We start from the raw sequence: 144,179 nt of genomic DNA, 5'->3' as shown, positions 1-144,179 counted from the left end.
GAAGAGAAAACATAAGAAAACCAAGAAGAAGGTTCCCAAGACAAAATAAGATAAAGAAGGTCTCCTAATGCAGTAGTAGCCATCTTACTAACCACAAAGATAAGCAATCATCTCTAGAGGAGTCTTGCTTAATTTCTACTTTCTTGTGGAAATGCCTTGTGCTATTTCTTGCTCGTCATGCAAGCCTCACATGGTTCCTCCTTGCACTACAAATACAATGTGACCAAATCATTTGTGCAAAGCTTTCCCATGCTCTTATTTGTAGTTTGCTATAACAGTGCTTAGTTCTTGGTAGATAATTATTTTCCTTACTCCTTTGTCAAATACTTTCATAGCAACATCAAGGTTTTTTTCTTTAGTCTTCTTGAAGCATACCTAGTAGTTGAGAGCAAGCTCCTCTTTGATTTGAGGTACATATATTTCTTCTCTTCACCTATAATTGCCTCAATATAGATGGTCCCACACCTTTTGGCTAAGAAATTTAGGATTATTCCCAACAACAACATTGTTGGGTTCATATAAAGGATTCCAACACTATTCCAACCCTTCTTATTGGTCATGTGTCAAGATGCTCCAATATCCAAATTCAGTGTTGAATATCAACAATTGGAGCTTGAGTAGATGATCATACTCCTTTAATGGAAACCCAAAGTCCAAGCTTAGTCTTAGCATTGTTGACTAAGCCTTATCCCTTCCATGATGATTTTATGATGCCCTTCTTCTCATCAACCTCTTCTTTTTGTATTCTTTGATGGCATCATCCTTTTTTTCATAGCACTAGCAGCTCCTTTGTCATCCTTTTTGTCATAGTACTAGGAGATTCTTTTCTTTCTTTTCATCAAAAGATACTACACCTTTGCCTTTACCATTGGCAAAAAATGCAACATCACCACCACCTTTGGACATTAGTCACATCTCCTCGTATACCAACATAGCACTAAATTGTTCAAAAGGTAGAGTTGGTAAAGATGCTCCAATATCCAAATTCAGTGTTGAATATCAACAATTGGAGCTTGAGTAGATGATCATACTCCTTTAATGGAAACCCAAAGTCCAAGCTTAGTCTTAGCATTGTTGACTAAGCCTTATCCCTTCCATGATGATTTTATGATGCCCTTCTTCTCATCAACCTCTTCTTTTTGTATTCTTTGATGGCATCATCCTTTTTTTCATAGCACTAGCAGCTCCTTTGTCATCCTTTTTGTCATAATACTAGGAGATTATTTTCTTTCTTTTCATCAAAATATACTACACCTTTGCCTTTACCATTGGCAAAAAATGCAACATCACCACCACCTTTGGACATTAGTCACATCTCCTCATAAACCAACATAGCACTAAATTGTTCAAAAGGTAGAGTTGGTACTCTAACCTAAGTGTTTAGTGTTATAGACAAGCTATCATACTTCTATAAAAAAATACTAATGCACCTCCATGCGAGGTCCTCACTCATCTTTCTAATCCCCACAGCTACCATTTTATCCCATAGATTTTTATTTTCATGAGAAATGCTTCAATTATTTTTGTTTCATCAATCTTCTTAGTAGTAAGCTAATTCTCTAGGCTCTAAGTGTTGATTTGAAGTCTCAGACTTATTTCTCCAATGAGGTCCAAGCCTCAAATGCCTTAGTTGTGTGTTGAATGAGAGTAATAACAAAATCACTTATGCTAGATGTGATGGCACAAAGTTTGCTAGCATTGAGCCTCTTTCATGTCTAAAGCATCATAACATCTGGTGGAAGTTCCTTGTGTTATTGGCATAAGGGGTTTCAATTGATGTGCATGAATGCATAGGAGTACTTTTTTTCTAAACTATTTATTTGCATCACTAGAGCAAAATACAAATAGGCATTTAAATTATTTTAGCTAATCAAAATATGATGAAGTCTCATCAATGATGGAATTAGTAGAGACTATTAATCTTATATTGCTTTGATCATATAACCTATATGATTTTGACTCTTTTAAAACCACTTTTGATATAATTTATATCAAGGTTATTAATGAGTTCATCTAGTAAATGCGCATATGCCAGAAAGCCAAATACTCTCAAATTTGTCAATTAAGTGGATACTTCCTATGAACGTCTCTTCTAGTATAATATTTTGTGAGATAGCAACAGGGACCAAGTGTATAGTTGTGGCACACGTGTCTACCCAATATGATCTTAGTACTTTCGTTTGATCCATCATATACATTCTAAAACTTTGCAATGAGCTATTCCATTTTTCTTGAGTGTACCCACATGCATAAACTAGCTTTTGATCCCAAAATCATTGCCAAATGCATTGAACTCATTTTATTTATATTCACCTCCATTTTTACTTAAAAGGATTTTTTAAAACTCAACTTTTCTTTTAAACAGTGAAATTCTTAAATGCATCAAGGGCATCTATTTTCTACTTCAATAAGTATATCCAAGATTTTTGAGTAGTCATAAGTGAAAATAATGAAATATAAAGCCATGTTGGGTGGTGATAGTGTCGAAGCATAGCCCCATATGTCAAAACACATGATCTAGAGTTTAGATGTGCTCCTAGATCATGATGTCAAAATTTGAATATGCAGTTGCTTACACATATAACAAAGACTCACATACATCATTTTGAATATAAACCTATAAGAGGCCCTGAACCATATTAAGTGACTTGGGTTAGACCCTATTCCACTAGCAAAATTTACCCAATCTATTTTCAATAGGAAAGTGGATGGTGTCTTTTGCCTTGGTATAAATTACCCCCAAAGGGGTCATTGTAGAGGCAAGTATGTCGATTCTTGGTGACAATGTTTTGGGGGGAAATTGATGACATTGGTTTTGGGTGGACATATTGCCCTAGCTTGGGACCTTTTATATATAACCCATCAAGTATATTTTCAAATCCACTTGAAATATCTTGATCTTGTAGTCTAGCCACATTAAGTAAGTTCACAAGGTCCTTCGGTTACCTCAACTCACATGTTTGCACCCCGAATCTTGAGATCATTGAATCAATGATACTCCCAAGGTTAGTACCAAAGGTCTCAACCATATCCCTCCAAATCCTCTAAATCTTGTTGTTGCCGCTTAAGATAAATCCTAACAAGATGGGAGCCCATAGTTGTTATTCTCAACATTACTTATAGTCAACTTACCAAAGCCTTCTTCATAGGTGGATTGGATAAGGTTGGTAACTCCTCATTTTTTATGAGTAAGAAAGCTGCCTAAACTTGCCTTAGATAAATGCATGAATGATGATTTCAAGATCCTCTCTAGAATTCCTAGTGATATTTCTCCTATTATTATCTCATGTGAGGTGGCTCACATTGGTCTTCCTCTCTTACTTCAAGGAAACTTCCCTCCTGTTTCCTTTGTATAAGGCTCACAAGTATAATTTCAAATGGATTACCAGTGCATTGGATTGCATCTCCTCAAATATAACTACCTCTATAGTCCAAGGCACCAGAGTCCTTGGAGCTCACATGTCTACATTTTGAAAAGTACACTTGTAGGGGCTAGTTACTAGCTTTCACCCAGGGAAAGCCAAAGATTGGCTCATGGCTCATTGAAATTTTTTAAATTCATGAGCCAATCCATGGATTTTGTAGGGTAAAAGCCATGTATTGGCTCATGAATTTAAAAAAAAATCGCTAGATTTAGAGCAAAAGCCTTGTAGAAGTGAAATATTTTTAAGTCAAGAGCCAATCTGTGGCTTTTTCTCAGAAAAAGCCATGGATTAGCTCATGAATTTAAAAATTTGATGCACTTAGGTGAAAGGACAATGAAATTTTTATAAGTCATGAGCCAATCCATGGCTTTTGTCAGGTGAAAGCCACAAATTGGCACATGACTTAAAAAAATTTCACTTCTACATGGCTTTTGCTCTAAGTTTAGGGGAAATTTTTTTAAGTCATGAGCCAATCTCTAGCTTTCACGGGGACAAAGGCAATGATTGGCCTAAAGCTAATGACTGGCCCTGATAGGTGCACTTTTTTTCATATTGGAATTTGAAAAATCATTAAAAGGTACCCATGTTTACAGTCATTTCTAGGGTCTTTAGACCATTTGGGCTCATTTTCTATCTCAAAAATGGCAAATTATGCATCTACAAAAAGTTTCCCTTTCTTCCCCAAAGAAAGTTGAGCTTCTAAAGGGTTTTTAACACTATATTAGAGAATTTGGGAAAATCCCAATTCCCACGAAATAAAATATAGTCACTTCAAAAGTAAATTTTGATATTTTTTATTGAAACATTAGCTCCATTGAGGACCCAAGTTTCAGTTATGTTGGGGGAGACTAGACCATGCACAATACTTTCCCAATTCCTAGAGCCCAAGCAACAAGCTTCCGTATGTTGCTATGGCAAAAGGCCTTAATAGATGTGAACATGGTCCCATGGCCAAAACATTTGTTGATTTGCTAGTGAAAGAAAGATGTTTGTTGTTTCATATACATCAAAACCACAAACAAAAGCCAATTTATAGATGTTGCGTTAGGAAGATTCATTGGAGTAAATTAAATTGCAGTATTGATATATGCAATAGGATTGTTATAGAGCTTTGACATCCATCATATAAATGTGTGTTCAAAAACAAAATTAAACTTGCAACAACTGTCAGTTTATATGTTGATAAATTGCACTATTGACATATGCAATAGGATTATGGTAGAGCTTTGACATCCATCATATAAATGTGGTGTTCAAAAACACCGTTCCATCACAATAGAGCTCGTGAAACTCTCCATCACAATAGAGCTCATGAAACTCAGAGACATGGTCTTGATAAAAACCTTTTTTTTAATTTCTTTCTCGTGCTAAATATAATCAAAGCCATTGACACATAGCCAAATTTGTAACTAAATTTTGCATCACATCGTTTAACATAATCATTAACAATTCCATACTAGTATTCATACTCACAAAGTAGCTCATCTCCGAAGGAGATATCCTTTATGGTTTGCACAGTAATGTAGCCATGGGCACTCAAATCTCCTTGTGACTTTTGAGCCCAAGGTGGTAGCTTAGGGATGTATACAAATATAACATTTGTTCTTTCTTTATAATACATTGAGCTATTTATATATCCAGCAATGTTTCCATACAATACATCTCCCACAATACATTTCACATCTGTCAATGGCTCAATGAATGGATCTTCAAACATTCCATAAGTCTTCATCCTTGGGAAAAACTTGAGGAGAGATCTCCAAGTATCATAATCATACTTTGGACCATTATATACCATCAAATCTTGTTTCTTCTTGATGCTCGTATGTACAAAAAGACCATATCCTGCCCCAGGTATTGTTGATTTCTTTACTTCATAATGGATGCCATTCATTTCAAACACGTGCTCAATGGGTATGGGCAATTCATGTTTCCATCAACCATTGGATGCAGGATCAAAATTTGTAATAAGATAGCTCTTCAACTTTTTAGGACAATCTGCAACACCTATCATATGTTTAAAATCAAAGAATCATTCTTTTAGTGGAGGAATACAAACTCACATCACAAAGCACAAAGCATTTTTGCCACAAGGTACTAACTCAATGTCTATTAATTCTTTCACAAAACAAATTGAAACATAATGTTTTGCAAATCGAATCTAACCAAATAGTGTCCAAATATAAATCAAAATGTAGGTACAAATGTTTTAGCTGAGCATTTGTGTCTGTAACTCTAATTAACAAGATCACCCAGATTCACTAAGGGTTATCTATGCAATAAAATTGAATCAAGTTGGCTAAGAATGCCCTTGCAGCATCAGCAGTGATTCCCCTTTCCTTGCATCCAAGAACCATAGCAAAGCGTTTTGCCTCACTATCTTTCAACGGCCCCATTTTGGCAATTTTTCCTAGCATGCATTCTTCCTCTTCATTCAATGTAACATGTTGAGCATGCACCATACTTCTTGTAGTAGGACAAGTCCCTCTCACTCTAGTTTTGGTTATAGGTGAAGCAATACCTTTCTCTGTGTCTTTTTTTGAACTACGAGTAGACATATGAGATTCGAAATTCATCCTTTCGAGCACTTCTTTGTTTTTTTCTTTGAATTCAAGGATCACTGGTTGAAAATAATAGAACATATCATGCCCTTCGATAATCGGAGCTTGACCAAATCTGTTAGAAGAGATGGCACTGCGCACATCTACTGCATCATCTAGCATCTGTAGGTATGGCAATAACTCATGAAGCAAAATAGAATCACCACAATCTATATCAAATTTTGTAGGGAAAATGCAATTTTCTGCTGGATTAACACAACCCGTGTAAGGCGAAACGTCAATGAACACTGTTCTTGCTGGTTTGCATTCCTCTTTGAAACAACACCACACTCTCATTAATGGTTTAAACTCCGCTTCCACATTCATCCTATCTGGTCGAATGATTCTACTCTTTGTATGCTTGTGGCATGCCATCGCACCCCAAACCATGAAGAAATGTAACTTTCTATTAACATGATGCTCCAAAGTGTCCAGCATGTGTTGCACCATGCCCTTTTCTCCTCCAGTGGACCAAATGCCAACATGGCAGTGATCGAGCAACCATTGTAGAAACTCTAAACACCCAGGACGGCGGAGAACAAGCCAATGCTTCCCATTGTGCAAGCTCACATGTTTGTTTGACTTCGAAAAACAACGCTCGAGCAATAACCCTTTCAAATCTATTACCACTGCTAGTCTTATTTTTGTTATCACCTCTTTTGACATTATTTCTGAGGGTGACATTATGTCTTCTCCTTTATCTTCTAAGATTTCTTCTTGTACCTTGGCTTCATACAATGACATTGCATCTTCTCCTTTACCTTCTAAGCTTGCATCCACATTTGTCAATGGAACATTAACTCCAGACATTGCATCCTCAACATTTTCAATCAACCATGTTGAGCTTGGAACTTGCATGCTAATGTTCAAATTAGGCACATAATGAATCATTGGATCAGGTGTCACATATACAGGCAATGCTTCTAGCGATGTGAAATTGAGATGGCCAAGATCTGTTGATAAACAAGGAAATGAAATTCATAAGTAGAAACAAACTGAAGATTGAGTTGGAAAACCAAATTGTCAAACTTTAGGTTGTGTGCTCTCAATGAAATTTGTTTGAGTGAAAGCAGTCATGTTTTTCTTTTTCAAAACAAAATTGGATTACTAAAAAAAAGAAAGCATATGCATAGTATACCCCTAAAGTTATTGAATCTATACCCTTTCAAGTTATTTTAATCCCCAAAACTACATATCCTTACAATGCCAAAAACCTTTGCATAATAGATAGAGTGGAGTCCAACATTGTCTAGCATTGCCCAAGTGTTCTCACTAAGAAAAGATTTGGCCAAGCGGCCAAAACATAATTGAGCATTCATATGAAGTGAATAAGGATAGAAACAACAATTTACACTAATTCATTCATCACGAAACATATTCAAGAATACATATGTTCATGTTTGAATTATGGCAATGAGATAGAAGAAATTTCCAAGTAATATTAAAAGATCCTTGGAACAAAATTAATACATCATATGGAGAATATAGCAAGATAACATATGGAAAACATGAACACCATATAAAAGGACAATTTCAAGGACCTGTTGCTTCCTCTTCTGTTTCCCAAAACTTTGAAGCGTGTTTTTGTAAATGCTCACGCTGCTCTTCATTGAAAGGTTGAAGCTCTTTTTGTCCTGGTATGGTATCAATTTCTTTATCCCCTCCACCTTCAGTTATATCATCTTCTTTTGGTACCCCCTCTATTGCCAATATTGGTTCTTGCAAGCCAGCCCATTGTCGAATTTCATGATTACTGTAAGCATACGTGCAACAAATACTTTCCACCTTTGCTAACTCCTCATAAGTCTCAACAACTAAAACAACACGCCTCTTACAAGAAAGAGACTCTATTGCAGCAAGCCCCTCAGAGAACAAGTCCAATACATACTCATCTTCTCGGCAGAAACCCATGATCATGTCTTTCATGATACTTGAACGTTTTCTTTTCAAGGACAATTCAATGTCAAATTCATCATCATCATCCTCATCACCTGATTCTTCTCCACCACTTGATTTTTCATATTTTTCATTTGCAACATATATTGATGGCTTACATTGTGCATTGGTATAGCGCTCAATATCGTTGAAATGCTTTTCCTTGCTTACCAGTACACAGGCAATTAAGCCATCCATAGATCCAGTGACAAATATATCTGCAGTTTCAAAATTAAGGCAACCAAAGTGTATTTTATATTGTCCGCATGTCTTATTTAATGCATTCTTCAAACATGATACATGATCCATGGTCAAGAACACTACAAGAAGGAATTGCACTGGGGGAGAAGCGATTGTCATCAAGCTTTTCAACAAACACTCAAAGCGATCCTCGTTCCAATTTCTACTTCTGCTTGGTCCATACATTACATCCAAAAAAGCAACCCCTATTGCCATTGGCTCTTGGTACACATTATGTATAAATTCCATTCCCTCCATGTTTGAACCGACTGTGTAGAACCTCCAAGGCCGGGTGGAATTCGGTCCATGACTTGAACCTTCACTTTGTTCCATAATCCACCTTAGATACCCCTTTGCAGCATCAGGCAATGGTGGAGTTTCCTTGCCCTGTTGAAGCTTCAGTTTTAACCATGAATCAGAGCAACCACGAATCCGATGATACAATTCTGGAGTAATTTTAAAATGTAATCTGCACTCATCCCAATTTTTTAACATTAAAGAAGGCCGTTCTACCGATATAAACATATAAAGTTCTTCTTGTAGTGCAGCATCTCTCTTGATCTGCATAGCTCGTCCTTCAATATCAAGAATCATGGCATCAGTCTTTGTTTTAGTTATGACTACTCTACCTTCCTTAATGTCATTTTGAATTTGACCAATTTGATCATCACTCAATCCACGCAAGCATCTAAACATTGAGACTGTGGGTTGCCTACGGCATTTTCCATCTTGTGAATATTTGCCTGCAATGTAATCCTCAAGGATGGAGATCCAACCATCATAAATGGCATCGCTTGTAATTATCATATGTACATCCTTCGTGGCAAAGCTATTGCCCAATGTTACCTTGCCAGTGTCAATGAAAGCCTACAAGATATATGAATCCATTAGAATGCAATAATTAAGAAAACATTCTTGTAAAAAATGATTCATAATTAAAATATGTACTTACATCCCAATTCTCACGATCTGGATGTCCTTTTGCAAGCCCTTGTTGTGCTTTCTTGGGTTTGTTAAAGAGAATCCATTGTCCCCTCACCTGCTTAAGTATATCAATGTATGGAGATTGTCTCAAGATATTTTGAGACTCTAGGTTTGCCATCTTTGATATCTCCACACAAAAGCGTGCGGGACAATTCACTACAATCCTCGCCTGACGGGTGCGGTAGTAGTTCTTTCTTTGGGCCGTGCTGTTATCATCATTAGATGTGAATATTTTAGCAGCATATATTGAATGTTGTCCAGATAGTATCCAATAGTGGCACTTGGTTAAATCCTTTTTATCTACCCTTTCTAGGGGTTGCTTTGTTTCAGGATTGAAAGGCATTAAATCTGCTACAGCAGCAGGAGGCCTAGAGTTATAACCGAAGTCTGCAGCAAGCTTCTCCACATGCTCTTTGTTCAACCCTCTATATACATAGCTTGGAGGAGCTTTTTGACATCTTGCAACTGGAATTGGAAATGTTGCATGCAACCCGAATGGGTAGTATTTTTCATATTCCACCAAGCCTGATGGTTTCTTTTGCCCTTTTTTTCCTATGACCTTTCCACTTGGCTCCAATTCACTACCACTGCTTCTTTCCACAACTACTAGCATACCCTCTGGAGGTGTTCCTTCCTCTGGTACATCAATTATAGTGAGCTTTCCTTTCTTTGCCCCTTCTCCACTACCACCTGGTGCTTGAACCATAGTCAACTTTCCTTTCCTTGTTCCTTCCCCACTATCTTCCCCACTCTTGCGCTTCTTTAATGTTGCTGAAACTTTGCGATATGATTCAATGATTGTTGTCACTGTGTTAATTTCACTTTCATCAATTGATTCCACACTTATCCAGCCTCTTGAGTGCATGTTGTCATCTACATCAGACTTCATACGAGATGCTTCATAATCACTAGGATCCAAGAGAAATTTCTTATTTTGATTTATAATGATTAACAATCCAATATCTCCCTCTTTTCCAACCACATCTTCTGTGATTTGATGTACCGATCCAACACAAGTGTATGTACTTTTGTTAGGTAACAAAACAAATAAGTGAACTCGTGTCAACTGTGCTCCCTCAATACTGTATATGTCAAAGTACCATGGTATGCTTTTTTCTCCAAATCCACTTACAACTTTCTCAACCTTCTTCACATTTGTGTCTTTCCTGTAAAAAATCCAAGCAATATACAAACTATCATCTTTATAATCTTTAATGTTAGACAAAACACATTATCAATAAACATATCTGAAATAGAATCGAGAATTAACAGCAAACATAGTGGTAGATTTGAGAAAGCACCAAGGTCTAGGGAGATTTCTTATGGGCTTCTTTTAGAGCACTGGAAAGGGAGGTTTGGACGTGTGGCAAAATCTTAAGGGCTTCTTTCAAAGCACCAAAGTTTGGGGAGATTAGCCTTGTGGCCAGATCTTGTGGGCTTCTTTCAAAGCACTAGGTCTGGAGAGATTTGGTCGTGCGGCCAAATCTTGCTAGCTTCTTTCAAATCGGTCAAATCTTTCTAGCTTCTTTTAAATCACTGGGTCTAAGAAGATTTGGCCGTGTGGCCAAATCTTCCTAGCTTCTTTCAAATCGGTCAAATCTTTCGAGCTTCTTTTAAATCACCTGGGTCTAAGGAGATTTGGTCATGTGGCCAAATCTTGCTAGCTTCTTTTAATCACGAGGGTTTATGGAGATTTGGCCGTGCGGCCAAATCTTTTCAAAGCAGCAGGGTTTGGGGAGATTTGGCCGTGCAGCCAAATCTTTTCAAAGCACTAAGGTTTGGGGAGATTTGGCTGTGCGGCCAAATCTTGCTAAATTCTTTCTAATTAGGAGGGTCTAGGGAGATTTGGCCATGCAGCCAAATCTTTTGAAAGCAACAAGGTTTGGGGAGTTTTGGCTGTGGTGCCGAATCTTCCTAGCTTGTTTCTAATCACGAGTGTCTAGGGAGATTTGGCCGTGTGGCCAAATCTTTTTAAAGCAGCAAGGTTTAGGGAGATTTAGCTGTGGTGCCAAATCTTCCTAGCTTCTTTCAAATCACCAAGGTCTAGGGAGATTTGGATGTGTGGCCAAATCTTTTTAAAGTAGCAAGGTTTAGGGACATTTAGTTGTGGTGCCAAATCGTCCTAGCTTGTTTCTAATCACGAGTGTCTAGGGAGATTTGGTCGTGTGGCCAAATCTTTTTAAAGCAGCAAGGTTTAGGGATATTTAGCTGTGGTGCCAAATCTTCCTAGCATCTTTCAAATCACCAAGGTCTAAGGAGATTTGGCCGTGTGGCCAAATCTTTTTGAAGCAGCAAGGTTTAGGGACATTTAGTTGTGGTGCCAAATCTTCCTAGCTTGTTTCTAATCACGAGTGTCTAGGGAGATTTGGCCGTGTGGCCAAATCTTTTTAAAGCAGCAAGGTTTAGGGAGATTTAGCTGTGGTGCCAAATCTTCCTAGCTTCTTTCAAATCACCAAGGTCTAGGGAGATTTCACCATGCAGCCAAATCTTGTATGTTTTGAAAGAAGCTAGGAAGATTTGGCCATGCGGCCAAATCTCCCCATTTAAAATTCAAAATTCAAATCTTAAGATTCAAATTTTGAATCTGAAAATTCAAAATTCAAAATTCAAAATTCAAAATCTTAGATTCAAAATTTAAAATTCAAAATTGAAATTTTGAATCTTAGATACAAAATTCAAATTTCAAATTTCAAGATCTGAAAGTCAAATCATACACTAAAGACCCTACTTTCAAATCACACTTTGAGATTCGTACTTTTACAACTCTTGCTTTCAAATCGTGGTGTTTTGAAATGGAAAAGATGGAGAACATGCAAGAATCAGGTACACTTTCTATTTCTTTCGTTTTCTTACTTGGATGATTGAGTAGCCATTGTTGTTTGTGAGCTTGGCTCTTTGGATTTCAAGCAGGCACGGGATTGTGCTTCCGTGAAAAGCCACGGGATTGTGCTTCCGTTTGGATGGTCGTAGTTCCAGAAACTTAAAGAAAAAGTTTCATCCGCTAGTAGAGTGGCCAAGATCCGCTCGTGGAAGTAGAGATGCCAGTGATGGAAGGAGAAGAAAAGCCACGATCCGTGCACTTAGAAGAATAGCTTCTCTAACGATGGAAGGGGCGAGGGGCGTAGCAGTGGAAGGGAGGGAGGGGAGCGCAGCAGCCGTGTGGAGAAGGAGATAGCTGTGTGGAGAAGGAGACGACGACGAGGAGGAGTGTGGAGAAGGAGACGACGAGGAGGAGGCGTTGCAGCCGAAGGCAAGGACGCAGTAGTGGAAGGGAGGGAGGGGAGCGCAGGAGCCGTGTGGAGCCATGTGGAGAAGGAGACGACGACGAGGAGGAGCGTGGAGAAGGAGACGACGAGGAGGAGGTGCTTCAGCCGAAGGCAAGGAGGGGAGCGCAGGAGCCGTGTGGAGAAGGAGACGATGACGAGGAGGAGTGTGTAGAAGGGGACGACGAAGAGGAGGCGCTGCAGCTGAAGGCAAGGACGCAGCAGTGGGAGGGAGGGGAGCGCAGCAGCCGTGTGGAGCCGTGTGGAGAAGGAGACGACGACGACGACGAGGAGTGTGGAGAAGGAGACGACGATGATGAGGAGGAGAAGGAGACGACGATGAAATTGCACCCAAATAGCAAACGACGAGGATGAGGATGAGAGGAAAGGAAGGGGTGGGAGGGAAGGAGGAATCCCCCAAAAAAGCATGCACCCCCCAAATAGCATGTAGAGCCCCCCAAAAAAAAAAAAAAAAGACCTCTTTCTAATCCAACTATTGAGTGTGGAACCTATGGAATGTTTACTTGGTATTGGAATTTTAAAATCTACATAGTTAAGTGCACATTGTTAGGACAAATCTGGGATGGGGAACCTCTCGGGACCTCTCATTTTGACATAGTTTTGAAGTTTTTTGCTTGCAATTAGCTAACCAAGGGTGGAGGAGTATTTTCCAAGAACTACCCCATCCAAGACATTGTCCTAAGGCTCTCAAACCACCCTAGTTACACATTTGAGATCTAAGAAGGGAGAGAACAAGGTGAGCCTAGCACTTCATCCCCATGAAGATGAATTCAATTCCTTCTCATAGTTTTACTTTTTATGCTTGGTTTAAAAGGTTTGTTTAGCTTTTCCTTTTAAAGTTTTGGTTTTTTTAATAGTTTTAGATTTTTAGGTTTGCTTTTAAAGTAAAAGTATGATTTTAAAGTGTAATAGCGTGAATCATGAAAAGCATGTACGATGTTTTTGAAAGTAGGATCTCTAGATACTAATTTCAAAATTTGAAACTTGAAACTTGAAATTTGAATTTTAAAATTTAAAATTTAAATTTTGAATTTTGAACTTTAAATTTTAAATTTTAAAATTAAATTTAACTTTTGAATGTTTGAAGATTTGGCCATGTGGCCAAATCTTCCTACTGGTTTGAAAGAAGCTAGCAACATTTGGCAGCATGCCAAAATTTTCCCAAACCCTGGTGCTTTGAAAGATTCGACCACACGGCCAAATCTCCCAGAACCTGGTGATTTGAAAGAAGCATGCAAGATTTGGTTGCGTGGCCAAAATTCCCCATACCCTAGTGCTTTGAAAGAAGCCTACAAGATTTGGCCACATGACCAAATCTCCCCAAGTTTGAAAGAATGCCACAACCAAATCTTCTCAGTGCTTTGAAAGAAGTCACCAAGTCTCGAATGATTTCGCCATGCATCCAAATCTTGCCAGCTTCTTTGAAAGCACCAAGGCCTGAGTAGATTTGGCCATCTGGCCAAATCTTATTGCTTCTTTCAAAGCACTAGTGTCTTAGAGATTTGGCCATGTGGCCAACTCTTGTTGGCTCCTTTCAAAGCACCAGGGTATGGGGAGATTTGACCATGTGGCCGAATCTTGTGGGCTTCTTTGAAAGCACCAAGGTATGTGGAGATTTGGCTTCTTTCAAACCACCAAGGTCTAAGTAGATTTGGTTGTGTGGATAAATCTTGATGGTTTCTTGAAAGCACCAGTGTCTCGAGAGATTTTGTTGTGTAGACAAATCTTGCTATCTCCCTTTCAAAGCACCATGGTCTGTGAAGATTTGGCCATGTAGCCAGATTTTGCTGGCTAAAATTCAAAGCACCAAGGTTTAGGAAGATTTGGTCGTGTAGTGAAATCTTGTAAAGCATTTTCATCCTAAGTCACACCATCAGATATCAATATTGAACTATAACAAATGTTATGTATGCAGGTGCCACATTGAAAGTGGGGGTTAAAGTCAACTTGCTTGTCAGTGGAAAGATTGTTGCCATTGGGACAATATTCTCTACATCACATGATGACATGTGCCAAGGTGTGCCCTTGGGAGAAAACAATGTATCAGTGGCGATCGATATTTGTATGGATGAAAGTGCACTTCTTCCATTTCCTACAATGGATGCATTCTTAGTCTATGAGGCTTTGGGTAGTGTTGTTCGTTGGAAAGCACGATCAATGAGTTGTGTGGACAATGTCAATGGAGCTATTTTACCAATGAATGATATAACATCAGATACCATTGATGTTGAACCTCTATGTGAATATGATGAGTTTTCCATTCGAGAATCATGGAAGGACAAGAAAGTTTTAATATGGGATGAGCAGAAAACCAAGAGCATTGCTGAGGGTGTTGTTTTGTATGTCTACCCATTTGAACCTATAAACTTTGAGATGCTTGGTGAAGGTAATCTGGGTGTGGGAATTGAAAAGTATCATAGTGATGTATCAGGCATCGATACCATCCACTTAATAAAATGGCCCATTGCACAAATAACCTTTTTAGATGGAACTTCATTAAGAATCGATGACACCATGAATTTTCCAAGTGGTTCTAGGCAAAAGCACATGGAAGATGAGGACCCAAATGAAAAATCCACAAAAAAGAGGCGTTACTGCATGATAAAGAGGAAAGCTAAAAAACATGGCATGCCATTAGCATCATCTAGACTCACTAGGGATGCAGTCACAAAAGTATCTATGATTGATTGTTGTAAAAAAAATTGTTGTCAATTTGCCGATCGTCAAATGATATCCAAATTACGCATAGAGTATTGGGGCCAAAGTTTGGAGGCTCGCACCAATTATGTATATGACACTCTTGGGGTTGCTTGTCGAAAAGATGACAATGGGCAGTTCAAATATGTCTTTTCATTGAATGGTATTCAAGTTTGTTGTAGAGCATGGTATGAAATGCATGGTATTCCAAAAACAACATTTTATCGATACAGGGAGCAATTTGAAATTGGTATACGAAGGTGCATGCATGGTAATAAAGGAATTGTGCGGAGAGGTTGGGACCACACAGAACTGGGTAGAGCCATAATCCAAGATTTTGTGGATAACAATTCTGAGCGTATGCCACACAAAAGTAGAACACTTCAGGATGGATCAAGGGAAACACAGCTGGTGATACCGGATGTATACAAGCAGGTTGATATTCTCTATGAGGTTAACATATGCAATTAAAGCATACTTTGGGTTGTAAGGAGATGTCAACTTCCACATTCAACCGTATATGGAACTCTGAATTCAAGCATGTAACTTTGTCAAAAACAAGTGAATTCTCTAAGTGTGGTTTATGTAGTGCAATCAAGGCTCAGCTTGCAGCGACAAAATGCCAAAATGAACGTAATAAGTTGATGGAAGATAGAAGAAAGCACATGTTACAACAAAAAAGTTGTAGAAATGTGTACTACACTTGGCGCAGATTTTCTGAAATGTATCCTCAGACATACTTGTGCATTATCCATGATAAGATGGACCAAAAGAAGACAGCCATCCCTAGATTACGCAATCGTTCAAAGGACACAGACAAATCCTTTCAGCTCCCAGTGGCTTTGACTGGCATGATAACACATGGACATGGTCAAGGACGTTATGGTCACTTTTCTTTATCCTTGTGGCCATCGGATCCTAACTTCACAATCGGTTCATTGGCTTTGTGTTTGAGAAATCTTGAAAGATTTGATAACCATGCACTTGGAGATTTGGTACATGATGGGATGCCAAGGTCTGATAATGCTCTGCTAAATGCACTAACCTCAAGAGAAGCATTGGATTCTCACTATGTTTCTAATGAAAAGCAACAACTTCATCTTGGAGCAGTGGGTGGAACATTCAAAGACCTTGGACTTGGAAGTTCCCATCAAGAAAATCCTTATAAGAAGCTACCCGAACACCTATTGTTGCAGTTGGATAATTGTGGTTCTAAAAACAAGAATAGGTACTTGTTTGCTTACCTATCATTACTTGTTGCTCGAGGGATTTTCAAGTCAATTCAATTGGGATTCTTGATGGTTGGGCATACACATGAGGATATTGATGCAATGTTCAGCAGGTTTTCAGAGAGGTTAAGAACTAGCCAAACATTGACATTTGCACATCTCATGGATACTTTTAGACAATGTGAGGAGTCTTCTCCAACGCCATTTTTGGTAACAGAAGTCCCTGATTTCAAGAGCTATGTTGATGGATGCCTATGCGATGGGCAAGATGCTTTAGTGGGATACTCAAAGCCTCTCCAATTTCGGTTCTTTATGCGAAATGAAGTTCCTATCATGCAATATAAAGTGCATCCACGATCATTAGATTGGCAACCAAGTGAAGGTGGCATTGAGTTGTGGAAGAGACATCCGGATGGTCATCCAATGCTACCAAGTGGAGAGCCACCTTGTGTACCCATGTTCGAGTATGTGAAGGATCACTCACATGTGATAGTTGGTATCAAGGAGTATGTACACTTTTGGGAAAAATGGGCACACCTACAAGGTCCAGAAGCATCTTTCACAAAGTTTTACAAGCCGGTAGTGAAGTACTGGAAGAACATGATTGATGAGCTTCATAAACCAAACAATAGTGTAGAGGGCATGTACGAGAGATTTTGGCCAAAGACGCAACATATTGATTGTGTGCAAGTAGTTGATAATGAAAACGATGAGTTTCAAGGAATTGAAGAGTTGAATGATCACTATTGTGGACCTCAAAGGAAAAAGCCAAAACAATCATTTGATCCAATGATTGATGTACAAAAAGGACACTTTCTTTTGGTCTGACCAGCAGAAAAAATTTACCCAATTTGGCTAGGCATTGCTCAAACTGATGTACAAAAGGATAATAAATCTAAAAATTTCAAGAAGGTTTTCATACAATATTGGGCACCTATATGCAAAAGACGCAATGCACAAATTGAGGAGGTGTATGCAGATTGTTGGAACAAGATTTGGATGTGCAATAAAGGTGATCCTCCACGTTGGGAATCTGTTGATGCTATTGTATGGTCATGGGTTCCAAAAGGTAACCTCTCAAAGAAGGTTTCCTCAAAGAGTAGCAACCTCCCCATCAAGGTGAAGATACCAACCATTGCATGCAAGCGAGCTTTATCTAGTTTGTCTCATAGTACAGATTCCAACTCTGATGTTGACTCCACAATGGAGTGAAGGATACTTGAAAAGCTTGACTTTTTTTTCCTTGCACAACGATAATTTAATTGAATACTGACAAATATTTGGAAGGTATGACATTGATCTTTTTTCTTTATCTTTTTTGTTTGTAGACCATTGCTTTGTGGTTGCAAGTTCTGCACACTTGACAAAATATCAAGGACTAGTGTTGCATTCTTACTTTTTCTCCAACTAAACTAAAATGGTGTTTTTGAACACCACCTTTTTTCGAGAAGAGACAAACAATGCTTCGGTGAACTCAAACATATGATGTTTTTTTCTCGGCTAATGCAGAACATTCACACTCCAAACTGTGAGCTTCATATACACGGCCAAATCCAATGAGAAAGTCAATGGAGTGCACTCAATGCATTGTAATTGCAACCCCTCAAAAACTACCATGCATTGGTTGAAACCTCAACATTTGACATTTTATTTATGTTGATGCAAACCATGCACATTTGTGAGATTTGGATGGACTGCCAAATCTATGGGAAAAATGAATGAAAAACATTGAATGTTACATAATTACAACCCCTCAAAAATTCCCAAATTATCAGGATTTTCCCAAATTCTCTAATATGGTGTTTTTTGCCTAATGATTAGTAAATATTTATTGCTTTGTGTATTAATTTTCCATTGAAAGATTGCAAGCTTCATTAGAGGCATGAAGGTCACTAAAGACATCATTACATTAAGAGATCTCATACTTAGCCTTCATTACCATATACGTTGAGGACGTGATCATAACCATATTCGAATAATGGTGTGCCAAATCCTCATTATAGTCACATGTATACACACGCACACATACATACATACGCGCATGCATACATACATACACAACACACACACACACACACAGGCATGTAGGCATGCACACGCACACATGCATGCACACACGCACATGCACATGCATGCACGCACACATGCTTGCATGCACACACACACACACACACACACACAAACAAACACACACACACACATGCACATGCACATATACATACATACATGCATATATATATATATATATATATATATATATAGAGAGAGAGAGAGAGAGAGAGATGTGTCCATCATGCCCCCTAGACTACTGAATATTGGAATGAATAATGAGGCACTCTTCAAAGGTTTGATGGGAAGGATGTGCCACATTGGCATGGTGGCTACCAGCAAGGATGGAGTGTCGTTGAGGTGTCATTTTTGCAAGGTAGTAGCCATGTGTGTTTGTGTGTGTGACAATACAACTCCTTATGTGATGCGACATTGACTTGGTTGATGGTAATACGGGTAGTCATGCACACAAAGCACAACTTAGAACATCAAGAAAGAACTTGATGAAGGTAGCATTGTAGGTGTAGGAAGCTATGCAATCAAATCACAATGCTAGAACTAGGAAAGTTCAAATGGATGTGACAAGGAGACTCATAGAAGAAATGGTAATGACAAAAGAGTTAGGGTAAAGGATAGACAGAGAACATTATATAATTAAGGAAGAGTTTGAGTGTGTAGGTAAAGCACCTACGAAAGTGCATAAACAGTATATAAGAGCTCTGATAATAAATGACAATAATGTTTTTGCAAAAAACATTTTTGTAAAAAAAAACAGAGCTTGGTGAAGTCCTAATAAGCATCTCTATTATTGAAGAGGAGAGTCTGCATACATGCTACCATCCAACAAGAAAACATGGTAAGAATCAAATTAACTTTAATTGGAAGACAAGTGTCATAAACATCCCTCCTTTGTTATTAGGGTCACAATAAAATAGTAGCTTAAACACAGACTTAAACAACTCAATGTGGACTTTAAAGGTCTTAAAAAAGGGGCCTAAAGAGAATTTGAAATAAAGGAAAAAAGATTTAAAAAGTTAGTTTTAAAAAATTAATAAAAATAATTGGGGGGAAATCAAGTGAAATTAGGGAAAATTATGGGGAAGGAAGAGGAAAAAATAGGGAAGAAAATTGGTTAAAGATGGGGGGGGGAGAGAGAGAGAGAGAAATTTAGAGCTTTAATAAAGAAATTGAAAATTTTTTAAAGGAGGAATCTAGAAAAATTAGGGAGGTCAGGATCCCCTTACTTGCCACCATCCAAATAAACCATATGTTAGAACGATATAGCTTAATTTGGGTAGACATGTTTTCCCTAAATTGTTATTGCTATTAGATATGCTCAATGTCCCACCCTCCTGGTAACCACCAGTGGTCCAAGGTGCTCAAGTTGTAAGGCCCCCATATGAGGAGAAGCCATGTGTGAGCTCGGGACACTGGATGGATTTTGACTTGCATGTCAGATGAGGTCTATCAAATCATCAATGAGACCGTTGATGGTAGAAAGGTGATTGTGTGGAAGCCCCTTATTCTTGCTGGGGCCTGGAGGCCAGTTGGCCCCCAACTAGGGGGTCCCAGGGGGGCCAGTAGCCCCCTTGGTGGGGTTTCAGGGGCGAGAGCCCCCAAGGCGACGATATAGGGAATATTTCCTAAATATTCCATGGATGACTAGTCGGTTCCACTGACTAGGTTGACTAGTCGGCTTCACCGACTAGGTTGATTGGTCGGTTCTATCGACTACGTTGATCTGACTACCGCCCTCATAGCTATAAAGAGGCGACCTCCCCAGTCCATTGTATCAAATCAGTTCAGATCAGATCAGATCTTCTAGCTAGTAGATCTTCACCTAGTATTTGTCTAGATCGCCATCTAAGCTCCACTGTGGGAGCACACGGGTGGATGGAGCCATCATCTATACTACATTAGTATTGAAGGAAAATTTTATTCCTCTCTAGTTTATTGTGTACTCTCTATTCTTTGTTCAGTTTCTGTTCTGTTGCGCCGTGTAATTTAACAATTGCTTCACCTAATTTCAAGAACATCTCTCCATATTCTAGCATATAAGAGTATCATGATTTCACTAAGGAAAGCACTAATAAATAATGCCTTAACTTAGTTTTAAAGGAAATGTACCAATAGACTGAATTTGCATTTAAAGGAGGAGTAAATTAATTAAAGAAGAAATTAATTAAAAATGTTTTTGTTTGTGTGTGTGTGTGTGTGGCCCAACCCCAACCCAGAGGGTAGGACCACATGGTGGGGAGTAAGCCCATCATGTGGAACTTGGGTGCTCACCTAAATCCTCATCCTATAGTGAACTTCCTATGAATGATTCGACTAGTTCCCACTCCTTGAAGTTTGAAGTAAATACATCTACCATCTACCATGAATAAGAGCCCTTATAAAACCAGCACAAGATTTCCAAATGGACTCATTATAATTACACGTGGAAAAGACACATAGAGAGAAAGACTTCTAGTGTGATGGTATCCTAGATTGATTGAATGATGGAGGTAGCTACAAGCCTTTTCTTATATAGACGTGTTGCATCTTTGCAAGCCATCATTATTCCCAAACTTGAACTTCAAGGTGCGGCCCTTACACTCATGAAAGATATCACCTCTCTTGCTCTTGGGAAGCTTATGTGAATCTTTGGCCAATCCTTTCATGACTATCCAGCCATTCAAGCTATGCATGGAAGGGATCCACTCATCCAATGCATTTATTTTATGTGGAATACACAAGAGGTCAAAACATTGCATTGTCTTATATACCTATTCCTCGCCATGCTTGTTGTTGTAGATAAGGCATAGAGTTCCATTTTGAACTCCAACACAGGGTGGTGCAACTTGGAGGGAGAAAGCTACTCTAACAGAGGCAAAGGCAAAGGCAAGAGAGAGAGAGAGAGACAGAGAGAGACAGAGAGAGAGAGAGAGAGAGAGAGAGAGATGGTTGAAATGAGATTGTAGAGCAATAGTAGGAGGTGTTGTAGCCAAAATGAGCACAAGATCATGGGTCGGGGACCAGGAGGGGGTAGAAGGAGAAACAAGTAGACGAGAGTAGTGGACTAGGGAAAGAGGGGCAGGCCTACAAGAGAGGGAATGGGAATCAAAATTTGCCACCACAAAAGGGCCCACTTCTTCCTTTCAAATGACATTTAGGGTTGATTTGGGAGGAGTGTCAAGCATGGGCTAAGGGGGCCGGCTGATGATTAGTGGTCCCTAGTGTAAGGGGCTCTTTGTTGCAGGTCTACCACCCTCTACCTCAACATACCATTGCCCCACACCTTGGAGCACCTCAAATCCCTCTCTAATCCCTTAAAATTAGGAAACACTAATTGGAGGTCCTTTTGAGAACCTAATTCTCCCCTAATGTGGAACACCAAGATGTAGTAGGAAAGTAGAAGGCTCTGGGACTATGATTACAAGTAGCTCATAGCTATGTGCTAGTGCTCTCTATGTGTGTATATGCACCTCACTCAGCTAGCGTAGTTACCTAGAACCTAGCTAAAGCTTGATGGATCCTATAGGCTTTGTCTTTTAGGGTCTAGCTAGCTAGCCCTATTAAATCATCGTCTCCCTCTTTATAGAATCCATCTAATGTTGATCCTTTTGCTTGCACTCGGTGCCATTGTCTACACTTGGATTTGGTGTGATTTATGGTTGATCTTCACTCCCACAATGATTCTTTCTTTCCAATCCCACCTCGGCCACATTGCCAAAATCTTGTCGTGTTGTCACCTTGGACACAATTCATGGTGGGTAGTCTTCTCATGTGGGTGTCAAGGGTCAACACTTGTCCAAACTTAGCTTGGATTGAGTTTTTGTAGTTTGAATCCCAAAGGGAGCGGGGTTGGTAGGTACTAGCGTCTTCTCATGTGGCTGTCAAGCGTCAACACTTGTCCAAACTAAGCTTGGATTGAGTTGTTGTAGTTTGAATCCCATAGGGAGCGGGGTTGTTAGGGACTAGCCTTGCTTGGAAGCTCTCAGGTTGAGAGGCCCACTGTGAACACTGTAGCCCTTGCGATGCTTCATTACTAAGGGTTGGCTGCTAAGCTACTTGGGCCTAAGTTTGACTTGAAGAGGATGAAGGGTCTACCTAGAAGTTCAAGTTAGAGTCAACCCCTTGGCTCAAGGTAGCCTCCATGGATACAGACCCTCTTTCCAATGTAGATGCCTTTGTGCAAGAACTTAAGTTGCACCCATTTTGGGCTACCCAACTTTTGGTCCATTTCTCCACTAGTCCTCAAGAGAATCCCATGAGATGCACCCATATTGAGGAGGACTTGGGTGAGGGTGATTGTGAATAACTTCTTTTTAAGTTGGAGGAGGTTGGAGATGTATGTGAGCAGGGTCTTTGTTGTGGGAATAGAAAATGCTACTATTTTCTCCATGTTAGTGGTGTCTCCAAAAGACTAAAAAACACCTACACATATCCACTCCTGGCAATGGAAATGCCAAGGTCGCAGACTAATGTCGAAAAAAGGAAAAGATAGTACAAAACATACAAAGAACTAAGACAACTATTTATAGAGTAGAAATGTTGCAAATAGTTTGTATTTCAGCAGATGGCAACAACAACCCTAATGCAGAAGATGAAGATCAGCTTATAGCAACATCAGATAGTGTTTCGACTTCAGTCGGGTAACAATCAAAAACAGACATAGTTTAAAACATGTTGTGGTGGATAAGGCCACTACTACTGGCTGTTAGGGATAGTTATAATTGTCCCTACAGTTACAAAATTATCCACTACTTACTAATGTAACTCCCCTTTACTAGGGCAAAAAGGTCTTTATTATGCTTGACAAAATGAGAGAAAAAGACATTAAGCTAGGTGGGGTCACATTTCTTAGCATTCTTACTATGTGCAATCACACAAGTCTAGTGGAGAAGGGCCAAACATATTTTGAGGCCATGAGCAAACATTATGGCATCAATGCAGCTATTGAGAACCACAATTGCATGGTTGATCTCCTTAGCCATGCAAGCTGATTAGATAAGGAAATATTGATGATAAAGAATATGCCATTCAATCCTAATCTCATGCATGCATATGGACAATTGCATGCATAGTTGTATTGAACCTTTGTATTCTGACAAGTTTGAAGATTGAAGCTTGTCCAATAGCCAAAAATAATATGCATGGAAATATGAATGAACTTTAGGAATTGATCTCTACATTTCTAAACTCCCTAAATAAGTAAAAGTGGATCTACATGTACATTTGAAGGTAAAGATGCCCTAATGATGTTGAACAACATGGAAGATCTTTTGGCTATGCTATTTTTTATCATGCCACCCTCTTTTGATAGCCATAAATAGTTCAATGAGTGTAGGCTTTCAGAGTCATGTGGAACATGGAGGAATTGTGAACCAACATTAGGACAAGTGAGGGCGCTATGCACTATAGCTAAAGACAACAACTACTGCACGCACAACGAACCATAGAGCTTAAGATATGACTTCATATTGTTGCTAATTGACAGAAAATGTTGGCATCACGCATATGTAACCAACTAGAGCTATATATACATATAGTGGCTAAGTTTGACAGCCATCACACTTAAAATAAGGTTGATATACATCTTAACTAAGGAGGCTTACCCTAACATTTACACTTGTGAGGTTTTCTTTGCCATTGGTCATATATTGTTCTTATATTGATGACTTTGAATATCCTCTACTTGAAAATGCTAGTCCTCGATTGATCTAGTCCCTAGACACATGGGAACGATGTATCTCCAGATAAATGGAGACTGTATGGGAATGATGTATCTTCCTAGTCAAATAGGAATGACATATCTCCAAATACATGGATGGCTTCATGGTGTGTTGACTTCTTTTGGAACATCTTGAAGATGGTGGCTCAAACACTGAGTTTCGCTATAGTGTACATCTTGCTAAGGATATATTGATTTGATTTAATTGTAGTTACATCCGATATTGTGGCATTGATAACAAGTGGAGCTTTGCATTGAGGCCTGCAATCCCACAATAAAAGGTTCATGTTGTAGCATATCTTTTTTGTGGATGGATGCAGGTGAGGGGAGCTCCTTCAATATCTCATACATTATAGTTCAATCTTTTCAAATATGTTGATTCTTAGCTTTGGTGGGTGAAATGCATTTTACTATATGAAATATCATGTCTTGTATACTTTACATTTTTTGTCCTAGTTGTGCAAGTGAAAGAAAGTGTGTCAAATTAATCTTGCAAAATACACCCATTGAATGGATGGAGATGGGAGGGTTCCTTGTCTATTGCCATCCATGGCATATCTTTCTTTCCTTGCTTTCCTTTAAACTATAGTGCACAATGCCTAATGAAGGAAAATAAATTACTATCCCAAAGTGGATAAGAATATAATGAGTCAAGAATTCCCTACAATTGGGAATAGATCCAACATTGAAAAGGACATATCTTTAAAAATCCACATGTCCTAAAAAATCTATAAGAAGGTGAAGCCTTTGTATTGAAGAAATGAGACATCTTATGAAATGATAACAAACCATTACCTCCCTTTGAGTGATGTGTGGATATACATGACTTAAGACTTGATGGTGGTAATAATAGAGATAATGACACTATGATTTATGATCTCTATTTTTGCATGTGGTGGGCACCATGGCCCCTCCCCCATGGGGCGAATTTGGTGACCCTCGTGGGATGTGGGCCCATGTATGTGCAGGAGGATGGTTTGGCACATGCACACACACACATACACGCACTTACTTTTTCACTTGATCATCTCTTCACACACACACACACACACACTCTTACCCCCCCTCTTACCTCTCTTTACACTTTACACACACACACACACACACACTTTGAACGGAATACTCCTACTTTACACGCACATATCCCCCCGACCACACCACACACATACCCTTCGAGCACTGATAAACTCTTTTACCCTATATTACAAATACTTTGTAACCTCCCCCAAGGCAATGGCATATTATACTAGCCCATTAACGTAAGAAGTGTGCATGTTTGAAAGTGTGCATACATATTGTAACCCCCTTAATTCTTTTTTCCCCCTTTTTTGTTCCTCTTTAATTTATTGTATACTAATGATAGTTAATTCTTTACTAAACCCAACCCCCTATCGTACTCTTTCTCAATCTAACCTCCTTTGTAACTAAACCCAACCCCCTACTCCAACTAAACCCTTTGCCACCACCTTGACCTAACCATCCTCTAGCATAAACTCCACTCTACCTAACCATAAAACATGGCTTATCATCGCCCTAGTCCCACCCCCCTCTAGCCTAGTCTCACCCCCCTCTATCCATCTACCCCCCACAATGAACCCACTAGTGGGCGGTGCACATGGTCGTATTTAATTCGAATTGTTGCTAAAAGTCTTTATAAAGTCCTTTGGCTCATCGCACTCACAGTCCAAGTTTTTTCCCCTTCGTCCTTAGTTCTTGCCTTTGCTTCTTCTTTTCCTTATGGCCTCATCATAGGTAATCCTGCTCTCATCAACTCGCTTTTAAGGTGTCCTTTCATTCTTTTGCCTTGTCATTTAGTAATCTCATCTTTAAAGCTCCATGAGAGCCTCTGAGCTCATTTCGCCCTCTTGGATTGCTACTGTGGAGGTTGCCGCGACTCGTCTTGCCCTTATTACTTGCTTTTTTCTTCCTGGCAAATTAGTTGCGCATGCTGGATCATCACCTCCCTTCACTGTTGGTTTGCCACCTCCATAGCCATCTTCGGCTTCTCCACTTGCCTTGCGACCTGCTCTATTGGGCTCAACTCAGATGCCACTCCCGTCTTGCCTTTACTATATTGGATACCTTATGTGATGCGCTTATCTCTGCATGGGTTCATCTTCTTCTTCTCGCCGGCTGCTCCTCCGTCCTTCTCCACCTCTACATATTGGCTCTTGACTTCCTCTTTTTCTCAAGTACTTAGCTCGTGCGTTTAGTTGGTTGTGATCGCTCTTTCTCTTGCTACTCTATAGCACTTATAAATAATCTGGCTACTATAGTGCGTAGTTCTCTGGCTCAATATCTTTTGATTTGTGTTACCTTCTACGTGGTGATCCCTGTGCCTAAACCCCATACTCATTCATGGGTGTGATTTTTTGGTGAGCTTTTTGTCATGAGCTTTTTTTCAATTTTCATGAATATTGCGAGCTTTTCATTCACCTGAGAGAGAGAGAGGGGGGGGGGGTCATGGAGTGGGGTGGGTTGAAAGTTTGGGTTGTGGTTGCAGTTAAGAGGAGAGAGGGGGGGGAGGGGAGATAAAGGAAAGGGGGAGGGACGGGCGCATGGGTAAGGTGGCATGGAGAAGGGAGGGGAGGGGAGTTGGAACATATATTCATTATCATAGTGGAGAACGTAGAGGGGGAACTTATAAGGTATGCAAAGAGGAGTGCAAGGAGGAGAGAGAGGGTGAGGAATGTGAAAGTTATGTTCATCTACTAAATGTTAAGGGGAAGGGAGAGCATGTGGGAAATTTGTTTATTTTCAAAGTGTATAATTTGACAGATTTGACCTCATATTTGGATTCCTCGTCGAATTCCGGTCATTTTGAGTACCAACATGACCATATTCTGATAAAAATTGGCTAGCGCAGACTCAAAATAGGCCCCAAACAGGCCAAAATGACAAAAACACCATTTTTCCAATTTTTATCAGAATATGGTCATGTTGGTACTCAAAATGACCGGAATTCGACGAGGAATCCAAATATGAGGTCAAATCTGTCAAATTATACACTTTTAAAATGTACATATCTCCAATAGTTCCTCCCTTCTACTTTGAATATGGACATATCTTCCATAATTTTTTGCCTCCTACTGCCACTCATATCCGCCCCCCCTTGTGCATAGTATACACTCTTCCACCCCTCCCACATGCTATGAAAATGAACATATCCTATATTCTCTCCCCCTCTTTCTAACCTCCCCATCTTTCTTATAACAAAAACATGTATGGATTTCTAAAAAAAGCTCGCAAAAACAAAGGAAATGGTAAAAAAGCTCACATTAAAAAGCTCGCCAAAAGATTTCCCCCCTCATTCATTGCTCATCTTACACGATGATCCGCTGTAGTGAGGACGAGGTAGATGGCTAAGCGCTTGCTTAGCGGCACGTAGCGCATTCGTGAGGGTCTTGTTATAGCTTCTGTTGTTCTACGAAGCTACTGACTACCTTGCTGGATATTGCGCCTCCTGCATAGCACCCTTTAGCACCTTCTCTTCTGCATCTACACTTGGGCTGCCAACATATCATATACACAGTGTATAGTCGCGCACACAATCGAAACCATTTAAGGTACATCTCACTTTGCTATTACTGAGTAGTAGGGTCGTTCCTACTCCACGGTGATTGTATGAGGTCGCCATGACCTTTCATCCTCTTGACACATTGCCTTCTTGTTTGCATGGCAAGGCACGTGGTTTTTGTTAAGGGAAGTCCCCTTTCATTAAGGCTCTTAGCCCTAGTCAACCTTTCATCTACTTGTATACTCTAATATATCTATATAGCGTTTAAAGTATTGATATATATCATTAATATATGCTCAAGTTATCCTACTTACATTCTCTAACCCCCCCTTCTTTTTCTTTGATTGCCCTTATATTTTTGTTTCAACTCCTTATATATGTACTCTCTTCTAAAAATAATGCAAATTCTTCCTTATGGTCTTATTATATTATTTTTTCTTTGATATTGACTTATATAAATACTTAGGTTTCGGTGTGTGTGTGTGTATATATCCGTTATGCTTCAATTTATTCACAATTTGTGTACCCATTATTTGCTCTAGATGAGAATTATTTATCCTTTATTTGCAATTAATTTATTTTGTTAAAATTTTCTAAATCAAATTCTTATTAAAATGTATTTATAATTGCTTATATTTTCCTCTGCCAGTAGGTGAATGATTTGGAAATGCTTTATTCAAATTATTCTAACATTTATTTACTAAAGGATTTGAATTTATTAGGTTTGATTTGTTTCCTATTTCCCTTATTCTCTCTCTCTCTCTCTCTCTCTCTCTCTCTCTCTCTCTCTCTTTTTCCCATATTTATTTTCCATACCTGATTGCATTATAATTTATTTTGAATACTATTATTGTAATTTCTTAAAAATCGCAATTAGGTTAATATTGTTCTTTTAAGCAAAATATATTAAAAAAGGGGTGTGGATTACCTCCCATTTTTTTAATAAAATGTATGTTAAACCCTGGATGTGGACTACCTCCCAATTTAGTTACGATATGGACACAAGTAACCCCCATATTTGTGAAAAACTGTGTACCATTTGTTAGGATCACATTTACTCTCTATTTTAATACTTTATTTTGTGGTGTTTACTCTAGAATCCTGTTTGGAGTTTTGGTCTTTGGTATAAGCGATAACAAGCTGGGGTGTACAAGCATTACCTATCTTCCCTCACAAATCTATGATGTTCTAACACCTAGGTTTGTTTGGATGGTAATAGGTAAGTGGACCCGAATCTCGGAGCCTAGACTATCGAATGGATTCAACACTTTTTTACCAGTTATACTCATGAGAATCCAGATATCAATAAAAGTTTTTTCCACCTCTATCTGAGTATCATGTGCCGTGTTGTTTACAGGTTTCTATTTTTTAAACACACACTTACACAAAAACTTTTTTAATTAATTTACTCCTTTAAATGAAACTTTAGTCTATCAATACATTTCCTTTTAAATTGAGTTTCGCCCAACAAGAAGACGTTCGTTGTACACAATCCTAATAAACTGTCCAAAGGTATGATGATTTTTCAAAAAGTATAATTTTTGTGTGTATAGGAACTAAGAACATAACACATAATGTTTTCTTCTTCTTTTTGTTGGGTGTGCATAGGGACTTCCAACATAACACACAATTCCTTGTGTGTGTGTGTGTGTGTCTTCTAGGCATGTATGGTACAAGTTGCGGGATTTAATCCAGCCCTTCCTCCCGATTCCGCATCTTCAAGAGCACGATCGTTTGGAGGATTGGAAACTTGAAAGACTAGACATTGGTCGTCAAACCATTCTGATGATAAAACTGACTGTTGCAACTTGCCTTCCACCATGCCAGTGAGCTTTGGCGGATGAATAAACCTCTTAAATGTTGGAAAAGATGCTTGTGTCTCGTATGGAAGAATGGACTTCCTCTAAAGCAAAAGGTCTTCATGTGGCGGTGTTTGCTGGGGGTTTTGCCAACGGGGACCACTATAGCCCGACGCCACATTGCAGCTGCACACTGTTTGTGCTGTTGTTGCCCCAGAGAAACAATTCCCCATCTCTTATGGACTTGTCCAGCCACCAAGGATCTCATTGGGGCCCTTTCAGCTGTACTTCGGATTCGCTTTCCTTCGCATACCTTTTCGAAGCAATTCTGGATATTCGGTTGATTATCACTCATCTCTTGATGACTACAGCCCCTTGTTTCTGTGGGTTAGATTTACGGTATATTGAACCATCTAGCATGATAGAAACCATCGCATGTCCTCTCATGCGCCTGTAGATACATATGCATCCTTTAAGCATTCCTTGCATATGTGCCTATACGATGCTTATCACATGGGTAACATTCCCCTGCATCTTTTGGAAGTTTTTTCCCACTGCTTTTAGCTGCCACATTTGGAGGCTTGATTAATTCAATTGGTAGTTTCACCCAAAGAAAAAAAACCAAAAGTGTGTCTCTCCTCTTGGTTGTACTCATTAGGGCATGCACGATTGCCATCTTCTCATTCCACCCAAATAACCCATCTTTATTCGCATCAATGAATGTCAAATCTGGACATACCCATTCTTCTCCATAGAGAGAAGGATCTCCAAAATCTACAGCATAAACCCACTATTGTCAGTCAACGTACTGTGTCTTGGCTTCTTCCATGCTTCTTTTCTCACTCTCATCCCCTCAACTTCCTCTTGCATGTGAGAATCTGCATAGATGTTTGACATCAAGACATAAGATGCAGCATCCTTATCATCCAATTGCATTGCATGTCCAAAGGCCAATCTTCCAAGCTCTACATTACCCCACTTTTGACAACCACCTAACACCGTATGCCACACCACCAAACTAGGATGGAAAGGCATCTTCTTCACCATAGCTACTGCCTTGTCCAGCTGGCCCACACGGCAAAAGAGATCAACCATACCAATGTGGTGCTCGATAGTAGGAGTGACGCCATAGTCTCTGCTTATGGCCTGAAAGTAATTCTGGCCCCTATCCACTAGACCCATGTGACTGCATACAGTAAGAACAACAGAGAATGTGACCCCGTTCGGCTTTATACCTTCCCCTATCATTCTGTCAAGTATATGGAACACAATTTCACTTTCCCCTTCCTGGGCATATCCTGAGATCAATGTATTCCAAGAGACTACATCTCGAATTGCCAGCTCATAAAATGCTTCCCGTGCTTCTGCAAGCGAGCCACACTTGGCATACATATCCACCAAGGTGCTGCCAATAAAGCAATCTCTTTCCAGCCCCTTTCTGGCTATCTCAACGTGCATTTCTCGGCCCCTGTCCATGGCTCCTATACTGCCACAAGCTTTCAAGCTGCAAACAAATGTGACCGCATCTTGAGAGAGACCCTCCAATTGCATCTGCTCAAGACAGTTTAGCGCTTCCTCACCAAGCCCCTGCTCTGCATATCCCGCAATCAGCATGTTCCAAGCGACTAAGCCTGGAGCTGGCAGCTTGTCAAATGCTTCCCGTGCTTCTCCAAGCGACCCACATTTGGCATACATTTCCACCAAGGTGCTGCCAACAAAAGAATCACTTTCTAGCCCCTTTCTGGCTATCTCCACATGCATCTCTCGGCCCTCACCTATGGCTCCTATGTTGCCACAAGCTTTTACGCTCAAAACAAATGTGACCGTATCTGGAGAGAGACCCTCTAGTTGCAGCTGTTCAAGACAGATCAGTGCTTCCTCACCAAGCCCCTGCTCGGCAAATCCTGCAATTAGCACATTCCATGAGACTACGTCTCGAACTGGCAGCATGCAAAGCACTTCTCGTGCTTCTGCGAGCGAGCCACATTTGGCATACATATGCACCAAGGTGCTGCCAACAAAATGCTCTCTTTCCAGCCCCTTTCTGGCTATCTCGGCATGCATTTCTCGGCCCCTGTCCAAGGCTCCTATGCTGCCACAAGCTTTCAAGCTGCAAACAAATACGACGGCATTTGGAAAGAGACCCTCTAGTTGCATCTCTTCGAGACAGTTCAATGCTTCCTCACCAAGCCCATGCTCCGCATATCCTGTCATAATTGCAGTCCACGAGAATACATCTTGAACTGGCAGCTTGTAAAACACTTCCGATGCTTCTGCAAGTGAGCCACATTTAGCATACATATCCACCAAGGTGCTGCCAACAACAAGATCTCTTTCCAGCCCCTTTCTGGCTATCTCTGTGTGCATTTCCCGGCCCTTGTCCAAGGTTCCTATGCTGCCACAAGCTTTCAGGCTGCAAACAAATGTGACAGCATCTGGAGAGAGCCCCTCCAGTTGCATCTGTTCAAGACAGTTCAGCACTTCCTCAACAAGCCCACGCTCGGCAAATCCTGCCATGACTGCAGTCCATGAGAATATGTCTCGAACTGGCAGCTTGTCACATGCTTCCTGTGCTTCTGTCAGGGAGCCACATTTGGCATACATATCCACCAAGTTGTTGCCAACAACAAGATCTCTTTCCAACCCTTTTCTGGCTATCTCGGTGTGCATTTCTCGGCCCTTGTCCATGGCTCCCATGTTGCCACAAGCTTTCAAGCCACATACAAATGTGATAGCATTCGGAGAGAGACCCTCCACTTGCATCTGTTCAAGACAGTTCAGGGCTTCCTCACCCAGTCCATGCTTGGCATATCCTGCAATCAGTGCATTCCACGAGACCTCATTTCGATCTGGCACCTTGTCAAAAGCTGCCTGTGCTTCTGCAAGCGAGCCATATTTGGCATACATATTCACCAAGCTGATGCCAACAAAATGATCTCTTTCCAGGCCCCTTCTGGCTATCTCGAAGTGCATTTCTCGTCCCTTGTCCATGGATCCTATGCGGCCACAAGCTTTCAAGCAGCAAACAAATGAGACTGCATCAGGAGAAAGACCCTCCAGTTGCATCTGTTCAAGGCAGTTCAATGCTTCCTCATCAAGCCCATGCTCTGCATATGCTGCCATGAGTGCATTCCACGAGACCGCATTTCGAACTGCCAACTTGTCAAATACTTCCCATGCTTTTGCAAGAGAGCCACCTTTGGCATACATATCCACCAAGGTGCTGCCAACAGCAAGATCTCTTTCCAGCCCCTTTCTGGCTATCTCGGCATGTATTTCCCAGCCCTTGTCAATGGCTCCTATGCTGCCACAAGCTTTCAAGCTGCAAATAAACGCAACAGCATCTGGAAGGAGACCCTCCAGTTGCATCTGTTCGAGACACTTCAGCGCTTCCTCTCCAAGCCCATTCTCAGTATATCCTGTCATGAGTGCGGTCCATGAGAGTATATCTCGAGCTCGCAGCTTGTCAAACACTTCCCATGCTTCTACAAACAAACCACATTTAGCATACATCTCCACAAAGGTGTTGCCAACAACAAGAACATTTTCTAGCCCCTTTCTGGCTATCTCGACATGTATTTCTTGGCCCTTGTCTACGGCTCCTATGCTGCCACAAGCTTTCGAGCTGCAAACAAATGTCACCACATCTGGAGAGAGACCCTCAAGTTGCATCTGTTCAAGACAGTTCAGGGCTTCCTCGCCAAACCCCTGCTCGCCATAGCCCGTGATCAGTGCATTCCATGAGACGACGTCTCGAACTGGCACCTTGTCAAATGCTTCCCGTGCCTCTGCAAGCAAGCCACATTTGGCATACATATCCACCAAGGCGTTGCAAACAAGAAGATCTGTTTCCAGCCCCTTTCTGGCTATCCCTGCGTGTATTCCTCGGCCCTCGTCTATGCCTCCTATGCTGCCACAAGCTTTCAAGCTGCAAACATATGTTACAGCATCTGGAGAGAGACCCTCCCGTTGCATTTGTTCGAGACAGTTCAGAGCTTCCGCAGCAAGCCCATGCTCAGTATATCCTGCCATTAGTGCAGTCCACGAGACCTCATTTCGAACTGGCAGCTTGTCAAACGCTTCCTGTGCTTCTATAAGCAAGCCACATTTGGCATACATATCCACCACAGTGCTGCCGACAAAAAGATCTCTTTCCAGCCCCTTTCTGGCTATGTCAGCATGTATCTCTCGACCCTTGTCCATGGCACCTATGCTGCCACAAGCTTTCAAGCTGCAAACACACGTGACAACATTTGGAGAGAGGCCCTCCACTTGCATCTGTTCAAGACAAATCAGGGCTTCCTCACCTAGCCCATGCTTGGCATACCCTGCAATCAGTGCATTCCATGAGACCTCGTTTCGAACTGGCAGCTTGTCCAAGGCTTCCCGTGCTTCTGCAAGCAAGCCACATTTGGCATACGTATCAACCAAGGTGCTGCCAGAAAAAAGATCTCTTTCTAGGCCCTTTCTGGCTATCTCAGCGTGGATTTCTCGGACTCTTTCTGCATCTTTCAGCGTAGCACAAGCCTTTAATACAGCCATGAAGGTCAACTTGCTAGGGTGTACAGAATCCCGTTGCATTTCCTGGTAGAGGTTGAGGGCATGATTTGAATCCCCAAATTCAATATAACCCCAGATGAGAGAATTCCAAGAATACACATTCCGATCAACCAACTTGTTAAAGACCTGCTGAGCATCACCTATGCTTCCAACTTGGACCAACATCGGGACGAGATAGTTCCCAAGATATCTATGATCTTCCAGTCTGTTTTTGCACACGTAGGCATAGAAGCGCTTGGTATAGGCTAGATTTTTCTTTGTTCTGCACCTATGCAAGATGATTGTAAGGGTCTGAATAGAAGGTAGGTGGGGCGTACGTTCTATAGACGTCAGTGCCTCCTCTAAGCTGAGCACTTCCCAGCCACTCTTCTCGTGCATTTCTTGTGCCTTAGATGCATCGATTTTCAGTCCAGCCTTGCCACACTCCACAAAACCACGATCTTGGGCCTGACCACTGGATGCTTTGGGCTTTTTCTCAACCACGTCTTTAACCCAACCTGAATTGTGCCAGCCGTCTATCCATAGCGACTCCTTGCTAATCTTATGGTTGAAATATGGAGATCTTGAGTTTTTTTGCTGTTGAGACTCACAAGAGACTCGTCAGACAGCCAATTTACAGATTTACATGTGCAAATCATTCAGTTCTGACTCGTCGCCCACTTACTTGGTTGCCCCACCACTGGGAGGGATCCTTGAAGCACTCCTTCCATAAACGCCCAGTCCCTGTCCTATCTGCGAAGCATGACCACAACGAAAAACAATTGCCAGAAGTGCGAATTCGTGTAAAGAGGGAGGAAAAAGGCAGGGTTTTCTCGATTTAGAGCGTTGCAAAAAAACAACGGAAACAGATGTGGGTGTATGTAAAGACGCGGGTGCACCGTGGCGAAAAGTAACTGTACCAGGACGCGAACATTCCTCCACGACCGCTCGACGGTCCTCGGGGGAAGCCATCAGAGAGTGTGGGCTTGATCGCCTGCGCAGATGAGCTGCCAACCAGTCAGAGTGTGGATCTCCGCTACGAGAAATCTCCGGGCCATGCACCTGAGCGACGATAAGGCTGGGCTTGGTTGCGGATGCGTCACAACCTCTCCCTTGTCCTGTATATATGTTGATCATCATCTCGAGAAGAACGCTGTGTCGGGATTTGGGGATGGCGGGAAGCGACGCCCAAATTGAATCGAACAAGCAGTCTAACACTAAAACCTTTTCGTTGTCACACGCTGAAAAATGTTCAGTATTGAGTTTAAATGTGCTCGAACCAGTGGATTTAGAGCTGGTTTTCTCAGCATAAACTCCAGAGCTCAAAATCATAGCATTGTAGTCGGTGATGCTCCATTTCAACGCCTCGCCACCCTTCGATCACGTCCAGCTCTGCCATTCTATTCCCACCGAATGCCTAGCCCGCACAATGCTAGGACTCGATGTGTAGTGCCAGTTCCTTAAGGTAGCCGAATCGCTCGTTCCAAGCGCACCTCGCTATGAGCGCGAGGGGTCACGAGCCTAGTGAAGCCCCTGACGTCCCGGCACAGAGTGCCCGCTGAGGGAACGCCAACCCTAGCGAAGTATCTCGTGGTGGTCGACTGTGGGACTAGCCTACAGGACTAGGTCCCCACAATAGCCGAATGTTGCAACATGTTTCCAGCCAGCTCTGAGGCTGAAGACGATGGTTCCAAATGCTCGAGCTCGAAGAGCTCATCATGCCCTAGGTTTCGTCCCGATTCGAGCTCATATGTAAAAGTTATAATTGTGGGGCTTGAGACCTCGGCGGATGAGGGACGTGCGGTGAAGGGTTCTGCGTTTGTGTACCCCGTCTGGCCGTCAACCCTGACCCCCTCGCTTTATTGTGCGCGAGAAAGCTTGTCTATATTGCAAAACGCCAGTGCACGTCGGTCTCGAGGTTATGGTTCAGTACACTATAATAGTCAGTGACAGCTCGGCAAGCTGCATGCTCCATCTGCCATCACACTCCCTAACACTGCGCTCAATGGTAACATTGACTTTTGCGGTCAACTGAGGGGTTGACTTACCAGTTTCATCTGCTTCACTAGTACAACAACTTAGATCGATTTGATATTTACAACTAAACCCACACTTTCACAACAAAATTGTATATTACAAGGGGCCGAGACCATCCCTATCAATTGTTGCCTCGGGTGACGCGGCTACGACACAAACACTAACGCAGCACCACCCACTAAGCTAGAGTTACACCTTTCGTGCAAATTTGGCATCACCACTTGTTACATGTGACTAGTTGTTCTGTGTGTATGAATGTAGTTGCCGATCTCACTGGATGAGATCATCCAAGAGGAGTCCTGCGAGAACACAATCCTTTACGCCTCCGCTTCCTTGAGGAGCGGTCGTAAGACCCTTCATCAAAGGATACTGATTCTTTGACTGGTTTTGGTTCATCTTCGAACATGCTTTCGCTATACTAGGCTTTGTGTACGTTAGGCTCTTCAGATTGTACGGCTCCACCTCTGAAACCTCGAGCAGCTATGGCTCTCCTTTTTCCGGCTTTGGAAGCACTGTCATCACTGCACAACGGACCGTGTTCATGCGTGCAAGGCCCCCTTGCCCTTATCCATGGTCTTGGGCATGGGTACTTCCTTGTCCATCTTAGTTTTACCCTTGTCTTGGGCCTTTTGCCCAACCGACGCCATGTTTGTTTCGTCCATTACTGTGTCGTGATGCTCGTCTTGGGGTTCCTCTAGCGCTCATTTGGCAGCACGGCGGTTCCGAGGCATCCTTCCCTTTCGCACGAAGCTAGTGGGAGACTTGGTCCTTCGCAATGTCGCCCACATGAGGATTACCTAGCATTCTAGGACTCCCGACTCCTCATCAGGTGTTGCCCAGAACTAGCTCTGATACCAAGTGTGAGGTGCCAGTTCCGCAAGATAGCCGAATCGTTAGGTAGCCTGCCTTCGCCCAAGAGCAAGTCTCCGGATCCCAGTCTAGCTGCACTTCGCTATGAGCGGGAGGGGTCACGAACCTAAGTGAAGTCCCAACGTCCCATCACAGAGTGCACAAAAAGGTTGGGGAATGCCAACCCTAGCGAAGTCCCTCGCGGCTGACTCATCGTCTGGCCGAGGACTAGTGTTACTAGGCTAAACTTACCCAGAACAGAAAGATATATCAGCTATGCAAGGCAACACGACAATGCAAAAAACAGAAGATAGCTGGACACAAGTTGGCGGACTGTGTATTAACTCAAAAATGTATCATTCAAGGCAAAAGTAGATACAACAGAGAAAAATGGGAGCAAAAAGCTTTCTTCTTCCAATAACTAACAGTACAACTTGCTCTTCTCCTCATAATATTCAAGTAGTAAAGAGGAGAAGGATGTTACACTTTAGTCTAATCCTTATCATATTACCATGACTATGTTTTGTAACAGTCCAAACATTTATAACTGCCCATAAGAATGTTTTCCCCACTACTACTATTACCTATGTTGATTACAAAAGTGTGTTCCACTTGGTGTTGGGTTATCCGTAACACCTGGCACTTCCGGTGGACCACTTTTCTTGGAACAAAAAAGTGATGACTCGAACATCCTTATCATATTACCATGACTATGTTTTGTAACAGTCCAAACAGTTATAACTGCCCATAGGAATGTTTTCCCCACTACTACTATTACCTATGTTGATTACAAAAGTGTGTTCCACTTGGTGCCGGGTTATCCACTAACACCTAGCACTCCCGGTGGACCACTTTTCTTGGAACAAAAAAGTGATGACTCGAACCCCTGAGAATATTTCATGTAAATGAAATATTTCTTGGCATATTTCAAGTCAACTGTCTAGGTACACATGATTTTAAGGGCTTCCTTCATGTTTAGTATGTCAGCAGGTTTTGCTGTGGGCATCTCTGGATGTGGGACTGCTGCAATAGAGGGTTTGCCTTGCTGTTCTGTCTCCATGCACTGGTCCGCTGAATTGGTTTCTTCCACTCCCCCGTCTTTTACTCCCCCATCCAAGGTTTCCTGCTCCTCAAGTTCATTATCGATGGGACCCTCTATGTCATTCTGAATCTCTTCCCCTTTGAGTTGGTGGTGAAGCATCTCTCAGATCTACCATAGTGTCTGGGCTGTGCATTGTATCTGCAGTGTGTGGCTGTTCAGCCACATGAACATGTTGATGTGTATATTCTCCTCTGAGTTGATAAGCAGCTAACACTTCTAGCTTGTCTGAATCAATAGGATCAGTATGTTGTAGTGTCTCTAAGTCTGTAAGGCGATTAGTAAGATGCTGGATTGTAGCTTTCAGTTCAGTTATCTGTGAGGCCATGATGTCATGGGTGTAGGCAGCTTAGAAGAACTCGTCATAGGGCCTCTTAGCAATAATCATCATTCTTCTTTTGATGTTGGCCCACAGTTTCTGTGAGGTCTCCAACACTTAGATCCTCAGATCATTCAGCTCCGTTGGTGACATAAAGATACAATCAATCTCCACATCTTCCATTGGTGACATAAAGATACAATCAATCTCCACATAAAGCTCTGTTGGTGACATAAAGATACAATCAATCTCATTGCCTTAAGCCGTTGTTCAATAGCTTCCAAGGCCTTGACTTTGTCCTTCAGTAGTGTGTTCTCTACTTGGATGTGCATGTAATCACTTGTGAGCCTTTCAAATTGCAGAAAAAACTCGGATTTCATTTCGGTAAGCAGCTTGTGACTATTGGGAGGCACTGTTGTTGCACTGTCACTTGACTTTTGGGTTGCTGCACTTGGGCCTGCTTGGCTACCATTGCCTCTTCATGGGCTTTTGTCTGTGTCATTATCTGCTCTTATAGCTTGGCCAGCTGATCACCCGGCTTTTCTAATTCTGCAATGTGGGATAACAATTGTTGTATCTCTTCCCTGTCGATCTGCATCTGCATGAGGAAATTTTCTTGGATATTGTTCTATTGCTCGTGGAATTTGTGGACAATTCCCATTGCATATTCATGCTCTATTCTAGACACTATGTCGAGTAAGCCAGTGTCGATTGTCGATGTTGAGGCTAAAGGCCAGGCTAGGGCTATTGGGGTTTCACCAGGCATCTGGGCATTGGAAAATCTGGCACGAAGGCTAGTTGTTGCTGTAGATTTCTTCAAAAATTAACTCTGATCTGTTTGTCTTTCTTGGTGTTTGGCGTTTCTATCAAGAGGTCTCTTCCTCCAAGTGGTAGTTCCCACAAGTACTCCGCCAAAGGTCTATTGAAGAGCATTTGATGAGCTTGTTCGATGCTGTAAGTGGCAGCCATGAGGTCTTTCACTATCTGCTATTTCTTGGCCTCTTCGTCGGTATCCTGTTTGTCCTTGGAGCACACCTCTGCATTGGGAATTTCCTTGATTCGCACCGAAGACTACCAATGGAATTCAAAGAGAGCTGAAATAAACAGCCCGATCTTAGAGTGTTGGTTAGAGGTAGATAACTGCTTCCTGGTTACCTCGGCCATCAACTGTTTGTAGAGGACATTGGCCCATGAAATATGTACGCCCTTCTCTATAGCTTGGATAATGGCATAGCTCTCCCGAGACATCATATTCGTCTTCACGAGTAGATGCATTCGCTCGAGATACCGTTCTAGTTGTTGTCGATGAGCTGGGTCTTCCACCTTGTACAATAAGAAGTATTTCTTTGTAGATTCAGGTTCCCCAAATTCCCAAAGCATATCTGCCTCGACCTCCTTTTCCACCATTTCTTCCTCATTGACCAGAGGTAACTTGAAAACTTGAGAGATGATACTTGGATTCACCATGATACCGGGTGCAAGCATGCCACCTGTTCGTTGGAATTTGTCATATTGTTCCAGGGTGCCGAGATAGCTCTTCCATACCTACCAAGGGAGTGTTGCATAGTCCATTAGCTTGATGATTGTGAGCCATTCTCTGTGTCTTTTGAGATCGAGGCTGATGCGAAACGTTTTCAGCGACATTGGCACGGAAGCTTTCCCTTGGCTTTGCATGAATTGCTTCTTGGTGATTGGTGGCGTATCGTCCTCTATATTGCTTTCTGTCAAATCGTCAACAACTAGAAGGGGTGTGACCTCTGCCTGCTATCTGCGTTGCTGGTGGTGAGGAGAGGAGTTGTAGGAGTAGGCTTGTGAGAGCTTTGACTATGGACGAAGGTATTGTCCATGCGTGAAAGCAGACGATATCTCCCTGTTGTGCGTTGGCTTTGCTACATGATGCTGAATTTGGTGCAAGGGAACCGGCTATTCTCTGGCGGTGTGATTAGTGTAATCTTGCAGTTTCTTTCATTGGCTAGTAGGAGGCATTGCATGTGTATGCGAATGACGGGTAGAGTGATGTTGATGAGATTTCGTGAGCTGTGGAGTATGGTTGGACAAAGCACTTGTAGTGGTAATGATGAGCTTTGGTGTGGTAGAAGGTGGTTTGGCGTCGATTTTGGTGGGAAGGAAGTCGGATGACGAGGTTAGCCCATCAGGTGGTCAGAAGCTGGTCGGACCATGTTCGGGTATCCTAGAACTGGTCGGACTGGAGTTTGAGTGTGCGAAGATGGTCGAATGCAAGTTTGGGTCGGCGTAGATGGTTGGACTCAAGTTTGGGTTGGTGAAGATGGTCGAGAACTCGAGTTTGGGTCGGCAAAGATGGTCGGACTCGAGTTTGGGTCAGTGAAGATGGTCGGACCACTGGTCATTGTTATGTAGCTGGTCGGAATGCGGAGTAATTGGGGCCATGTTAGACAGATGTCTTTCTGCAAGAACCCCATTGCACAACTGTGTTGCAATCGGAATTGTGGCGGATCTTTCATTGTATTTGTTGTAGGATCACCTGTGGGGGTTAAAGGCCACTGTACCTTAACCCTAGTTATGTACAATAATCAAACACATCTATATACGGATGACATAGAAGATTAGGGTGTTCTGCACCCACCAAAACTTGTGTGGCTTTATCTTCTGGCTCTCCCTCTCTCTCTCACCTTCTTCTATTTTGCTTCCATTGTTGAGATCTTTCAACTGGTATCAGAGCGCGGGTATTCTAGCTGAGCCCAAGTGTGTGCCTGGAGCTCGAAGTTTGCTGCTACAGCTCTGTGGGAGGAAGGAGAAGCTCCGTCAGGTGACTTTACCTACATCCTAGTGTACAAAGACCTTGCAAAAACCTTTGGAAAATTCTCTGAGTGCTTTTTTGCAAGCCAGCAAGTGGTTTTGGAGGAAAAAGACGTTTTTTAATGATTCCCTTGTTCCTTTTGAGGACGAACGACTGAGAATCTAGAATGACCTTTAGAGGCAACCATTGTTTGCTTTTGGTGTCCATTTCACTTCGGGAGTTCAAAAACACCTTTATTCTTGAATTTGACATCATTTAGTTGGATTTCTGATTCACTGTCTTTGCTTCAACATTTTTCTGCCAGTGTGTTGGAACTCGAGTTTGAAGTAACCATTCGCACGAACGACTGAGAATCTAGAATGACCTTTAGAGGCAACCATTGTTTGCTTTTGGTGTCCATTTCACTTCGGGAGTTCAAAAACACCTTTATTCTTGAATTTGGCATCATTTAGTCGGATTTCTGATTCACTGTCTTTGCTTCAACATTTTTCTGCCAGCGTGTTGGAACTCGAGTTTGAAGTAACCATTCGCAGATCTGTCAATTCCGGTGGACTCAAGAGGTCCTTAAATTTTTGTGTTGCTCATCATTTGCACTCCGGTGGTGTTTACAAGCAGATCTGTTTGCAAAAACGTTTTTTGGTCCATGTGTTGGACCTGGTGATTGGGACCCAAAACTGTCTGTTCCATTGCATTCCGGAGGCCCAAAACCCCTACCTATCAGCTCTTGCATGATTCCATAGAGATTTGGAGACATTTTGTCTCTCTGAGGCGCCACATCGTCTGTTTCGCTATCAAAAATCCATTCAAAGGTTCAAACCTTTGAGTTTTGGATTACAAGTCAATTGCAAGGGTTGACTCCCATTTCCCATTCATCGGTTGGGATTTTGGAGTTCTAACAAAAGAGAGATATTTGCATATTGTCTTGTTGAGTTCGATCATGAGGTGACGCCCATGTTTTGAGGCATCCTGGGTTCTATTTTCACTAACAGTCATTGTCGTGGGGTCGTGATTTCTTGGATATACTTTATACAGATCACTCTGGTTGCAGTTTGATCTGTGCGCGTTCATTCATGGTTTGCATTGGTTTGTTGCGGATGTTATAGGCCATTTGGATGCATTATGATCCTTGTTGGATGCACTGATAGGCCTAGATTTCCTTGTGGGATGCTTTATTGATGGACATTTAGCACACATATGCTATTTTATGGACAGCTTCGACACATTGTAGTTGATGCACTCATAGTGCTATGCTCTCTTGGATGAGACATTATTGATGCACTCATAGTGCTATGCTCTCTTGGATGCTATTTTATGGACAGCTTCGACACATTGCAGTTGATGCACTCATAGTGCTATGCTCTCTTGGATGAGACATTATTGATGCTTATGCCCATGGATGGTGTTTATGCTTGAGGCATTTGGCTCTTATTGCATTGAGTTTGCCATTGTTTTGTCATTGCAGGTTGACATTTTCTTTTGCACCAGATTTGCTCATATGGATGCATGGTATATGCACATGAGTTTTGATGCTTTGAGCCTTGAATTTTGGTGACACTATCCTTCATTAAGGCATACATATCTGGGTGCACCTGGTATTTGGTGTGATTCTTTCTTGCAGGCACTAGCATTTGGGATTTTGTTTCATTTGCACCATAGCATCCTCTTCCATGTCTGAGAAGGAGTTTTTCAGCATTGTTCTCTTCATGTCTAGTCTACCTGCTGCAGACTTGCTTACCACTTCAAATGATGCATATTCCCAGGGTTGGATCTTGGATTCTAGTGCTTCATTCCATGTTACTCCCCATAGGAAATGGTTCTCCACTTATGAAAGTGGAAAGACAGGTTGTGTGCATCTTGGAAATAACTATGGATGTGACATAGTGGGAACAGGTGACAAAGTTTTCTTTTGCAAATGGGTCTACATTTGTTTTAAAAAATGTGAGACATGTGCTTAAGCTGACCAAGAGTCTCATTTCAACAAGATGATGCTGGTTTTCAAACCACTTTTAGCTTTCAGAGTTGGAAAATTCAGAAGGGCTTTATGGTTTTGGCCAGGGGTACCAAGTGTGGGACTTTGTATCCCTTACATGTATCGGGGGTGTCTGATCATGTTGTTGCAATAACCTACCAGCCAAGTACTTCTTTATGGCATTGCAGGTTGGGGTATATGAGCCAGAATGGAATGAAACTCTTTTGCCCTTTGGGTTTTGTACCGCATTTGAGTTTTTTTTACTTTGAATTTTGTGAGCATTGTCTCTATGGGAAGCAGAATAAATCAGCCCATAAAAGAAGGGGAAAGAAAGAGCTTGAAAAGCTTGATCTGGTGCACTTAGATGTATGTGGTCCCGTGCCTACACGGTTATTAGGTGGGGCTATGAATACCATGTGACATTCATTGATGATGCAACTAGGAAACTGTGGGCTTATGCTATAGCTTGGAAGAGCAATGTGTTCCAAGTATATAAAAAATGCTAGATTTGGTTGAAAATCAATCAGGTAGAATGCTTAAATGCCTACGGACTGACAATGGTGAAGAGTATCTCTCTTATGACTTTCAACATTTCTATGATACACGTGGGATCAAGAGGGAGCTCACATCCCCTCGTACTCCAAAGAAAAATCCAATTGCAGAATAGATGAACCGCACCATTTAAGAAAGGTTGCAATGTATGCTTTCTAATGCAAGTCTTTCTAGTGGTTTTTGGGCTGAGGCAATGAAGTCTAGAGTGCATGTGATCAATAGATAACCTAGTAAGAGTTTGCATGGTGGTATTCCTGAAGAGGCATGGAGTGGAAAGAAGCCTAAAAAGATTTGTAGAGTGTAGAACCGGAATGAGGTATTTCAAGAAGGTATTCAGACTCAAGCTCTATATAGTATCTAATCACAAAAGACCTTGAAATAGCACTAATTAAAGCAATTAGTACTACCATGTAGAATGTAGCATAGCTTGCCCCAACATGTTACGTTTGGCAATGTTAATCCTTGTTATAGTACTTCTATGTGGCGCAAAATATTGGTATACTACTAAAATCTCATGTTCTTCTATCTGATTAAGCGTGCTATGAAACAATAAGCATGCTAATTAGCAATTAGTGGCCAACGCTAAACCTTGAACTAGTGGCTAGGTTGTAAGGCAAACAACAATGCTTTCTAGCACTTAGTAGTGCTAGTTGGAAAATAACAGTGCCCTAGTAGTAGCTATCTTCTAATGTAGTAGTTAGCATTGCAATGTCACAAATTCATAGAGCCATAAATCTAGTAATTGCTATACTAAACAAGATAGTTTATTAGTATAGTATAACATGGTGGATTGTAGTGGTATTGCGGCTTGGGATCAAAAACTAAAATGTGATCTCGTGAGATTAACAACTTTTTGAGAAGAAAAATCTCAACAACATACAAATACCATGTGCACATATTGTGAATAGTGTGCTAGGGTAGAGTGGTATAGACTAACATCCATATTAGGTCAAATCTAGGGCAAATGGGGAGCAATTTTGATCCTATATTCAATAATTGTATGTAAGTCTATATAGTGCAACCTAAAGAACGAGCTCAAGTCATCTTCAGTTAACTTGAAGAATGTTATGAGAACCTAGTAGAAAGAACAGCCATTTAAAAGCATATACCAACATTGACAAAGCTACAATCACTTTTGTTGATAACGGACAAACAAGTGAGCAAGCCTTTACAGCCTCAAACAAAGGTAGAGAAAGAGGAAGATAATCATACAAAGGTGGTGATCATCATCGGCATCGACACCCAAACCATCAACAACAAATAGAAATCAAGAAATAGTCAACAAGTCGTAAGGAATGGTTTACACAAATGAAATATTTGGAAGGAATAGAGATTGTAATCCATCGTACTAATAGTACACCAAATCCTATTCAAGGAAATGGAAAAGTATCCATGGTCAAATATTAGGCAAGAGAAAATTGATAGATGATGTACTCTATGTTTCAAAAGCTTAACAAGAATCTCATCTGATGGACGAATGACATAGAAGCATTACTGTGTTAATCTTTGATAGAGATTAATGCACTATTGGAGACAAATCGTAAGGATTCTAACTTGTTGAGAAGCAATGGAAGAAGATAGATTATTTACTTCATCAAAGAAGAGTCAGAAGTCTTTGATATATTCAAAGAATTTAATACCAGACAAGCAAGAAAAATAAGATACTCAAATCAAATAGAGAAGATGAGTATGTCTATTATAACATTCATGAACCTTTCCAAAGATCATGGAATAGGAAAACAATTCACATGTGCGTCTACACCTCAACAAAAATGCAATTGCAAAAAGAATAACAAAACATTGGTTGAAAGTGCTAGCTCCATGTTAAATCAAAGACACTTACCCAAGCTATAAAGATTTATCCAATTCAAGATATCACATCTTATAAAGCCTTTACGTGCTATAAGCCAAAGAATGATCATCTTAGAATTTTTTGTTACATAGCATATGCACGTATACATTATGATCACAAGAGGAAATGTGATGTAAAATCAAGAAAGTGCATTATCATTAGATACAGTGAGCATAGTAAAGCATACAAACTGCACGATCCAATCAATGAGAAAACTATTATCTCATGAGATGTAATGTTTGATGAAAATTCAGAGTGAAAAACATCAAATACACATAGGAGATAATTATATCAAAAAGTACAAAAGGCACAGAGTTGGGTACTAAAAAGTAAGAAGAGCAAGAAGAAGAACCTTGAGCAAGACTACAAGAACCCAGTAGGTAAACAAGAGGAAAAAGACACAAATATTAATATATACTCAAAAAGGTAAACCTATTTAAGTGAAAAGCACAATTATGAACTAAGGACAACCATTGTGCAAATAGAAGAGCCAATATATTTTGAAAAAACCTAGAATAGTAAATAGCTATGAATGAAGAAATGGATGCACTATACAAAAAATAATACATGGGATTTGAATGACGTACCACTAAGAAAGAAAGCCATTGCACACAAATGGCTTTAGAAGAAAAGTAGAAACAATGATACAATGCCAAACTAGTTACAAAAGGATTTGCACAAAAATGTGGGGAAGACATGAAGAAACTTATGCTCTAGTAACTAAAATGAATTTCATAAGTTTTATGGTATTACTGTGAAATGTATAGAACCTAGATGTTAAAAATGCATTCTTGAATGGATACCTAGATGAAGAGATATACATGCATCAAGCACAAGGGTATGTGGAAAAACAAAAAAGTTCACATATTGAAAGAGAGCTCATATGGCTTAAAACAAACACCCAAAATTTGATAAATTTAAGATATGCAAAATCCAATGCAAATCATGCACTCTACTACAGAGTTCAAGGGGAAGATTGCACTTTTATATGTAGATGATCTTATACTGATAGGCAACAATGGAGAGTTTATCACATAGCTAAAGAAAGATCTATTTGCAAAATTTGACATGAAAGAACATGGCCTCGTACACTTGTCTAGGCATAGAATTTTAAAGAGATGCAAGAAGCACAACTATGATCAACACAAATATGGTGACAATTTGCTAAAAGAGTTCCATATGCAGAATGGCAAGGTTGCACCAATCCCAATGCAACAAAATATGAGGCTGACCAAATATGAAGAATGAAGAAAAGCCAAGAATGCATGAAAGTCACTATAGATAGCATGAAAGGCACTATAGATAGCAGGTGGGATCTTGAATATATATAACAATAGCAAGAGTTGTTGTATGTTATAATGCCAATTCATTGGCAAAATTTATGTATGCTTACATATGCATATGTATACATGTGCGTGCGTGCGTCAAATTTTATCCTTGGGTCAATCCAAAACACTATTGTGGCAAGCCTATTCTTAACCCTAATTCAAACCAAAACACTATTGAGACAAGCCTATTCTTAGCCTTGGCTACTAACACCCCTAGGTTTGACTCTTCCTGAAGCCCTCATCTTAGGTTTATCTAGCCATAATCTTATCTCTCTCTCTCTCTCTCTCTCTCTCTCTCTCTCTCTCTCTCCTTCCTTCTAATCAAAATGAGTTCTCACAATCAACCCCATATTATGTCAAGTTGAATAATCTAACCCAAATACTCTCTCTCTCTTTCTCTCCTCCAATATACAGGTCAAGAATTCTATGCTATGAAATTAGCAAACTCTTGCTTTACGCACACCCCCAAAATAAAAAGGTGGTAGTCTAAAATCCTTTTGAAATGCTTTACCCACACCCTCCCTCCCCCTCCCTCCTTCCCTCCCCCTCCCCCCTCCCTCCCTCCCTCCCCTTCTTCCCTCCCTCCCTTGCTAGAGAATGTGATTTCGCCTAAAAGTTTATAGCTTCAATGCAAAATAGACTAACATTAAATAACTTGTTATCAATATCCGCTAGAATGATATACCTTCGTAAGATCTAAAATATATTAAAATCAATATCCTATCTTACAAATCAAAAGAAAAGAAAAGAATTTGCTGTTGCGGCTTCACTGTATGGTGAAGTGGAGTCCACTGTATGGGTAAGGGCAGTTGTCTGTGCAACTTTCCAATTCCACACGGATATTCCAAAGGCATCTCAGTACAAAGGTCCTTCGATACAATGGGATACAACGCAGCACGCAGTCGACTATCGAAGCATAACTCCGTAAAGATGACGAGTTCAGGGGGGTTCGAAGAATCGATGGAGACCAGCAGCTACAGCACGAGTGGCGTTGGTTCTTCCAAGCATGGAGTTGGTGCACAAGATTCCTTACATTCTTTCATTCCAAATTCTTTTCTTTTCTTTTGAGAGCTCCGTGTAGTTTATACGACCTGCGCTGGATTGTTCTGTGAAGGGGCAGAAGGGGGAACGAAAGAGTTGTGCGAAGCTTGTTTTGCAGAGGTGAATTCAGACGCAATTGGAGATGGAGGCCAAACTGAGCCTATCGACGCAGGTATACGGTCGTCTTGTATTTGTGGAGAAGGTTGGGGGGTGAGAGCTTTGTCTGCGTGAGCCAACGAGCATCCGCTGTCTGGTTGATGGCTAGTACAAACAGCACCGCGACGGTCTAATCTGTTGTTTCGAGCTTCTCAAAGTGCAAAGAGGGGATTCGTTTGTGTACAACACCTGCGTGGCCTTCATCTGCAACAACCGTATTTCATTTTCATTCTCTTGAACGAAGACACAGCAGATAGTCGCACTACTCTGCCCAAACTCTCCGCTGTAGTAGATAGCAAACTGGCTGCGCCACTCATCAGCTTCCGATAAACTTTGCTCTCTACTCCTCCTTCCGCCAGGGGCAGAAAAATCAAACCGTTGAAAGGATCTGCTTCTTTCTCAAGTCAGGCTGGGACTCAGAATCCCGAATAGTGATCAATAACATGGATAAGCTTACGAATAAATCTAAGCAGTCTTCGCGTAGACGTTCTCCCTGTTAATCCAGTCGTTTCCTTTGTAGCTGTTTTTCCTTTCACTCGCCACAAATCGCGCGCACCGAGGTGGGGGCCTGTTGATAAAAAACGTTTTGTGAAGGTTATCAGTGGACAACTCAATTGCCTTTTGCTGGATGAAGGATAAGGCATCTTGAAAATAGGTTGCGCATCGAAATGCATCTCTAGGCAGCACGCTTGTGTGATTTGTTGAAGCGGGAGGCTGCTGAAACAATGTCCTGCTGCAACTCCAGAAACCTTCTTGGCGAGCGAAAAAAAAAAAAAGGAGAATTGGATTGATCACGCTACGTCAAGGCAACAACAATCCGCCCGCCACTCAGTTAAAACATATAAGCGGTCTTTTTCATCATCTCGCAAAGAGAGACTGATGTGTTGTTCATTTTTAGCTCCTATATGCAGGTGGCCTAGTATCATGCGCCGCAAAATGCACTAATCAAACTGTGTCTCCTGCAGCAGTGATCAAAATACCTGTAGACCTCAGCAAAGGCAAGCGCCGAGCCGATGCAAACATGCGTTGTGAAGAAAAACGCCCATGCAGAAGTTTTCGATATAGTTTCGAGAATGTTGCTACACAAGGCTACACCGAGGCTAAGAGTTTTTGACTCCATCTAATTCTTTTCAAGTTTGCATCGACCATACAACGTTCTTTAGGCGCTCTTTCCATCTAAGTTTTCGCCAGTTCTATACTTTGACATGTGTGCCACATACCAGTATGTAAAATCCTACGCAACAAAGGTACCTGCGGCAGTATGAAATGCACCCTGGCATTGTACGTTGGTCCAGCAAACGAAGCTGTTGATTTCGAAGATTATATCGAGGATAGTGTATCTTCCGTGATGTAATCACTGAATGTAGGGGTGCATAGCTGTAAATAATCCACTTGTATATATCATTTGATAAGCAAGTATTTAAACCCTTCCCCACCCCCCCCCCCCTCAAAAGAAAAAACAAAACTGATTATATGGTTCACACAATTTTAATAAACTGCGTACAAGCACATGCCGCGTTAAAATATGCTAGAAATGTTTTCGATAATTTCTGAAGCACGTTTTCTAGCTCTTCGGAATATGAGTTAAGCTAAAAGCGATCAGGCCCAACTCTCAAAACGAGGCACATGGCAAAGCAGCAACGGAGGCTGGACCATCCAATCTGAACCCAAAGGCATTGGTACCCACAATTCCCAAGGTCGGCAATTCGAATGCGCTACCTGTCCTAAAAATTGCGGAGCTGTCAGAGTACGTCAACCACCGTTTCGCCTTTGAGGGACGTGCTGTGGCTAAGTACGGGACATTTAAGGCACGAGATGCCACCTACCCCATATACATGCATGTTGATTTTATTGACTCTGCTTGTTACGAGACAGTTACTTTACATGTTCCCCACAACTATGTTTTTCAACTAAGAGAGATCATAGAAGTCGATGAATTTTACCGTGTGCAGGGATCCTCAATCGCCAAAAAATCCATCGGCGAGGGTGGGATATGTGATGTGAAATTATGTGTGGACGCCATAACCAGTGTGGTAAAAGCAGAGCCTTTTGATGGAACACTATACTTTGTGCTTGAGAAAACCATTAGTGTGTATGTTCCATGGGTAATTCAGCAAATGCAAAATGGAAAAGTCCCATTCACTTCGGTTATATGGACACCATCGCTTTTGTGATAGTGAAAATAGACCTGGACAGCCCTTCAGCCGAGCAAATAATCATTGCAGATGGGCCTAATCCAAAAGATCGTGCTACAGTAAGGCCCTGCCACTTGTGTCTTTGTCTATAGCAATAAGTGCAAAAAAACTAAGTACTTGCATAGTTGTCCTGTGTAGCGGATCCGCGCCCGCTTTTAACACAACTGATTCAAGAGTTCCATGATGGTGGTATTGTAATGTATGTGGCGCGAAACATCTCATACATGCGCGCAAGACATGCTCTTGCCATCTTTGATTTCACTGTGCTTGCTACAGTCCCAGAAGGTAAACTACGAGAGAGGTTGCTCGCTACCTTTGCATGGCAAGTGTCCGACCTCAGGTATGGCCAAAAGGTAACATTTGCAAAGAATTTTCTTTGGTGGGGCAACCCTTCGTTGGCTTCTTCTTTTTGAAAATCGATTACCTACCTCTTGTTAATGGTGTGTTGCATTTCAATGACTTGAATGGCCCGTTGGTGGAGTTTCAGTGCGGCGAATGTGCAAGCTCTCATGTCAGCCGTGATCCCTCCCATCCATTCTGCTACATTTGTGATAGCGTCCAAAACATTGTTTGCATTCCTTTGTTGAAAGGCCGTGTGGTATTGCGCGATGGCTCCCACGTCGACGTGAAGCTCCGTGGCACATTTGTGGATGTACTTCAACTACGGCACCCTTTTATTCAATACTACACACGTAGTGTTGTAGCTTTTGCTTGACTGTAAGCCTTCCTATGATTTCACTATAAGCAGTGCAAGTTTTGTCACTGCTTTCGATGCAAGCTCGTAGGCTTTAAACAATACGTCTCCCTAGCTGACTTTTTCATCACAGGCATTTCGTACTGTACATAGCCCAAAATAAATTGTGATGAAGCTCTGTAAATACATGAAAGCCATGGCTGGAGCATATACATTCTGGAATAAAGTTTTTGTACATATTTGAAGTACTTTCCATTTCATTGTTCTCTTCTTTTGCCACTTTGAAAAGCATCCTTTCCTTCTATTATTCGATTCGTGAGACTTTTCGCTAACCACAGCAGTCGGCCCGTCAATAATGGAAACACATTCTAACATCAACTCCTTCAACCTTCTGTGGGACATGGACTTCATGGCAAACAATCCCAAGTGTATAGACGTACTAACTATAGCAGCACACTTTCTTCCTGGCCAAACACGAGAATCTATCCTTGCCGCATTGTGCGAGGACTTCAAGAATACAAGCCTCAATCACCAAACCTCTTTGGATGATTCAATAGGGCCTGTTGCACTCCCTCGCCCTGCACTGTTCCCCACAACAAGCTTATTATTAGCTATTGAGGTTGTACAAACTTCTAAAGGCCTGCTACATTGTTGTTTGGAGCATATTTCGAAAAAAAATTCAACGGCATTCACGATGATCCACTGTGCAAAACTGGCCATGACTGAGGTCACTGAAATTGGCCCTTCGTTTGCAAGCCTGCGCCACACTACTCTCGTGAACAATTCTTGTTGTCCTCCAATGATGTCACCGTTGATCCCAACTACGAAGAAGCGCAAATACAATGCTTGAACAACCGAAGATGAGGCAGCTTTAATTTTATCATGCACACGCATCTAGAGTTTCCCGCAAAAGAGATCGTTGCACGCTTACACTTTGCGAGGCATGCGTGACAAGGTATATAGATTGTGGGCGACTGCGCCGCTACCAAGCATTGGTCCAATATCGACGCAGGAACTCCCTATAGCCCCCCCGAGTGGAGACGCTCGTGCCTTCATTGGAGGTGCTCATGCAATTGATCCGGGCAAGGGAAGCAGGGCTTACGATAGAAGCACTGCGACACCCCAAAAAAGGAAAAGACATACTTGCAGTACTCAAACAATGTACATGAAAAAGATAGAGGACACTCCAAGCCATGCATGTGCATGCTGTGGGTCACTGTGCTTCAACACAAACTTGCGTCAGCATTGGTAGACCTTCTCAAAAACATGGGAGTTCACTTACAGGACAGATTGAAGGGTGAGAGATGCATTTGCTCCAACTGTGCACGCCAAGCGAACCAAATAAAAAAGCCAAAGCTTTGCTTCCAAAACATGCGCATGGCAACTAAAACCAAGTACACATCGACTTTGAATCAGGTGGAGGAAAGACTAGTTGCAATACGATTCCCATTTGCACAAATAAGGGAGCCTACATATGAAGAGCAATATGAGCTTCATGGCAACGTTGTGAATGTTTTTGTAGATATTGACCGAGCACAAACAATGCTCCCTAGGTTTCTTACAAACAATGCAACCGTCCTTGTTGCAATCAAACGAAAGCTACAATACTCGCATAATTACATGGGCGATCTAGTGCGGCCAACATCCACAATTCGCACGCTCCTTGAACTTTTGCAAGCTACATTTTACAGACAAAGCAATGTTCAGGTGAATCCACTTTGGCTGTCACACATAAGTACACACTACAAGGGAAGCTACAAGAGGACCAGCAAGGCAACACCCACACAATTGAAGATGCGACGGAAGAGATCGTCGACACAAATACACTTGTACATGGGCTATACACAAGCCAACAAATGGTGGATTTCCAAGATGCACCTGTGGTTATTGCTCCATCCAAGGGGTTCTCGCCACTGAGCATATTCAAAGACAAATATTGCGAGGAGATGGCCTTCCCAGCACTATTCTACAACCATCCACGTGCATACAACATTTCGAGCAAAGCAACCTACCAAGCAATTGCAAAATGGGAGCTACAAAACAAGGACAAGCGCTTCGGTACTTATATCAACAATCTATTCTTCAAAACAATGAAGATCCTCGTACGGCAAATACTTTTATCAACATGGGTTCGAATGCGCAAAGGGCAACTCAAAGGTGAAAAACTGCAAGCAAGAGATGCATTGATTGACACCAACATAGACAGACTACTGCAATCAAATATTGGCTATCACGACTTTACCTGCCTCCGCACTTCGGTGGACTACAAACGACGATTGAAGAGAGAGCTCTTCGCTATGGTGCACCAACTTGGTCCGCCAACTTTCTTTGTTACATTCTCTACAGCGGAGAAGCTATGGGCGCCATTACTACAGTGCTTGGAGAGTTTGCACGCACGTCGAGTCATAGCAAGACAAGCACAACATGATTTGATCGAAAGAGCGCATGAGAGATTGGCAACGCAATACTGAACATGTAGCACATCAACACCAAACAGGTGACATCCCTCTACCTCTCTTCCCTCGCTAACGAGCACAACTAGGCAGTTCTATTACATCAACACGAGCGAACCTGGTGAACATACACTGATTCTAAAGAGACGGGCACAACTGGAACAACTAGAATCACAAAGCACACATTATTTGCTGACATCGTAACAAAATACAGAAAGCATAACAAAACATTGCACCACATTTGCCTCGCAAAATTCGCGAGCGAGCACACCGTGCCAAAGATCCAAAAGACTACTCGCAAAAGGAGCCATACCATAAGATTCAACTACAACAAAATGAAAGACCCTGAGAACCACTACAGGGAGTAATGCCTACTATACTCACCTTTTCAAAATATTGAACACACCCTCTCAATCGAAAACCCGACCTAGTGTGACATGTACAATGCCAACGACCACGATTGCAACAAATTGGGAGCAATTTAATAAGACCAACACATGCAATGCGGTGGCCAACCCGACAAACTCATCCGCTAGCTCAGCAACGACAACAAGCCTCGAGACCACAGTGCAGGACATGTTCGATTTCGAGGGAGAGATCGGAGTCCACCCAAAAAAGGAACCTAAGCACCAACAATGCAACATCAGGCTCATACCAAACAAGAAACACTACGTGTCCATACGCAAACTAAATAAACGACGCATCCTCGATGACATCATGCTCAAGAAAAGGCTATACCCAAACAAACCATTCCACCTATTCTTGTCAAGAGAGAGAAGTACAAGGAAAACATTTACGTTGCTAACGATATTGCAAGCACTGCTGCGGCTCTACTCACATAAGCAAACTTCACACATTGACCTCCCAAGGGCACTAGTCCTTACATACACCTAACGAGCGACGCACACAGTTCAAGGAATGACATTGCACGCGGCTCTACATCTCCCGCCATTGACATCCACATACACTGCATTGTCATCGAAGAAGCTCCAAATATTTTCCATGCATATAAGGACGTGCAACTCATTGTGATTAATGCAATATCTTTGGTAGGAGTCACACATTTATCGCCGCCAACATGCACATGCACATGCACAAGAGAAAGCACAATCATAACAAAGCCCCTCGAGGGGGTCGATGTACTCTGCGATGACCTTTACCAAGCGAGACCGACAAAGGACTCCTAGATATTTGCAAGAAAAATGAGAACATCAACATTGCTCAAATCGTTCTGGAGAACACACATGCGCTACTACTAGCTCGACCTGCCCATTCGCCAAACCAACGCAAATTTTCTCTCATTGATAAATAGGATAAGGATCGATACTCAAACAGACCAAGACTTAATAAATTTGAATAAGGCAAACCTCGCTGAACCGCCAAGGAAATACCTTGTCCTCCACCTCTTCTAGACTAACACAGCAAAAAACAAGCACAATGACTACATTTTCGGGACCATCGACAACCCATCTCACATTTTGGAAGCAACCGACGTTAGGCATAGAACCTACAAGCGCGTAAACATGCCGACCGACATACGACTAACGACAACATTGCACAAACAATTGCGCCTCAAGAAGATTGTGAAAATATGTGCAAGCAATCTGGACACAAGCGACGGCATGGTCAACAGTGCGGATGGGATATTTAGGGGAAGCACAACTAATACAGAAACACCGGTGTTTTGGATCGAATTTCACAATCATCGTGCAGGGACAAAAGCGAGAGCAAGGAACAAGCACCTATACACAGCAAACACACAACCACAATGAACCCCAATCACACGGGTGGCAAAAGAATAAAATCACCTCAATAGCATTACAAGGAAGCAATTCCGGATTCAGCTAGTAGCTAGGCGCACCATTCATTAGTCACAAGGACTGACCTTGGAAACAGTAGCTTTTGACCCCTCCGACATAAAAAGTCGCGGACTAGTTTACACAGCGCTATCATGAGTGCGCAACCCAAGCAACCTTTACTTGTTGTCAAAGCTAGAAAAGAAACAAATCAAGATGGACATACAAGTCTAGCAAGAGTCACGACGACTATCAGAGCAATGCGGATGGGTGTTTGAGCACGAACATACAGAAGAGACAAGAAAAGAGCGATTCACTTTACAATGCCTTAACACAAGATCAATGAAAGAACACGCACAGGACATCCTCCATTGCGAAGAAATTCTCAATGCAATAGTCTTCTGCGTGCAAGAGACAAGAACAACAATAGACGGAGTCATCAAACTACCACGTTTCAAAGACTCTTACATCACGGCGGGTGTGGGAATAGCAACATACTATAAAGACTCCCTCCACCTACAACAAAATATTGAAACAAATGGAGACAACTTCCAATGCTTGACAACAATCTTCAAAACAAAAAAAAACAAAGCCATTGCAATCTTTAACATTTACAAGTCCCCCGCAAAAAGCACAACCGGACTACAACATCTGCACAACGTATTACAAACAATTCCAAAAACCACAACAAAATACATGGTAGGAGATTTCAATGTGGACTACAACACAAACCAATGCAAAAAAAACAACTACAAGACTTCATGTCACACAATAACCTTCAACAAGTTGTAAAAGACCCAACAACCATTTACGGATCGACTCTCGACCACATCTAGACAAACGCAAAAACAAACACCGAAAACACAGGGACAAAATATACATACTGGTAAGACCACTCCTTGCTATTCACAGACATGGAAACACATTGAAAAAATGAACTTTACCCAACCAACATGAAAAACAAAAACATCCACGGGCAGGACAATTGGAAAAAAATCCACCTTGTTATAAAACAAACAAAAGAACATAGGAAAGAAAGGAGTATGTAAGTGCCTTTAGACAAAGCTATCAGTAAATGAAATTTAAATAATGTAGTAAGCAAAGCTACGCTTATGTTCTCATCAGTATCCAAGCATGAGCTACCATCTGGGTTTCGACGGATTCTGGAATAATATCCACTAATATAGCTCTCTAACATAATTCACCTTACTTTTCTAACATGCGATTGAATGAAAGAAAGGCTGCTCTAAAGCTTTGACCTACATTAAAAAACTACTGCTTCCAATATAGCAGAAGAAAAGTCCTACTCCATACCTATATATAGGACTTCCAGGCACACACAGGTGTTTCCCATTTACAGAATTCAGAGCCGTGAGTAACGTGGGTGTTCTTTATGAAAGCTGTAGGAACCATCACCTTGAAGGACCTTCCTAAATTCAACAAATAACATCCCCTTGAAGAATCACCCTTTCAAGTATCACATCTTCAAATTTTATATGAATTTGAGTAGAAAGGACGGTACTTTCCTTGAAAAGAAGTGCTGTCTTTGGCAAAGCAATGGGTACTTTAAGACAGTTTGGTAGTCTTGTAGATCAACAATAGTAGCATGCTCTCAGGAGTCTCCGCCTATCTATATACACAATCTTCCACAGTTTGGTAGCCTTGAAAGTTCATCAACCATAGCACGCAAACATGTGGTCTCTTATTGAGTCTCAGCCTCTCTATACCAGCAATCTTCCACAGCTTGGTATCCTTGAGAGTTCAACCATAGCATGCTAACATGTACCAGCACCCTTCTGTTTGGAGCTCTCCGCAAACTTTATATGAGAGCTCTTGTGATACTACAAAAGCTCTCATCTTTGTAAAAAATCCACAAACGACAGAACGAATGAATACTGAAACAGAAAAGAAATAGCAATGAAAAACAATGAATACATCACCAAAGCCAACCTTAAGAAAGAGGAAGGCAAAAGACACAAAAGGCTTAATGGATGTATTTAAAAAAAACATGCTTGATATTTCTTTATCACCCTTAATCACATCAGGCATGGGTTTTTATAACAAGATAATAAATTTCCCTGGGACCTCCTATACAGCTTCATCATTTTTAGGACTATGGTAAACAATTGCCTCGGCAGGATTGCTGCCCTCCTGCTATTAACTGAAGAGGATTAAACAATTCAAATATACGCAAGGAGGCATCAATCAAAACACTTAATTTTCTTGCAGCTGAAAGTATTGATATTGAATGCCTTCCGTTTGCTTGAGCCAGGATACATCACTTCCCTGCAGGCATACAGCACACCACTCAGCTTCTTTGCACAAGTACATTTTCATCCGTGAAGCAACGAACATTCTCAAAAAAAACTTTCATTTCAACGAGCCTTACAAAGGTCTGGATTGACACCTCAGAACAGCCTCAAGTTCTCTCTCGTCTTCGCAATTATATCCAAGAGAATACGCTCTGGCTGCAGATGCCAGGGAATGACGTAAGAACCCTAAGAAGCCTGTGATTGCCTAGAGCCAGTATCATAGATCAATGAGCCAAACTTGTTACAAATTCCTCTCAATAGATGACCGATAAGCAAAACATCATGACACAGTCAGTACCAAGACGACCAGACCCCATGAAAGGCTCTTCCATTTCTTCTGGCACTGCATTACTATCCATCAGCTGATGGCCCTGGATGCAAAGAACACATATATGAGCTTTGGAACTAGAGGGACAGCCATGCTTCACAAAGACTCAATATGCTCAACTTGAAATGAAATCAAAGGTCCTTACCGATACTGCTGCTTCTTCTGCAGGAGAAATCCATCGATCAAAACAACGTCCTGATATTGTACAGACTAAAAGGTCATTCGATGGATCCAACATTGTCTCCCGACATGTGTCGTCACACACTGCATCACATGTAGCAAATGCAGGATGATCAGTCAGCACAATTAGTCACATGAAAGACATGGAAGAGTGCTTAAAAAACCAAAATACATTCGAACTCCATAACAACTAAAAATTTAACACCCTTTAAAAAATGGATGTATAAAAAGAGAACTTGCCATGAGCTCTGCCAGTTTTTTCACACAAAAACACGTCTCCAATTTGAAAATATGAACACGCCTTGCCAGAACACAAATGGTTTCCCAAGTATACATCTGGCAGCCCATGGCTACGCCTCCAAGACGTGATTTGTTCTGCTACGGTAGTATCAACAATAATTAGATCGTCCTTCGTCTGCATCACCAAAAAGAGAGCCTATCCACATTAGATGTTGATCAGCAAGCTTGTAGAAAATGCAAGTTCAGGCCTGGATCCAGCGACATGTTTGTATATAATTTCACCTGCGATGGAAGAGGCGCCTGGCTTCGTTTTGCAGCCTGCATTTGTATATAGTACTCTCGAAATTCTGCTGGGGTATTCCTGACAAACTCAATCATGTCTGCCCTATCACGCTGTTTCCCAAAAGGCCGATACACGCAAAAATCAGTACACTTCCAGCTTTTTATGAATAGTAATGGGTACCAAACTCCTAAAGAGTTCAAGCATAAATGTATAGTGGTGAACTATCAGATGAACCTATTTTTAAAGAAGTTACCAAGAGGGTGATTGTAGTGCAATTGTGTGTATTTGAGAGTGGTCTGAGAAATAGTGTGTTTGGAGTGTGTCAAGTGACCTTTGAAAGCGTTCATCCCCTTGAGCATTCTTTCTCCCTCTCTCCACCATGGTTTTCTACAGCGACTGTTGCGAAATAATTGTAAACATTAAATGTAGGTAATTGGTTGGATTTTTTGGAATTCTTAGTCGCCTGGAGTTGTCTTCAAAGTTTAAATTCATTTGCACAACGTTTTGTCCAATCATAGCCTCTGAGATATGTCTAATTTAATTTCATTTTTATTACATTTTGTCCATTTACAGCCTATGAGATACATCAGATCTCTGTTCCAGTCCCCTGACGAAAGATGGTGCCTCTCTACACAGCCTTGCTCAAAGGCCTGAGCAGGTGCGCTAGAGATGAGGGTACAATCTAGAAAGAAACCCCTCTGTTTCACTCACTGATCGCTGGTAGAGAAATCAAGCTCATTTTCAATTTTGGACATTAAAGTCAGTCACGCTGAAAAGTTTTTACGTTTAACTTCTTATACAGTTGTATGGCCATGGTTTAAAAAAAGTATCCCATTGGCTGTCAAAGCTAGTAACTGCAGAGATAGAAGAATGTGGCTGAAGTTGGAAGTCCAATCACTATATTCCTCTGATGCATTTTCCATTCACTTACAAAACACATATGGAATGCTGCACTTTGAGTGAAACTACTACTTCTTGATGCCCTTTCGAAGTTCAACCTAAGACCGGGCCCTCGAGCGAGAGCAAGTATATCTCTTGATGAATTAATTAGATGTAACAAAGCAAAGAGCCTAAACACATGGCACAATATCCATATAAAAAGACAAAATGATCTTCCAACATATGATAAAGTACCATTTTGCTTCCAGAGCGTAGAAGAATATCCTGTGATGCATTACCTCAAAATACAGCTGCTTCCAAGCAGAGCCTCGTGGTCCTGTGCCTTGACCACTACTCGGCAGTAGTCCCCATCGCAGACAATACCTGAAATACAAGTGCGACCAAACAAAGCTGTTTGAGCATCAAAAGGCAAAGCAGGACTGTTGAGAGATCACGATGAAGACCACAATGCATAGCTGCAGCAAACAGGCCCAAAGGGAATAGTAAAAAAAAGCTAGCAAAGAATAGGACAGCCTGCCTTTATTACAAAAATTAAGCCCAGTCTAAGCCATCAAAGTAAAAAAGATAGAAGAAGGATATATTACAAAGTAACGAGATGCCTGCTGTCTTTCATGAGTCTGCACTAAAAGAATGTGAAGAACTAACAACGTAATTCATCGACAGTGAGTCAGATAAGCATGTTTTTAGGAATATCTAAGCTGGAATTCATGATCCTGTAGAGATATGTCAAAGATGCCCATTTCATTTTCTTTTACAAGTTATTTCATAATATTGTTCTTTTACAAGTTATTTCATAATATTGTTAAGGACTAGCAATGTAAATATTCGAAAGTGACTCAAATGAGCATCTTTTTAGGAATATCTAGCACTGTTTTGCTGGAATTCAGTGGCGGAGGGATGACTCTCTAGTAGATATCTTTTGTAAGTTATCCCAATGCCAGCTACAAATGTAAAACTGTGGCACGCATTATATAGAACTACTTGTGATGAGAAATAGTGCTATAGATGAAGCACAAGAGAGAATTTCACCTGAAAATAAGGAAAGGGCCAAAGAAAGAAAGCATATATCTTGGTAGGAAGCAAGCATGTTTACATGGGAGCCCAGGGCCAACACCCAAGAGACGACTTAGTTGGCTCTGGAACTGAAGGAGCAAGAAGGAAAGGATTGAAGCAAGAAAGCCTACATCTTGGTAGGAGGCAAGCATATAAAACATGGGAGCAGGGCCAACACCCAGAGACAACTGCACCAGGTTCAGTGAAAAGAGTTGCAGATAAAGCACAAGTGCTATCAAAGGTCAAAACTCTCACAGTGGCTATTTCAAAACTCTCACAGTGGCTTGAAGCTCTGCTGAAACAACACATAAACCTTGAAAAAGAGAGCAACAGCGAACATAAGGATATAAGGATGGGTAGCAGCAACTGTCACATGCACCTTTGCACTTGGGTGTCATTGTGACACACTGGACTCGATATTAAGCCCCGGGACGAGTCAGGCACAAGCTACATATGTCAGTCTCCGAACCCTTGGGTCAGTCAAAGTCCTCTAGTACCCTATGGAGAACTAGTTAGCTAGTTAGATGTCAGCCTAGTTACTTAGGTTGCACTTAGGGCTAGTATAGGTCAAAACACCAGCCAACAGGCTGCCTTTTGAGGGCCTTGCAGCAGCCCAACCAAAAGGCATCTGGGTTGCCCCTGGTCAGCAGATTTTGCTGACCAGGTCAAGTCATTTGACCTGATCCAGTCAGTCAGTTGACTAGAGTAGCAGGTCGGTCAACCTAGACTGCCAGTCGGCCAGTCTACTAGGCCAAAGCAGGCCTATTTAAGGGGTTGATTGGCCCCTTGTTTCCCCATTCAGTCAACCAGCTTCCAGCATTATTCCAGCCCCGTTGCACCTCCAGTTCGGGACCCAGATAAGCAGCAAATTCTCCTGTAGCAAATCATGATTCTTGGCAGCACCTCCACTAAGCACAAGGCGGGTTTCGACAGCATACGGTTAAGGTTTGAGCAGTCTTTTACAGTTCAGGCATTTCATCTCTCAGTATTTACTCAATCATCTCTCAGTTCTCACCCATCTCTCTCAGCTCTCTCAGTCCACATTCATCGCAGTTCATCTCTCATTCATGCAGACAGCACTAGGCTCATCACTAGCCTCACAAAGTCCACAATGTGGACTGCATTTTTCAGTTCTCCAAGAAGAAAACAAATTCTCCCCTATATTGAGGGAGGGGAAGTGGGTACAGGGACCCAAATGGTTGTCAAATTTCTATCTCTAACCCTTATATCTCTTTCATCTGTCTGTGGTACATAAGTAAAGATGATTCGCTAAAGTTTTAAAGAGGGTCTTGCTGGAATTACACGATCATTAACCACTGTATGTTACATTGGTATCAGAGCTTCAGCTTACGATCCAGCTTGACTACCACGAGTGCATGGTTGTGCTGAGATGCGGAAAGATCACACATCCAAGCACCATGGATCAAGAAAGAAGAGGAGTTCAATGAGTTAGACTTCCAAGAAGATAGAAAGAGCCACGTTCCACAAAGCACTCAAGGGATGATGGAGGTGTTTATGGAGCCCAGGTTGAAGAAAACTCATGGCAGCTGAAAGAAAGCAAAAGACAAATGGACTTGACAAAGAAGCAACTCAAAGAAAAGGAGGCAAAACAGCCTCAAGAATCTAGAGGAGTCTCAGATTAGAAAAACTACTCTTGTTGATGCGAGAGGAACGCAAGAATGAGGAGGCACTTCAACACTCAAAGCTCGCCCAGACCAAGAGGCAGCACAGACTTGACTGAGAGGCCATGCTACTTCAGCACCAATAGATGTTGGCTACTATGCAGAGCGTGTTGGCTTCTACACCCGCACCGCCCTCTGCACAAGTTTAGGTAAGTCCACACACAAGGTCCGCCCAAACTTCACCGTCGACAGTTAAGTGTAGCCACTCAACCATTTTCTTTAATATGAATTCAAGATGAGCAGGACAAAGTCCATCTCGCAGCCCCTCATCTCAATGCTGAAGCGGTTACATAATGGCAGCATTGCACTAGTAGTCATACTGACCCTACCACAAAAGTCACAAATTTCATATGGAATACGTCTGTGTCAAATCTTAAGTCATGTTTTTTCCCTCCCTAGTACATGCTTGACCTGTAGGATGAGTTCTCTCATCTATCCCAAAATGCTTTACCTATGTTGTCCTATTGTAATAGGATCATCACGTTGGCGCAGTAGTTGGGAGTGTCTAATTAAAGCAGATCATCAGAGGTCTAGACTCCATCATCCGCTTTCCAGTATGGAACTTCGACACACTTACCTACGAGCAGGTGTTGACCCTCGCTCAAAATCAAGAGATGATGTTGGAAGGGGAGGAAGCCCAAGCACATCCAATCAGCTGCCAAGGCTCAGCCGCAACACCCTGAACACGCACGGGCAAAGGCACAAAGCAGAAGGACATGCAAACCAAAAGAGAGACCACCAATCACCTAGCGGAAAGAAAGACAATAAGCGTAAGAAGGCCCCATATGAAAAAGCAATGGAGGGTATTACGGGAGGCTACCTACATCCCAATGGTGCCACCCCAAAAACCATTATTTCTTTCGCCATCAAACTGCGGGACACATGAAGAAGAATTGTCCAAAGTGGTTGGCCAAGCTTCAACCGTCGCTTCTGCGGTGGCTGCTCTAGCTCCCCCACCCAGCTACTACCTTCAATGGTGTTCGAAGGTAAGAAGGAGAGTGACCTCGAAGAACAAAAGAGGACTCTTATTGGGGCGTATGGTACAGCTAAAGGGCAGCAATTTATTGTCCTTCTCAATATGGGGAGCTCCAACCTTGCCATCTCCTACAATTGGCCAAGAAGATGGGGTGCAATCTGGAACCTCATCAACTTGCCGTGGACAGGTTCACACCTAGGTTACGCACACAAATCACGCACAAGGCCACTCAAATTTCATTTGCAGTTCAGAAAACCTCATTTCAGCGAGATTTCATAATTACATCTTTGCTTGCGTGCAGCCGTGTAAAGGCCGTACAGTAATAAATGATCCTCGGGGTTCACGCCACAATCCGTACAATAATCAATGTGCCTCGAGAGTCACGCCAAAAGTTCGTACGGCTGCACGGCAGCCATACACTGCCTAGGAATGCGTGCCTTCAGCCTTGGCCTGAGTGCAACAGCAGAATTGGGAGCTAGCTGCAAGAAGCATGTGCAAGAGCAGCAAATACTGGCAGGGAGAGCAAGAACATGCAACGAAATCAGCTCCAAGAGCTTCTGCAGATTGAGGATGCTCTAGGAGGGTGAGGGACAGAGATGGTAGGTTGAGGGGAGCACATACATTTGCATGCATGCCACTTGGCCCTTCATTAAAGTCCTAACCACCATACCAAGCACAACGTTGGTTGTCCTTGGGCCAAACTTTAAAACCCTCTTAAATGCCTACGCCTTGACCCTAGAACCTAGTGGGTGCACTTACAAATTGCCCCTAGGGACTTCTAGGAAGTCTGCAATTCCTCTAGCCAATCCCTCACGGACAAACTATTACTAGACTTAACCACGATTAACCCCAAGTTGAGTTACATTAAACTTTACATCACTTTTCACGTCCTCATGACATGGCTACTACAGCACCAATATTAAAGTTAGCATCGAGGGACGATGATCGATCCCTTCTTGGTCATTACAGATGTAGTCATGTGGCCAGTGGAACAGTAACTATAGCAAGATGAAAGACACAAGGCTTACTACAGTCGTAAGTTGAATGCCATCGAGAAGGATTATTCAATAAATGATAGAGAGTTACTCCAGGTGATTCACGCATTAAAACATTAGAAGCCTTTCCTCTATGAACAAACTTTCATGGTTAAGACAGATCACTAGGCACTTAAGTGGCTTCTAAGTGGCTTCAAGCAATGCCTAGTAGTGGAGAGTTTACGAGGCATGGCTCCATTTTCTTCTACTTCTTCAGGGTGTTTTGTTGCCCTTCATTTGATGAATTTATTGCTCCTCCTATTCCAACCCATTTATTAATTAGTTTTGGTGCATGGAGGCTTAACTTTGCTTATCTATGCCTTAATTTATTTATCTTTAATTGACCTATGTTTCTCTAGGGCTTAACTTATCGAGGCATTAATTAACCTATGTTTTACCATGGCTTTATTTATTTTGTGCATGCACTATGTGTAGGGGGGGGTTCCCCAAACATTCAAGAAAAGAATTCAACCCAAAACCTACTTTTTGACAAGCGTGAGCCCTATCACTAAGCTATGAAGTATTATTATATAGCCCTTTCCTTATAGTAGTATTATAAATCCCCCTCCCCAATCTCACACGTGCCTCCCTCTTTAATGCCCGTCCCCCTCCCCCCTTCATTTAATTCAAGCTCTCCCCCTCCCCTTCCATGAGAAATTATTGCCCATCCCCCTCCCCCTCCTTATTTAATTCAAGCCTTCCCATCATATACCACTCCCCCTCCCCCCACACCAACTAATTAATTAATAAGGGTTTTTTTCTCACTGGGGGGGGCCTATTTTGCTCCTCCATCCATAAGCTCTTTCTTGTTTACTTCTTGCTTTTCTTAAGGATATTGATACCCCTTTTGCCGATGTCCAACCAATATATGAGATGAATCAATGCCCTCTTCTCTCCTTACTTTTAAGCCCAATAAAGGTATGGATGGACCCGTTAGTTGGAAAGTTCAGCCTTTTAATACACCACAGCAATTGTGGGCATGCCAGAAATGGCTTGAAATCAAGAGTCCCAAGCAGCTTTGCTTTCCCAAGATGATAGAAACAATGAAAAACAAGCTATCAATTGGACACACTCCACCCAAGAAATTGTGTTTCTAAAAATTAACTCAGGCTTGCAGCAAACAAACTTTGTATTTCTAGGAAACTTAGGATCACAGAAGACTCATCAAGTTCCAAAACGTCAGCATACACTGAACCCTACTTCAAACAAGGAAACAGCTTCTTACAGCCTTCGCCAGAGAGACTCGTCAGATGCCGCTTTTCTAAGAAACTGGCAAACTGCTGCAAGAGTTACAAGGTCCTGGAAAAATCAGATGCTAAGAATCACCATCCGTCAAACATCTAATGCTTTCCCACATCTTGTTTGCACAGTGATGCTTAGTAAAAAACAATGCTTGAACAAGAAACAAAGTACAGTTCAATTAACTACTTCTTATCAGTGAACTACCTCTGATGATAAGAACTTAAAAATATTCTGAAAAAGTTCCACAGGTATTGTGCTGAAGTTTCCACTGTCAATGGATGGTATATTTGCTTCACTCTTCCATAAAACTTCAGAAGCTTCACAATCTTTGTCAATGCAAGACCCTTTAAATAGCTTCTCCTGCGCCTCATCCTGCACACATTTAAGAACAGAAAACAGATATCGTTACAGAACTTGTAAATGTGTGTAGTCTTCAAAGACGTTTGAATGCAACCTCTGAATTAGTACCCAAAGTTCCTTAGTTGTACCAAATCCAAACCAAATAGAAAATCCCTGAACAGACTCCTGAGCACCGCTAACAGTTGCATCTCACAAGTATTTCACGTGTTCAATTCTGTCAAAGAACAACTCTCACAAAAATAAAGAGCTCAATAAACAAGAAAGGAGATTCTGATACCGCAAGAGATTGGAGAGTAAGTACAACTGACGGGAAGTCTAAGGGCTTCAAACAAGAATGGCCAGCTCATTTCATCAAGGCTCCATTTATCAAAGCTTCTAGAGCATTTGGCTTCAAACAAGAATGGCCAGCTCATTTCCTCAAGGCTCCATTTATCAGAGCTTCTATAACATTCATCTCATGATTATGAATGGGGAAATGTCTCATAAGGATCTCCAAAACTTCTAGAGAGCCCCAGCCTTAAAAATTCTCTAATATACAAAGCTTGCTAATGCAAAACAGGATTACCAGGATGATCTGGCACTCTTGTGTTGAAATACATGGGGCACATCATATACACAATCATCATCAGAAAGCTATTGCTGAGTATAATCCATGGTGCATGTCACTCAGTAAAAACTCAAATACATAAGAGGAAACAAGTGGCTGGCTCAGGGTTGCCTACATTCAACGTATGGAACGCTCCATCCCGTATGGTCACCTGTGGACTAGGGTTTCTGGCCGATTATTTCGGCCCGTTTTTTATCGTTTGGGGCCTGCCTCTCCTCCAAACCTACATATAAACCCCTCTCACCCCACCCCCTCTCCACCAAGCACTCTTCCCAAACTCCCACTTCCCCTCAGAAAGATATAAGGAGCATCTTGATGCTGACACTCCAACTCCTTGAATAGTCATCCAAGCAGGTATACTGTTCCACAACGAAAATATCGTGAATATCATCTTCGCTGCCATCCTGCGTGTTCTCTGGCCAAGCTATGAGCTGATTCACTGCAGTAATTGCAGATGAGGTGCTTGGCCTTGTGGTCTTCAGTGACAGTGCTGCTCACAGATATAAGGCTCCCCTGTAATTGATGAGATAACTCACCATTCCTTTTCTTTCAAAGAAAAGACTTCTATTTAGTATGAAAGAAACTCCAAGAGCAAAGCTCAGCATAAACGTACATCATACGAGGCATGAAAACACAAATATCCAAAATCAAATTCTTGTAAGAGAGCTACAGAAAATCCAAGGTTGAGGCTGAAAGTGCCACTTCCACCCTGTGGAGGACTCCGGGAAGAATGGGGAGCTGCTCCAATCCCTGAAGAAAACAGTCCTCCTAGAAGAGGATGCCTGTGAAGATCCCTGAAAATAACGTGGCATTTGACTATAATAGTGCTCGCAATACCATGTAGTAGCTATGCCAGTTGAGCTTTGAAGGCACATACTTTCTCAAGCTCTTCAATTGGTATTTGGGACAGAAAGACATGGGGAGAAAATGTAAATGCTCTTTTAAGTGACCACCCATTAAGCTGTGTTTCCATTGATCAAAAGCAATGGCTTTCATCTCATTCTCATTAAAGAAATGAGAAAGGGATCACAAAGAACTCCTTGCAAAACATCTCATATATGGGAGGAAGGGTATATATTCGATGTCATCATAGCATTGTGCAACAACACGCCAAGGCGGGCTTTCCCTCAATCCTAAACTACCACTACAGATCAGCCTTTTTATAAGTTGTGGCGGACAGGGACCCATCATAGAATTAACATGACTGGACATGCTGTGGAGGGCTCTGCTACAGCATTATCAGAGGAGAAACTTCGTTTAGGCAGGACCACTCTGCCATTGACCATGCATTACATTGCAACGATTATAGAGGAAATGACAAAAACAGAAATTCTTCTCTGCTTTGTTTTTGTCAAGAACGCTTGTGGTTATGTGGAATTGGCCATTCTTCTCTGCTTTGTTTATGTCAAGAAAGTTTGTGGTTACGTGGATTTGGGCTGATCTTAAAATTGAATACGGGCCGTTATGCTACTCTATGAAGACTTGAAAGGCTCATTCTCATTCGAATAGCTCACAAGCACCACTACAGTGAAGCAGAATGGAAACATCAAGATTAAAGCTTCTATGTCCAATGCAACATCAGGCTGCAGTCAATAGATGTACTTCAGCAGATTCCAATGTTCACCCATACCATCTGCACGAATAGAGGTTCCTTCCAAGATGCCCCATGTGATCGTTACTAGACCAAGTTTGAGAAGAATGCAAAGAGAGAGAAAATTCCTGAGCCGGCTCCTCCCAAGAGAGAGGCATCAAAGTCTCTCCTTGAAACCGGGATATCTTATTTTAACTGACCTTGGGGGATACATGGTAAGATAGATATTAGATCTTTAAACTCCTTACGGGTACAATTGTAACGAGGACAATTTCATCTTTAAAGTCTTTGCTGTTGAGATTTAGTGCTCCCCACCTCTGAATCCTCCAAATGAGGAGGACATGGGGGAGTAAGACTTATAGGATAGAGGCATCAAGAGTGCTGTCGCATGGGCATACAGCCACCATCAGTGGCCTCTATGTGCTGCCCATGTGGCAGCCTTCTATGCTGCCCACGTGGTAGCTTCATGAATTCAGTTTGCTGTTACCTGTATACGATCCTAATATCTGCTCCTGTCACACAAATCTGCCCATGTGGCACCTTGTACATGTGAAGCTGCAACAGGGCCCCACATGGAGGCCCCAAGAGGGGCAGAACTGGGGCAGAAAGCCTAGCATAGGCACGGCTGTGGGGCTACTTATAGATCCCAGACTTGATCAGCCAGCTCAGCTGGTAGCAACAGACCTACTACCTGTGTTCCAGCATGGCTTATCATTATGGAGCTCGACCTGCAGTAGGAGCTAAGTATACAAGAACCAAAAATCAAGGACACCTTCGAACTAACAGAGAGCTCGTCCAAGGGAGGCCCTTACAACCCTAATGTCTGCTCCCTCTGTGGGCTGCTGGTACAGGGAACAGCCTGTGCTGGAACTGCTTGAGGGCCTGGCTGCTTCACTGTTTGAGGGCCTAGCTTCTCACATGGCCTATTACAAAGGCCATGAATGGCCTTCTGAAGGGGCTGGTCTCCTTCTGTTGTCTCTTTCTCTCCCTTTTCCTCAACCATTTCCTTTGTATGAGCAGGCTAAGCTGATTTACAGACATGGCAATGCATAATTGGGGGCTGAAGTGCTCAAGCTCGTGTAAGAGCTCGTTTGAATGCTCCTTGATTGACCAGGGTAAGCTGGTTGTCTTCTCTTTATCCTTGCTCAGCTTGTGAGCTGTGTTTGGAGAGGCCTGGTTGGCAGGGTGATTCACAATCAATGCTTGCAGAGGTTGTTCATGCTTCTGATCACTGTGGGCAGTTCAGTGATGCTTTAACCCATTGTTTGGGTATTCCAGTGACTCAATGGACACTTGTGATTGTCTGGGGGGCGTGTGGCCTTGTTTGGGCTGCTAGTAAACGCTCTTTGGTTCCTATGCACGTGTTAGCACGAATGTGGATGCATGTTGTCACTAGGGTGTGAGAGGCCCAGCAGGGCTAATGTTTGGAATTCTGATGCGTACAGCGAGTGGGAAGAGCACTGAATGCAAGTGGCTTTGAATTCATTGTGTATCCTATTTGTTGGCTTTGGCAAGTAACATGTTCCATGCGGGAACATGTTTTTGGTTTCTCTAGGAGATGGGTCACATGCAGGCAGTGGTTGCTAGGCAAATCTTTGGTACAGCCTCATTGCTGAGTAGGCAGGGGTCGGGTCCATGCTTGGTATGGGAAGTATCCCTGGAACCCCGAGAGGGCTAGTACAGGTGCGACTGCCATAGTGTCTGTTTTGTTGTGATGACAGTTCTCTTATGGAAAACAAGTTGTTCCATCAGGATATGTGCGACCCATAGGGTGAAAGACTATTGGTCATAGCAGTCCTGGTCAAAGGAGAAAGCTTGTGTATGCTTTATTTTTCTGCTTTGAGCAGATAATTGGCTATTTGGGCATTGTGACAGCTATGGGGAACTGTGTGGCTAAGTGTGGTCACTAGTGACAGGTCCGGACTGTGTGCAAGCTTCCTTGATTAGGGATGGAGACCTACTACCAGGAGTAGTGAGAGCGGTGAACAGGAAGGGCTATGCAAGGTATGTGGATGGCCACTGGGATGTGGAATGCCCCAGCTGTAAGAAGGAGTGTATCCTTTATGTAGCCTGGATTTCAGGGCCTCTCACTTAATTAAAGAAATGCCCAAAGGGGCGCCAAGGTTTGGGGCCAATCTGTGTCTTTGTCTTGGTGCAAGGGCACTCTAGCTCCCAATCTGCTGGTAATACTTTTGCTGAATTGTTAATGTAACAAACTTGTTAGTTTTACTGCCCTTTGATTTTATTGAAGGCCGGTTTCATTTCCAAACATTTGGAAATTTTTCCAAATACATTCCTTATTTTCAAAATGTGTTTTTTTCAAAGTTTTACAAGGCATGGTGCATAAAGGAAAAATATATATGCCTCCTCGAAAATATACATATGCGTTGTTCCGAAACTGCATGATTTCACATGCTAACTGCACCTAGGAATACTCAAGAACATGGAAAAAGAATTATAATAGCCTTAACCAGATTTCAACTCCAAGGACCTGGATCAGTTTTTCCCCATAGCCTCTACAGCATAGCCTCAGTTGTTTATGGATAGTTTCAGAGTTTCAGGAAAGCCCTTCTGTGGGGACTCAAACATATGCCCTCTTCAAAGAGGAGGCCAACAGAAGTACAGACGGGAGAAGGTACCATAATAATGTCCCCTCTCTCTCTCTCTTGCACGCGCGGCACACTTCCAGGCACAATTCCAAGATCCACAGAGGAAGTGCTGGCTTTTCGCTACGCTAGTGCGACCAACTGCCATGTATACAGCACCATTCTAGGGATGTGATCTACTGATGGCAGAGTGGAGGAAATTTGAGCGGCTACAAGTCACGATGGGATCAAGATGATTCGGAGTAAGCCCTCAGTTCCACATGAGATAAGATTAGAGTTTGGGACTTGCCTCGATGGAGACTACCAAGTTGGCCCTGGAGTCATCCAGACGACTAGCAGAGAGCGGAGCAGACACATGGTATGCACATATATCCACATGGTCTGCCAGGCACAAGATTCAGATGGACAGACTTCCTCTCTTTCAGTATAGCATGGATGCACGCCTGAGTCGATCCCACGAAATGAGATTAACCATATTACGCTTAGATCTCCTCTAGCTCCACACATCTCGAACTTGGGGGGGAGATCAAGAGCTCCCCACCAAGACCTAGTTCTACCGTGACCACTTCCTGAGAGTATCGAAGGAGGGATTCATCATCAGACCCCAACATCTGGAGGACAGAGTATAGAATAGAATAGATGCATCTTGCAAGAGGTGTGAGAGCACAATGAAAGAAAGATGGTAGATCTCTATTATGATTGTGAGAGAGAGGACTCTCTCTTATAGAAAAGGGGAGAAGGTAATACCTTCCCTACATAGTGGCAATCAGCCCCTACATCAGTGGGAATCAATCCCTACATCAGTGGGATTGCCTTTGTCTTACATCATCACTTAGGTCACACACTAGACACATCATAGCACTTGATGTGCCTTTACAACACACACAAACACACATGTGACTCCCCTAGATGCACACATGCACCATAGAGCAAGCCCTTGATCATACTTACCCCAACAAACCCCCCTCAAGGGATTGCCTCTTGCAGTGTCAAGGATACATCTAGTCTCATAGTTTCTCATGCCATCTCATGGTGGTCAAGGATTAATCTATGGCTAGGATCTCATGCTAGCAAGGGTTCCCAAGGGTGTGAGTTTCACAGAAATGGGATAGTCAAAACACATATCACATGGCCTACATCATATGGTGACCAGAGGTGATTTACATATTCTTTTTGGAGTACTACTCCAGGCAAAGAACCTCAAAATTTGACCAAGTGATGATAAACAAAAAAACAAAGTGCCTAAAAAGCATAGTCTTCATCATGTGGAGACTCATCAAATGAAAGTAGATTGGCAATTTCTGACTTTGTAGTTGCTTCCTTTTTGGCTTTACAATACTTTTCATGGTGATTGTTTTTGCCACAAAGCAATCTTTTGAGAGGTGATTAGTCCTCCCACAATGTTTGCAAGGTGAAAACTTGCCCTTCTGAATTTTTATGGCATAGGCTGTGTCATTGCCTCTCTGGTAGGCTGTATCATTGCCTCTCCGGAGTTCCATGTGCCTTTCTTCTTCTTGAAGAGCAGTAATAAGACCTTCAAGAGTAGGATTAGAAAGATTTTTCAGAGTGTTAACAACATGATCATAATCTTCAGGCATACTTTTGAGCAATACTGCCATTGCATCATCTATAGTGATTGGAGAGTTGATAGAAGCAAGTTGAGTCATGAGACTCGCATATGATTGACATGGGCAGCCAAAGGAGTGCCACTAGCCATCTTCAATTCAAAGAAAGCAATCTTAAGTGACAATTTTGAGATGTGAGAGCTAGCACCAAAAATAATGTCAAGCTTCTGCCAAGCTTCAGAAGGAGACTCTAAATCAGAAATGTGATGAATATAGTCATCTCCTAAGCCAAGGGCAATGATGCCATAGGCTTTCTCCTCTCTAGCAGGATCTCTTGCCGGATGTGTCGGAGCTGAGGATTCTCCAGCATTAGAGGCTATTGAAGAAGTAGTTGAAGCAGGTTTGACAAGCCCCCAGAGGTTTTCCCTCATCAATGTAAACTTAATCTTCATCTGCCATGTGTGAAAGCCTTTACCATTGAACTTATCCATATTCAAGATGGTAGCCATGAGAGGGTCTAACCCAAAATGGGCAGTGTCTACTCTCTTACAAGGCTAGAAAGAGTTGAAGAGCTTAAGCATTTAGAGTAGCAAAGACTTGTAACCAAATTCCATACTACAAAACATAATGGAAATGATGCTTTCACTTGCATGCTTCATAGAGGTGGCTAAATGAAAGCATTCCAAGCAAATCCAGGTGTAGCAACTTAAAGCACAGCTGTAGCCATAGTTGTACTGAAGCTATTCAACACTTTAAAACATCAGAAATGCTAAAGTAGCATCTAATGTAGCATCAAACTCACAACCATGTCAAAACTGTCCAAAACAGAGGCCTGAACTTGAAGGGCTTGTATCTCACTCTTCAAAGCAAAGAAAAGAGGGCTTTCTAGGTAGAAACAAAGCTGGTATACCAGAGAAGAGCCACTGAGGAGGAGAGGCGAAATGCCGTGTCACGTCGCCATAGCCAGCAGCTTGAAAGTCGACTGGTTTTTTTGCTGTTTCTCCCTCCCTGGTGGACCATTTCCCTTCGAATCTGGACAGGAGCTAGCTCATACTGTTGTGCAAGCTTGGCTCAGAGGAATTTTGGAATGGCTGCTCCAGCAAGTCGCATTGCAAGAAAAGGCATCAAGGAGTGTGAGTGTTGGTGTTTCACATACAGTCGAAATTTCACCAAAAGCTTGCAGCTGGAAGTTCGCCCATACAAGAGGAGTTTGAAGCTCAGAGGGTTTGGGCAATGGTCGTTTGTAAGCAGAGAACAGAGCTCTCAAAGATTTTGGGAAGAAGGAGGAAAATGGAGAAGATGAAGAAACTTGTACTTTATGCTTGAGATAGTATCTAATGCTAGGCTAGGCTAGATCTAGAACCTAAAGCTCTGATACCAAATGTAGAATCCCGTAGGATAGAATAGATGCATCTTGCAAGAGGTATGAGAGCACAATGAAAGAAAGATGGTAGATCTCTATTATGATTGTGAGAGAGAGGACTCTCTCTTATAGAAAAGGGGAGAAGGTAATACCTTCCCTACATAGTGGCAATCAGCCCCTACATCAGTGGGAATCAATCCCTACATCAGTGGGATTGCCTTTGTCTTACATCATCACTTAGGTCACACGCTAGACACATCATAGCACTTGATGTGCCTTTACAACACACACAAACACACATGTGACTCCCCTAGATGCACACATGCACCATAGAGCAAGCCCTTGATCATACTTACCCCAACACAGAGGAGTCTCGCATGCATTGAGGAACACCATTGGACAGAGCCGGTTTCATCCCATCACTAAGGATTGAGACAAGGAGAACAGCACGTATACCTAGAGAGCAACAGATTTGCATGCTATGCTCACTGGGAGTGATTGAGACAGAGGAGCCTGCCTAGCCTACTATGAGATCAAGGGATTATACTATTGCCTCTACCAAGATGGAAGCAGCTTCAGCCCACCATCACGATTGAGACGCACCGACATAGGGAGACTTATATGACCAGGTCTGCATTGGGCTCTATTTGCTTGAGATGCGCTGACACAGGGAGACTCTACTACGACAGATAAGAGAGCAGCAGGGGGTCACAAGACCACAAGATACAGAGGCCGACCAGGCACAGCGATGTGTCACAGATTTTTATGGAATTTCAGTCCAGCTCCAAGACACAACGGGGTGGAGAAGGAGAGCTAGTTGATATGCGGGCAGACTAGATTACTGAGAGAGAGAGAGAGAGAGAGATGCAAAGGCCATCTGCGACACAGAGAGCGACTAGAGCACACTCTAGTGAGGTCCGACCTATCACAACTTACCTCAGAGGAGACCGCCCGAGACAAGGGGTACCACAGTATGAGACAGCCCGACAGACATAGATCCGAGACATTTTCACTGCTCATAGACGAGCCACCATAGTGCCGGGTCTCAATTTCTGAGTCCCAACTATCAGCCTACTTCAAATTTGTACTTGATTTTTGCTCAAGCTATTGAGCTTTTTATTTGTGAATTCTTCCCTTTTGGTGTACTTTGTACTTTGTCCCATAGGCCCGCGAGGCCTCCCGCGGACATTAATACATCTCTTTCTCTCTCTCTCTCTCTCTCTCTCTCTCTCTCTCTCTCTCTCTGGGCTGTCCTAGCCCACCCGCCACTACATTCCAGTGCAAGGCTCCACCCCGCCTCCCTCTTCGCAGACCTCTCTAGCAGCGCAAGCTACTATCAGGCCATAGTTACCAGCCGAAACAGAAACGGAAGAAACGGAGTTTCCAGTCCCCGCCAAAACGGAAACGGAAGAAACGGCAATATGATACAATTTATGTATAAAAATTTATTTTTTATACATAATATAATTATCAATAGAGTGCAAATCATACATAATACAATTATCTATACTTGAAGCTTCAAGCATCAATGCATCATTCATGCCTCTATGATTCTAAATTATGGAATGATGCTTCAATAATCTGAAATCAACATGTATCATGACTAACAAGTTTGGCATTACAAGAATCTGAAATTTAGAAGTTTGAAGTACTTTAAACTTAGCACACAAGTTGAAACTTGAAACTTGAAAGCATCCAATGTCCAGACTCCATAGATGATCATGATTCATGATCCACAAATTTCATGATCATGACTCATGAGTCATGCAAGACTCAAAATAAAAGCACCCATGGATGATATAAAAAAAAGCAGCTGCCACCTGACACCAAGGTCCAAAGTATACTCAGTAGTAAGTACTGTATCTACTATCATAAAAAAAGAAATAACATAGTCTAGGAATCAAGATGCATCATGCTGCAGCCTGCAGGCTGCACGCATGATGCATCTGAAGTGTCATGACTAGGAGTAGGCTAGCACTGTAGTCTGTACAGTCGTAGTCAAGTGACAAGGACCAAGGTACATCACTACTGATCATCTGCATCATCCATGGACTCCTCGTTATCGTCATCCTCTGCCTCCTCAGATGAGCTTGAGGCATATGTGTCACTGTCTGAAGAAGAATCATCAACATCAGGATCAGGACCATCGGGTGCAACTGAAGTACTAGCACCATCTCTAGATGGTTGAGTGTATGATCGTGTGTGGTGTGCTAGTGCTGACAGCTCCTCATACAACATGGTGTATATGTCCAGTTCCTCCCGTGGGATATCTGGTATGGCCTTCATCTTCTCCACGTCCACCTTGTCTACATTCACTTGGCGAGGTTCGGGGCAGCCGGCGGCGAACTCAAGGAGACGGAGGTTGCAATGACAAAACACCAACTGCTCCAATTGAGCCGTGCTCAATCTGTTCCTCTTCTTTGTGTGAAAGAGGACCCAAATGCTCCAGTTCCTCTCACAATGACCGGAACTGCAGTCCTGTGAGAGAACACGTATAGCCAGGCATTTCTGCCATAAGCCAATTAAGCAGAGATAAGTATCAGGAAGTTGATAACTTTAAACATATTTGTAGTAGATAAAACTTCAAATTACTTAACGACTAAGCTCTAACTAGTGGCGTTGTAACTTGTCTCTTACCAAAGTAGGAGTACAGTTGCCATATTTCTCCCACCAAAAGACAGGCTGCAACTGTGTCTCTCGGAGCCTAGCCGTAGGTCGACCAAAGGAGAGGCTGTGATTGCAGAACAATAGAAGTTCATCCTCCATTCTTCGTTGCATCTCCAAGTCACCACCCGTCCAATTTTGTAGATACTGTTGCATCCCCTCCTCCAACTCGTCATTCTCATATTGCTCTTGACTGCGCCAGAGGGGATGCAATACATGTGCCACCGCATGGATTGGGCGGTGGAACCAATTCCACCACTTATTCCATATAGCACGGATGGACTCAACCCTAAATCATGCCACAAGAAATTGGAATGCATTATGCGTGTAAAATTCATAGACTATAGATAATAGTACATACATAATATATATCTGAAAATTCCAGACTTCATGATAACAAATTGCAATTTAGTAACTGCAATAATTATACATATTACAAAAGTAAAAAGTCTTACTATAGTACATACATAATATATATCTCAAAATTCCGACTTCATGATAACAAATTGCAATTTAGTAACTGCAATACTTATACATATTACAAAAGTAAAAAGTCTTACTTATCAGGCGATAGGGAAGTGTTTCTGTTGAGGGCCTCTCCAATCTTGTCCATAAACTCGTACAAGAGCCCTAATGTGCTTCCCTCCATGTCCGTGATGCGAAGCACCGTGTAGATGGGATTAATCAATTTGATTAATGCCTCCGCCTCATTCCACCAAGACTCATCCATGATCATGCGGAAAAATTTGATAGACTTTGCTTGGCCTCTATCATCCCAATCTCCCCACTCCCGAGACACAACCGTGCGCAACAAGCCTTGGCGCACTCGCACAAGCCTCTCCACCACTATGAACATGTAAGCAAACCTTGTGGCTGGAGGTTTCAATAGCTCAAGGTCATTGTAAGCCCAATAGATGTTGAGGACTTTGGGTCTCTTCGTGACAAACTTCACGATACTGCAGGCTGTGGAGAAGATGGCATTAATCCAAGGTATCTTCCCTAGGTCCTCGATCAAAAGATCAAGGCAATGTGAGGCACGAGGTGTCCCCACAATCTTAGGGAACTCATCTTCTAACATGGCACCCATTGACACACAATTGCTGCCATTATCTATCACCACCTGCACCACATGCTCAACACCTATCTCCATAATGGCTGCCCGTAAATGCTCCCAAATATACAACCCTGTAATCACTGTACCTGCAGTGGAAGCGTCTATGGCTCTCAAGAACATGGTTCCCTTGCAAGAAGACACTAAAATATTGTACACGTTCCTCTTGCGTGCATCTGACCATCCATCGCATAAGAGTGTGCATCCATATTTTTTCCAAGTCTCTTCCAAGGGCTTCATTTGGTCTTCCACACGTTCCCTCTCTCTTCTTAGCTCTCTTGTCCGCAAGGCCTCATATGTAGGCCCTTCCCATTCATACCCAATGCGGCTTACGGCTCTCATGGCCTTCCTCCATCGTGTAGTCTTCGCCACATGAAAGGGTATTGCACACTGTATGAAGAGCTTTGTGAGCTCACTAGTGGCCTCCTTCACTGCTTGCTTTTGCAAGCGTGCTTGAATGCTAGACCTTTGCAGTGATCCTCTTTTTCCCGCACTAGCATCCACACTAATTGATCCATGTGGCAAGGGTGTTCTTGTAGCACTAGGACCCGCGCTCGATGTAGTTGATGCCCCTCTACTTCTCTTTGCAGAACCCAATGTACTAGCATCATCCAATGGCTCAGTGTCAGCAGCCTCTTCTTCATCTTGCAGCCCTTGCCCTCCAATTTTTGCAGCCAAGGCTGCCATACGCACACGCTTCCATTCTGTTAGGCCACCTTTCACTGGAGTAGGCACGAACTCACAAGGTCCTACATCCTTGCTGGAAACACCTGCTAGATGGTCTTTCACCCGTGTGACAGACCCCGTTTTGCTTATGCCGCAATAGTTGCATCTCCACTTCTTGGAGCCAGCGCCTCCTTTATAACTATCTAGGAGGGAGACATGGACCCAATAAGCATCTCTCGGCATTGAGGAGGATGGAGAGGTGAGAAGGAGGATGGAGAGGTCACAAGTGAGAAAGGATGGAGAGGTAGGAGGAGGATGGAGAGCTCAGAGGTAAAAGAGGATGGAGAGGTGGAAGGAGCCTGGAGGATCAGAGATAGAAGTGAAGGAGGATGGAGAGGAAGATGGAGAGGTTACAGGTAAGATTAAAGAGAGGATGGAGAGAAGAAGGATGGATGGGATGGAGAGCAAGCTGCCAAGTTGCAGCTTGCAGGATGGAGAGAAGGATGAAGAGGATGGAGAGAGAAGGATGGAGGTCCGAGGAAAACGGGATGGAGAGTCCAAGAGCAAAGGATGGAGGGATGGAGAGAGCTTAGAGAAGGTGGAGAGAGCAGCAAGGATGCACAGAAGGAGTGCAATGGGCGGGAGGCGGCAAAAAAAGGAGCCAAGCGACAAAATCGCGATTTTGGGGGTCTAGGTCAAAAACAGGTTTTACAAAACAGCGTTTCTTCAAGAAACGCCGTTTCCGTTTCGCCGTTTCCGTTTCCCGCCAAGAAACGGCCGTTTCTGGCAACTATGTATCAGGCCCCTGCCACACAGCCAACCTCCACGGGGCTGTTCCTATGCCCAGCAGGCCTAAGCCTGCTCCAGCCCACCCTTTGGGATTGTGCTGACCATACGACCTGCTCCAGCCCACCTTGCACCTGCACAACAACACTTACACAGCGGGGAGACCACCCAAAGGTATCTTTGACATCATCTCTCATCTTCATAAGATTTGTTTGGTGTTGATTGACAAAGCTGATAGCCTGGAAGCCACTAATGTGGCATTGCTCAATGAGAAAGCACATGTAGACAAAGTGCTGGCTGAGATAAAGAAGTTAAAGAGGGCAGATGCAAGAGGAATGGCAGAAAGAGAAGGGCAAACGGGATGAATGGGAAAAGGAAAGGCAGCATGGGAAGCAGAAAAGACCAGTCTTAAAGACCAGATGCAAGCTATGGGGACGAACCTACAACAATTGAGGGATATGCAAGGAGCACCGGAAGGGGCATACAAGGCAATGGAAGAACTGAAATCTGAGAATGAAAAACTCAGAAAAGATTTGGCAACTTTGCAAGCCACCATACACGGCAAACATTCTGAATTTACACAAAAAAAACACCAAAGAGGAAGCTGCAATACTAGAATGGGAAAAAAAAAAAAAGGAACAGCAGCCCCCAAGAAGGAGTTCATTTCTTGTGCCTTAGAAGACCATAAAAGGAGGAACAGCAAGGCCTTAAATGTCTTGGTTCATGGTCTCACTGTAGGAGATACCCCAATGGCAGATGCCAAGACTTTGTTCACCAAGATGGGTGTGAACTGACATGTGAGGCAGCTTGGAGAGTGTACAAGGCTGAAACACCAGCAAGGCCACTCGTGGTGGAACTCTGGACAGCAACAGATAGGTCCACCCTCATGAGCATGAGGGCCACTCTGAAAGGCACTAAGATTTTCTTAGATGATGACCTCACACTCCTATAGCAGGAGCACCACAGGGAGGGAATGGTACGCATGATGGCAGCTCAACAAGCAGGAAAATGGGCTGCATATAGAAATGGAAAGTGATCAATCGAGAGAGGGCAGACAGAGAAGAAAAGGAAGAAGAGAAGGTGGACAGCAGGTGATGATGTCTGACTCAGGAGATGAGAGCACAAAATTCGTTGAGGATGGCAGTGCGAAATATGTGACGACACCCTCTGGTCTGATCCAGGGGGTTTCTCAAAGACCTACACCGACAGAGACATGATCTTCTACACTGAGACACATGGGAGTCCCAAAAGGGGGCTGCCCACAATGACAGGATATACCTAGGAGTCACTATAGGAGATAGATGAGGAGAGAGAGCAGGATATGAGGCTCTGGAGGAGTAGCAGTTCTCTTCAGATCACACTTGAGAACGCCTATATCGGCAATACGGAGAGAGGAGCATGCACGGCATATGTGGATACAAGTCCAGCTACGGGATACACGGCCCGTCCTCAATGCGGTGTGTTATTTCCCTGCAAATACATCCTCCTATGAGCTTAAGGTCACTACACAGGGACAAGCCAATATGAGACGATTATAAGATGACATCACAGAGTTCTCCAGACAGGAAGGCATCCTCCTCCTTGGTGATTTCAATGTACGCACAGGAGATATACAAGTGGGCCTGCCAGATTTTGCATCTCGATCAGTAAAGCCTGGGATAGTGAGGCTCTCAGGAGATGCAGCACATGTGATGGCATCTGGGCGACATCTACTTGAGCTGGGGGCTGTCCATGATTGATTATCTAGAATGGCCTCCAGAGATGGCCATCAAAGAACGAGACCAGGGGATTTGAGAAGCAAAGGAGGAACAGGATCAAGCATTGTTGTTGTCTTTGCTCCAGTCCAAGGCAGCAAAGCCTGACAAACTAGTTCAATCTACAATCAAGCCTTCTTTTCTAGTGTTTCAATACACCTCCTCAAGGTAATATAGATATGGAAGACATGTAAATCTAGCTTAGGGCGGTAACCTTGCCAACCATGGCACTTGTTCATCTAGCTATAGCGAACTTTCCTGAACTAGTGGCCATTTACATCAATTAATGATAATGCATACTTGATGAATGAATGAAAGCCTTTGTCATGTCTTCCTTTGAGCATTATTCCCTCACACCCTAACTCTCTCTCTCTATCTCCCTTCACCATGTTTCTAACATGGCATCAGAGCCAGGTTAGTCCTGCCCTCATTCACCGAGCTTTCACCCTGCCATAGCGCTCTGCCACGTCATCTTCTTCTTCACCTAACCCTAACTCTGTTCAGCCGCCTCTCCTATGCAGCCTGTTCATTTCCGCCTCTAGCTAACTCTTCCTTTCAGCTTATTTTGCCTCTATTCTGCCTTCTCTATAGCTAACCACCTCTTCTTTTCAGCTCTTCGTACCCGCCTAGAGCCTCTCCATAGCCTGCCTCTTTCATAACCGTCTCTGTTCGTATCTTTTGGAGCAGTACCCGGGCTTTGACAGCCTCCTAGAGCCACTAGTCGGTACCTAGCAGCCGCAAATGCTTGCACACGTGTGGGTATTTGAGCCATCTTGCAGCTCTTCAAGCTCAGCTATGGCAGATTCCAATTTCGTCAGTTTCACAGCAGCATCGCGATTTATCGTTTGTGTGGATGGCGATTCAGACAAGCTGCTCTCCATACTATGGCAGAACCTTGAGTTCCATCTCGATTCTTACCCACGTAGAAGGGAGAGTCGATGGAATGAGCTTGACGTGTCAAAGCGGGCCTGGCAAAGGAGCGAAGAGAAGGCTGGTTCGTTAGAACTCCAGAAACAAAGGCTACGTGCCATTCGAATTGAAGGTCCAGAAGCTACTTATCAAGGTGTTGGCACATTCGTTCTCCTCAGCAATTACTGCATTCACAGCCTCCACTGTGGTAATCGTGACTTTACCTTTGCCGCTTTCCTTTTTCTATTTCCTCCGTTTATTCACAGTCAGCCACGCAAAGGCTGGTGGTCTGGATCAGGTCATCAACGCACGTACATGAAGGTCGCCACTGAGACAGCAATCTCCAGGCGAAGTTCTATGCACAGAAGGGCACGGGAATACAAGCGCTCCATTTACGATGCTGTCTCTACCTTCGCCTCTTTCCGGCTTCAATATAGAGACCCACATTTGAAAGCTGTGGTCTTTTCAATCCATAAGCACTCTCTTCAGGGACTTATTTGCCTATATGAGCGGGATGCAATTGATACAGAGATATCTCGGTACAGCAAGCTGATTGCTGTTTGTGCTGGTCTTGGAGACTCACAGCCTATGGAAAGCCACTTTAACGTTCTTCATTTGAGCATTGTGACGCTGCAAAGACTTGCAGCATTGTCTGGGAGGAAGAATGTATGCCACACGCTTTCTATTGATACTGTGGCTGAACAACATGACAAAGCAGTAGCGCCCTCACTACTTCAGCCAAGGATATTTATGCCACATCTATTGGACCTGAAGAGAAGCTTTATCAGCTCTATTGCATGATCTATTCCTCTCTGAGGAGGAAGATGATGCTTGGTTCTATGTGTGTTTGTGTTGAGTCAAATAAAGGTTCTCAGCCTTGAGTTGTCCCTCTAAATTGAATGTATTTGGAGTCAATAAGAGGTACTCTACCCTGGGTTGTCCCCCAAAAATGCATGTATTGTCTTTTACTTTGGTTGATGGTATTGACCACCCAGTTCAGAGTAAGGGGGGATGACGAGTGATGGTTTGCCCTTGCCGGTCGCAAGCTGACTGAGAAGTCACTATCACACGGAAGGTGTTGGATAGTTGGACTTGCTCTTTGCAATATTGCGGTGGAGGGGGGATCGGTCTGCTCTTTGCGTGTTGGGACTCACACTCTTTGCTCTAAAGGGGGGTGTTGGAGATATCATAGCCAAAGAGTGGTGATGTGATGTGTTAGTGTGAAGTACTAGGTGATCTAGTACTAGTCTATGTGAGTGAGTCTTGTGTGAGTGCCACGAGTCATCATGGGACTTATCCCATATGCACTAGGTGCTAGTGTGTGAGTGAGTAGCCTATATAAGGCTTGTACTTCACTTGTTTTGTCATACTTGATGAATGAATGAAAGCCTTAGTCATGTCTTCATTTGAGCATTATTTCCTGACACCCTAACTCTCTCTCTCTATCTCCCTTCACCATGTTTCTAACACTAACTAATGGGTGCAGTAGCGTGGATTGCTGATTGTAGAGAGAGAGAGAGAGAGAGGTGGACATCATCGTTATGCTACCTACTATCTTTCATTCCGTATGTTGGGGCTTGACAATCACCCATAATACCACTCTGTACATCTGTTAGTCTCCTCATCGAAGAGGGCATGCGTATGAGTCCCCATTCAAGGGCTATGCTGAAGCTATGAGGCTGTCCTTGGCGGAGGCTATGACTGGAGCTATGCTGTAAACACTATGGCAGAATTGTCACCATGAGAGGAGGGTTCTTGGAGAGGCTATGAGGTCAGGAACTGCTGCAACAGCTGTTGCTACAGCTGTGAAGCTCCTGGAACCGCTGCGTGGCTGGTTCAAGCCTGACATTGCTGCATCGACTGGGGCTACTGGAGATGTTGTGCAGACTGTTGCTGGAAGTGGAAATACTTATGCAGGTGCTACTGGGGCTCCTGCTATCCTGGAACGAGGGGGAATGCCCCTTTACATAAGAATTGGTCTGCTGAGGGGCCAACTCAGTCTGTGGCCGAGACTACTACAGACCAAGTCCCGACCTGACTGCACTGACAGGCTGCCGACCAGGCCATGTGTGACCCAACTAGGTGTGCAGAGCTTTGACCAACTTGGACCTGGCACATGGCAGTCAGGTTACCTGTTGCACCTGTTCTACATGCTGCGCATCCAAGTGGCAGTCCTGGAAACGATGCGATACTATATTATCGACCTGCAGAGGTGGGAGCTGCCCTATACTGTTGACATTTTAGCCACCGTACAGGCTGATGTCTCCTTGTCCCCGCTTTGTCCTGTTGTTGTGGGCTGCAGGGCTGCAAAACTGCCACGTAGGCCATGGGCTGCAATGCCCATGACACACCTTTCTGCTGAAGCTGGAAGGGAAGGCAAAGCCGAAGACCCCTATCCAAGCACTGCCTACACTTGTGGCTAGAGCTGGGTCATTGATAGACCGGCTACTAGCTTCTGGTGGGTCAGGTTGGGCACCATAAAATATTCCAGGTTCCCGTCTGTATAAAATGCTGCAGTCCTACTAATTCATTACGGCGCATGGTCAGGAAGCCATGGTGCAGCCAAGATAATGTCTGGTAGAGTTGATTGGGTGACAATGAAGGTTGCTTCTGTGCCACCCCTCTCATGTGCAGCTCACTTCCGGTGCTATTGCTCTGGTAGAACTGGTGGTTGGGCACTCCCAAAGGCATTGTAAAGTTGGAGCATCATTGCCGACAGCGTGTTGGGAAGACGGAGCTTGGTGGTGTCCAACAAATTCTCCGAACTTCCACCATAGAAAAAGGATAGTGACCTTTTCAGCTACCTGTTCATAACACATGAGAATCTCGAGAACCAGTTCATAGGTTTGTCCCTTGTGCTGAGTTGCTGCCATCTGTGAGACTGCTCCTGAGGCTATGGAAGATGCTGATGGAAGGGCAATACTATCTGGAGGATAAACCCCTAACTTACTTTCATTTGTTGTCTTGTTGTCTAAGGTGCTGTTGGTCTTGGAACCCGCTTGCCTTGAGGTCTCCTGATACTTCTCGTTGAGAGGACCTTTGGGTCTGCGACCCTTGTTTATGAGCTTTTGAATGTCAGACAAAAACTGTGAAGAAAACACTCATTTCACTCTTGTCTGAAACTTGCAACTGAATGTCCACTTGCATGAAGCAATTCGTGTAGTGGTTGATCAACTCCATGGCCCCTTGAACTAGCTCAAAGAACTGGGCGTGAAGATAGTCCATGCACAATGGTGGCAAGAATCGGGCTCCAAATTCTTGAACTTCGCCCAATCACAGTAAGCTATCACTAGTACATCATTGTGATGCTCTGTGTGCCACCTGTGCCACTAAGGGATGGCTTCGCTATCAAATGCATGGAAGCTAAGATGTTTTTCTGAGTCTTCTGGATCTACACAATGAAAAAATTCCCCTCAAGTATACTGACCCAAGCCAAGAGAACTAGCAATTATGTCTTTCAATCATGTATGTCAATCGGTGTCACAATAAACATTTCTAGAAACATTTCTAGATTTTTACAGGCGTTTCGTCTAGAAATGCCTAAAAATACTATATTTTATAGAAGTTATATATATAATATACTTCATAAATAATTGTCTTCAGAGTCTCTCTCTCTCTCTCTCTCAAAAGAGCTCTCAGATATCCATATTGTTATTACACAGTTGAAAGAGTAAAAAGATGCATCACGCAGCCTATAGATTGAGGTTTACAAAGACATAGATCTTCCAGTTTACAAATTACTATTAACTAATTAGTTGCAAGTGCATATGGCTGCTAGCATATGCCATGGCCCATAGTTCAAACAATAAACTTTTAACTTTATAATTCAAATTTCAGAGTCAAATTTCAAGATTCAAGATTCAAGATTCAAAATATAACAAAATGTATTATGTATTACTGTTTACATCATACATGTAACATGCCATAATGATATACTGGTAACTGTATGGTGTAAACTGTATACATAATCAAAGCCCGTCGCCTGCAAGCCAGCTGCTAACAACTGCAATGTACACAGTACACTCTAGAGTCTAGTCTCGACTCTCTAGAGCTAGGGACCACTGCCCTCTCCAAGATCTGCTGCCTCATCACTGTCATCATCAGCACTGGAATCAGCAGATGGATCTACATCCTCTGTGGAGGAAGAGAAAGTGCCACCCTCGAACCAAGTAGGGGCTCGCAACTGATCTGAGTCCTCTGAGTCCGCACTGTCTACCAATGCCGCCTCCTCCTCTGGCTCATCTCTGCCTCGACGTCCTCGAGATGACGATGCAAGAACAGATACCTGTGATCCCCCTCGTGAGGCTCGTGCTCGACGTCGATAACCACGAATCTGGGGTGTCCCTGTATCCTTTGCAACACTAGCAGCACGTAGTCGTGGTGCACGAGCTCGAGCCATCAAACATGTCTAACGTCGGAATCGAAGCATATCCTGTCGCAGGAACTCGTAAGCATCATCATTCTCTCGACTGTGCTGGATGATGGACATGTCGACAGGTTCTAGCTTAATCTTGTCAGGATTGACTTGCTTGGGCTTCCACTCGATGCTACCGGTACCATCTGCAGACCTGTACTTCTCAAGTAAACGTAGGTTGGCATTTACATATACCAACCTATTGAGCTGCTCCATGCTCAACCTGACATAGTTTACAAAGCATAAAGAAGTCAATTCTCACGACTTAAGAATTGTTTTTCAACAAGCTTGACGCTATACTATATAGCCTATAAATAAGAACTATAAGAAGTTAGAACTTACTTGTTTCTCTTCCTGGTGTGTATGTCTGCACATATGCTCCATATCCTCTCATCTGGACCTGATGTGCAATCTTGCGAAAGGATGCGGAGAGCTAAGTTCTGCAATGAGGGATTCAAAATCCCAAATTTCTCCCACCAAGTAAGAGCCAACAGCCTATTGTCTCTTTCCTTGGCAATTGCACGGGAGAAATGACCCATGTCATTGCGGAACTCCACTATGTCCTCTTCAATGCTATTGCAATTTGCAATACAAAAGAAGACAATATAAATAATTAGATAAATCATAAATGATAATACAAAGTTGAAAGCACTTAGAAGTTAGTAGTGAGCAGGCTGCAAACTTGTACGCCATGCTACCTCACCTATTCTGGACCAATGAGTCGCATACTTTCTCCATGTATTGGGTCCACCGTTCACAAGCACCCGATCATTCCATTTAGCAGGCTCCTTCCACAAGGGATGGAGCATATGTGCAACAGTGTGGATTGGCCTATGAAACCAATCCCATCTCTTCCTCCAAATCCCTAATATGTCATCCTTTCTGAAAATTTACCAAAAGGAATCAAGTTAGAGGCTAGAGCTAGGAGAACTGAGTATTAAACTTACAAGTTTCAACTTATATGTACCTGCTCTGGTTGAGGATCTCAATAGGACAATCCTCCGTTGCTTTTCGAAGCTTCAGCATGAACTCGTATAGCAAGCCCATAGTACAACCCTCATGGTCAAAGAGTCGAAGCACGAAGTACAAGGGCTCTATGGACATCTGAATGCAAAGGGCTTCCTGCCAAAACTGATTGTCAAAGACAATCCCCTCGACATTTTGTTCAGCAGGCAATCTTGAGTCACTCCAATCCAGCCAATCTGAACTGGTCATCATGCAACGAAGGCTCTCTTTGGTCTTAAACAGCCTACAAATGATAAAGTTTAAACAAATTTAAACAATGAATAATTTGAGGAATTGATCTTTGAATGATGAAAATTGAATCATGATTCATGAATCATACCTGCTAAGAACCAAGAAGATGTAGCCAAAGCGTGTCTTTGAGGGTCTCAATAGCTCCCACTTACACTCCCTTCTGAATAGGGCCAGTGCATGTGGCTTACGAGTGATATAAGTCACTAGCTGCATTGCTTTTTCGACCACACTAGACACCCAAGGCAACTTTCCAATATCCTCCATCATCAAATCAAGAGAGTGTGAGGCACAAGGTGTCCATACTATCTTGGGATACTTCTCCTCAAGAAGACTTCCCATTCTCTTGCAGTTGGAGCCATTATCGGTGATGACTTGCACCACATTGTCCTCACCAACCTCCTTGATGGCTGCCTCAATATGACCCCATATCCACTCTCCGATGATGTGAAGGCCGGCATGTGAGGCATCAACCACCCTCAAGAATATGCTTCCCACACAACTAGTGACCAAGATATTAATCATGTGTCTCCTCTTCGTGTCACTCCATCCATCGGAGACTATGGTGCATCCATACCGACTCCAAGCTTCCTTAAGTCCCTCCATGTCTTTCTTGATTAATCCCACCTGCTTCTTCAAATGTGTGGTGCGGAGAGTCTCAGAACTAGCAGGTGTAAGGGATGATGCTCCTGCTCTACCAGCAGCTACAAGTGCATGATAAAACTTCTTGTAGGCAGGAGTCCTTGCAACATTGAAGGGAATATTGCAAGCGTAGAAAAACTGCTCCTCTGCAATTGCAGCCTCTTGCTTCAGGCGTGGTGCCCAAGCAGCCTGTATAGGAGTAACTCTCGGAGTGATAGCTGCTAGACCACGCGGCCTCTTGACAGGAGGCCGTGGAGGAGCTGATGGCATAGCGGACAGCCCAATTGATACGGATGCCGATGAAGTGGTACCATGTAGAGGCTGAGTAGAGGCACTCCCATGAACTTGTGATGTCGATGTAGATGGAGTATACCCATGCCCCTCCTGCTGTGAGTGAGAACACTCCACATTCTCGGTATATGACTGGGATGATGTGAGAGTGACGGTTGCCTCTATGCCCAACTTCTGCTGCTCAACCAACACATTAGCTTGAAGAACTTGATCTGTGATCACGGGATGGAGGAGGGATCGAATCTCAGCAAATTTGGATGAGGTACCTCCATATGCCGAGAAGATCCCCTCTGGAATGGCATGGCAAGCACTCTTACCCTGGCCTCCAATCCATAAAAAATGTGCTTGAACTCGAGGGACAGATCCCGTCAAAGTGTCACCACAAAACTTGCATACTGACCTCCTCGTGCCAGATGTGCCATATCTCTTTATAAAAACGGTATCCTGCCATACATCCCATTTTGTGCTTCCACTCGGTCCACCAGCACGTCTTGAGGCCATGGTATGGGAGTAGAGAGTAGAGTAAGGTAGATTGTAGAGCGTAGACCGTAGAGGATAGAATCTAGACTCTAAAGTAGAGGGTAGAGTAGAGAGTAGAGGCTAGAGGAGAGTAGAGGATAGAGTAGAGGGTAGAGTAGAGTAGAGTAGAGTAGAGGGTAGGGTAGACCGTAGAGTAGAGGGTAGAGGGTAGACCGTAGAGGAAAGTAGAGGGTAGACCATAGAGACTAGAGTAGAGAATAGAGTAGAGTAGAGTAGAGGGTAGAGTAGAGAGTAGAAAGTAGAGGAGAGTAGAGGATAGAGTAGAGGGTAGAGTAGATGGTAGGCACTAGGAGCAAGACAAGCAATGGAGCGGCGCACGAGAGGAGCGAAAAAACGAAAACGGCGGCCAAATTCAGAAAGAAACCCGTCGCGGCGGATTTTTTGACAGCCAGACGTTTCGCCCTAACTGCCCGTTTCGGCCATTTCTTAGAAATGTTTCGTCTAGAAACGTTTCTTCGCGTTTCGGTGCCCCGAAACGCGTTTTTTGGTGACACTGATGTCAATTTTTATAATTATATGTTTACATTCTAAAGTTGAATGTTCCCCCATATTCCAAAATTGAATGTTCCTCAATACCACGTATTACTTTTCTTCTCTTTTTGTTCTCTATCATTAATTAATTGTGATCTCCAATAGGATCCACTGAAATTGTGGATCAGTTGAAAATGCCTTCACAGCTTGAAATGTCTTAAAAATCAACTCACTTGCAATTGACTTGCATTTTGTTGATTCCTTTGGCATTTGCATGAGACTCTATCAAATCACATTGTTGATTGTAAAAAATGTATTTGGCATTATAATGCTCTTTTCACTTTATACATTGCTACCTTGGACCGAAGTTGTAGACCGATAGACTTCCAAAACTCTTTTTCACTTTCATCAAAGAAACGAAAAAGATGTGCATTCACTTAGGCATGTGAGATTTGCATCTAGATCATCCGTGTGATCAATTTGCGTATGCAATTCTAATGCTTCAAAATTCGATTGATTCGTCTATACCACATCTAAACGCTTTTCAAAGGACATACCATGTTCAACTACAATGATAATGGAGAAGCTTCTCTCCTCAAAAATTGAGACTAAAGTCTAGTGAATGAGAGGTTTGCTCTAACACTCTTCTCTCATCTTTTTGCACACTCTTCTCTCATCTTTTTGCAAAACTCTTTTTCACTTTCATCAAAAAAACAAAAAGATGTGCATTCACTTTCGCATGTGAGATTAGTATCTAGATCATCTGTGTGATCAATTTGTGTATGCAATTCTAACGCTTCAAAATTCGATTGATTTGTCTATGCCACATCTGAATGCTTTTCAAAGGATGTACCATGTTCAACTACAATGATAATGGAGAAGCTTCTCTCCTCAAAAATTGAGACTGAAGTCTAGTGAATGAGAGGTTTGCTCCAACACTCTTCTCTCATCTTTTTGCTCTATGAAACTTGTGCTTTAACATTGAAAGGCCTTTAAAGAGGAGAGCTATCTCAGCACCATGTTCAATCGTGTGTGACGCACGCACACACACCCACCTCTCTCTCTCTCCTCTGTGTGTGTGTGTGTGCGCGCGCGCGTACACACACGCACACACGCACGCACGCATACATACATACATACATACATACATACATACATACATACATACATACATACATACATACATAGATTGATAGATAGATAGATAGAGAGAGAGAGAGAGAGGATGCACTGTCATGCACACATGTTTGAACTACCTTTACACGTGTATCATAGAGAACAAAAATGTATTTATACAAGATAGTGGATAGGTTAGGTCCCATAGTCCACATAGGACAAAGCACTTAAAACTACAATTTACATGTTTTAACAGTCCCAAAGCCAATACCACAACTTGAAGCCACCCATGCCTAACCAATGATTATTGCATAAACATGTATATCTAGGGATATGTGCCCATGAACACAATGTTACAACTATACAATGATGGAGAGACACAAGCTTGAACTCCTTAAATGTATGCCCTTTTGAAATAGCTTTGATGGTAATAACTTCTAAGGTTTCATTTTGGAGCAAATGCAATCACTTTAGGAGAAAAGTCTAATAGTGGGTTTGAATATCAATGTGCCCCTACCAATGTCCTATACTAGATACAAAAAGTGACTATGGGGTCCAAGGGAGATTACAACTTGCTGCTATCAAGTAGCTTTTCTCACTCAAAATGAAATAGTCTAGGACTTAGCACTTGCCCATCCTCTAAAACTAGAGAGCACTCTTCCATGACAATGCACCCCTTCACTCTCCCATGCACCATAAAGACCTCTCTTTTGATACAATTGACTCCACTCCCAATTGAACACTACAAGATGATTGGTTGCTGACTTCTGCATTCCATCAACACCATCAACATAACATTCTCTTTTACATGCATAATGGCTGCATAGGACACTTACCCAGGCAGCATGACAACCGAGGATTTAAAAACCACAGGCCATGAACTAGAATGCCACACAAAAAAGGTTCACATTTGTGTAAAGCTCAGCACTTTTGAGCTGACAGCTTTGCTGCTCTCTAAAGAGCGGGATGCTTTCACAAATCTGGGGGCTGCAATGGGCATCGTGATAGAAATCAAAATCAATAAATGGAAACTTAGTCATTGCAGACCAGGTATTCTAAGTCCCCAGCAAATTCCATTTTAGCTAGAGGTCACACAGATCTTGGGATATTGCACTTCCACTTGGACAAGGTAAAATACTTATCCTGCTCATCCACAGAGCACAAACAATTGAAGAATACTGCACCTCGTACCGAAAGTGTGGCTGATACCTATCAGGCAAAGTCAATAAGACGATTGACGCAAGGAAGGGTTTCCCACCTGCAACCTGCGAGTTAAGAATCATCGTACCATGGATAAAGATAAAGGAGAATATATATACCATGGCGAAATTTGATCAACATTCCAAAGAACAACGCAATATTCCCAAATCCAGTCCGATATTGAACAAGTGCTCATCTGAGAATACCAACTTCCACATCCTATTCGCTACAACGATAAACGTTATTTGCAGGCATTTTGAAGAAATCTAGGAAGGAAATTTTACTGCCTCCTAGTGACCAACAGCAGTGTGAATCCTTAAGAAAGAACAACGAGCAAGACGCAACAAGGAATGAGAGGGCAAACCTCATTGTCCGAATACGCTGAGCTGGAACCAGAATCAAGGCTGAGAACCTCCGCCTCCAAAAAATCGGCCAAAGAATCATCGTCATCCCCGACCAGAAGAAGGGGAGGAGCCGGGGAGTCGGGCAGCGGATAGGGCAAATCTACCATGGCGAGACGGTGAAAACGGAGGAGGATGCTCAAAGTAGAGAATTGATAGGCAAAAATGAAGCAAAATGGGCAGAACGAAGCAGGCAAATGCCAACAAGAGGCTCTAAAACCATCATCACTAGAAGACGAGTTGGAGGGTACGTTCACACTCGCAAGTCTCTCGCGCTAAGGACACTCTAAGGACGGTGGAACTTTGTGTGGGGGGGGCTGGGTGCCCTAAGGTGCACTCCTGGCTTCAAACAAAAACAAGATGAATAATATTCAACGTTGTCCCTATTGTGGTCGGACCAGTAGACATAATTTGTCCGTGGGTTGAAACAACTGATTGGATTCTTGTCTACCTACATGGGATCTATGGTTGCGCCATTGATTGTTGTCAGGTCGTTGATCAATTGTGTCATGTTGTGAATTTGCGTAAATGCTCTTAGCCGGGCTAGGGAGGAACCTTGTTTACGGAAGCATATGTTGAAGTCACCGACGATAAGCGTTGTAATGTCCATATTTCTTCGACGAAGCATCTTCTCGAGGGCATTTAGCAAGGACGATGTAGGAGTTCTTGGATGCTTGTAGACGAAGGATAGTGCACGAAGGATGCTTGTAGACGTTTATAATGGCTATGATTGATTGGCACAGTGCACAAAGGATAGGGAGAAGACATTCTGCACCATTCTCAGCTGTTGACTCTTGGTATTGAAGTGCCATGTTTTTTTTGTAGTATGTTGCGATGCCGAGACCTAGCGATCCACGAGTGGTTGAATTCGGGTATGTGAATATGTTCATTGTTGTTTGTGTGGAGCTCTTGAAAGCATAGAATTGATGAATTGCGCATGCTCTAGCAGGCCATAATGTCTTCACGGTGTGCATTGAATGATCTAGTGTTCAGTGATTGTAGTGAGTACTCTTTGGGGGCTTCTTGATCGAAATATTTTTGGGTGGTTTTCCATGATCTAGTTGTTTTGAGACGCTCAATCTCAGCCAGGACAGTGAGGTCCAGCTTGATGTGCCTTGTCTCCAAAGGGCAGAGCAAGTACAACGATGCTGGCTCACGAATTCTTGAGAGTTTTGTGTATACGAGCCAGTGCGCTTTCACATTCGTTGGATCAAATGCGAGGGCGTCCATTGACAGCCCTTGTGCATGGTGTATAGTAGCAGCAGTGGGAGTAGTGCCTTAGCAGTGCCTAGACCAGTAGAAGCAACGTAAATGTTTTCCCGGTACTTGCATTGCCGGAGAGGAACAATGAAAGAATGAATTGACTATCCAATCTTTTTCTCAAGAGAATATCTTCCAAAAGCAAGCGTTGCTCCTTGTTTAACTTATGTATTTGTTCATGGTACAAGCGATTGGGCATGATATGGTACATGAAATGTGTCCCGATGTTGAATGACGAGGGCTTTGCACGTGTGTCAAGCTCCCTTTGGAGATCAAACTCTGTTGCACCCTCCGGAGGAGGCTCGTGTGAATGGGCAGTTGCATACAAAATTGTGGAGAGTTGTTGGCACATTGGTGGCAGCAACTGCTTCGTGAATTTGGACTTGTTGCTCTCAATAGTTTGTGCATGTAGTGCATAGAAGTCGTGCCATGTTGGATAGTCATCTTTCAAACAATGTTCGTGAACATTGAAGTTCGTGAACGTTGAAGGGCATGTAAAGGAGGCACAACTCGCGATAGTAGTTCTCGGGGTCCTTCTTCTGGCTGTAGGTAATGAAACATATTATTTTCAAACATTTTCATTTCTTTGCTTTTGCTCCATTGGTTGTGTACGTGCTTGCAAACTCTGCTAGGCATAAGGAGTGTAGTGCATTGTGATGCCTCAAGTACTTGGCGACAATGTCGTCAAAGAAAACATCGTGGCTCAAAGGCTCTAGCTTCTTAAGTTGCGCCTGACGCTTGAGCAGGAGAGTTCTTTCCTCTGGAGGACCAATGTCAATGTAGCAAAACTCTCTTGTAGTGGTTGATAATGGCAAAGACAGCAACCGGTATACAGCTTGTTGTGCGCTAATGTGTTGTGTGTTCAGTATGGCATTGCCCATTTTCCTGACACGTTCATCTGTAGAGGCTTTGTTTTGTAGACATTGCTGAAATGCTTGCTTCATAGCTTCTGCTGTAGCTTTGTCAACCTTTGTCATGTATGATGTGCAATATGCAGCAGCACCATGCGCGTTAAGGACGAATTGAATGTTTGTGTTTGCTCCCCACAAACTCGACAAAGCCGAGTTGAAGTTGTTTGTCCAAATGTCTTTTGGGTGTCTTTTTAGAAATACTGTAGGTTGCAAGATAGTTGTCCGCAAGGCGAGCAAGTATTGGTCGTCGAACATTGTGATTGCAGCAAGAAATGTGTCAAAATTTTCTTGCTGGGCACAATCATTTTCCAAAAAGCTGTATATCTTTTTGTAGTTGTCTTTGCAGCTTCGTCGCAAGTCAGCGTTGTCGATGGGTTCCAGTACTTTTGTTTGTCTCATTGGCGGCCGTGGGAAATGAAAACAGCATGTGTGGCCCTTTTTTTGGAGGTGACCCTGTGTCTATGCTGCAGGATGTCCTTAGGCTCGCAAGTGAATAGTGAAATTTCAGTGGTAATGTAACTGTCAATGAAATATTCTATTTCTTGGTTTGATACTTCTCCGTAGATTGGTGTGCCGTCGACCCATAGCAGACTGTGATCATGTTGGCTTCCTCTATTTTGGAATTATGTGACAAAGAAGAAATCAACTACACAACCAAGAATTGTGCTATTACTTTTCAAGAGAGGTTTTAAGGATTGAAATTTGTGGACGTAATATCCAGCAGTGGTGACGGGGTCGCTGCGCACAAGGTTTCTTAAAGCAAAATTGTCAATACTTTCGATGGGCCGCACCGTGCCGCCTGCAAGTTGCTGGAGACATTTAACTAGTGGCGACCATGTTTACTCTGCAAATGATAGTGTGAGAAAGAAGCATGGTGGGCCACGCTGTCGGAGCATGGCAAATAAGTTTTTTTGCAGTTTGTGCTTGTAGTCAGCCGATGTTCACATGTGCATGAAGTTGCGAAAGCCTAAATTCGATGATGACAACAAAACCTGACGTCTCCCTGACGTACAAGTATTTTCATTTTTTTGAGGAAGAGGTTCTCTATGTAGTAAGAGAACCGTTTGTCCTTGTTTTGATAAGTTCCCAACGTGACATGTCTTGGTACGAAGTTCGTTCTGGTATTTTGTACTGTCTAGGAAAGCCATAGAAGAGTGTTGGGAAAGCAAGCTCCTCACATCGAGTGTCTTTGAAAACACTCATTGGAGTGAAGCCTTCTGATGGGGCAACACATATAGTCTTATCCTCAAAGTCGACCACTTGTTGTGCCGTGTAGATCCCATGGACGAGCGTGTCAGTTGTAACAGCATCATCTTCAGGGTCTAAGTCAAGATTGCAAGGAGCCATTTCTAAAGGTTGCCGTGATAGTGCAATGATATGGCTCTCCCACAAGGGATCCAATGTTACCTCAGACTCACAATATAATGGTGTGCTCAAAAGCTTGCGCAAAGCGTTCAAAGTCAGAGTGAGGCGTACAAGCCCGCTCTTATAGCTGTGTGTGTACGAGAGCTTTCGCTTGAGCGCAACCATAACAATTGTGCTTTTGTCCACAAAGCGTGGCAAAATCTGTTGTCTTGTCAACGTCAGCGAACACATTGACGACGACTGCACCGTGCAATCCATATTGACCATCGAACGATAGCTCACGGATTTCGGATTTGTGTGAAGGGTATACGAATTGCAATCAAACGAGCCTCAATGCTGTTGAGCATTTCTGTGTATTGTGTTGGTCGAGATAGAGTCATGTTTTCCAAGCAAAAACGTGGAAGGTAACCCCTGCTGATTTGACCTTCACAAGGCACACAACAATTGCTCCTTGCAACCAAAGCTTGTTGTTGTTGGTGCATGCAGGTCCAAGAATTGCCTTGGGCCAGGAGAGACACCAGAAAGCTTTGATCTGAACGAGAGGGAGCCACAACAAATGCATGGCCATGCAGGAGTGTCTTCAATGCTCGTAAGATACCTTGCAACAACTAGATGCGATACTTCTTTGTGTTGAGTATGTTTTGATCTCTTGTGCCCTGACTGTGTAGCAGGAGCAGGGCATGTTTCGGTGTGTTGAAGATCCATTCCTTTACTGGCATTTTTTCGTATACGGTATATTTTACTGGCAATGTTTGCCGTTGTCACATTGTGTCCAGTTTGTGTTTGTGCATATTGCAAAGAAATTTCCCTAGCACTTGCGTGGGGTGCTGTTGCCATTAAAGTTGTGAGAGTTGTCTCTTGATGTATGTCCCAAAAGACATATTGGCGCTTGCTTTTGCTTGAGAACAACCGTGTAATTTCTGTGTTTTCACTACTTTCTTTACTGGCATTTTTTCGCATACGGTATATTTTACTGGCAATGTTTACCGTTGTCACATTGTGTCCAGTTTGTGTTTGTGCATATTGCAAAGAAATTTCCCTAGCACTTGCGTGGGGTGCTGTTGCCATTAAAGTTGTGAGAGCTGTCTCTTGCTGTATGTCCCAAAAGACATATTGGCACTTGCTTTTGCTTGAGAACAACCACGTAATTTCTGTGTTTTCACTACTTTCATTAAGCAAGATGTAAACAGTTTGTATAGATGGAGTACTTTCAACTACCATCACTGTGCGAACATGGCCGTTGTCTTGAGAAAGTACTTCGAAAGAAGATTCCAACACAAAGCTTAATTGAGCTAAGCAGTCATGTATAAGAGACTGAGAGGTAGATGAACGTGCCAACATCCGGCATAGAAAGTCTAGCGTTGTTGTGATTGTGCAGTTAGACAAAGCATCTTGAAGGAGACCAAGCCAAGGTGAAGATAGTGCGGTCGGGGGCCAAGGAAAAGTGATTCAAAAAGGATAGCCAGCAAATCTTCATATTAGAGTGTTGGAAAATACTCAAGCAAACAAACTAGCAAGTCTGTATTCTGTGGATGTTTTGCCCTGAATGCATCTTGCCTATTAAGATCAAAACAATCTACTTTTTTTTGTGTGGCCATTTTTTCAGTGGTTCATTCTCTAGGTGTCTCTTCGAACGACTATGTGGCTACAACCTTTGTTAAACGATGTACGGACAAGCGAATGAAAATGGGAAAAAAAACAAGTAAGACAATGTTGCAAGTACGGGAAAAGGTAGATGATGTATTCATTCAACTGCAGAAACTGAATACAAATACAAAAAGCCACACTACAAAGGGAAAGATGGTGAAATCAAAGTCAGGTGTTCTTCTCGAACGCAACCAAGTGTCCAAAGCTGTTTATGGTGAAGCTTCCACTGGGGCGCATACCGGAGAGCAAAGACCTGGCACGAAGCACATTGTCTGAATACAAATCAAGGAAAGGCATCTCGAACTGAAGCAAGTTGTCGACTTGTGCACCACGAATTTGTATGGAGATGTCCTGCCCTTCACGAGGGATAACACGTGCCTTTAGAAGGGAAACTTTTACAGCATGATGAGGAGACTATTGGGATAACTATGGTCAAGGGCTTGCTCTATGGTGCATGTGTGCATCTAGGGGAGTCACATGTGTGTGTGTGTTGTAGAGGCACATCTAGTGCTATGATGTGTCTAGTGTGTGATCTAAGTGATGATGTAAGCCAAAGGCCCCCACATGGGAGGTTCCTTTGATTTAGGCCAGTCCCACTAATGTAGGGGCTGATTGCCACTGATGTAGGGAAGGTGCCTATGATCTAGGCCACCCTCTTCCCATTTCTATAAGAGAGAGTCACCTCTCTCACAATCAATGGAACACTCATTTCTATATCTCATGTGTTCTCACTCCTTGCCATGATGCACCTCTTTTATCCCACTCACCTCTTCAGAGACTTGCATGCATAGCAAAAGGGGTTGTACGGGTCACGCGTCACACGTAAACCACCGCATACCGCACACACGTACTCCACCAACTGGGCATTCAGATTTGTAAATTGCAACACACCAGACACCTACCAAGTAGACAGCAAAGGAGTTACAATACTTGCATTAGGAGATGTAAAGGAAAAAAACTTGGTTCGTACTACCTTTTGACCATAGCCAAGGTTTGAAACTTGGCACATGAAAGCGTCTTCAAGTTCTTCCCATCGGTCTCCATCTAGAACGTCTGCAAGGATGGTGAAGTCATAGAATCCCAGCGTGTTCTTCGCTGTCATGTACGAGCAGTTCTACATGGTGTACATGACAAGCCCTTCGTCATTGTACTCTAGGACTAAACATGTCAAGACTTGCTTGCGCTCACCCACAAATGAAAGCTGCAAGGGCTGAATACTTATGAGGTTGCATGTGCATGCTTAAAACGAAAAAAGTAAAAGAAGACACTGAATGCTTACGATTGCGTGATCCTTATTGTGTGGTCCATCAGCGATGACCAGCTGATTAGTACTACTGTTAGGATCAACTTTGATGACAACAAAGCTAATAGTTGTGACAATAGTGGATATTGTTCCCTTCTTGAGAACAAACATCTCGATTGCTTTTGGGACAAAATCGACAATGTAGTGCTCGTTGATGAAATAGATTGTTCCTTCGAACGGTTCTGCTTTCAAGATTGTGGTCGTTGCATCAACATGTAATGAGACAAATGAGATACCTCCCTCGCCAGATGCTCTTTGCTGTGCAACAGGACCCTCCACTCGATAGTACAACTCAGGCTAAGAATGTCTTTGTACTAATCCACAAGGGTGTGCGGTACAACCAATGTTATGGTTTGGCAATTATGACGATCAGTGAAGTCTCCTAGCGATTTTGTGGCGTACTTTGGATTCTTTGCCTTGAAAGTTCCATACTTCACTAATAGCTTCCCCTTAAATGCAAACCTATATGGGATAACATATGTAATCATCTCGATCTTGAGCAAAGGCAAATAATTTTCTCCTACACCTCGTGCTTCGATTGGAACTAGACCTTTCAATTGAGACGAGCCTAAATCACCTTTGCCTTGTTCATATTCCTCTTTGGGAAGAACATTGTTGCCCTCATTGTGTTGGCTTTCCTTATGAGATGAAGATTTGCTTGCTGCATGAGTGAATAATGCATTTTTGTTGGTTAGATTAGAACCTACCTTAGAATGCAATTATATTAAGCTTAATGTTTTGCATGTTCGATTTGAATTACTGCAAATCAATAACCTTTGCTATGTTTCAAACAAAGCAACGCTTGTAAATTTGCTCTAAATTTGATGTACAATAGTATTTTAATGTTTCAAACTAACAACAGGTTCTAATTTTAAAACAAGCAAGGCCTTCTAATTACGATGCGCAATAGTATTTCCTATGTTTCACCCTGAGAACACCTTGTAAATCCTAAAACAGAGGGTGCACGATTTCGGACTTCAGAGTAATCGCATAGCAGAGACGAAACCGAAAAACAGAGAGTCAAGAACTTGGAACTGCTGAGTCAAGCAAGCCGTTCTAATTACGATGCGCAATAGTAGTTCCTATGTTTCAAGCTAAGAACACCTTGTAAATCCAAGCAATCAAAAGTTTACACACATGATCCAAAACAGAGGGTGCACGGTTTCAGAGTTCAGAGTAATCGCATAGCAGAGACGAAACCGAAACAGAGAGAATAAGAACTTGGAACTACTGAGTTAAGAACTTGGAACTGCTGCTGTTAACAGTCAGTCAACAGGGCGTACAAGTTTTGAGAGCTAGAAGATTGCTCCGATTGATGAGATGGGATAGCAGAGATGAAAAACAAGAGGAAGAATGTTGCTGTGAAAAAACGTTGCGGTTTTGGAGCTGCTACTGTGAATAATCCATCAACGCCCCGGGGCGTAAAAGTCCTCAGAGTCAGAAAATGGAGTTCATCGTGAAGCGGCTGGGATGCACTCATTCAGACATTCAGTCAATATAACATAGAAACTATAAGGTTGAAGTCCAATCACAGAGAGGGAGACAGACAAATGAACAGAAACCGTGCTCTGGAAGGTACGTTTTCTCAGACAAACAAAGAAAAATGGACAACTGTTTATCTCGCTCCATCTGAAATGCACAGATTAAGGCGTGGTAGCAGCTCAAAAATGCGACAATTTCAAAAGAACAATCGTTCATCTTTGTATCCAGCAACCAGAGACCATGATAGGCGTATAATTTACGAGCCTCTACATGAACAACATTCGATCAGAAACCCACAAGGTGTATAGTAAACAATTCCAAGTATACTAAACAATTCGAAGAGCCACCTGCGTAAATTTGTCGTGCAGCGACTTCAAAAGAGTTCTTTAGATCTCTCCTTGCACCTTTGTTAATCGTGGTGTTCTTCGTCAGCAGACCTTGCTTGGCAGGCGCAGCAGGACATGCAAGCATCACAAGCGAGCTAATGAACGTAGAAGATTTTCCTTTCAGTTTATCGCCAGTCAGTGCATTGGTGGTTCAATACTCTGCACAAAGAAACAAAGGTCGATACTGGTGGTTCGATACTCAATACAGAGGGAATTTCAAAGAAACAAATTCTCGTTTCTACAGAGTGGAATACTCACGATTCATCATGGACATGGCATCATCTGTAGTGTCATCTATGTTATTGGCAGAGACTCGTTTCACCATTTCTGCAGTAGATCACACAGTTGTTAAACAAAGGTATAAAGGAAGAAGGTCGAAATGAAAAAGAAAGGAAAAAGAAGAAAGTCAAAAAGAAAGAACGTCGATGCACCACGATGGAACGTGTTATCATCAGTGTCCATTGATTCTGCAGAGACCGCATGACCCATCGAGTTACTGCTTCCCTCACAGTTTGCCATTGCACAGGAAGACAACCAAAACACAAGCGTCGAATGACCTCCAAAGTATGCGTTTCCTACTCTTTTATAGTGGCTTTCGCAGGCAACACCTCCCTGGAATACGTCGTCAAATCCTTGTGAAGAGATCAAATACTCCAGATTCCTGTAGCTTAATATGGTACTGTTGTTGGCTATCGTTTTGTTGACCTGCACCACACAGAGAACAACCAGGTCCCGAACAGAGAACAGCTGCATGCGAAAGAATCGCGAAGGCCATACCGTCTTCAGTGCGTTGATCGAATCCATGTCAGTTATCGACTCTATTGTGAGGACACAACAAAGACCTGTGCGAGGAAAACGGACAAGTCATCGCTAACACTATCCAAAATGAACGAACAAGCCGAGTCTCCGTGTGAGGAAGAGGGAGCGCCCATAAGTGACGACGATGAAGGATGCATGCGAGACTTTGCATTGCATATGCAATAAGCGAGGACAAGACAGGTGGCGGGACGAAAGACAACCGGAGGACACGTGCACCAATCAAACAAAGAAATAAGAACCCCCTAAAAAACGATAATTTATCACCAAAAGAATTTTCATTTCTTGTAAAGCATCGTCGCCGCTAAGGCCTTCCAAGCTTTGGCACGTGCGTCAGTCTGGCTCAAACAGCCACCCGAGGCCATACCGCCACTCGGAGTGTGCTTTACTTCAAGTCGTGTGAACTCATCGGGGTGCATGCACTTGGCCCCTGTGGAAACAACCCCTAAGAAGCTGTTCCCGCAATGGCAATTTGCAGGCAAAATTGCTTCAAAATGCCACTGCCAAAGTTGCTCCCCGCAATTCTCCTTAATTTTGGATAGCAAATTTTTGCCTCGTTGGAGATGGGAATTTTTGCTCTCCAAGTGGGCGATCTAGTGCTACTGGCCTTTGTATGTATCTAATTCGTCGATGATGCTATAGAGAATTGAAGATACACTCCTTGACATACCACCGACATGAAACGTAGTCTAGCACAATTGCGTGCAAACGTTTTCTCATATTTTCTTGCATGGTAGCATTTCTCCTTCTCTGGCCTGTCGTGAGAATGGCCTCTAAGGATCTATGGAGAGTAGGCTAAAATTTTGCTAATCCTAGTTGATGGTCTGAATCCTTTGTTTCTAGTCAAGCTAACCATCTTAAAGAGTAGTTTAGTGTTTAATTTTAAGGGTTGCCTTTCTCTCAACTACTCTTCCTCCTTTGAGTAGTTTTCCCATGTTTTTAAAATTTTTACTCACACACCTACACACCCACTCATTTTGCACTATCAAGGGGCCCTACCCTGTGCCTATGCAACAAGCTACTTGGGATCAAACAAGGGCTACCGCCCTAGTAGGCTTGTAGCCCTACCACTGGGTTGTTGCCACTGCGGGATTTAACAAATTATGACATAGTTCTTGCCTCTACATGAGTGTCTACGGGCACACATGCCCTCCCTTGGTGCAATTAATGCATGCGTGTCTATTGGCACGCATGAGTGTCTACGGGTACACATGCTCGCCCCTACCTCTATGTGAGTGTCTACTAGCACACATGCCCTCCCCTGGTGCAATTAATGCATATGGGCCGTAGGTTGGACATGGGCACGCAATTGTGGTTTTCCATGGTTCGTGGGCATGCCCACGATGGGGTTAGTCTATAAACACCTTAAGTGCAAGGTTGTTGAGTGGTCTACGTTCTCAATGTAGATTGTTAAACACAATGTGAAGTTAACCTAGGGCATGGTAATGCCCTTGCAACCTATCATCAATTTGTGAAAGGCGCAAGTTTCCTACTTGTAAGTTCAATATCAAACTATTTACACTTATATAAGACGCAAGTTTCCTACTTGTAAGTTCAATATCAAACTATGTACACTTAGATAAGGGGATTCAATTGAATCTCAAGAAATTTAAGTTCTCGAATATAGGGTATATAAACTACATGCTTGCTTTAAGGTGATATATGCACTCTTACATAGTGACTCCCTAGAGGATATACAATTTGGAACTAGTGTGCATTGGCTCTTAGATTAGCATGGCTCAAGTTGTAGCTTGCACAACCATGGTACATAAAGCCATGAGGGTATTCTAGGCTTGTACAAGCTAAGGGGATGTGCAAATTATTATTAGGTATGTGACACTTTGGGATCTTATTCACTCAACACCAGGGCTTAGGATCTTAAAGATGAACTAAATGGTCAAGTGGATTCAACACTTGAGAATCCACTTCAATTCATGACTCGAGAATCTAATTGAAGTGGATTCTCGAGTCTTGATTCAATTTGGTGGCACTTGGTAGTAGCTTCTTAAGGATTACTTGAAAGGCCTTAGGTGACTTGGATTGCATTTTGGTTATGCATACTTCATTGCTTATGAAACAAATGAGTTACATCAATTATTGAGATGCACAATTTGGCACAAGAAGTCGCCAAGGGGATATTCTGTGGACATTTGGGGGGAATCAAGATGGGTGCACCATTCCTTTCTGAATTGCTCAAAACCATGTATCATCTTAGGGTGCACCATTCCTATGCATACATAATTAAACTATCATTGTATGCATCATCAATTAATCCTTTTATTTTGCTCAAGTCTCTCGCATGCAATGCATTGTTAAGTCCATCCATTGTTCCTGTCTCTCCTTAACAATGATCTTTTGCCATTGTTCTGGATCAGGGAAGAAGGGGGAAGGGTGGGAACTAAGAAAAATATGTAACCCAAGCATGTGCATTCAATAAGAGGGGTTTTCTAATTCCACTTTTCTCCAGAATTTTATGTACATAAGAAGGGGAGGGGTTCTCGTTGATTAAAAAATAACTTCCTTGTAAGCAAATAATTGATTTATATATAACACATGGTTATGCTTCAATAAAGGCATTTTCCCACTTATTACAAGCAACATTCTTTTGGCATGTATAATAGGACATTATGCACTTGTCTATTAGCTAGCCATTTGGATTAGAATGTAGGGTTGATAATGTCATAGCAAAGTGGGATACCCAACAAACTGGCTTACACTACAAGAACACAAAGGGCATTTCTCATAAGTAGTTGTCTTCAAATTTCCCAAAGGGGGTGCCCGACTCGCCAAGCAGAGGCCCTACCCATCTTATGAACACCAAGTATCGGAACTAGTGAAGGAAGAGCTCCAATAGTTAATAGAGGCTAATTTCATGTATGGGAATGGTTGCATGGGATTGAAGGCATAGATTGGATATCATCCATAGTTGGGGTACTAAAAAGAAATGGGGAAATTTGAGTATATGTGAATCTTAAGAGTGGTACAACCAAAAGGGGATATTATCCCATACCCTTCGTTAGCATACACGAGAAACTGCTGTAGGGCTTGAAGTACATAACTTCCTAGATGGCTTTTCAAGATGCAATGAAGTGCAAATAGACCAAGACAATACAATGCTTGCTATTTAGTGGAGAGTATTTTCCTATTACGTATTGCCTATAATGTAATACACTCTAGGTTGACTAGAGTTATGTGCACTGGTTTTAATCACTCCTTAAGGTCTATATGCATAACTTATATGTACACATGGTAGATCGCATCAAAGTTAGATACAGTAGAAGAGATCAATCATGTCAATGATGATTTACCAAATTCCCATTATTCATTGTTGATATTGCTCTAAAATATTGTGGGGTTGTAGCCTAGTTCCTCATAACGATGGTCATCCCATCCCACTTAAAAAAACATCAAGGCTCATGTGCGTGTTGAGTGGTGACGAAGATTTGCTTGTGGTAATTTAGAGCCTAACAACATACTTGATAGAACTAATAGCATGGGCATAGCTAAAACACTTTGTAGACTACTTTTCCAAATTTCTAATTTCTATATTTTGGAGGCAAACCTTTACAAAGATAGCATGATAAATTTCTTGTCAGAATTCTAAAATCACATATGTCTATTCGAGTATTTCACATCAAGGCCTTGGACTTCCTTCTAATATTTTTAAGGCTAGAGAGAGAACACTAGTACTACATTGAGAGTATGTGAGAGTGTCAAATGCTAAATCTAGCATTAGAGCTTTTTGTTCTGAGCTCCAAATTGACTTTTCATTGTTTCAAGCAAATGCAAGACACCTAGGGCACAAACTATTCTCCTAGACCTTGGAGAACAGAAACAAGCCTAAATATAAATTGTCAAGCTACTGTATAAATACCCCAAGAAGTCGTGAAGGGCACACTCTTTGGGTATTGTGCAAAATTTATGTTGGATTTTCAATTATTCCAAAGGGCAATTGGCATAGCTAGTATAACAACTTGAGCTATAGGGCTCAAAGTTATGCAAAATCAACTCTAGAGTGTATATCAAACCTAAGCGAATAATTTTGAGTTGTTAGAGTGCCCAAAAAATACATGTAAAAAATTTGAGATATTTTGGAAATTGTGCTAAGGCCAAATAATTATAAGAGTGAACACTTAAGAACGAATGTCAAGGGTTTATGGACTGAAGCTAAACTCCCTAGGTAGAAATTAGATTGAAGTTTTGTACCCTAGATCAAAATGTATGTAAGGATTAGTTGATGCAATGATATGAGGCAGTGACAAAGCGTTTAATATTCACAAAGTGTTAATATGAACTATGTATCATTGCCTTAACTATGTTGACACATTATGTAAACAAGAGGCACACGTGCCTAGAGCACTGCCCCCAAGAGGCTGAGTATAACTGTTGTTCCGCTTTCAAAGGGCATCAAAAATAGAAAGTTTGTAGTAGCTAGAGCTTTGCCCCTAACGGGGTAGTGCTAACAAAATCATACACAAAAGTTAAGACCCAAAGTCCACAACTTGTAAGGAAAAAATGAATTGGCTAGTATTGAATGTTCAAATGAGTACATATCATGTATCAAAAATCATAGATCGCAAGTAGCTCCTCTCTTGCACATATATCATCTATGCTTTCAACACAAATGTATCCATATTCTGCAACATCTACTCTCCTCATGGAGATGGACCAAGGTGGTAAACAAGGGGGAAATACATAACAAACATTTGGCTTTGAATTTGTATTTCTATAGTTGTTGATAAACCTGGCCACATTGCCATGCCAAACATCGCCAACAATGTACACCATATCCTCCATAGAAACATAAGGGTCCTCTTGGATAGAGTACTTCTTTAGCCTTGGTCTAACCTCACATAATACTTTCCAATCTCGATACACATGTTTGTCACCTCCGTAATGGAGAATAGTAGTCCCTCTCTTAATGAAATCATGCACAAATAAGCCGTGGCCAGCACCTGTAATAGTTGACTCGTGCACCTCAAAATCCACATTTTTAATCCGAAAGACTTCCTTAATGGGGATAGGAAACTTTAATGTTCCAAGTGGATCATGTCCTGGTACATACATACTTAGACAAGATTTTAAAGTATATCTGTCTGCATGGCAAATGACAACCCAATTAGCCCAAAAAATATTAATGTAACTTGAGACAAAATCAAATGAAAATTTGGCATATGTCCATGGAAAATATGCATTTAGAAGTCTCTTTAGAAAGGCCTTAGCAATGTGCTTCTTGATATAGGGACCTTTGTACCCTAGTTCCATAGCCATATGAGAAGCTTGCATAGCACTCATACTATCGATGGGTGGAGTAGTCCTTAGCATATTTATTTGTGACATGTTAAGTTGAGGGAAGAATTCACCACCACTGTGACTTGGCATATGGAATGCGCCCTCTAATTCTCTCTTATCACATCTAACCCTTGCCCTTAGTTGTTGGTATGCAGGAGGAAGCTTTCTTGTATTATATTCTGTTATTGACCATTGATGATTTTGATCACTCCATTGTTCAAGAACTTCCTGGATGAGGTTGAAATCTTTATAACCCTCCACCACCGGTAATTTCCCATACCGATTACTCTCAATCACGACGCGCACATCATTGGCCTCTTCAAGATGAAGCAAGTAAGGCATCAACTCACCTAGTAGAATGTTATCTTCATTGTCTTGCACATTAAACGTAAGAGGAAATATGCAATTTGATGGAGGATTGATACAAGCCTTGTATGGGGAGTCATCAATGAGTATTGTCCTCCTAGCATCACATCCAAATGCCTTCGATATTTTTGGTAATGGTTTGAACATAGCCTCAACACCAACCTTGTCAGGCCTCAACACCAACCTTGTCAGGCCTATTTATCCTCCTCTTACTATAAGAGTAGCATCCCTGCTAAGCCCATATCACGAAGAAAGGGAGGTTTTCCTTTGCATATATTTGAAGTTTTTCTACCATTTCAATGACATTATGCTCCATTGCTATTGACCAAATACCTACATCAAATTTTTGTAGCAAGACCCTTAGAAATTCAATGCACCCGGGTCAAAAAACCATATAACTATTGTGGCCATACATAACAGACGTGTGTATTAGTGACTTGAACAAGCAACGTGTTAATAGTAAGCCATTCAAGTCCAATATCATAGTTATCCTTGGCTTATCCCAGGATGATGGAATTGGATGGATTACATCTGGATTGTCCGCAAAGTTGCTACAGCTTGATTCCTCGAAGCTCCCTTGTGCTCTATGTTCAGTTATGTTTGGCACATCTCAAAGATGTGATTTTACCTCATATTCGCTAGCTCTTGACACCACTTCCAAAAGTGCATTGCTATTGAGGTTGCTTGCAGCTGTCCACAATTCTGGTAGCATGTTTTCTTGTCTAATAGTTGTCTCCACTTTCTTCAAAGCATCATTGATTCCAACATCACCAAGATCTGAGTTGACCTCACACTCGCGCTAGCTCTTTACACCACTTCTAAAAATATATTGCCAATGAGGTTGTTTGTAGTTGTCCCCATTTCCAGTGGAATGTTCTCTTGTGTACTAATTATCTCTTTCTCTTTCCTTGAATCATTCATTCCAACATCCTTATTGACCTCAAAGTTGCTCTCTCCTGATACCACTTCCAACAATGTACACATTTTTGGTGTCATGTTTTCATTTGTAGTATTTGTCCATCTCTCCTTCCATGCATCAATAATTCCTATGGAGTATAATTCCAAGAAATGCATTCATTATATACAATGTAATTGTCATGGCATTCTCCCTCTAAGAATATGGAGAATGGCACTAGCACCATTCTCCCTATGAAGTAAAGGAGAATGTCACTTCTGACATAGAAAACTATACAAAGTACTATACCCTATCACCACATCAATAAGGTTCTCAATGAAGCACTTAAAATACAACAAAAAATGCATTACAAATTACCTTTCTTCTTCTCCACAACCTCATAAAAAGTGGCAGAGAAAATGCATTACTTTCAATGGATGACAATAACATGAGGTTATGGTGAATTTCTTAAAAAAATCATCAGAGAATGGCACTAGTGCCACTCTCCAAATTTTGACAGATCTGTGTAAATAAATTCAATTCAAAATAAACATTACAATGCATTGGGTTCATATCACATGAAACCAATATCAATTAAAAAGTGGCAGTGTTATATTATTGAAATGGTCGCTACTACTATTTCTAAACTAGGATCGATATGCCATAGATCCCTTTACAATTCATCCAGAGACATAACAAGAGGAATATTAGCAATATCTTCGGCAGCTATAGGAGGCAAGGGTCCCATTGGCTCACCATCATCTTCTGAATCACGTGGTTGTGGCGAAGCAACACGTGTTTGCAGTGGCTTTTCGATTCCAAACCAAAATCTGATCTTTGGATCATTTGTTAAAAGATCAGATTAAATGGACTCGACTTCTACGGCTTGTGCTTTTGTCATCACCAAGGACACCACTCTTCTTTCAGAGGATAATGCATGCCTTGTCACAACTCCTTTGGTGAAGAAGTCAACTACAAACTGATCATCCCTGCAAAAACACATGATGCTTTCTTTCATAATGCGTTCCTTGATGGCATCCTGTAGATCCTTTGCTTCCTCCTCATCATCACTATCAACCATGATATTATCCTGAAGTATGTTGTAGGGCTTGGCAACTTGCAAGAGGTGATCAAATCCGGCATATCCACCATTTGAGCTCAAGAATGTCAAAATGCCAAATGTTTCAATCAGACCCCTCAGTGTCTCATCTTCAGTGTGAATAACACACATGAATGTTCGACTCCAAATTGAACACTCATCAATGGCATTCTTGAGATTGGCCATCTCTGTCATATTCAAAAATGAAAAAAGAACAAACTGTGATGGAAACAGTGTGGACCGCATTACACCTTTAATTAACTTCCCAAATGTAGCTTTATTCCAATCACTGTTTTTTGCAAACCCTTGTGTAGTGCCAAGCACACACAAGTTGATAGCAAGTCCATCTAGAAAGTGTCGTGACAAAAACTCATCACCTTCCATTTCCATATTGACAAGAGAGACCGTCCATGGAAAACACTTTTTTGACTTGACACTGTCATCATTTCTTGCTTCTATTAACCATTCAGCATAGCTAATTGCAACTAGCAGGAATTCATGCGTTGATCTGCCAATCTTTAGCTTTTCCTTTAGCCATGTCTCGCAAATTCCACAAAATCTTTGAAAAGCATCAGAAGTAATACCAAATACCCTGCAAAGTTATCCCATGTTCCAAAGGGATTTGGATGTCGCGAGGTGAATACTTTCATAAGCTCCTCTCTAAGTGCTTTGTCTTGCTTCATTCCCAGTGCCCTTTGAGCCATGTCGATAACATCCTTGTTGTCTTGCTTGGACTTGATGAAGAGGACAATATCGCCCGACTCTATCTCCTCTTGGATCTTCCTCACACTGTCATCATCCCCAATCCCAACAAGTGTCTCATATATGTTATGGTTGGTTGACGACCTCTCTCTTGCACTGATCTCGAAATTTGCATCCATTTTTCATATATGTCATCCTCATAGGTCGCCATATGGGTGTCTTTGGTGGCGAAGTTGGCACCCATTGACACATTTGTAATTAACACAAAATTCTGAAAAGAAAATCATAAACAATACATATAATAGATGAGATCAAGTCAAACATCCATAGCATACTTTCAAAATTTATGACACTCTGATTATTCTCACTTAAGAGAGAGTGGCACTAGTGCCATTCTCATGATTCTTTCTATGAAACATGGCACTTCAACTATTCCTCCAAGGGAGTAGATTAAGAATGGCACCAATACGACACTCTCTTTTGTGAAATAATGGCACTAGATCCAATCTCCAAAATAACTTGTAACGTGAATTGAAAAATATACTTGCAAATCTCATGAACAAATATAGCAATAAAAAGGTAGGAATACTTACATCCCAGTTTTGGTGATCTGCATGACCTTTCACAAGTCCTGGGGCTGGCTTATTTGGTCACCCAAATGTAGTCCATTGGGACCTTAAATGTTGTAAGATGTCAATGTATGGTTGGTTCTTTAGAACAGTTTGAGCCTCCATGTTAGCCATCGATGATATCTTGCAGCTCACACCCACCGGAGCATTGACAAAAATGCATGACTTCCTCCTTGTATAGAAGCTCTTCCTTGCAGCAGTAGCAAACACTTCTCCTTGTGGTGCACTTTCCATGAAAAATTTTGCTGCAAGTATTGAGTGCTGGCCTCCAAGAATCCAATAATTATCCTCCCACAATCTTTCTGTACCTCATCCTTGCACATTGGAGTGTTTGAGTGCATGTGGAATGGCATGAGATATGCGCATGTTGCCGGGTGTTTTGACATAGTAGCAAATTTGTGGACCAATTCATTGACATAGGAAAGAGTCAAGATTTTTGTACACATATTGACTTGGTGCTTTATGGCAATTCACAACTGCAACCAACACCTCGTACTCAAGCCCAGACGGGAAATACTCTGCATAATCCATAAATCCTGACAAGCTAGTATCCTTCTTCTCAAAATTTTCAATTTTCTTTTGAATTGCTTTACAATCAATATTTTTCATTGCTTTCTCGTGTGGCACTATTCTATCTTCTATTCCAGACACATTTGGCTTGTCCCCGAGAGTGCTTGTCTCTTTGTCAATTCTACTTGTGTCGAACACCTTCTCTTTAGCCATTCCAGTGCTAGATAGCGGACTTAACTCTTTCTCCTCAGCTTTCTCTTTGCCTTTTTCTTCAATTCTCTTGAGTTTCTTTGATCTCTTATTACTCATGGCATTATCTTCCTTTAAACTCTTTAACACTACAGAAAAGGCATCCAAGATTTGAGTGTTGTTTAAATTTTCATGGTCAATGGTCCAGCCCTTGGATTCCATTGAGTCATCCATATTGGATATCATCTTGGCATTGTCATAGTAGCAAGTGGTATCCAAAAGGTACACTGTAGAACCATCAGGACAAACCTCAAGACAATCTGTTTCTTAGACTTTAGCTTCCACTATCTCTTTAACCTCCCCCACATCTTCAAATGAATTTTCTAGGAGATTAACAAAACAATGGATCTTCTTGAGCTGCTGCAGTTCATTACTAAATAAATATGTCCAAGTACCATCCCTTTCTAGCAGATTCCATCAAAAGTTGTCATCTCTAAAACCTTTCCCTTTCCTTTAGCCATTCCTGCATGTGCAATTAGACAGAATTATATTTAAAGGAAGTGAAAATCACATGAGAGTGCGAAACTAATTGGTGCCATCCAGATGAGATAAAATAACAAGGAGGTACTTAAACAATTATATCAATCTCTTATGTGAGAGAACAAGATTCAATGTTTGAATGTGGTGAAAAATGGGGGTATGGATCACAATAATGTATGCAAGTCTAAATTAACTTGTGCAGAGATGGTAAGGTACTAAGTAGAGATGGCTATATTCTTGTGGATAGTGGTAGCACCCATAGCTTTGTAAATTCCATGTTTCTGTACTCATTGAATCTACTTGTGGCTGATTTCCCTCATAGCCTAAAGGCTAAAGGGATGTTTAGCATGGCACTACTCCCAATCAAGTTAAAATGGAGAATTCTCTAAAATCTAATCTTTAGTGGGCATTGATGTGAATCTCTGTGTTACTGACTCAAATGAGTTTGGCACCAGTGCCATTCTAATCCATGAGAGTTTGTAGAGAAAGGCACTGTGCCAGTGTCTAAAAAATGTTATGCATAAATGTTTCACATCTACTTCCATCTTCCCTATTAGCATGGCACTACTACCAATCTACTTAACACAGAAATAAACAAAGAAGGAGAGTGGAAAACTAATTCAGATTGTGGAGATTGGCACCAGTGCCATTCTCCACAAACTCTCATGGATTAGGATGGCTCCCAGGGTCCACGGTAAAATAATTCTTATGCATCCCATTATGGAAGTCAAGGTCTAGTAGTTATGTTATAAATCCTAAAACAAAAGACTAGACTAGTGATAAATTAACAACGAGGTACTTAAACAATTATATCAATCTCTTATGTGAGAGAAGAAGATTCTATGTTTGAATGTGGTGAAAAATGGGGGTGTAGATCACAATAGTGTATGTAATTCTAAATTAACTTGTGTAGAGATGGAAGGGTACTAAGTAGAGATGGCTATTTTCTTATGGACAGTGGTAGCACCCATAGCTTTGTAAATTCCATGTTTGTCTACTAATTGAATCTACCTGTGGTTGATCTCCCTCATAGCCTAAAGGTTGAAGTAGCTAAAGGGATGTTTAGCATGGCATTGCTGCCAATCTAGTTAACATGGAGACTTCTCTAGAATCTAACCTTCAGTGGGCACTGATGTAATCCTCTTTGTGACTATCACAAATGATATTAGTAGTAGTGCCATTCTGATAGAGAATGGCACCTGTGCCATTCTTAATCCATGAGAGATTGTGGATAATGGCATTGTGCTAATGTCTCAAAAATGTTATGCATAAGTGTTCCACATCTGCTTCCATCTTCCCTATTAGCATGGCACTGCTGCCAATCTACTTAACACTGACATAGACATAGAATGAGAGTGGCAAACTAATTCAAACTGTGGAGATTGGCACTAGTTCCATTCTCCACAAACTCTCATGGATTAGGATGGCTGCAAGGGTTCAAGGTAAAATAATTTCTATGCATCCCATTATCAAAGCTCAACGTCTAGTAGTTATGTTATAAATCCTAAAACAAAAGACTGGATAACAAGGAGTTAAACAATTATTTCAATCTCTTATGTGAGAGAACAAAAATCTATGTTTGAATGTGGTGAAAATGGGGGTGTGGATCACAATAATGTATGCAAGTCTAAATTAACTTGTGTAGATATGGGAGGGTACTAAGTAGAGATGGCTATATTCTTGTGGATAGTGGTAGCACCCATAACTTTGTAAATTCCATGTTTGTCTACTCATTGAATCTACCGGTGTGGCTGATCTCCCTCATAGCCTGAAGGTTGAAGTAGCTAAAGGGATGTTTAGCATGGCACTGCTGCCAATCTAGTTAACATGGAAATTTCTCTAAAATCTAACCTTCAGTGGGCACTCATGTGATCCTTGTGATGACTGTCACAAATGAGATTCGCACCAATGCCATTCTCAATGAGAATGGCGCCTGTGACATTCTTAATCCATGAGAGTTTGTGAATGGCTCCCTCATAATGGAGATTTCTCTAAAATCTAACCTTCAGTGGGCACTGATGTGATCCTCTTTGTGATTGTCACAAATAACATTGGCACTAGTGCCATTCTGATAGAGAATGGCACCTGTGCCATTCTTAATCCATGAGAGTTTGTGGATGGCTCCCTCATACCCTGAAGGTTGAAGTAGCTAAAGGGATGCTTAGCATGGCACTACTGCCAATCTAGTTAACATGGAGATTCTCCTAAAATCTAACCTTCAGTGGGCAAACATGGAATTTACAAAGCTATGGGTGCTACCACTATCCACAAGAATATAGCCATCTCTACTTAGTACCCTCCTCATTGAATCTATCGGTGTGGCTGATCTCCCTCATAGGCTGAGGGTTGAAGTAGCTAAAGGGATGTTTAGCATGGCACTACTGCCAATCTAGTTAACATGGAGAATTCTCTGAAATCTAACCTTTAGTGGGCACTAATGTGATCCTCTTTGTGATGACTGTCACAAATGAGATTGGCACTAGTGCCATTCTCATTGAGAATGGCACTTGTGACATTCTTAATCCATGAGAGTTTGTGAATGGCTTCCTCATAGCTTGAAGGTTGAAGTAGCTAAAGGGATGTTTAGCATGGCACTACTGCCAATCTAGTTAACATGGAGATTTCTCTAAAATCTAACCTTTAGTGGGGACTGATGTGACCCTCTTTGTGACTGTCACAAATAAGATTGGCACCAATGCCATTTTGATAGAGAATGGTACCTGTGCCATTCTTAATCCATGAGATTTTGTGGATGGCTCCCTCATAGCATGAAGGTTGAAGTAGCTAAAAGAATGTTTAGCATGGCATTGCTGCCAATCTAGTTAACATGGAGATTTCTCTAAAATCTAACCTTCAGTGGGCATTGATGTGATCCTCTGTGTGACTGTCACAAATGAGATTGGCACCAATGCCATTTTGATACAGAATGGCATCTGTGCCATTCTTAATCCATGAGAGTTTGTGGATAATGGCATTGTGCCAATGTCTCAAAAATGTTATGCATATGTGTTCCACATGTGCTTCCATCTTCCCTATTAGCATGGCACTGTTGCCAAACTACTTAACACTGACATAGACATAGAGTGAGAGTGGCAAACTAATACAGATTGTGGAGATTGGCATGAGTGCGATTCTCCACACACTCTCATAGATTAGGATTGGCTGCCAGGGTCCAAGTGAAATAATTCCTGTGCATCCCATTATCAAAGCTCAAGGTCTAGTAGTTATGTTATAAATCCTAAAACAAAAGACTCGACTAGTGGAGGTACTTAAACAATTATATGAAGGAGGTACTTAAACAATTATAACAAGGAGGCACTTAAACAATTAGATAAACCTCTTATGTGAGAGAAGACGATTCTATGTTTGAATGTGGTGAAAAATGGGGGTGTGGACCACAATAATGTATGCAAGTCTAAATTAACTTGTGCAGAGATGGGAGGGTACTAAGTAGGGATGTCTATATTCTTGTAGATAGTGGTATCACCCATAGATTTGTAAATTCCATGTTTGTCTACTCGTTGAATCTATCGATGTGGTTGATTTCCCTCAAATAGCTTGAAGGTTGAAGTAGCTAAAGGGATGTTTAGCATGGCACTGGTCCCAATCTAGATAACATGGAGATTTCTCTAAAATCTAACCTTTAATGGGCACTAATGTGATCCTCTTTGTGATGACTGTCACAGATGAGACTGGCACTAGTGCCATTCTTAATCCATGAGTGTTCTTGAATGGATCCCTCAAAGCTTGAATGTTGAAGTAGCTAAAGGGATGTTTAGTATGGCATTGCTGCCAATCTAGTTAACATGGAGAATTCTCTAAAATCTAACTTCATTGGGAACTAATGTGATTTTCTGTGTGACTGTCATAATTGAGATTGGCACCAGTGCCATTCTGATAGATAATGGCACCATTGCCATTCTTAGTCCATGAGAGTTTGTGGATAATGGCACTGTGCCAACGTCTCAAAAATGTTATGCATAAATATTCCACATATGGTTCCATCTTCCCTATTAGCATGGCATGACTGCCAATCTGAATGAGAGTGGCAAACTAATTTAGATTGTGGAGAATTGCATGAGATTGGCACCAGTGCCATTCTGATCAAACTCACATGGAGAATTCTCTAAAATCTAACTTGAGTGGGCACTAATGTGATCCTCTGTGTGACTGACACAAATGAGATTAGCACCAGTGACATTCTGATAGAGAATGGCACCATTGCCATTCTTAATCCATGAGAGTCTGTGGATAATGGCACTGTGCCAATGTCTTAAAAATGTTATGCATAAATGTTTCACATATACTTCCATCTTCCCTATTAGTATGGCACTGCTGCCAATCTACTTAACACTGACATAGACAAAGAATGAGAGTGGCAAACTAATTTAGACTGTGGAGAATTGCATGAGATTGGCACCAATGCCATTCTGTACAAACTCACATGGAGATGTGATCCTCTGTGTGACTATCACAAATGAGATTGGCACCAATGCCATTCTAATAGAACTGTGGTTGTTTGTCTAATTGAATCTATATGTGGCTGATCTCCCTCATAGCCTGAAGGTTAAAGTGGCTAAAGGATGTTTAGCATGGCACTAATGTGATTCTCTGTGTTATTGACACAAATGAGATTGGCACCAGTGCCATTCATGAGAGTTTATGGAGAATGGCATTGTGCCAATGTCTCAAAAATGTTATGTATAAATGTTCCACATCTGCTTCCATCTTCCCTATTAGCATGGCACTACTGCCAATCTACTTAACACTGACATAGACATAGAATGAGAGTGGCAAACTAATTCAGATTGTGGAGAATTGCATGAGATTGGCACCAATGCCATTCTGTAAAACTCACATGGAGAATTCTCTAAAATCTAACTTCAGTAGGCACTGATGTGATCCTTTGTGTGACTGACACAAATGAGATTGGCACCAATGCCATTCTGATAGAGAATGGCACCATTGTCATTCTTAATCCATGAGAGTTTGTGGATAATGGCACTGTGCCAATGTCTCAAAAATGTTCCACATCTGCTTTCCATCTGCTTTCATCTTCCCTATTAGCATGGCACTGCTACCAATCTACTTAACACTAACATAGACATAGAATGATAGTGGCAAACAAATTCATATTGTGGAGATTGGCACCAGTTCCATTCTCCACAAACTCTCATGGATTAGGATGGCTCCCAGGATCCAAGGCAAAATAATTCCCATGCATCCCATTATCAACCCATTATCAAAGCTCAAGGTCTAGTAGTTATGTTATAAATCCTAAAACAAAAGACTGGACTAGTCATAAAACAACAAGAAGTTAAACAATTATTTCAACCTCTTATGTGAGAGTACAAAATTCTATGTTTGAATGTGGTGAAAAATGGGGGTGTGGTTTACAATAATGTATGCAAGTCTAAATTAGCTTGTGCACAGATGGGAAGGTACTAAGTAGAGATGGCTATATTCTTGTGGATAGTGGTAGCACCCATAGCTTTGTAAATTCCATGTTTGTCTACTCATTGAATGTACCTGTGGCTGATCTCCCTCATAGCCTGAAGGTTGAAGTGGCTAAAGGGATGTTTAGCATGGCATTACTGCCAATCTAGTTAACATTGACATAGAATAAGAGTGACAAACTAACTCAGATTGTGGAGAATGGTAAGAGATTGGCACCAGTGCCATTCTGTACAAACTCACATGGAGAATTCTCTAAAATATAACTTCAGTGGGGCAGTGATGTGATCCTCTATGTGACTAACACAAATGAGATTGGCACTAGTGCCATTCTGATAGAGAATGGCACCATTGCCATTCTTAATCCATGAGAGTTTGTGGATAATGGTACTGTGCCAATGTCTACCTGTGGATGATCTCCCTCATAGCTTGAAGGTTGAAGTGGCTAAAGGGATGTTTAGCATGGCACTGCTGCCAATCTAGTTAACATTGACATAGAATGAGAGTGACAAACTAATTCAAATTGTGGAGAATTGCATGAGATTAGCACCAGTGCCATTCTGTAAAACTCACATGGAGAATTCTCTAAAATCTAACTTTAGTAGGCACTGATGTGATCCTCTGTGTGACTGACACAAATGAGATTGGCACCAGTTCCATTCTGATAGAGAATGGCACCATTGCCATTCTTAATCCATGAGGGTTTGTGAATAATGGCACTGTGCCAATGTCTCAAAAATGTTATGCATAAATGTTCCACATCTGCTTCCATCTTCCCTATTAGCATGGCACTGCTGCCAATCTACTTAACACTGACATAGACATAAAATGGTAGTGGCAAACTAATTCAAATTGTGGAGATTGGCACTAGTGCCATTCTCCACAAACTCTCATGGATTAGGATGGCTTCCTGGATTCAAGTTGAAATAATTCCTATGCATCCCAATATCAAAGCTCAAGGTGTAGTAGTCATGTTATAAATCCAAAAACAAAGGACTGGACTAGTGATAACATAATAAAGAGGTACTTAAACACATATCAATCTCTTATGTGAGAGAACAAAATTCTATGCTTGAATGTGTTGAAAAATGGGGGTGTGGGAGTCTAAATTAACTTGTGCAAAGATAAGAAGGTACTAAGTAGAGATGGCTATATTCTTGTGGATAGTGGTAGCACCCATTGCTTTGTAAATTCCATGTTTGTATACTCATTGAATCTACCTATGGCTGATCTCTGTCAGCCTTTAGTGGGCACTGATGTGATCCTTATTGTGACTGACACAAATGAGATTGGCACCAATGCCATTCTGATAGAGAATGGCACTTATGCCATTCTTAATCCGTGAGAGTTTGTGGATAATGGCACTGTGCCATTCTGTACAAACTCACATGGAGAATTCTATACAAACTGACACAAATGAGATTGGCACTAGTGCCATTCTGATATAAAATGGCACCTGTGCCATTCTTAATCCATGAGAGTTTGTGGATAATGGCACTGTGCTATTTTATACTAAATCACATGGAGAATTCTCTAACATCTAACCTTAAGTGGTCACAGATGTGATCCTCTGTGTGATTGTCACAAATGAGATTGGCACCAGCGCCATTTTGATAGAGAATGGCTCTAGTGCCATTCCAATCCATTAGAGTTTGTGGATAATGGCACTATGGCCAATCTACATAAACTCACATGGAGTAGGATAGCATAGGTGCCAATCTCTATCAAAAATATCAATGCATAAATAAATCTTTCAGTTTAGCATGAAACCGTTACCAATCCACTCCTTGCATGTTTTAATGAGAATATGTTATTACATGAAATCTTTTTGAAATAAGCGCCAAATTGTCACATTATTTCTCCTTGTAATCTCTATTTTAATATATATCATAACCAACTTGTTCCTGACATTTTTCTTTAAGAATCTATTAGCTATTCTAATATGTGTTTAGCTAGATATTCTAATTGTTCCATATCCTAACACTAGGGAACAAATTTTAAATCAGCACACCTTGATAATAAATATATATATTATTGTATATTCTTTTATCTATAATCATTAGATTTAAACAACATTGATTGAGGCACAACGCACAATGGAGACTGGCGTGGAGGCATGCAAACAGAGGCATGTGGGCGAAGGCAGAGGTAGAGAGGCACAAAAGAGCATGGAAGGGGAGGAGCATGTCTACGAGCAGAGCAGGTAGGTACTAGGGTTTCTAGGATTCTTTAATTCGATTAGAATAGGCTTTTTGAGAGCTTTTGGTCTATTTTTTAATTCAATTTTTGTGATCTCTTCTTTAGAGCCCTTGTAGATTGTTGTTTACCCCTTTTGTTGTTAGAGTTATATAATATATTTATTTATTTATTTATTTATTTTTAAAGTTGAAATCAAAAGAACCTATGCTAAATTTGCCAAATGACTACCATTTGCGATGGTTTTTTTGACAAAATTTATAAATGATTTTTTTAAATAAAAGCATAAAAGCGTCAATACAAATGGGAAATATGACTATTGATGTCTCGATCGATGTATTATATATGGATGTTTATATTGACTATCAATATTATTGCTAAAAAACTTTCAAGGTTGTTTCAATAGCTAAATCAATGCTTTCAACGCTCTCCTTCTTTTGCAATTTTCAAATTTTACAATTTCAAAATTTGAAAATGTGAAATTTTAAAGTAATTATTTATATATAAATATAAATATAAATAAATATATGTATGTTTAAAAATATAAATATATGTATATATATATATATATATTTATATATAGAACTATATGTATGTATGTATGTTTAAAAAATATAAAAATATATGCTTAAACCACTTAAAGTGACATGCCTCAATCGATGTTGTTTAAAATTTCATGATTATAGATTTATATAGACTAATCCTAGTTTAATAGACCAAACCTTCATTTTGACAATGATGTAATCGACTAATCCTAGTTTAGGATTAGCATATTATATCCTTGTTTAACATTAGAATGGAACATAAATTAGTCTATTAAATCCTAGTTTTACCTTATTCTATTAAATCCTAGTTTAACATTAGTCTATTAAATCCTAGTATAACATTAGTCCATTAAATCCTAGTATAACATTAGTCCATTAAATCCTAGTTTAGGATTAGTCTATTAAACCCTAGTTTAACATTCCTATACTAAACCCTAGTTTAGTATTAGTCTATTAAATCCTAGTTTAGGGTTAGAATAGAACATTAATCTATTAAATCCTAGTTTAACATTAGTCTAATAAAATAGAGTGCATGGAGGGCTTAGAATGAGAAAACGCCCCAAGATAGGATTATTTGAATCTAAGCCCTTGGTCAAAGAATTTGAATCTAGTATTTATATTAAATAAATATAAGATCAAGATTTGTATCTAAAATTTATAGATCTCAAACCCTAGATAAGTAAAACTTGGAAAATGATACATAATGCTTTCATGACTTTGATCCCCATACAATTGACTGGCATATGAGATCTATAGATCTAGCACCTTGAGCTTGATTGTAAAACGAAGTGCTCTAGAGCCTAAAGTGGATACCACTCAAAACTTGGATGTAAAAATCCCTCATCAAAGGAATAACTGGACTAGAGCACATATATCTAGGATATATACTAGTTGGATCAGGGTCTACCATCTAGAATGGGCAACCGAAAACCTAGTCAATCATACATCCACAATCTAGAACCTAAAGCAAATAACTAAAACTATTATAAACATCGATAAATCCAAATAAATACACTAGAAACCCAAAACCTCTCTCTCTCTCTCTCTCTCTCTCTCTCTCTCTCTCTCTCTCTCTCTATCTCTCTCTGTCTCTCTCTCTCCCTCCCTCTCCCTCCCTCCCTCCCCCCCTCCCTCCCTCTCTCTCTCTCTCTCTCTCTCTCTCTCTCTCTCTCTCTCTCTCTCTCTCTAATAGAAGAGAATCCACCGACATAAATCTTTTATTTTTTATATTTTTTCCAAATTAAAAAAAAACTAGAAAAATAATTTCATGGAAATTTTATCTAGCCCATTCTCTAGGAGGATTTTGCAGATTGGCACCAGTGCCATTCTCCACAATCCCATATGGAGATTGTCACCATTGCTAATCTACTTGTGCAATTGTGGAGCATGGTAGTGGTGCCAATCTACACGTGGGTTTTTGGAGCATGGCACTGGTGCCAATCTCCAAAATGTCTCTTATTGCATGGGAGGTTTTCATGAAAATCATTAGAAAATTTTAGAAAAATAATTTCATGTAAATTTTATCTAGATCCGTTCCCCACAAGGTTTTTGGAGGTTCCATGTGGAATTATGGAGAATGGCACCAGTGCCATTCTACACAACCCCACATGGAGAATGGCACTGGTGCCAATCTCCATGTGGGTCTAGCAAATTTTAAATTTCCCTATGTAGAATAGCTTTGGTGCCACTCTCCATGTTGGTTTATGGAGATTGGCACCGGTGCCATTTTCCACAAACCCAAATCCATTCCACATGGGGAAATTTAAAATTGCTAGACTCACATGGAGATTGGCACCAGTGCCATTATCCATGTGGGATTGTGAAGAATGGCACTGGCACCAATCTCTACGTTTGGAATTTAGAGAAAGTTTTATCAAATTGCTAAATTTTTTAGGGAAATAATTCATGCTTTCATGGAATTTTTTATTAGACCCATTCATGGATTCTAGAGTTTAGCACCAGTGCCATTCTTCGTAAGAAATCTAGGCTCACATGGAGAATGGCACTAGCTCCATTCTCCACAATCCCACATGTAGAATGGCACTGGTGCCATTCTCCCAGTGCAAGGACAGACTGGCATAATTCTCTGTTGGCCTTATGAAATTATTTGGTTGGAATTTTTTCAAAATTCATTGTAATCATAATGGCAGGGGATGGCTACCAGATGTGGGGACAAGGTCATGATGGTGGTGGGGAATGAAGTAGTTGCAATTGGTGTAGTGTGTGTAATAGATCCAAAGGGCTACTGTAGTGGTGTGAAGATTGGGGTAGAAAATGTGTCGGTGATAGTGGAGAAGTCTATCAATAATGACATGCTCTTGCCATTTCCCACTATGGATGTAGTGCTTATTGGTGAGGCACTTTGGAGCGTTGTCAAGTGGCTTAAGACTCTGTAAAACATGTTGGTGATTCTTTAGATGATCCGGTAACTCAAGAAGCCACACCAAGTGAGCCTGAGCAACCTTATGTTGAGGCAATAGCAGTTTCTTCGTTGGAAACTGACAATTGCATCTGTGAATCTTGGAAAGAGAAAAAGGTTGTCTTGTGGGATGAAAGACCATGGGGGAAGGTGTGATCTTGTATGTTTTCCTGAGTGACTCTATAAACTTTAATTTATTGGGTAACGATTGCATTGATGTGGGTATAAATAACAAGTGAGTTAGGGTCTTCTATGCAAGATGTCAGATCTCTCAGCTTAGTTAAGTGGCCCATCAAGCAGATTACCTTACTTGATGGAAACCCATTGCAACAATATGTGCCCATGAGCCAGGTTGGTGGCACAAATGAGGTGGTCAACGATCAAATGTTGAAAAAGGATGCTCCACCTTCAAAGAAAAGAAGGTACACTTTCATTAGTAGGGTGCCTAAGCAAAGGGAGCCTCCAACGCCAATGTACAAAATGTCACTAGAGTCAGTGCAGCAAGTTTCATCCATCAATTGTTGTGGCAGTAGGTGTTGTCAACATGCTGAGCAAGACTTCTTAATGTGTGTAAGGAAGAATTTTTGGGATAGCTTCGTGGAGTCTCATACAAACTTTATATATGATGTGTTGTCAACGGCTTGGCATCGTGACTGTGCTGGGAGGATATGCTATAACTTCAGGGTAAACGGTTTGAATGTGTGTTGTAGAGCATGGTACGAGATGCATGGAATGCCAAGGACATCATTTTATTGATATAGGGAGCAATTTGAGAGTGGTGTGCAACGATATGTGCATGGGAATTTCGGGATTGTGAGGAGGAGCAAGGTGCACACAGGTATGGGGAGGGGGCTCATTCAACACTGTGTGGATAATGGCATAGAGCATATGCCTCACAAGAGTAGAACCATGCAGGATGGTTCTAGAGAGACACAACAAGTGATACCTAAAGTGTATAAGAAGATAGATGTCATGTGTGAGGTCAACACTTCACTTAATCAAGGTGGTTATCAGAAGCTATCCATATCCACATTTGGCAAGATTTGGAAATCAGACTTTAAAAATGTAGCTCTTGCTAAGACAAGTGAATTCTCTAAATGTAGCTTGTGCAGTTGGATCAAGGCACAATTGGCAGCCACAAAAAGTCAAGATGAGTGCAATTCATTGATGGAGGAGAGAAAGATGCATATGATACAGCAACAGAGTTGCAGGAACTTGTACTATGCATGGTGTAGGTACTCCAAGATGGATTTAAAAAAGTATGTATGAATAATCCATGATAAGATGGACCCAAAAAAGATGGCAATTCCAACTTACAAGACTTTGGGTGAGGTCCAAGGACACCGATTCCACATGGCAATTACAGGTTTCACTCATTGGAATGATTACCGATGGGCATGGACAAGGTCATTATGGATGCTTCACCCTCAATGGTTTGTGGCCATCTGATCCCAACCTAACAATTGGATCGCTCTCAATTTGTTTGTGCAACCTAGAGGGGACGGATATGCATGGCCTTAGAGACCTTGCTACTGATGGGATTCCAAGAAGATGTCTTGCCTTCTAAATGCTCTATGCTCAAGAAATGCTTTGGACTCCCATTACAGTTTTGAAGGTGCACATATTTTCACAAGGGGACCTGGCTTGTCTGAAATTGTAGATGCCACAATCACAAATGCAAATATAGAGACTGTAGCAAAGAGTGACTCTAAGTCTTCCACAGATGCCATGACAACTTCCATTGTGAGTGCTGCAGACACATGTAGGAATTTGTTGCCATTAGCTGCTCGCAAAAACCCACCCTCTTCTGATGGATGTGTTGCTATTGAGCCAACATACCAAAATTTTCCAGAGAACTTGCTACTCTAGCTAGATAATTGTGGGTCTGAGAACAAAAATAGATACTTGTTCGCATATCTTTCTCTTCTTGTAGCAAGGGGCATTTTCAAGACAGTTCAATTGGGCTTCTTGATGGTAGGGCACACACATGAGGACATTGATGCAATGTTCAGTAGGTTCTTTGAGAGTTTTTGAGTGGGACAAACATTCACTTTCCCTCATCTGATGGACACATTCAAAAAATGTACATCAGCTTCTCCAGCACCATTTCTTCTTACACGGGTTCCTAACTTCAAGGATTATGTGGATGGCTACCTATGTGATGGGCAAGAAATTCTTGTTGGTCATGCAAAGCCATTATAATTTCAAATTTTTATGCAAGGTGAGAGACCTATGATGCAGTACAAGGTGCATCCAAAATCACCAAACTGGATGCCCATTGAAGGGGGAATTGAGCTATGGAAGAAAGATAGTGAGGGTCGACCATTGTTGCCTACAGGTTGCCCAAATATACTGCCAATGGCTACATTTGTGAGAGATCACTTGTTGCAAGTAATATCAGGGATAAAGGATTACATTAAGTAATATCAGAGATCATTTGTGAGAGATCACTTGCAAGTAATATCAGGGATAAAGGATTACATTAAGTTTTGGGAGAGATGTGCAAGTGGAAAGAATGCATCATATGAGTCCTACATTAGGCCAGTGATAGACTATTGGAAAACCATGATCTGTGAGCTTGAACAGGAAAACATCTTAGAGATAGGAGTGTACATTGATTTTTGGCCAAGAACACAATCGCCTAATGAGGAGGAGGATATAGATGCTTGCATTAATGAGTTCCAAGTCTATGAGGAATGGAATGATCACTATTGCGGGCCTCTAAAAAGTAAGCCAAGGGAAGAGTTTAGACTAATGGTGGATGTTAGGGAAGGTGTCTTCATCTTGGTGAGGCCATCAGACCCTGTATACCCCATATGGCTTGGGGTTGCCATATCAAGTGCCAAGATAGATGCTACATCTCCTAACTTCAAGAAATTATTAATTTAGTATTGGGCACCATCAGCTAAGAGAAAGGGGCTCAGTGATACATATGCCTATGTTGACTGCTGGAACAAGTATTGGGCAGAGAATAGGTTTGGATCCACAGGTGTGGGAGTGTATTGATGCGGTGGTCTGTTGGTTGTGGACATCAGAGGCCATAAATAGACTCAAGAAGATCAAGATTCCACAGAATGTATGTATCAAAGCACTGGAGAGCTTTCTTGGTATCAGAGCATAGAAAATGGTGATCATTTTCTCCTTGTTGATCTCCCAAACTTCCATTTTAATATGTGTTCTCATGTGATATTTCTCAATCGTTGTTATCCTATCGATACATATTTGCATATTATTAATATGACAATTTTCAGAAGCTGTCCTTCACCACCAACTACTTTGTTTCTAGTGGTTCACTTTCCACGGTGTTTGTTAACACCACCAATTGGTGTTTATTAACACCTCAAGTAAAATATAGGGTTGGATGTTGCATCAAGCATCAGGTTGCTGCATGATAATCTTTCCTAATAACTAGGGTTGGAAACCTTAGGTACATAGGGCAGTAGGACAAGTCTCTAATGCTGCCTTAGGTTGTTGCATGATAATCTTCCCTAATATTGTATCAAGTTTTTTCATGATAATCTCCTTAATATATAAGGTTGAAAACCTCATGTACATAGGACAATAGGATTAGATCCCACTTAGAGGCCTTGTAACTACATATCATGATGAAAGCAAGTTACCACCACATACCCAAGGCTACTTTGGATCACCTAGGGTACATGTACCAAAGGACTTGGCTAATGGAGAAGGTTTGCCTCACATTAAGGGCTTCCTCTTTGTTAGGGAACCTACCACCAAACCACCAGGAAGGTGAAAGAAAATTGGCCTAATGGAGACAACCTACTAGAAAATCTAACCATTGACTCACCACATGAAAAAAATATTATAAAAGGTACTACATCTTCATCTGCTCTTGTGTGATTAGCTACAACCTATACTAGAGGGTCTACGAGAGGTCATTCCACCTCCTTCAAAGCATCATTAGAGTTTAGAAAAATCATTTTATAGCTTGTCATTCACTAATATTGATTCATTTTTCTTGTCATTTAGCTCCCTCTCCCTTGCATGTGGACTTGTCTCGTTTTCCACTACTTGTCCCATTTCTTTGGATCATCACACAGGTACTCATTTTTGGGCCCTCCCCTAGTCTGATTTTCTCATAGAAGGAGGCATAATCTTATTTTCCCTCACCACATCTCAGATCTCAGATCGGCGATGTTTTCATAGATGTGTGATAGCATGTACTTCATATCAAACTTGCTATTGGGAGGTACAAGGAACGCCATACACGGTTGCTCTATGATGTAATGGTGTTTCTCTTGACTCTGGTGTGGCTATGTATCTAATAAGTTTGGCTCAAGGGTCACTACATGAGCTGCCTCATGTGAACTATGACTCTGGACCCTTTGGCATCCTCTCTAATATGTTGTGACTCATCAACATCATATGGCATATCTATGGTAGAGAGTTTCCATAAGGGTATGGAAGTGCCTGGGGTGGCAGATGGCATGGCTAAGGATCTTGTAGTAGGAGCAGTACCAAATGGCATGGAAATGGCCCTTATAGCAAGAGGGATGCTAGATGGGGTTGTTGTGTCTCTTGTAACTCTTCCACTCATGGGGCCGATGGTGACTCCACTAGTATAATATGTCTTAAGAACAAGCTCTTAGCTTTGATGTGTAGTCTCTACCACATTGTCTGAGCCCCCACCGCAACATCCTCTCCTATGATGACATTGGCCCCCAACTGATGATGCCTACTATGAGGCGTTCCCCCCCCAATACAAGGTGGCCTAATATAAGGGCTTGAAGAGGAGGGACAATTGGATGTCTGGCAAGACCTCTCCAACATGGCCTGCCGTTGAACAACTGAAACTACTATAGGCTCATGCTAGAGACCAACTTGAAGGAGAGGGACAGTTGGACATCTGGTGAGAACTCTCCAACATGGCATGCTAAATACCTCAAATTGCTATGGGCTCATGCTAGAGACCAACTTGGCACATCTGGTTAGGACTCATCTATGAGATCCATGAATACATGGATCTCTAACACTGACTTTGATCAAGAGGAGCAATGACTAGACTTAGCTACTACATTGAACAAATGCATAAAAACAAGTAGAAAGATCTAAATCAATATGAGAAGTTACTTACACAAAAAACTTGAGTTGCAAAATTAAATAGATATGTAGAGTTTATAGGATCATACATCAAAATGAAAATAAAGTAGAATAATGATTGTAGAAAAGTTTGGTGGACCTGCACATGTAAGAAGGATTTAAAAGAGTACATTTTGGTCCTATAAACAAAATTGAATTAACAATACCATTTACATGAGGCAGCTCGTGCAAGTGACTTATAAACAAAGATGAGTTAAAAGCTACATTTTGGTCCTATAAACAAAGTTGTTGTAAATATCCTCCTTGCACAGGAAGGGCAACGGCTGATTGGTACGGTAGATGGGCGGTGGGAAGAACGGTGCATAAGGGGAAGAATGGGATGGAAGGGGATACATTGCATGTAGGGGTCATGGATGATAAAAGGGGTAGCGGAAGGGGGTAGATGGCATCTAGGAAGGGAAAGGGGAAGTATAGGGAAGGGATAGAGTGTAGAAGGGAAACATGAGAGGGGAGAGAGCATAGAGGGAAAAGGGGCAAGGGATAAATTACCAAGGTGGAGGAGATGAGATATGGAAGAGGGTAAGGGGAGATGTATAGGGAGGTGTTTGAGTATGGAGGGAAAGAATAGAGGAAAAAGAGGATAGAGGAAAAAAGGGATGGCATGTACCCGGCATATAGGAAGGGGATAATGGCACAGAGGAAGTAGACAAATGACGTGTAGGGAGGGAGATAGATGGCATGTAGAAGGAGGCATGTGGAATAAGAGGAGGGTAAGGATTAAGGGAAGGGATGAATTCAGCGGGTGATGGGGCTAGGGAAACAGAAGGGGATGGGGAATTTAGGGGAAGGATAAGATGCATGGGGAAGGGAAAGGGGAAGGGCTGAATTACAAGGGTGAAGGAGATGGGAAATGGAATAGGGTATGGAGAAGGGGAAGGGCAAGGTCTGAATGGTATGGTAGATGGGAGGGTGGAGAGAATGGGATGGAAGGGGACATGGTAGGGATGAGAGAATGGCATGTAGGAAGGGGAATATGGAAGGGAAAGAGGAGAGGGGAAAGAGTATGGAAAGGAAAGAGGAGAGGGAAAGGGAAAGGTATGACATGTAGGAAAAAGAAAGGGAAAGGGATAGCATGTAGCTAAAAGGGAAAGAAGGAAAGAGTATGAGGAAAGAGTATGGGGAAAGGAAAAGTGGAGAGGGGAAAGAGAATAGAGGGAAAAGGATATGGGGAAGGGAAAGGGCAAGGGGTTGAATGGTATGGTAGATAGGAGGATAGAGAGAATGGAATGGAAGGGGACATGGTAGGGATGAGAGAATGGCATGTAGGAAGGGGAAGGGCTCGCATATAGGGAGGGGATAGATTATGGAAGGGAAAGAGAAGAGGGGAAAACGTAATGAAGGAAATAGGAGAGGGAAAATGGAAAGAGGAAAAAGGAAAGAGTATGGAGGAAGGGAAAGAGAAGAGGGAAAGAGGCTAAAGGAAAAAAGGGATGGCACATAGGAAAGAGGAAAGAGGGGAAAAGGGGGGGGATGGATGGAAAAACAGATAGAGGAAGGGGGTAGATAGCATCTAGGGAGGGAAGGGGAAACTATAGGGAGGGGATAGAGAAAGCATGCAAGGTAAAGCAAAGCAAGGCAAGAAAGAAAATGAGATAAAGAAAACAAGCAAAGCAAGCACGGCAAGGATTTCTCCTTTCTTCTCTCATGTTCTCATTTTTTCTTTTCATAGACTTGAGGGAGGGCAAGAAAAAAACATATTTTCATGTTTAGAGTCCTATATTTCTATATAGGACCCTATAGTTTTCATGTTTAGGGTCCTATATTTCTATAGTTTCTTGCATGTGGTTGCACAAAAGGAGCACAAAAGCAACCAAAACGAAATTGAAAGAAGAAAGAAAGAGATTTTTGGAGGTGGGATGGAGGTCTCGACTTAGACGGGACAGCCCGTCCTCTCCCCCCCAACCCCCTTAATGTATTGCATGCTTTGGCACTCAAGTTTTATAGCATGTTTGAGGCTTTTGAAAATGACCATGATGTGATGGATAGATCTTTCTTAGATTTTTTCCACTACTTTGTGACTCCCGTATGTCCCTTTCGACCATAAGCTTTTTTATCTTTCAGCTTTTCTAGCTTTACTAGACAAGAAGATAGCTTTACTTTTCTAGCTTTACTAGACAAGAAGACAACATATCACCAACTTTCCTTGTCTTCTTTTAATTTGCATGGCACTGCAACCTTCAAAAATGCTCCTCCATCCCAAAGAAGATGTCAAGGAGGAAGTATTACTACATTGATGGATGTGATGGAGGCTCTTCAGGTCATGGATACCTAGAACGTAGTGCTTAAAGTGAAGACCCCAAAAAATATGCATCAGGCATGGCTCAGCAAGGCACTAAGTCCATTCCCTCTTATGCAAGCGCACTGCAAAAGTCTAAAGGAGATTTTTTCGGGAAAACCTTTCATAAAGGGACATTGGTGCTGGCAACTTCCACACCGTCAACAATATTGAGCCTAAGATCTAGAGGCAAAGAGAACTAAATGAGCAGGCCAAAGTAGGTGGTGCACAAAGTGCCAAGGATTTCGACTTTAGGAGAACAATGCCAAGTGAACCTTTCTCCTTAGGAGGACAACGAATACCAAAAATTTCACCAGTCATTCTGAACCAAGGCGACGAGTCTTCAAGAATATGAGCTCTATTGGTTTAGGTAAACCATTTCTACTATTATTGATGAGGAGTTATTGGATGAATCTAAAGAGTTGCTACAATCCCATGCTTTAGTGGGTTTTTTGCATGGGTCATCAACCCCCAGCAATTTTGGAAGCCTAGCTTTGCAGTAACTGGGTTAAGCATGGTTTGCTAGTCACAAATGTACAATTTCTCCATCGGGTAGTAAGAGAAAAAACCCGCGAGAGCAAGCTAAAAGCGGAATACATCATGAAACCATGAGGATAAATAAACCCCTCAAAATGAGGTGGAAAATAACCAAGGCTGAGGCTAAAAGTGCCACCTCAACCCTGTAAGAGTCTCAGAGAAGAAAGGAGAATCCTTCCATTCCTTGAAGAACGAAGCCCTCCTAGCTGCACGAGAGTCTCCCTACATACTCGTCCATATGCCATCAAAGTATGTATAGTGTCTAGCCAATGTGTGTGAGGGATGAACCTGAGTTCCCTAATGCCTCTGTGCATCTAGCTCTCTAGATATGCCAGGCCGCTATGCTCGCCAGTATCTCCCAAGAGGTATCCACAGAGGCATGTATAGCTGCAAAAGGAATTCTTTGTTTTTCTCTTCAAAATGACAGACATGGTAGCCCAAGTGATTCTCTAGGGGCTCTAGACAATCAAGAACCAGCCACTTTACCTTGAGGCTTGGAGGCTTGATTTCTACCCAGATGACCAACTATCGCCTAAACTTTTGGTGTGGGTGAAGGTACTCAATATTCCTTTCTTGCTTTGAAACCAAGTAGACTCTCTTTGTAGTGGCCTAGAGGAAATTGTGAGTGTTAAGAGAGAACAATTTATCAATCTGCACAACAACCCACAAGTCTATGTTTAGCTTGATTTAGTTGAAGATCTATCTACTACTCTCTTCCTTGGAGCAGAGGTGAAGTGGTCAGGGAATAGTTTATCAATCCCTGGGGCAACCCACAAGTCTGTGTTCAACTTGATTAAGTTGAAGATCTACCTAGCACTCTCTTCCTATTCAATAGGAGAGGTGAAGTGGATAGGGAACAGCCCCTTTTGTACAAAAATCTCACGAATTCCTATTTTTTATGTGGTCTCTTGAGCCACATAGTCATAAACTACCCACTCAAAGAAGCAAAAATCAAGCTGACCCAAAAGTGGGTCCTTGAAGGAGGTCCCCCGGCAAGCTATTCCTTCAAGTTCGTTAGCTTGAGTACTAGTTCTCCAAAAGAAAATCCTTCTCTAAGTATCCTCAAGAAGAAGGATGTAGAAGAGCCCTCTTATGTCTCCAAAACCCATTTGACTCCTTAGCAAGTTAAAATCTTGATGTGATCAAATGCAAGAGAAACCCAAGGAGGATGTGGAGATTGGTTGGTCTAAGCAATTGGTGGAAGAAATCAATAAAACTGATGAGATGATGACAGAGGACAATGAAGATGTATTAGAAGAAGAGCTTCCTACTCATCATCTTTAGAAAGATGTAGTTGTGTCCGGTAAAGCAATGGTGGTCATTTAGAATAAGAGAAGGTTATTCTAAGTCAAAAAATCCTCTGCTCTTCCTAAGAGCCCCAATCCCAAGCGAAAATAGGGGCAAAAGAAACATGGTAAGTAAGCCAATTTCATTTCACACACTTAATGTGTGTGGGTTCACTGACCCTTCTAGGGGGGAAGCTGTAGCTAGTTGGCTAAGAGAAAACTCTCTCTCACCCACCTTTTTGGCCCTTCAAGAGGTCAAGGTAACAAGCAACACTCTAGAAGCAAGATTAAAGACTATTGACAAGAGAAGAGAGTGGTACTGCACCCAACATGAGGAAGGCAGGGGAGGTACTACCATTGGTATATTTTCCCATTACAAGAAGCCTGAAGGGGGTCCTCAGACATGATGCAGATGTTTAGGGAAGATGGGTTGCTTTGTAGTGCACTATTAAAGGCAAGCAATTTGGTGATCTCTATGTGTGCATCGACAGATTGCCAAGAAAGACTGTCTCAATGGGAATGATGTTATGCTAGGAGGTTTCAATATGGTAGATCAAAGAGAGGATAGGTGGATGGGAACATGAACTTTGCTCAGAGGATATGAATTGCATGAGTGGGAATCACTTGAGAATGCATTACAACTGGTTGACTCAAGTTTAGTTGGGACTTTCACTTGGTCCAATTGACAACTTGGCGAACTCAAGAGGGAAGCAAGGCTTGATAGATCCTATATCTCTCAAGGTCTACTCAAATGTGCTATAAAATTTTAGATCACAAACCACTCCTAATGGTCTATGATTTTGGAGAGGGGAAAGCCTCACTTTCCTGGTTTAAAGCTGACCCCTCCCTCTTTTCAATTCAAGCGGTTTAGAACCAGATCCTTGAGGTTTGGGGCCCCCATTTTGCTAGGGCCACCGAAATATGGCTGAACGCAGTCTATGCAACTCAAAATATTCTCCAAGCTACAATAAAAAACAAGGTGAAATTTTGGGCCAAGAGAATGGATGCCATCAATGCAAAGGTTGAAAGTTTGTAAGTGCTAGCAACACAGGGCTATTTATATGCACAAGGGACCTCACATGAGCTAAAGTTGAGCTTTGGAGGTAGGAAGGATTAGGATTCAAGATACTAAGGTGTACTTTAGAAATTGGTGGGATGGCACAATGGATAGACCCTCAAAGGAGGTTCTTAAGATGATTAGAAAAAAGAGACCCCCTACTCAAAAGGGGGTCAATGCTAGGTGTATGAATGAGCTAGAGAATCAAGAGTTTATTCTTAATCACTTTTAAAATTGGCTATCCTTTGATTCATAGAAGAACAACGAAATTGAAGGGGCAAGAGCTATTTGTCAGATAGCTAGAAGAAATCTGTTAAAATCTTTGAGCTACTATACCTGGAAGCTCCCTTGACTCTCCAAGAACTCAAGAATGTTGTTTTAGTCATAGAATCCTGGAGAAGATAGCTTGCCAGCAGAATCAGGAAATTCCTTATCACACTATGCTAGAATTATCTAGCTCATCCCTAAAGAGGGTCAAAGGGACCCTCTTGTTGTATGTGGAGCTTGATCTTTTTTTCAGAGGCTGTTTCTTGGCTGTGCTTTGGACCTAGGTGTGCTTATACCCATTTCATGAAGGGGGGGTAATGCTCCCCCAAGGCTTGACATCGGGGGGGTCCAAGGGGGGCTAGCGACATGCATTAGGCCCCCCTTGGTGGGAGTTTGGGGGCAGTGCCCCCAAAGACAAAAATACATGAAAATTGGTGCATGAGTTGTGTGGTGAAATTTGTATCTTGTATCTTCTCAATTATGAATAAGAAAAATGCATGACTAGTTTCTCCATGGATTTAGCCCACACTGAGTGGACCACGTATATCGGTGTCTCTCTTCCTCTTCCATTTCATGCGTTTTTTGTATTGTGTATTTGATGCATTCCTCTTATCACATTGTTGCTCAGTTATCACATTACTCTTAAACTAGTATCAGAGCATTGTTTGAGCAACATCTGTTGACTCGTTTAGAAGGAGGTTTCTGGTTCGAGTGGCAAGATTGATGGAAGAAGGTAATATAAAAATCAAGAAATTCAATGGCAGTAACTACTAGCATTGGAAGATGCAAATTGAGGATTATTTATACTAGAAGGACCTTTTCTTTCCATTAGGCGGGATAGAAAAGAAGCGTGCAAGTATGTCAACTGAAAACTGACTGACATGATATGGCTTTTCAGGAGTATCAGTGGCTTTCAATGTTTTTGAATAGAAGACAACAAAGGACTTGTTGAGCATGCTAGATACATTGTATAAAAAAGCATCAGCTTCTAACAAGGTATTTCTTATGGAGCATCTCTTCAATATAAAGATGTTAGAAGGTGGGTCTATAGCTGATCTTTTCAGAGTTGGGAAATAAAATAAGAGAGAAAAGTTAGAGCTTTTGCATATAGATGTATGGGGTCTTGCGGATGTATCATCTCTTGGTGGTTCTCATTATTATGATACTCTTATTGATGACGATGCAATTAGAAAAACTTGCATTCAAAGAAAATTTGATGTGTTTGAAACTTTCAAGAAATGGAAAGCTTTGGTTGAGAATGAGGTAGGAAAGAAGTTGAAGGCTCTCAAATCTAATAATGGAGGCAAATATTGTAGCACAAGGAGTTTGATAGAAACTGTTTGTACAATGGAATTCATAGAGAAAAGAAAACTCCAAGAATGCCACAAGAAAATCATGTGTCAAAGAGGATAAACATAACAATCATGGAGCATGCAAGGAGCATGAGACTACATGCAAGGCTGCCCTCATAGCTTTAGGCTGAAGCAGTGAATACAACTATTAACTTGGTAAATAGATCGCGTTCACGTTCCTTGGATGGTGGCATTCTAGAAGAGGCATGGACAGGTATAAAGCTCATTATTATTTTCAGAAGGTTTTTGGTTGTGATCCTTGCATAATCTAAAATGATAAAGCCAAAGGTATAGAAACCAATTTTGCATGCAGCATTTCAAACCTTTTCAATACCTTTTCAATGAACTCACACTCTGAGACAATATCGATTTGCAGTTTTTCTTGTCTCTTGTTATTCTCATGCCAATGATGCTTGCAGCACCCAAATCTTTCATTGCAAATGTATTTGTCAACTTCCTCTTGAGCACATTTATATCCTCCATATTAGATCCTCCAATAAGCAAGTCATCCACATACAATAACAAGATCATGCATCTACCATTGTCTAGTTTTTGAGAACAAACATAGTGGTTTGAATGACATCCAGTATAACCTTGTTCTTCCATAAACCTATCAAAATTCAAATACCACTCCCTTGGAGCTTGCTTTTCTTCAACCTGCATACCAATTCCTCCTTCCCTTTGACCTCATATCCATGTGGCTACTTCATATAAATATTTCATCCAAAACTACATGAAGAAAAGCCGTCTTCACATCTAATTGTATAAGATGCAAGTCCTCTACATCCACAAGACTCAGAATAGTTCTAATTGAAGTCATTTTAACAATAGGAGAGAATATTTTGTCAATTCTAACCTTTCTTTTGTGCAAATCCCTTTACAACAAGCCTTGCCTTATACCTCGTTTTTCCTCCACTTCTTCCTTCACCTTGTAAACTCATCTATTTTCCCATAGGCAAGTGAACCAAATCCCAAGTCTAGTTTTGTAGCAAAGAGTCCATTTCCTCTTTCATGCCTCACTCCCACTCCTTTTTAGATTCTACCTGCATTACTTCTTCATACGTTTTTGGTTCACTAGAATTAGTCAACAAAACATAATTGAAAGAAGGAGAAAATTGCTCAAGTGGTCTAGACACTTACCCTTGTAGAACTCCTAAGTGAGCATGAAGGAATTTGACGTTATTGCTACACATTCTCATTTCCTACAACCTCTAGAATTTCATCTCTTGTGATTTCATCAAGAGTTGTGTATTGTGTGTCTACATTTTCTTTCTTCTTCTTTTGCAAGTGATCTTTATACATAACAATGTCATTGAATACAACATCTCTACTCCTAATTATTTTGTTACTTTCATAATACCATAGGCAATAACCAAACTCACTACCTCCATATCCAATAAAGATGCACTTCTAGGATTTTGCCTCAAGCTTTGTTCTCAATTCCTTATCAACATGGGTCCCAAGACATAGGAGAAGGTCGATATATTCAAGGGTTCCATATGCATTAGCTAGTATGCAATGGTATTGACAAGGCTAGATATTGCACATGGAATGGGAGTTGTGAGTAGATTTATGAACAACCAGGTAAAGAACATTGGATGGCTATAAAGTGGATTCTCATATATTTGAGAGGCATGACTGCTCATGCATTATGTTTTAAAGTTTCCAACATTTCTCTACAAGGATATGTTGATTCAGATATGGTAGGTGATAAACATGGAAGAAGGAGCACCACTGGGTATGTTTTCACTATAGTTGGAACAACAGTAAGCTGGCTTCAAAGTTGCAAAAGGTTGTTGCACTTTCTACAATAGAAGTAGAATATGTTGTAGTTATAGAGGCAAGTAAAGAGATGATTTGGTTGCAGAGGTTTATGGAGGAACTTGGGAAGAAGCAAGAAAACTACAGCTTGTATAGTAATAACCAAAGTGCTATTCATCTTGTAAAGAATTTAGCCTTCCATTCAAGAACAAAACATATATGACTCAGGTATCATTTCATCTTATTTGCTTTGGAGGATATGGGCAGTCAAAGCTAGAAAAGATACACACCAACCAGAATCCTACAGACATGTTGACTAAGGTGGTATCCAAGGAGAAGTTGAGCTCTTGCTCAATTTTAATTAGTCTTTAAGAATGAGGAACAACATGAGAGGTAGCCAAATCCAAAGAGCTTTAGTGAGTGTAGTAACGGTGGTTTAAGTATGATCAACTCTCCAAGTGGGAGATTGTTGTATGTGGAGCCTGATATTTTTTTCATAGGTTGTTTTTTAGCTGTGCTTTAGACCTAGGCGGCTTATACCCATTCCATGAAGCGGGGGGGTAGGGGGGGCAATGTGCCCCCTGCCAAAAATACATGAAAATTGGTGCGTGGATTGTATGGTCAAAATTGTAAGATAAGGGTGTGGCTCACATAGCAGGAGTGCACTGGATATATTGATTGTATCTTGTACCTTCTCACTTGTTAATGGATAAGAAAAATGCAGTCGGCTGTTTCCTCATGGATGTAGCCCACACGGATTGAACCACATATATCAGTGTCTTTCTCTTCCATTTTCTGTGCTTTCTATATTGTGTATTTTACACAATCTGCTTCTCGCATTGTTGCTCTATTATCTCATTGCTCCTTTCACTTCTCAAGAATTGAAGACCCTCACTAATGCTCAACTGCAGCTATAAAATCTTTGCAAAGGTTCTTGCTCCGAGAATTTAGAACACGATCGATTCATGGATCTTGCAAGAACAAAAAGGATTCATCAAAGGATGACATCTATTAGAAGCCATAGGAGCCTCTAGGAGGGTTGTGAGTATACAAGAGACACCAACAAGCAGGATATTTGTTTCATCAAGGTGGATTTCGACAAAGCATACAACAGGCTTGATTGGGATTTCCTTATTCAGTCTCTTTAGGACATGGGAATGGCTCCCCAATTTGTTGGCTATATAAAGCTACTCTTAACCAATGCTATAGCCAAGGTGTGTGTAAATAGGGTCATGACAAATTCTTTCAAGTTGAAAAGGTCTACAAGACAAGGTTATCCTATTGCTTCCCTTGTATTTGCTATTGCAATAGATGCTTTGGGTTGGCTCCTACTAGGAAAAACCCAGGAAGGCTCTCTGAAAGGCATATAGCTTCCTTTTGAGAAATATTTAGTATCTCAATAGTTTGCAGATGACACTAACCTCACCCCTTACAATTCTGAGGAGCATGTCACAGGTGTTTTAAAATGACCTTTTTTACATTGACTTTGGATCCTAGATCAATCACATGAAAGCTAGTTATGCAACTTTACGTGGTGATAATCAAGACAAGCTAAGTTGCCATAAAATTCCCAAAGGGATAGTTTTTAGACTTTTAGGCATTTCCATGGTTTTTGAAGTCTCCATGAAGGATAGATGGGAATGGGTGATGGCTAGATTTAGTAGAAAGCTTCATATATGGAGAGGCTTCTTATTTAGACACCTGTAAGAGCTCATGCACTATGGTTTATTTGGCTCTCTAAAAATGTTTTTTAGCTCAGAGATACTATTACTAATCCTAAATATCTCTTTGTGGAATGGTTAACAGGATCACCAAAGATTGGCACAAGCCATTAGAACCTTCAACAAAGACCATCATCACCATTTCCAAGAGATCCAAGATCATGAAGTAGAGTACCAACAAAAACACCATAGAGAATGCCAACACAAAGGCCCAATCCTACTTGTCTTGGACTCAAAATGAAAGTCTATGTTGTTTATCTCTCTACTGCAAGATGCACTGTTTTTACCTCCTCTAGTTGAGTACTATTTGATGTTTCCTACCAGTGGGGTAGAGGTTTATATTTTGTTTTGTTTGATGTCCCCCTCATGTAGAGGGTTGATTGTAATGGAACAAAAATTATGTATCTTTTGATATCCTAATATAGAACTATACTTTTTTCTTTAAAAAAAACAAGCAAAATAAAAAACTTAGAAAACAAACTAGGATGAAAGAATAACTTATCTTTAAGGAACTTGGAGAGATTTGAGGGTCAAAAGAGTGGATTTGATCTTGAATGACAAGAAAACCCCAAACTCTCTACTAGAACTTGAAATTGCTCTTTAATGTCCTTGCAAAAGGATTCCTGCAAGGCAAAGAAGTTGGGAAGAGTTGGGGAAAGGCCTTGTAAATCTCGGGAGGAGCGATGAACAATTTACGAGAAAATAACATGAGAGAATGAGGCAAAAAAGCACTTTGGTTTTTTTTAGCACCCATAATATCGGTGTAGGCATCAGTATAGACAATTTCAATTCAGCTTTTAATCTTTGGCATGGCCGTCGATGTGTGCAAATAAATAGGAGTGGAACCTCATCAAATGAAGGATCGATGCTTGGGAACTGAAAATGGCTTCATGAGAGGTTGGCTCTCATCCTTGCACACAATGCAGAAAGTAAATATGACATGAGTGCCATCTTGTCTTATAACAAGTGCAAGATTATGGGGAGATTTTGGAAGATGCTTTTCAAATTCTTGATGCTAATGATGCATTCATCATCGTTGAGTCAATGGTGTTTAAGTTCATGATTGTTTTTTCTTCCTTTTCTTTGAGAAGAGCCTTGCAGGTATTCCGTCTCTGTGTTGGAGAGCCTCTGTGTGTGTGTGTGTGTGCGCATGCATGCGTGCATGTGTGTGTGTGTGGCTATCTCAATCTTTCACATTGAATGAAAATTTAGTGAATATTTCTATTATTATGGTTTGGAATATTTTGTCAAATGTTGCATGTAACGTGCTATTTCTACCTACAAGAAAGTATAAACATTTTCTTTGAGAATATAAGGGCACAAATTGGAAAGAAGCACAATAGTAGGTGGACACAGTGGTGAACAGTCTATGCTTACATGTGGAAGAGCCTAGATTTCACAATTCAAAGACCTTGGTTTTTCTTGCTTATTTTAGAAAATGCTTTACTCATGATTAAATCTTTTTCAAATTTTATTTAAAAAATCTTGTTTATGGGTGCAAATTTTCAAAGATTCCAAATATTTCGCCTTAGCAGGTAATATTACCCAAACATCCCGCAATAGTGTTCAAAGGATCAAACTCCTCATCCTAGATTATGAGAGAAGTGCCAATAGTGTCCTAAGATTGATATTAATGGAATCTATGAAAACTTACACCGACCATCTGCTTCCTCTCATCTAAATTACAAACAAATCCCAGAAAAAACCACATGGTGCTAGAATTGCTCCTTGACCGTGACACTTACATAACATGCACTTGAGTACGGTACATGCATGTGCATAGGAGGATTGGATATAGGGAGCTAGCAATCTCTAGAATCAATGCAAAGATGCAAGGTGAAAGGGGAGAGGGGCTCGCGGGTGTGGGTAGAGCACTAGGGTGGAAAAGCATGCAAATTAATGAGGCATTTCTCTGCCAAAGTAGATGCACCTCTCCTTGGTACCCTTTATGTACCTCATAATGCACTTAACTACCTCCCAATGCCTCTTTCCTGGATTAGCCATATATTGGCTAACAACTCCCATTGCAAATGCAATGTCTGGTCTAGTAGCTATCATAGCATACATAAGACTCCCAACCGCCACTGATGCATAAGGAACCTTGGCCGTCATGGCCCTCTCATTGTATTTGGGACTATTTTCCTGACTCAGTTTCACATATGAAGGCAATGGAGTACTTACTTCCTTCCCCCCCTCCATATTGAAATGCTGCAATACTTTTGTAACATACTCTTGTGAAAGCCAAAGGAGTTTCCTACTCCAGTCACATGTGATGCGCATACGAAGAGTATGACCTCCAAGTCCCAAATCATTCATGTCAAAGGCCTCATGCAACTTGGCCTTTAATGCATCCATCTCATAAGTGTTCTTGCTAGCCAATAGCATATCATCCACATAAAGTGCGAGCAGTATTGGACTATTATCCTTAACCCTTGTAGTGTCATGCAACTTGGCCTTTAATGCATCCATCTCATAAGTGTTCTTGCTAGCCAATAGCATATCATCCACATAAAGTGCGAGCAGTATTGGACTATTATCCTTAACCCTTGTAGTGTAGGAGCAGTGATCAATTTCACTCCTTCTGAGACCCTGGGATCGAATGAAAGCATCAAACTTCTAATACCATTCTCTAGGTGCTTGCTTAAGGCCATAGAGACTCTTTTCAGCTTGCAAACCAAATGTTCTTTGCTCTTTTCTTCAAAGCCTTCCGGCTACATGTAAATTTCCTCATGTAGATCCCCATGCAAGAAAGTTGTCTTGACATCCATTTGCATAAGCTGCATATCCTCTACCACAAGTCCAAGTATGCATCTAAGTGTGGTCATCTTTACAACTGGAGAGAAGATCTCATCAAAGTCCGCACCCTTTTCTTGCTTGAAAGCTTTAGCAACCAAATGGGCTTTGTACTTGGGCACATAATCACATGTGACCTTCATCTTGTAGACCCATTTACATGGCAATGCTTTCTTTCCATCTGGCAAAGAAACCAAGTCCCAAGTCTTATTCTTCATGAGTGAACTCATCTCTAATTGCATAGGATTCTCCCACTTGCACTGATCCTCATGCATCATAGCCTCTGTGTAGCGAGAAGGTTGCCTACAATCTGTAAGCATCACATAGTCTACCCTTGGAAAAAACCTATCAAATGGTCTAGACACTCTAGCTGATCTTCTCAAGGGCATTTTAGCTTGCTGTCTCGCCTGGATATCAGCCACATTTGGCTCATCATTTCCACCAATATATGATCCATCATTTGCCCTTGATTTTGTACCTATGGGAATACCTGTCCGTAGGCATTTAAGCGTTCTACTTGAATGATTTTCAACCAAAGACAACCATTTCTCAAATTCTTGTAACACATCGTTCTTTCAAGCCATAGCATAAGCCCACACCTTTCCTAGTTACATCATCAATGAATGTCACATAGTATTTAGCCCCGCCTAATGATTGTGTAGGCATGGGACCACATACATCTAAATGCACCAAATCAAGCTTTTCAAGCTCTTTCTTTCCCCTTCTTTTATGGACTGATTTATTCTACTTCCCATAGAGACAGTGCTTACAAATTTCAAACTCAAATGCAGTACATAGCCCAAATGGCATAAGAGTTTCATTCCATTTTGGCTCATATGGCCCAACCGACAATGCCACAAAGAAGTACTTGGCAGCTCGGTTATTGCAACAACATGATCAGACACCCCTGATACATGTAAGAGATAAAGAGTCCCACACTTGGCACCCTTGGCCAAAAGCATAGAGCCCTTCTGAATTTTCCAACTCCTAAAACCAAAGATGGTCTGAAAACCAGAATTATCTAACTGACCCACTGAAATGAGACTCTTGGTCCGCTTAGGCACATGTCTCACATTTTTCAAAATAAAAGCAAACCCATTTGCAAAAGAAAACTTTGTCACCTGCTCCCACTATGTCACATGCATAGTTATTTCCAAGATGCACACAACATGTCTTTCCACTATCATAAGTGGAGAGCCATTCCCTAAGGGGAGTAACATGGAATGAAGTACCAGAATCCAAAATCCAATTCGGGGAATATGCATCATCTGAAGTGGTAAGAAACTTTGCAAGTAGACTAGACATGAAGAGAATGCCATCGTCACTATCATTATTGATTCCATTGATCTCCTCGATCTTCACTTTTTCCTTTGTCCTCCCTTGGACTCTCTTCCTTCTTATTTGCACCCCAATTTGCATGCTTTTTCTTATCTTTTGCTCTCTTTTCAACTTGTAGCAATCCTTTTTCATGTGGCCCTTCTTGCCACAATGGTGACACTCAATGTTCTGTGCCCTAGATTTGCTACAAGACCTCCCTCTTTCTTGGGACTTCCCCCTGAACTATGATCTACCCCTTTGCACATTTAAGGCTGCATCTTGCTTGTTGCCATCCATAGACTTCCGTCTAATCTCCTTAGCCAACAAGCTACCCACCACATCATCAAACATCAATTTTCCACTAGGTGCAAAGTTGCTGGCAGTTGTACAGAAGGTATCCCATGAGGATGGCAATGAACATAAGAGGAATATTGCCTTAGTCTCCGCATCAAAATTCAGCTTCTGAGACTGAAGCTAGCTGAAAATAATATTGAATTCATTCAAGTGAGAAGAAATGGAGCCTCCTTCCTTCATCTGCAACTCAAACAACCTCTTCATGAGGTAAACTTTATTAGAGGCAGTTTCCTTCCCATAAGTGGCACATAATTTCTTCCGCAAATCTTCTGTAGTCTTCTCAAGCATCCATCAAAATAGCATCCCACAAGGTAATCTGGGCCTATCAGCGCATCCAACAAGGATCACAATGCATCCAAATGGCGTGTAAATCATCCAGAGTGATATGCATAAGATATGCCCAAAATCACAGTCTCATAGCAGTGACCGATGCTAAAAAATAAATCACGAGATGCCTCAAAACATGAACATTACGACATATCCGTACTCATCTGCACATTTCTACTTTCTACCACAATCTAAAATCTTATCCGGTGAGGGAGTAAAAGCCAGTCAACCCTTGTAGTTGACTTGAAATTGAACCTTTGAATTATTTTCTGACATAGAAAAGACGATTTGATGTCTCCGGAAGATAGAACTTCTCCAAATCTCCATAGGATCGCACAAGAACTGACAAGTAGGGGTTTTTGGGCCTCCAAAACGCAATGGAACATACGGTTTTGGAAACCATGGTCCCAATCACCAGGTCCAACACATGGACCAAAAAAAGTTTTAGCAAATAGATCTATTTGTAAACACCACTAGAATGCAAATGATGAGCAACATAGAGGTTTTAGGACCTCTTAAGTCCACGGAAACTGACAGATCTGCGAATGGTTACTTCAAACTCAAGTTCCAACAAATTTGGACTTGCTATCTCAAAACAGAACAACTTTGTTGTGCGCAAAATAGAGACCTATAAACGTTATAGAATTTAGGCTATAACTATCTAGGTGTGTAGAGCTTGATGTGATCTTCGATCTGAGCACTGAAACTCCCAAATCCAATATCGAATGCAAAAGTTACGGGGAAAACGGTGAAGGGTTGTCAAGCTATCATTTATGTGCGACTTTTGCATAGAAGTTTCTTCACCTCAAAGACAACTCATAGATCCAATAATGGCTCTCCCTCTAGTGGATAAGAGGGGATTCACACACCAAGCAAGCTCTTCCTTATTGCAAGGCTCCATCTCCGCTCTCCCTTGGTCGATCCAAGCTCAATCTCTACCGTGTGGCTATGGCAGCCCCGTACACCTCAAGAAGCGCCTCGATCCAAACCTCCTCTCCCTCGCACACACCATAGTGCCAATGCCATGGTGCTCTGATACAGTTGTGAGTTCACAAACGAAAGTGAAAACAAGACAGAGTGAGAGCCAGAGAGGAACACACAGATTTGTGGGTGTTGACTTATCTTCTATGTCATTCATATATATATGTTGAGAATTGTGTACATCACCGGGGTTAATACACAATGGCCTTTAATCCCCACATATCTCTCATGTCAATCAACAAAGTAAGTCCTTCAAAATTGATAAGTGTCCTCTATGAAGCAATGCACGTGGGATTGATTGCTAGTTACATGGCACTCAAAAAAGGTATCAGAAAGAAAACGTTGTGGGCTTGAAGGTGTAGTTGGTAAACCTTATAACTTAAAATTTTAAGATGTTTTGAAGTTTTTAAGGTGTATATAATGTTTTTTTAATGAAGTTTTCCCATATATATAGGAAAATATGTTTTGATGTTTTTAGGGTGTCTATAATGTTTTTTTAATGAAGTTTTCCCATATATATAGGAAAATATTGAAGGTCTTAGAAATTTTGAAATTCCTAGTGAATTTTTGGGAGGATCAGTGCTGCCAACCTATGAAGTTTTTGAGCACTCCTATTATTTCATGTGGAGTTTTTAAATAATAAAGACCATTTTGAGGTTAAAATCAAGATTTCAAAGTCTCTAAAGTAAAAAAATTCAAGGTTGTGAGTTTTGAAAGTGAAAAGCTAGCTTTTTTTAATCTCTCAATTAAATATCCTTTGACAATGGACCCTTCAAAGTTGTTTATCATCCTTTGAACATAAATTTTCAAGCCTAAGAGGAGTTATAGATGTTGCCAATGAGAGAAAAAATTATCCATGGTATGAGAATATGAAGGTTACCTTTCTTTACACAATGCAAGAAAGCATTATCCAATTCCTAACTTTTATCCTAGATAATGGACAACATGATGAGTGATGATGCTAAGTTTAAGGAATCCCTTACTCCATTAAGCTAGTGACAGAGTGTAGAAATTCTAAGATGCAAGAAAACATAACCCAAATTCGTCAACTTTGGATTAATAGAGGAACCATTATATAATTGAGGAACCTACATGGAAAAAGAAATCCAAGACCATGTACAATATGATAATGATGTTGAGCTAATAAATCCCTTACTCATAGAGCCAGTGATAGAGTGGAGAATAGTCAAACCAAGAGATAAGGACGTGCTTAAAGGATGATGAAGTCAATAAAGTGAAGGATGAACTTACCTTTACAAATTTCAATAGTTAATACATATTAAATTATAATATCCCTTCTTATATTTTGCATCATTTTCAGTTATTAAACAAAATAAAACTCGATCTAGC

At 41.6% G+C, this 144,179-nt stretch overlaps 2 protein-coding genes and 1 pseudogene across 4 annotated transcripts; 1 reads left to right on the top strand and 2 right to left on the bottom strand.

Moving 5' to 3' along the window:
• Positions 1 to 29,175: 29,175 nt before the first annotated feature.
• Positions 29,176 to 35,772, bottom strand: LOC147893288 (pentatricopeptide repeat-containing protein At3g09040, mitochondrial-like; annotated as a pseudogene). The gene is made up of 3 exons (XR_015542200.1): positions 34,935 to 35,772; positions 34,700 to 34,767; positions 29,176 to 34,611 (listed from the first exon to the last, which is right to left on the bottom strand). The product of XR_015542200.1 is annotated as a pentatricopeptide repeat-containing protein At3g09040, mitochondrial-like (transcript).
• Positions 35,773 to 47,691: 11,919 nt separating this feature from the next.
• Positions 47,692 to 49,265, top strand: LOC147893287 (uncharacterized). Its single transcript, XM_087385493.1, has 3 exons — positions 47,692 to 47,813; positions 47,913 to 48,011; positions 48,907 to 49,265. Exons 1-3 carry the CDS (start codon positions 47,729 to 47,731, stop codon positions 49,107 to 49,109), a joined length of 387 nt encoding a protein of 128 aa, XP_087241619.1. The 5' UTR covers positions 47,692 to 47,728; the 3' UTR covers positions 49,110 to 49,265.
• A 7,865-nt stretch (positions 49,266 to 57,130) lies between these two features.
• LOC147893286 (F-box family protein) lies at positions 57,131 to 91,953 on the bottom strand. 2 transcript variants are annotated; one of them, XM_087385907.1, is made up of 10 exons: positions 91,638 to 91,953; positions 65,568 to 65,735; positions 65,347 to 65,420; positions 59,655 to 59,739; positions 58,476 to 58,586; positions 58,194 to 58,368; positions 57,919 to 58,037; positions 57,744 to 57,816; positions 57,523 to 57,601; positions 57,131 to 57,419 (listed from the first exon to the last, which is right to left on the bottom strand). In XM_087385907.1, the coding sequence occupies exons 1-10, from the start codon at positions 91,782 to 91,784 to the stop codon at positions 57,335 to 57,337; spliced, it is 1,116 nt and encodes a 371-aa protein (XP_087242033.1). In that variant the 5' UTR covers positions 91,785 to 91,953; the 3' UTR covers positions 57,131 to 57,334. The 2 variants fall into 2 exon arrangements, with proteins under 2 accessions (XP_087242033.1, XP_087242034.1); XM_087385908.1 differs by having other exon boundaries at positions 57,541 to 57,601.
• Between the last annotated feature and the right edge of the window lie 52,226 nt (positions 91,954 to 144,179).

This window comes from Dipteris shenzhenensis, chromosome 15, assembly GCF_047967505.1.
Source record: "Dipteris shenzhenensis isolate YYH24624 ecotype China chromosome 15, Dip_SZ_1.0, whole genome shotgun sequence".
NCBI classification, from domain to species: domain Eukaryota; kingdom Viridiplantae; phylum Streptophyta; class Polypodiopsida; order Gleicheniales; family Dipteridaceae; genus Dipteris; species Dipteris shenzhenensis.
This window is presented reverse-complemented; position numbering and strand designations above follow the sequence as displayed.

What these genes read in the sequence shown, in the direction of transcription:
- LOC147893287 (XM_087385493.1), top strand. Translation starts at nt 47,729, where the DNA reads ATGACGAGTTCAGGGGGGTTCGAAGAATCGATGGAGACCAGCAGCTAC. An exon ending in TTCTTCCAAGCATGGAGTTG is followed by an intron (nt 47,814 to 47,912) that starts GTGCACAAGATT and finishes TGTTCTGTGAAG; the next exon opens with GGGCAGAAGGGGGAACGAAA. An exon ending in AACTGAGCCTATCGACGCAG is followed by an intron (nt 48,012 to 48,906) that starts GTATACGGTCGT and finishes TCCTATATGCAG; the next exon opens with GTGGCCTAGTATCATGCGCC.
- LOC147893286 (XM_087385907.1), bottom strand. Translation starts at nt 91,784, where the DNA reads ATGGTAGATTTGCCCTATCCGCTGCCCGACTCCCCGGCTCCTCCCCTT. An exon ending in AAAAACTGGCAGAGCTCATG is followed by an intron (nt 58,038 to 58,193) that starts GCAAGTTCTCTT and finishes CATGTGATGCAG; the next exon opens with TGTGTGACGACACATGTCGG. An exon ending in CAGAAGAAGCAGCAGTATCG is followed by an intron (nt 57,817 to 57,918) that starts GTAAGGACCTTT and finishes CTTTGCATCCAG; the next exon opens with GGCCATCAGCTGATGGATAG.